The sequence below is a fragment of the Xiphophorus hellerii genome, chromosome 10 (assembly GCF_003331165.1).
Source record: "Xiphophorus hellerii strain 12219 chromosome 10, Xiphophorus_hellerii-4.1, whole genome shotgun sequence".
In the NCBI taxonomy this organism is placed as follows: domain Eukaryota; kingdom Metazoa; phylum Chordata; class Actinopteri; order Cyprinodontiformes; family Poeciliidae; genus Xiphophorus; species Xiphophorus hellerii.
Window position 1 is genome coordinate 23,654,711 of NC_045681.1, and position 144,179 is coordinate 23,798,889.

The 144,179-nt window shown below is 42.6% G+C and overlaps 1 protein-coding gene and 1 long non-coding RNA gene across 3 annotated transcripts; one reads left to right on the plus strand and one right to left on the minus strand.

The window, feature by feature from the left end:
• Positions 1-26,029: 26,029 nt before the first annotated feature.
• Positions 26,030-33,955, plus strand: LOC116726635 (uncharacterized). The gene is made up of 3 exons (XR_004340633.1): positions 26,030-26,076; positions 26,927-26,928; positions 33,945-33,955. It is a non-coding gene; the product is annotated as an uncharacterized LOC116726635 (long non-coding RNA).
• On the minus strand, positions 31,146-111,482 carry bahcc1b (BAH domain and coiled-coil containing 1b). Of its 2 annotated transcripts, none has more exons than XM_032573438.1 (28): positions 100,592-100,826; positions 97,206-97,589; positions 71,302-71,460; positions 68,157-68,267; positions 65,485-67,416; positions 65,147-65,258; positions 64,412-64,602; positions 63,907-64,047; positions 61,978-62,168; positions 61,307-61,679; positions 59,705-60,568; positions 53,472-53,638; positions 51,491-51,627; positions 51,093-51,197; positions 46,495-46,573; positions 46,177-46,351; positions 45,922-46,080; positions 44,047-44,214; positions 43,641-43,885; positions 40,615-40,786; positions 40,353-40,470; positions 39,893-39,968; positions 39,694-39,802; positions 39,486-39,608; positions 38,600-38,737; positions 36,632-38,052; positions 35,207-35,443; positions 31,146-33,586 (listed from the first exon to the last, which is right to left on the minus strand). In XM_032573438.1, exons 2-28 carry the CDS (start codon positions 97,375-97,377, stop codon positions 33,377-33,379), a joined length of 8,085 nt encoding a protein of 2,694 aa, XP_032429329.1. In that variant the 5' UTR covers positions 97,378-97,589; positions 100,592-100,826; the 3' UTR covers positions 31,146-33,376. The 2 variants fall into 2 exon arrangements, with proteins under 2 accessions (XP_032429329.1, XP_032429328.1); XM_032573437.1 differs by lacking the exon at positions 100,592-100,826 and adding an exon at positions 111,390-111,482 and having other exon boundaries at positions 33,377-33,586.
• Positions 111,483-144,179: the final 32,697 nt, after the last annotated feature.

The following is a 144,179-nucleotide window of genomic DNA, read 5'->3' on the forward strand; positions in this document are numbered from 1 at the left end:
ATGTGACGCTGAAGGACCCTGCCCAAGTCGTCAACTTTTGACGCGAAGGGGGTACCCTTCGCGTATGTGACGCATGGTCAGAAATTGTCCTAACTCGTCAATATATGACGAGTTGGGAGTGAGAATGTGTTGATTTCTCGGGTGCTGTGGTGGCGCAGAGGTAAAGCACAACCCATGTAAGGAGGCCTTAGTCCTCGATGCGGACGTCACAGGTTCGATTCCCGGCCTGATGACTTTTGCCGCATGTCTTTCTTCCTTTCTCAAAACCCACTTTCATGTCTAACCTCTCTCAAATGAAGGCCATTAGAACCAATGAAACCTTGGAAAAGAATAAAAGATCAAGAAATGCACCTCTCCCGGTCAAAAGCAACCAATCAGAGCCAGGAGGAGGGGCTTAGCGCTGTCCATCAACCTTATGAGCCTGCTGCCAAATGGGCTAATCAGAGGTAATGGTGGAGAAACAATGTCACATTCCAGGAAAACTTTTTATCCGCTGGCTATGCTAACTAGCATTAGCATTGGTGGCAGGCTACATTGTGGTGAACCAGAGCAGCGAGTATAGTGTGTGGCCCTCAGGACTCCAGGTGCCGAATTATATCAATCAGTCCTCCCAGTTTCCTGTGATCATGGAAATTCACATAAAATCAACAGATTCCCACTTTTTTTTCTCACTAATGCAAAACTGCAAATTTTCAGCAAACATGGTCAGAAACATTGGATTTAACTGAGCACTAACTCCCTCCTCTAGGTGGCAGTCTTTTTACAACACCGCTGCCTCAGCCTTATTGGATGTCAACTGATTAGTCCCTAATCGATGTGACGATTAAAGTCACATTTTACGTCATATTTAAATGTGAATATTTCAAAATTCCTTGAAAATATTTCTAAATTAGCTCCACAATATTTGTGATTTTATTGCAAAAAAAAAAAATTAAAAAATCACAAAATCAATTGCAAAATCCTAGAGGGACTGAACAATGTATAAAGATGTTCAATTTTAAGAACTACTTCTAAAATGCAAAGACAGTTATTTCTAAATATTTTAACACTTTGTTAATGGGTTTTATCAATACAGTCTGGCACGGCCGGCCCTTTAAGAACAATCAGGATCTTGATTTGGCCCCAAAACGAAAATGAGCTTGACACCCCTGTTTTAACATGTCAGCACCTTTTACTCCTCTAGGTGTGTTTTCATACCATCATCTGCTAACTGCATGCGCTTCAGCTGATGACATAAGCAAGCCGACTTGTTTAGCAACACATTGCTGCATGTAAACATTGTATGCAGTAGCAATTACCCTCAGCCCTTATCTCCACCATCACCTTCCCATCGCTCTCTGTCTCCTCTGTCTCTACTTGCCTCCATCTGTTTATCCGTCTCACTTCTTCAGGCCCTCAAGCCCGTTTTCTTCCCCTTTTCTGCCCTTTTATTATTATAATCTTTCTCCCTTTGTCCTTAAACACCTCTCTCGGCGTTATTTATTTCTTCCTGCAGCCCCATCTGTCTGATGATCTGCCTCGCCCGTGAAGCCATTCATCCACCGTCACTCTGCCTGGTGATGTGGTGTGATGGAGGAAGTAAATAAACAGAGCCAAAGCCAGGAATCCTAAAAGATCTGGTCTTTGCATGAATGACGGTGATTCATCACCAACCCCGTCTCTACCTCCCCGGTTTCTTCTACAGGAGAAGATTTATCTGGAATAGTAATAGTGAGTCAGGTGATGGAGGAGGGCGGAGGGGGCTGCGGGCGGAGGTTAGCCAGAGAGAGGACATTATTAAATGTCACCGATGGGTTTGATGCCACCTGGGGCCAAGATGCTATCTTTGCTTTCGGCTTGGACTGCTTGCTGCTGGTCAGATGGATGCATTAGCTTTATTGGCAGGTGTTTTCATCTCCAGTTCACCCCGTGGCGTACGTACAAGAAGAGACCGGAAGAGGAATTAGCGTTAGCTAGCATAGCGAGCTCCAGAAACGTGCTCCTGTTTTTTGTTGTTGTGTTTTTTTGGGGGGGATAGAAAGTAAGAGTGAGAGAGATAAATGTGATGAATAATTGCAAACAATGGGAGGTGAAAAATAGAAGAATTACTCGGCACCCCAACACCAAACCCAAGCTTCCTTCAGCCTCCCCCCGCCCCCACACAACCAATTAGCTCCGAGGCCATAATGGATGTTGTTTGCCGTGTTTCCCTGTCAGCGGATTGAATTAGCGCCTCTGTGTGTGCGGACGCGTGTGTGCGCGTATGTGTGTGTGTGAGTGATCATCTTATCGCCTCTTAGTACAGTAATGAAACACAGTTATAAATGGCTGCAATCCTGTTAACAAAACAGCACCTGAGTGCAGGCTGGCGAGATAAATCAGAACCGGGCCGCCGCCACGCCGACCCGTAGGCTGTTGCTAAGGCGCGGAATCACCGGGGCACAATTGAATCATTTTTGCTCGGCCTCTGATAAAGCGGCTGTCTTTAACGAGCGGATCGCTGCTATGAAAAAAGAAGAAGAAGAGCATTTGTTATCGCCGTGCTTTTCTTGTCGTGGTCCGGTTGAATTTCTGCGTTTGTAATCAAGCCGATATGACGAGGAGCATTTGATGCCTCTGAGTCGGTTCTGGGCTTTTCTTCATCTTGTCATGGAGATACGGGCTGTCATGCATGGTTCTCTCTCTCTCTCTCTCTCTCTCTCATACACACACACTCACACACTCCTCTATCTTGGTGCCGGGGGGCTATTAAGACAGTGTCTAATGTCGCACCATACCCCACTGCTCACACACTTAATTGTGTTAATGTTTGAGTTCACATAATCCTTCAGGACTGTCATTCTCTCAGATCATTCAGCCCTGTTTTCAATTACTGAGCGCCTCTGCACTGCAGGCCCACAATGCGTGCTACCAAATCCATCGCTGAAATATTCATAACCGTCGCATTTATTCACGTTTTGTCAAATTGCAACAACAAACTTCAACATATTTATTGCGATTTAATGTTATAGACCAGCACAGAGTAATGCATTTCTTCCTGCAGCTCCAGCAGAAGGATATGGATAAGCCACCCATCCAGTACCTGCACACACACTTACCCAGACAGCCTCATAGGGGGCGCTGCCTTCTGCCTCCGTCGATCATTTGACGAGACTCTGGACAGGCTGCCAGTCCAGGGCTACACAGCGACACACACACACCTACACACACTCACACACACACCCACACACACACATACTCCTACGGGCACTTTATGTGCACCTGTTGTTATAAAACAACAATGCTAACAACTGTTTCCCCGTGTTAGCATGACACTTGGTTTATTTAAACCTTATACAATCTGTTTTTATCCCTTTTTACTCAGTAAATACTCATACCGAGCATTCATGTAGCGAGAGTGGAAAGTAAAATCTCCCCTTTAACAGGAAGAAACCTCCAGCAGAACCAGAACCAGAACCTGGCTCAGTATGAGCAACCATTCTGTTACTTCACAATGAAGCACTACTTCCCGTCAGTCGATCCGTCATGAATCCACTGAACTGTGTGGAAGTGACATTGACAAAATGAAAAGTTTGAACACTTTTATAAAGATCATGCCTTTCCATTGGTTCCTGTTTTCTAACTTTTACGTGTAAATGTGAGCAGAACAGATAAAATGACTTTTCTCTGCTCAACCTTGATTGAACATTAAGTAGCATGAGTTAGCTTCTCGCTGCCTTTTTATCACTCGATTCCTCAAGGCTTGTGTGTGTATTCGTGTGTGGGGGTGTGGGGGTGCGTGTGAGCCGGCGTGTACAGTAGGGGTGTGTGTGTGTGTGTGTGTGTTTGGACGCGGTCGCCTGTTTACTTAAGCAGCTGAAGCTTTCAACGACCAGTCAGTTGAAAAATTGAACAGCTCCTCCTCAAGCTCATTTTGAAACATGTCTGCAATAGTTTTGGCTACAGTCACTGATCGCCCCACATCATCAGTTATTGTGCATATGAGAGGAGAGAACTCTGTTAGTGTTCACCCACACACCCCCACACACGCACACCCACACAGAGGCAGTGGAGCGTGAGTCAACTGTAAGGGCGTAAGAAAAATAAAAAGCGTGTTGCGCAGTCATTACTTGCAGAACAGACCCCACTGAACCAGATCAGAGTGAGAAGTGCGTGTGCGTGTGTGTGTGTGTGTGCGTGTGCGTGTGAGAAACCGAAAATGTGAACGCGTCTTTGGTTTTGTGTGCTCTTCGGTCAATCATCTTTCACTCTCTTGTTGCGGTGGTTCATTGCAAAAATGTCCTCCAGCGTGGTTTACTGGCAGTCACACACAGCTGCATGTGCGACTGTTTGCAGGGAGGATTATAGGTGGATATCACCGCTTTATTATCTTGTCCCGTCAAACTGCAGCGCATGAAAACTCCTATACGGCCCTGTGGAGCCTCTCTGTGCCTTGGAACAAGCCGGCATTGTAAGCATAGTGCTGCGTTCTGCAGTTGCTTATCGATGTGATAAAAAGGTGCGATTAGCAAACCAAACAGAGCAAACCAGTGATGAATTGGGCAGGTTTTACTTATAATAGCTGCTGTCACTTTGTGTGCACATGGTGCTGCCATAACGGGTCGATGAGTGATACATGACAGGGCTAATAAGACTTATGCGGGTTGATCATCATTTGCTTTATCGTAGCGTCAATTTTAAAAATGAAACACACCCTTCGGACTCGCGCCAAGAAATCCGACTTGAATTCCAATTTAAAAAATAAGAACAAATAAAAAAAAAAACTGACTTTCTACCGGTAAAGTTTGAACATTTTTTATTTGCAAAGCGTTGGAAAAACCCCCAAACAGAACCAACTTAAAGAAATGTAGTTAATCTGTTACATGTAATTGAATTTATTTCCATTTGTTTAACACAAGGACTTAATAAGTTTAATACATTTCCTGTTAATAGACTTATTTTGATTATTTGCAGCATGTTAACTTCAGTTTTTTAAAGTTGGATCACCTGTTTTCTGTTTTATAGTGTGTTGAAAATTGGTTGTATTAATAGGCTTATGTGGGCTTTGTTGCACCAAAGAGAGAAAGTGATTTATGGGCATATATGTCAACTAGAAAACTTTTATATCCCTGCAATTCCTCACTAGGCATCTGTGTAACCACAACAACATAGTGTACTCTGTCACTCTGGTTTTTTTTTGTTGTTTTTTTTTTGGTTCTGCTTCATTCATCTTATGAACAGAGCAACCTGCTGGATAGTTCGCGCGGTCTGTTCATAGTTGGCAGCTTTTTTTGAGAGCACGCCAAACCAGCCGCTGCTGTTACTGCGTAACTCTGTCCTGGAGGTTCAGTCTGCTTTTAAAGGTGAGGCCTGACTTTAAACCAAACCAAGTCAAGGTTTATTGGTGTTCCACGACTAAAAGAAATCCAGGACAGGATGCACACATTTAAAACACTCCACACCAAAGCAATGTAAGACTGTCTAGTAACATACGTGGAGCTCGAGGACATATTTACCGTTTGTGTGTGTAAAGGTAAAAAAGTGCGGATTGTTCTCTAAATTAGAGTTTTCATCTACAGTGGACTCTCGCCTTTATATGCACAATCCTCACTGATTTGTTTTCTGCATAGCATATCTCCAAATTATTTGGCATTTTCTGACTTTTTCATGCCGAAAATATTCAAAAGAAAATTCAGCTTGACGGTTGTGTCGTTTTAGCGTTTTTTTTTTTTTTTTTAAAGATCCAAACATAATGAAGACATACACGGTTGGAAAGATCAAACTTTACGGCAGTAACAGTCTGCAGACTTAAAACCTGTATAAAACATTCGGGGTAAGGCGAAGAAAAGGTTCTATAAAAGAAGGCCGGACTAGAGAGATTGTGCAAAGAAAAAAGGTCAAAGGTCGCTCTCTCTGCTGCTCCTATGGGTGGTAAAACTAGCTGGTCTCTTATTGGCAAAAAAGGGCCACCAATAAGTGTGGCACCAGTGATTTAGTTTCAAGAAATAAAAAAAGAGAGGTTAGGATACGGATATTTTCCCACTGATTAAATGCAAATAAATTAGTTGTTGAGTTCTCCTAAAATTTATAATGTGAGATTATGGATCATGACTATATTGGATTTATTTTAAAGCTTTACAGAGAGTCTGCTGTGTAATCTTTATTTATGTCAGGGCCTAGAGCTGATAAGATGTACCTTAAATCACACAATGACCTCTTGATGCTCAACATTATATCATCAGTAAAACATATCAGTGAGTCAATAAGCTGATTTATTGTTTTCATTTGCGGTCTGCGTAGAAAAGCTGTTTTAGCCTTTAATCCACATCCGACCGACACAAAAACAACAGAAAAATCCAGTTCTGACTCACTTTCTCTGTCGAAGAATAAATTACACTTTTCACCCATTGCAGGTTTTTGTACAATAGTTCAGAATATGACAAAAATAAACACAAACTTAAGCCTTTTTTTGACATATTGTCACATTTACAGTCAGAAAGGTGAGTGTATTTTGGGGGGATTTTATGTGATAATCTAGCCTGGTAAAAACCAGCCTGTTGTTCTACACTTCGCTCCATAGGGAGGGTCTTGAACCTCGACCGCCCAGAAATAATTGCTTACTGGAGGCGTGGACTCTGTTGAATTTGAAATAATTGGATCTGAATGTTCCGTAATTTGCAGGAGTAAAATATATTTTATTTATTTCCTGGGATATGGCCCCAAAACTGTCTTCAGGGGCCCTTAATCTTATAAATTCAGTATTTGAATCGAATACATTAAATTCCTTCTTTTCATTCATGTTACACCAGTTCACAATGAATATTGTCTCAAGTCGCTTTACAGAGTAAAATAAAACAAATGCATATCCTGGCCACACATTATAGATGATTATGGTATTTAAAAAAAAACAAAAAAAAACATTTTGACAATAAAATTATGCACTAGCTTGTGTTGGTCTGTCATATAAAAACGTGTGGTTGTAACATAACACCATTCAAAAAGTTCATCTTCTGTGAAGAAAATGTTTATTTTGCATTAGAAATAAAATAATAAAAAAGCAAAGATTCATTGTGCAACCATACAAAAAAAGAAAACAAAAAAAAACAACTGTCGGCTGAAAATTGAGTTTATGAAGCATTCTGTCAAAGTATTAAATCTATTTATTTCTCTTATTTCTTCCCCCTGTATGCCAATGAGGTTTCATGGCTGCCTGGGAATCCAATTTTTCACCGAAGGGTTTTGGAAGAGTAAACCTCACTGCCTTTTGCGTTTTCCTTTCTTTTTGTCCCTTTTGAAAAGCGGGGCTAAATGGATGTCGGGTCCAACCCTTTGTAAACAGGCTGTGGGTCCGGTCAAGGCTGCAGGAGCCTGTTAGAAGAAGGACACACAGGGGAGACAACTGAGGTTGTTTGCCATCAGGTGTGTGTGAAGATATCTCTAAACATTTGGACCCTGGAGATAACAACATGCCAGAGAGGGGTGGGGGGGCACAGAGGCAGAGAGACAGACAGAGATGAGTGTATTTCCCGGGACCACCTAAGCCGCCTAATCAAGATACGACTTCAGTGTGTGTGTGTGTGTGTCGGAAAGGGGAGAGAAGCAGACACAGAAAGCAAGTGTGTGTGCTTCTTTGCCCAAGATAAAACACGGTAAATCAGAGGGTTCCCCCATCCTGATCCCTCATAGCAGGTTATGTGTGTGTGGGGGGTGTCTGTGTGTGTGTGTGCATTAGACAACAGCCCCCATCCCATCACCTAGACCATGGAGACAGGACTGGCACAGCGATAATGAGCAGTGCGCTGTTTTGTCTATTCCACTCAGAATGGGTGTGTATGTGTGTGTTTGTGTGTTTCCAGGAGAGCGAGTGATAAGCAGTGGCACTGTGATGTAGCATTAATTGTGTGCAGAGTCTTTGGTTCGGTCGCATGGCGTTAATGAAGACTCTCCGTGCCGCTCGTCCCTCTCCGGCGTTCCGCTTTGAGAGCCACGGTGGCCTCCGCCGTGTTTAAGCACCGTCATTTGGCTTTTAACTGAAATAAATGAGTTATCAGGGAGATCCTCAGGAATATGATGATTATTATGTTTCCCTTGGTGGCAAAATGCCACGCTGTGATTGGATAATGGCCCTCCGCTGAGCGGCGGCCGCCCTGCAGAGTCGTCCAGAGCGAGGAAAAAGGCAGGGAGTTGAAGGTGTCAATCTGGATGAATACCGAGGAACAGTCACATCACAAACTGTGTGTGACCTTTCTAGGACCTTGAGCTTTGGTCAGATCGGACACAGCAGGACTCGATGGAGGGTCACATTGTGAGCAACCTTTGAATTTGAAAAGCCTTCATTCTATTGCTGTGATGTAATCAGTCTTCAAATGCAGACCCTGAATTCAGCAAAACATGCTGAATATCATTAATAGAATCCTACATTTGTCAACTTGTTTGACAGAATAAAAGTTGGAATAAAAGCTACTTTGAGATTCTGAAAGAGGAAAAAGTTTTAGACACTCATGATTGTGTTACAGGAGGGGAAACTCTGCCATAGAGCCCTCTTCTGTAGCCAAGGAGGAGACTGCCAAGGTCCTCGCCTTCAGCCACCACCCATCCCACTTTGCACCTGACCCCTTTGGCCCTTCCCACAGGTGGTGAACCCATGAGAAGGGGGACTGACGTCTCCTTTTTGGGCTGTGTTCTAGTGGCCACCAGGTTCTTGCCAGCATAACTCACCTCTAGGCCTGGCTCCAGAGTGGAACCCAAAGGCCTAAAGGTGAAGCTCCCCATTATACAAATCAATCTACCTTGCTAACCTCATCTGTGCTCATGAATTTTGCTGTGTCTGAAAGAACAATATCACAGATACAAGAGGGTGAAATCAGTTCAATAGAGTGTCTGAGCTGCTGCTTCTCCACATCGAGAGAAGCCATCTGAGGTGACTCGGCCTCCTAGATGCCTCTCTGGTGAGGTGAAACCGCAGAGGAAGACCCAGGACAGACTGCAGGGACTATGTTTCTCTGCTAGTCTGGGGACGCCTTGGGATTCCCCCAGAGGAGCTGGAACGAGTGGCTGTGGAGAGGGAAGTCTGGGCCTCCCTACTTAGGCTGCTGCCCTTGCGAACCGACCCCCGACCCTGGATAAGCAGAAGATAATGAATGGAAACTCTGATATACATGCCTGAGATTGTGAATGATATCATTTTGGCCAGTTCAGCACAATATTCCACTGCTTGAATATTGCTTTACCTTTGAACCCTAGTCAGATATGGAAGTGGGAATGTTCTGGACATGGTTCCAAGAAAATAACATCCAACAAAGAGCTTGCTCTCAGACTCAGTGCTGCCAGAAGCACACTTCAATTACAAAACATGATTTCCATTTTTAACCATGCTGCAGTAGGTGTTAATGTCTGTGGCTCTTCCAACTTCACATCAGCACTAAGCATGCCATGCAGCTTTTATCTACATGATGAACTCATATATCACAGTGGATTTTCTGATTTGAGTCTGTTTTCTGTGGAGTCGCTGTGTAGAAACACAAGTAATCATTCATTTCATGAATGAATGAAATCCCCATTCATTGTTGAAGATAAACCTCTGGGAGAAAACAAAGACCTTTTGCCTCTTCCTGAAAAAGTAACATTCCAACCATTGTTACAAAACTCTGATTTGTTGTGTTTTGCCAAGAAATTGAAATGTCTTGATGATCTTAATCCCTATTCACATGTGAACCTCACACTCATTTATCATAAACGTACCTTAAAACCACCAAGTCAGTCCATACAGCTACTAGTCCCTAACTTGAAGTTTGCTTTGGTTGTTAATTATGGTCCAGTGGACATCAACGACTTATAATTTAATAAATTACAATATTATTGTAAAGTTTATTTATTTAACTAATTCAATCTACAAAGTGAAATCTAATGTTTTTAAGACTTTTCTTAAAAACGTAAAAATGTACCCTTTTTTCAAAGGGTACATTTATTCTGAAACAAACCTCTGAGGCTGCCGTCCTGCAACTTTTCCATGATGTGTTCCAGGTCCAACAACTTGAATCAAATGGCTAAATCACCTCCTCCTTGTAGGAGGCAACGGTACAAGTTTGTTCCGGAATCAGTGGGTTGCCGGTTCCATCCCTCTCTTTGTCCCTCTCCATCATTGGGACAAGACACTTCAGTGGCTGCATGCACTGCAAAAACACAAAACCTTACCAAGTATTTATTGTTTAGTTTCTAGTGCAAATATCTTGGTACAACTTGACTTAAGACAAACCTAACTTTTTCAGAAAGAGATACAGTAGGTGCTTGTTGTAAGTCACTAAGTTCCACTGGAACATTATTTCACTTAACAACAAGACATTTTTTCAATAGGGAAAATAATCTAGTGGAACTCATACTTTTTTATCAATATCAAGAAATTATAGGCTTAGAATAAGCTCCTATATGTTGCAGAAAAGGTACTTGTATGTTAGTTTTGTTTTACAAGTAATATCATGTACACTAGAATATTTGCACTAGAAACTAGACCAAAAATACTTAGTAAAAGTTTGTGTTTTTGCAGTGTGGCAGCATGTAAATGTGTGTGTGAGAAATGGTTTGGAGTCCTCTGGATTTCACAACTACAGGCCTGTCACCGTTTACCATCTCTATTGGGTCAAGTTCTCCAGAGTCCTGCCAGCGACCAGATTACTCGACTCAGAGACAGAGCGCCGGCCAACCAGGACTGCAGTTGCAGACCTCTTTGGGAAGACTTTTGTTTTGGCATCTGGTCAGAACTGGAAGGAAAATAGACAGAGGTGAAAACCCTGGAGAAAAAACATCCAAACCCCCTCTGACTGGGGAGGAGGTTCTCTCTCTATCTAACCTGAACAAACCGAAGCAATTAAGAAAAAAAAAAAAATCAGTTTAGACGTCCGATGATGGTCCCACTCAAACTTACAGCTGTACACTGTAGTGAGAAGGTGGCTAAACAAAGTTTAGACATACAGTTGCAGTTATGCACCATGTTGTCTTCATCTATCACACAGAATCCTAATTAAATACACTGAAGATCATAGTTACAACTAACTGAAAAAGCTTTTAAAAATGTGAATAATGTGCTTTTTTTTAAAGATATGACTTTACTGTTCTCAAAATAAAAGCATCAAACAGAATAAAGTGGAAGGAAATCAAACAGAAAACAGGCTGTAGAAAAAAACTGAAAAGAAATAAAAATACACAAAAAAATTGATTATGTATGTAAGAATATATATAAAAAGAAGTGATGGTTGTACAGCAAGGTGATCTGTGGTGACGTTCTTTTAAACACTGACAGTCAGACAGTGCGTCAACCTGCACTGTCTGACGCAGCGACTGGGAGCTAATAAGACCTTATGTGTGTCAAAACAAACATTACACAATACATTAGCATTGAAAGAGCGATGGAGTGGAGATAAAATTTTAAAAAGCCTAATTTTTCCCTTTAATGTTTTATTTTTAATCATTCTCTCAAATACGGCTGAACTCTACCACGTTATACGCAGGTATTTCACTTCAACTAGTGCATTTCGGTTGTGTCTCACTTTGGCCGCTTTCTGTGCATATGCAGATCAGGATGATTCCCTGTGTGCACATTGATGGAAACTAAAAGTCTTTCTGTCGCTGCTGAAAGCAGAACAGAAGATCTGCTTGAGAACTCCCAGCATGGTTAAAACCCTTTTTTTCCCCCCTTCCAGCTTGCTTCATAGAAAGACCTCCACTATTCTCTTTGTCTATTTCTCAAAATGCTTGACTCATTGTCTCCGACTTCTTTCAGATAATCTCATTTGGACTTCCTCTCTTGATTTTCAAGCCTCTCCTCTCTCTCGGCAGACGTCTCTGCCTCTCTCCCATGGCTCCTCCTTTCTCTTCCTTTCTTGCTCACTTCCACTAAATGCACACAGTATTGATGTTTTTCTTCCCTCCATCATGGCCCCTGTGATGCCTTGACTCCTTTTAGCTTCCCCCCTTTGTCTCCCACCTTTTATTTGTCAAAGGTTCTCTCCAGTGTTTTTTCCCCAGGTACACGTTGTCTCATGCACACTGATGTACCGGGGCTTTAAGGAGCTTTTCAAGGCTAATACTGATTTCGGCCCCAAAAACTGCTGATGACCAGAATGCCAACAGCATAAGGGAGAATAATACATTCAGCTTGATCTGGTGTCTAAAAGAAAAATGTTATTCCACAAAGGAATCAAGATTTAGTCATAATTTACAAGCATCACATGCTAACTTTGTAAAAATACTTTGAATGTAGTATATATTCTGTCTTGATGGTGGGCGAAGCAAACTTACAGTTAGTTACGCTAACCCTAAAGTGCTAACCAGAAACATTAGTTCTGTTGGTGCGCCGACATAGCGCTATACCGCTATACCTCTAACTAATGCTAAAGTGCTAGGCGCTAATACACACCATGAGTCAATGACACAATCCACAGGGCCAAGTTTGTCATTCCACACCAGTATTGCTAACTCTGTGGCTGCTAACTCTGTTTTTGCCTAATGGACCACAGTAGGGCTTTGGTCAGAAAGCAGGCAGTACATCAGTAGATTTTAAACTGTTTACTAAAGAACTACAGCCTGTAGTTTTAAAGCAATGCATTTTGGGTACAGAATAAATGTCACTCGCTTTAGAATGCATCCAGAAAAATGTAATTCGTGGAATCTAAGTATGCTAAGCGTTTTGAAAGTTAGCAGAAACATAAGTGCGCTAAGCAAAAATTAGCTCCACTGTTAGTGCACATTGTGCCCATCACTGCTCTACTTTTTGTTAAAAAACGATGGAGCGAACACTTTAAAGACCCGTGAAACAACTCTCCTGGTAAAACAAACAGTTTTTTAGACATTCCTTATCAAAATAGCAGTGCAGCTTCAAATATGGATTTGACAGTGCTTGTGCCACAGTGATCCAGAGACAAACAGGGAAACGTCTCATCCCTGATGTGAATGCTGCTACTTTTCGTGTTGAAAATTTCCACCGCACTGAGTACTGGAGTCCATCAAGGTTGTGTACTCAGTCCATTGCTGTTTACTCAGCTAACATGTGACATGTGCATCCACACATGGAAACCTGATCATAAAATGTGCAGATGACACCACAGTGGGGTTCATTATGGGAACGATGAAATGAAACAGCCAGAACTCAGATGTAGAAACAGTAATCTGGTATTCATCTTGAGCAAAAAAAAAGAAGTCAACCGTGCAGAGAGGACGGAATTAAACTACCCAGTGTCCAGATCTCTGATGACTCCACTGAAAAAACACCAGGAAGCTGGCCCACCAGAGACTGGACAGTCTACAGAACTGTGGCTGATACTCAAGTTCTGCGTCTCATGACAGCACTCCAAACGAGGCGATTACATTCAGCTCAGGTCAGTTTTAAAGAAATAAAAGGCCGATAATCTGCTGTAATACTAAACGTTTCTTCTGTTCCGTGTAGCAAAACCATAATAAAACAGAAAGTTAATGATGGGAAAAGAGAGCGTTAAATTGCAGAAGTGTTTATTTCTTTTTCTCTAAACTGTTACTCCATTTGCTTCACTTTGCCTGTGGATCCAACTTTCCTTCAGTTCTGTCTTATTACATCCCATGGCTGGACTGTGGTTCCCTGTGGTGCGTCCAGATTACCGTGTGCAGTTTCAACTAGGGATAAGCTTTCAGTTTTCATAGACATGTCTCATTGCCAGGAATGAGACTTCATCAAGATAAACGTGCATACAGTAGATGTGAGTTTGTAATATTCCTTGCACTTCTGCACAAGCATTCGCCGGTATCTCATGGCTGCTCGCTTACATCACATTAACATTTAAAACCATTCGAATCGCGCATAAACCCTTTTTGGAAAAAAAAAAGGTTCAAGTTTTGAACAATGCCATTCATCTTTCGCATCATGTAAATCCAAATACGGCGAAAGAAAAACAAAAAATCCAGTTGAATTTCATACAAAGAGCTTCAACGTCCTTCATTAAACACCAAATAAATAATTTTCGCTTGTCACCGGTAAGATTTACTAACCTCTAATGTTGAAAGTAAGTCCATCATCACGGCACAAATATTTACTTCTTCTCCAATTAGTTTCCAAGTCCCAGTTTCCAGCTACACCCTCCTGTCCAAACAGAACCTTTTCTGGCACCAAGGAGCCAAACGGTGATGGCCAGACGCCAAACTCTAAACTTCAAAGAATCACTTTAAATGCGAAAGAATAATCTGAATACAGTAAGTACAGTACCAATGGGGCCGTTTCTCCCTGCGGCGTAGGCTGAGTATTTTTACCTCATCTTAGATGTGGGTCTAAATGTTTTATTTATGTTCTCCGATACATAAACATAAAAAAAAATTAAAAAGGATCTTATGTTAGGAATGTTAAAGGTCTGAGAAAGTGGGATTCATGTTTTATATTTGAAAAATCCAGTCCAAATATAATTTCATTTGGTACCCAGTAACATTGGTTACGTTTTGGACATTTAAGTCATCGAATGTGGTTGATGTTTGTTGTTAGACTCAAAGCAACCATCTGTGTGTGAATGTAACATACCAACAGAGGCAGTTTTTGATAAGGGCAACATGGAGGCAATAGGAAGGCGGTGCATTTAGGGCAATTTAAAGAAAAATGTATGTTTACCTCTCAGTTGCACCCTGAATGAGTTTGTATTACATTTTTTGCATGTGCCAGTCGGTGCTGGAACCGTGTACAGTAGGAGCGCCACAGCATTTTTTCCTCTCTACCTCACATCTGAAAGCATTTTCTTGATTTTGATTATTTTTTCAGGAAGCGTGGTGTGTCTGCAGAACTAAACGCGCATCGGGTGAAGTACAAGCTGACATGAGCGAGTGCCTAAAGTGAGTTTTAGCAAGCTTTCTCTGGACGTTTGTGTTATGAAGGCAGTAATAGAGAGGAGGAAATGTAATGCTAACAGGGAACGGCATGGCCTGGCTGACGGTCCCGTTGAGTCAGGAACTGATTGTTCACTGCAACTTCTGGTACAGCTGGAAACGGTTCCACACACCCAGAGCAGATTGGGGAAGTTTTGTGGTGTTTATGTAGAGCAGAAGCAGTGGAATAATGATAATAATAATACGCAAAGGTTTTCTAATGAAGGGTAAATACTTAATTTGAGAAATTTTGCGTCAAAAGTCAAACAGTTGTTGAATAGTGCTTGCTGGCCTCTGACTGGTTCTGATTTCCATGGACTTGTTTTTTTGTCAGTAAAGTCCAGTTGTTATATCAGAGTTTCATTTGGAGACAGTCTGAACGGCAAAGGCAACTTTGGTTCAGTAGTGGTTCCTTTAGAAAGGTTTCTGCCTCTTATCCTTGGTAGGAATGATCATATGCTGAAGCTACCTAGCTTGGCTTTTGCCTTCCTACATGATTCCATTTGATTCTCACTTCCTTTCAGTTCTCTGTTTGGAATTTCTCCCATTGAGCTGGATTTCTCTGAGAAGGAAGATGTCGCTTTTCTGCGCTGTTTTAGAATCGTAGTCTGCCTGTAGTGGCAGCGGAGAAAGTGAACGAAGACATTCAGCACATGTTGGCCATGCTGCCAAATATTGAGCAACTTAAGGTGGACCCAGACGAATGTTTTAGACATTTTATTGCTGGCAAAGATGACGTGGTTTTACTCCGAATTGGGGTATTGACACACAATTTCTGGTAAGCTTGATAGGTCAAACCTTAATGAATGGTTAAAACTGGATCCAATCGTTTAAAACTTGCACCCAGCAAGCAAATATTTCTCAGTAGTCAACGGTCCAGACCTTCTGCACGAAGCAAAGCGTAGAACAAAAAAGGGACTGATTTTTACAAGCCTGAAAGTTACCCTAAATATAAAAAAGAACTCCAAGAAATGTTAATTTTTCTCTGAACAAATATGAACAAAACATTTAAGTATATTTTCTAAATGTTTTGGTAAATTATGCATTATATTTTAAAGATCACCAGTTTGTTTTGATTGATTGAAAGCCATGATTTAAACAACCATTTATCATAGTAGGAGCCTGTTCTGTTCTGTTAAGAGTTTTTTGTCAGATCTGCAGTAGCTTTGACAGCTGGCTTAGAAAATCATAAAACAGGCTTAGTGTACAGTTCTCCAGATGGAAGCACTCGCCCTCCATATCAGCATGAAAGCTCGCCGTCTTTCCAGACCAAACCTTATTGGATGTTGAGGATTCGATTACAAACTGTCAAAAATGTAAAAAAAAATTTCTTACCTTTCTGTTCTAAGTCATCCACTGTATCCAGATCAAGACCAGTTAACTGAAGTTAAACATGGAAGATACGCATTTCTACATTAAACCTAGGCTTCTTCTTAAACTTATCTTTGCTGAAATTAGTGAACTTTTGTTCCTTCTTTGTCAACCATCATTAGTTGGATTGGAAATTTACTCCCAGCTTTATGACCATGAAATCTTTGCAGAAATCATTCTGGGCTAGTTTTCTATGAAACAGGTATTTAGTGTCAGTAAATCAAGTAAATGCTTCATGTTTCCAGTGATACATGACATTTGATAATTTTATTGGTATATATAGATTTACCTTTTCCAAAAGGAGATGCACTCGCTCAAAGGAAACCTTGGCCCCGTTCGCTTGGACTGTAAAAAGAAGCCGTAATAGAGAGCCATGCACCATGACAAGCTGTATTTTACATTAACAAGCACATCTTTCTACAAGCCGATCTGGGGAGGTGGGTTGGGGGGGGGGGGGGGGGGGGGGGGGTACCGCCTGTATCACAACCCAACCAGTCAGCAGTTGCTCACCTCATACCATGCCTTGTATCTAAGCAGAAGGGATATTTAGGGAGCAAATATCGAGAGAGATAAACGATGGGTGGCAGGAAGGACGCATGAATGGAAAAAAAGATGTAAAAAGAGAAGGCTCGTGTGTAAAAGAGGTCATAAAGAGCAAAGAGGTTGGTTTCAGTGTGTTTAAGAGCTTGGCCGAGGAGCGGATACGGCAACTGCAACTGTGGTTTCTGGGGAATCGATGTGAGTGTGATGGGGGGAGGAGGGGAAAGGTTTCAAGGTATTTTTCTGGCAGTTGATGGACAGCTTAATGCCCGGCTTGTAAAAACGGCGGCGCAAAATGTTCCTCGTGCTAAAGGACAGCGGAGGTCACACACACGCACAAGCACACACACACAAAGATGCATGCAAGCACATGCACAATAAAAGTGAAGTGCAGAGTTGTAGTTTTATTTATTAGAGATCCCGGGGTGTGGGTGAACAGTCACTGGGTGGCAGGGCGGTTCAACAACAAGAGGATATTTTCTTAACATTTCCCCTCATTGCAATGACCCCCCGGCCCCCTCCCCACCGACCCGACCTCCATAATTAATCAGGTTTTCAACATCACCCTGAGTGGGCTGGGGAGCGAGTTATGACCCCCACACTGGTGGCCACATTGCCTCAGTCGGGTCTTGCTGAAACTTATATTGCGATGTTTCCACATTTAATAATAATCAGTGCATACATGATCACCTTGGTTGTAATTCTTCCAAAATGAAGGGAAATCTTTTGTTTAACTTACACCAACATCAAACTTTGTACAGGATAAACTTACATATCATCCCTACTTCAACCGTCTACTATTTCTACTCCAGCTAGTCTATCAACACTATTTTAGTCTATCAACTCTATTGTAGTCTATCAACACTATTAAGGTAGTCTATCAACACTTCAGTTCAATTGAACTAGCTGGTTACATTTGTGTTAGGGATAACAATAAACATTTGTACTATTTCAATATTCACATCAGTGATGTTTATGCTATTTCATACCCTAATCACATATTACCCTTTTACTCAATGACATATGAAGCCACCATATCTTAACAAATATTTCTCCCTCTTTGCCTTTCAGTGCATTTAAAGGGGTTTTCCTGACAGTCCGTAGACTCGGTTCAATGGGGGGAAAAAGTTGTAACATTTGCTACATTTTCAGCTGCTGCAGTTCACGTTCACACTTCACTGCCAAACAGACCAAACCCTTTGAAAACCTGTTTGCCTCCTCACCTGTGGGGGCGCTGCACTCAGATCCACGGAAAGGAACGACACAAAAACAACACTGAGCGCAACTTCCTTCTTCACGAAATATAAACAGGCATGGAGTAGCATCAGATTTTAGCAGTTGTAGGATTTCCCTTAGGATGGCTCGTGGTGTTTCAGTAGAAACACAGCTTGTGATTCTGCAAGTCTTCAGTGATGGATGAACAGACGGACAGATGGGTGGATCCTGTTCAGACAGCTGCAGCACAGCGTGGCATCCTGAGGTCACCACCGGTTGTTTGTGGGTGATGGAAGACAAAAAGTCGTTGCTGTCCAACCATCACAAAGGTCAACTTGGAGTTTGCTCAGCCCTACTGGGGCTGAGCAAACTCCAGTAGGGCTGGGGTTTGCTACCTAGCTCAGGGTTTGCTAGAGTTGAGTTCGTTGAGCAGATGAGACTGTGATAAGACTGAGATCTTTGGGAGCAAACAGTTCAGATGTTTTTGTTGTGAAGCAAGGCATGAATAAAAGCATTTCATGCCCACTGTTAAGCATGGTGGAGGACCTGTGATGCTGTGGGTCTGTTTCTCTCCAAAATTCCCTCACAACACTTCATGGCATTATGAACTTTTTAAAGGAGTATTATGGAATATCAACTTTATGCTTTATAGCGTGATATATTGTTTTTTTCCTCATCAAAAACATATCTGGAGTTTTGCTTTCATTCTTTCACGCATGTTTGAGGAATTTTTGAATCTCCCGTGGCAACCATTCAGCTGTTCCTAAACGTCCATCCCTCCCATCTTTAAACCCACCGCCTGCAGAGTCTTGATTTCAGCCCATTTCTTCAGCACTGTGTTCGGCCTCTAGCTCTTTGCTACACCATTGGTCCTGCTGTTGTGCATACAACTGGATTTTGCAATACAACATAAGAGCTACATTGGTCCAAAGGACAAATTAAGCATTTTATATAAAAAGGTCAGTGGTAGAAAGTAATTCTCATAACTTTAAAACGGGTAGTTTCAGTCTCATGTGGTGGTTGGACTCAGCAAACAGTCGAACTTGAGAAAGCTCCTAGTTAGGAGCTTCCATCACATTACAGGGATGCTGCACTAAGGGGAACTGATGATCCCATTGTCTCTAACTACAGACTGAGGAACTGTTACCTTTTATCGAGATATATTCTGGTGACAATATGTATGTTAAATTGAAACGCATTGATTTAAAATAAAATTTACGTGTGTAGTCGGTTTTAAAGCCTATTCTGACTGTCTCTGATTGAATTGTAGCCGGAATGAATTGAACTACGCGTTAATATGTGAGAGGCAAAGGTCATTTGATGTCTTTTCTGAGTGGCGTCAGTGTGTCACATTGGTAGAATCAAATCGAAAGTACATTGAATATCAAACAGCTTTAGCAATGTGGGCAACCTGTAAAGTAGAGTCCTGATGCTTTCATGTTCTGATCCTGAACTAAAGTTCTTTCACAGCCAGTTGTTCTTCCAGGCTGAAATGAGTCGGTTTAGGTGCCGTCCAGAGGCCTCCGTTTGGGGGGACCTGGGCATGTCCCTCTGGGAGCAGACTCAGAACTCACTGGAGGGACAGGGAGTTCTTTCCCTCCAGTGAGTGAACCCTGTGGTATGGGAAGGAATTGTGTTCCCCCTAGAAGATCTGGAGAGTGTCTGGGTGTCCTTACTTTAACTACGTCCTCCACAAGTCAACCTCACATAAGCTGAAGACAATGAGCAGATGAGTGGATGCATTAATGCACACTTCAAACTAAAACTAAACCCAATCGGCGTATGAATGTGTGCATGTTTGTGAGTGCGGCTGGTTGAATATAGCTCTAATGTAAAAGGCTTTGAGTGGCTTTTCTAGAGCTACACTAAAAAAATCTGCTTGGTGTCTACCTATGCAGGTCAGTGGGCACCAGGTGTACTATACCCTGAACAGGTCGCCAGTCCAGTGAAGTAGTTGTACTCATTCAAATCTATAAACCCTGAAAAGAGGCAGCATTGGATCAAAATCTGAATCCACTCCATCTGTTTTCCACTGTAGTCATGTCACCTGCATTCTTTAGCATCTACATGAACATGTAGAACTAAACAAACACTGAGTCGAGGTTTGCTCTGGGAACACTTGATCTGGATTTACTGTTGTCACCGGCAACCCTAACCCTACACCTCGATAAGTTGATGCCAGCAATATTTAACATTTGTCCCAAGCTATCTCACAATCTCTGACAAAACCAGAATTTCTCTCCCTCCAGACACCCTCCCATCCTCACCCCCTCCATCCATGCCACATTTACTCATAATGAGGAGCTGTCACTCAAACTGCCTCCAGCTGCACTTATTGCAACACCGTCGAGGTTCTGGGACAAGCTTGCTCAGCTGGGATTAATGTCTTAGTTGCATTTGTTGAAACAGAGTTTTGAGCAATACAGTGGACTAATCTAGGGGAAAGAGTTCCAGACAAAGGCCGCCTGCTGCAAACTCTCTGGATGAGCCATACGAAGCTGAGCTTGTGAATTGAAATGCATGCATTATGCATAATGAACAGAGGCCGGAGGAGAAACACAGAGACAGAGAGGAGACATCTTGTCATCACTAAAGGAGAGCGATGGAAAGATGGACAAAGGAGATGTCCCAAGAGACTATGCTCTCATTCTGCATGGCTGCCTATTGGTCACCATGGAAACTATGTGTGTGTGTGTGTAGGCGTGTGTGGATGTGTGTGTGCGCTGCACACCAACATCACACTATGTGTGCCATTATGAAGGAGAATAATAATATGGAGGTGCTAAATGAAGGGCCTCCCACTATGTTCGCAAGAATTTGTTCATAGAGCACTACAGTCACAAGTCACGCCACACACACCTGAGAGGGCGTGAGGGTGTGTGTGTGTGGGTGTGTGTGTGTGTGCGTGTGCGTGGGTGTGTGGGTGTGTGTGTGTGTGTGTGTGTGTGTGCTTGGACAGAGAGAGATCTTATCTTTTTTAAAACAGAGCCCTCGGCTGATGACTGATCTGCTGCATGGTGTGATTGATGAGGGACGGAATGATGAACACTTGATGAGATGAAAGAGTGAAGAGCTATCGACGTGCAAACACAGGCATGGCCACACACTCATCTACACGCCCCCCCCCCCCCCCCCCCCCCACACACACACCCCAACACATACACCGAGGGACTTGGTTTACCGGAAAGACCCAGCCTATGTGAATGCATACTTGAAGAGAAACACAAACTTAAAGAAACAAAAGGCACTTTCTGAGATCCCACCTAGGTAGATGAAGGGACGTCTGAGCTGAAACATGTCCTCCAAGCTAACTGGAGTGTGACATGAAAAGCACGGTGAAGGCTGCCGCTCCGTAGGTCTGCTGAAGCCACAGATTTTGCAGAGGTAGAGTTTGCGTCAGCACTTTTTGTGTCGCTGTAGGAGAGGAGACCTGAGAGAAGTTTTGCCCCAACAACTTCCTCAGATCCGACAAAATTGGTCTCAAACGTTTGTGCGGTAAAGATTTTTGGTTTGTGCCTCCATGATTTTAAAGACATTGATGAAAACTTTTCCAGAGGTCATCAGAGGTCATCATCAATACCTTCAAAGCAAAAGCAGCACAAATGTAGCAGAGCTGATCGACACCAAATTTGTTTGATTTTGCAAATGAAAGGTGGGGGAGTGGTTGGTTGACGGCTGATGACCTTTAATGACCACTGGAAACCTTTTTATTAATATCTTTAAAGTGACAGCTGCACAAATGAACATTTTTACTGCACAGAAGTAACACAAATGTTTCACACCAATTTTGTTGGTGTCAAAATCTGAAGAAGGTGGGTGGCAACTTCACTCATATGGAGAGGAGAAAGATCGGGGAGAACACCAGAGCATGTTTTAAAGTTACTAAAGCAGAGAAATCTGAAAATGTATGGATTTTCTCCAGTTCTCACAACAGTACATATAATAGATAATATTTAAATAATGAACTTCCTTAAAGCTACTAACTACGCTTTTCCTTAAAATCAGTCAAATACTCTCTAGATATTCTGCACCACATTTAATCTGGAATTAACTGCGTCTAATCGAATTCTTGTGGACTTGATTTTCTCAAGCCGCAGCCGAGCCTGATTAGAACCAGTCTGACAACATGAAGTAGACTGACAGATCTCACATTGGCAACACATTATGCCCCGATCTAAAGAACTTCAAGAACCAATGAGAAGCAAATCTATTGACAGCCATTAGTTCCTAAAGCTTTGGGACTCCAGAGAGCCACTGTTCTGTTTTACAACCATCTGGAAAAATGCGGTGAACCTTCCCAGGAGCAGCTGGTCGACCAAAGTCATCCCAAGTGTCCATCAGTTATACGCTGAGGGTTATTTAAGAACTCAGAACATCTTGGGGCGTGGCGTAGGGGATAGCGCGACCCATGTTTGGAGGCCTTGAGACCTCGACGTGGCCGTCGCGGGTTCGACTCCTGGACCCGGCGACATTTGACGCATGTCTTCCCCCTTTCCTGTCAGCCTACTTTCAAAAAATAAGGGAGACTAGAGCCCACAAAAAGACCTCCTGGCAGGGTATAAAAATTAAAAAAAAGAACTCAGAACATTTTGAAAGCACTTGCTTGTCAAGTTCAGTATGAGCAAAAATCCAGCCCATGAGAACCTGTTTCACATTTGTCAAAAAATAAAAAAATCTTGATGAACCTCAAGACTTTTGGGAAGACATTTTGTGGGCTAATGAGACAAAAGCGTCACTGTTATAAATGTTTGCTACTTCAGAGTCCCGGAAGATTTGGTGGAATCAATGAAACTGCTAATTCTCAAGAAAATCCTGAAACAGAATCATATTTTGTTAAGGGTTAGTTGTTAGTTTATTGAGGTGAATTTATTGAACTCGTTATGGATAATTCTGCCTTTAGCTGTAGAAGTAAGATGTCATTTCGCTGTTAGCTTGTTGAGAAGTTAAAAACTCCTTGGAATGATGAAACTTTCCAAACTACTCAGATGTACACTGACTGTTGTTGTTGACATTAACCATTAAAAACAACTCTTATTGGAATAGTTCATGTCAGAGGGTTATGACTGTTGGACCGTTACAGTCTACAGGTCCTGTGTGGTCTGCGCTCAGAGAATGAAATGAAAGATATTCAGATCCAGGCATTACTGTAAACATGTAAATACACACAAACAGACAGAGTCTTTTGCTCTCTACCACATGCTCACCCCTTTCTTTCAACACACACACACACACTCACACAGAGCCCTGGCACCTGGGCAGAGTGCCCTCACTGTTCCGTGCTGTGCCAACATGTGGGAGCTGTTACAGTAAAGAAGCTCTGCCAACACCACTCTGGGCACAGCAAACAGCTGCCAGGGACACACACACACACACACGCACACACCCACACATGCGCGCGCACACGCAATCCAAAAAACCTGCACTCTTGTTCACCCACCTATGTTCCACTTTCACTGCCACAAAATCTCTGGGTATTTTCTGCACACAGATAATTCACACATAATCCTCCACCTCCTCTTTTGCCTTCTTTTTGTCATGCAAGTAAACACACACACACGCACACACACATTTGCTGAGTCAACTCCGCTAAAAAAAAAATATAAAAAACTAAAAATATAACAAGGATTTCCCCCGCCTGTCTCCATCTGAGCTGCCTGATATATAGGAATCTTAAGCATTCCATTGATTTTCTCCGGTGCGTTCTGGTGGCAGCGCTCTGCTCGCTCAGCGTGCCGTCTTAATCTCTCAGCACCGCTGCCAGTTGATGAATTGTCAGTCATCTAGACAGAAGGAGTGCAGGTTTCAGCTTTGGGGACGGCAAGCCGGAGAAGTGACACAGAGAGCGTCCCTCTGACGGCGGCGCGTTGAGGCGTCTCTGTCTGCGCTGCTCCTGCATTGTTATTTAGATGAGAAGTCGCTCCTCTGGGGTTCATTTCTATTCACAAATGACAAGGTTTACCAATTACAGCCTAAATTGTTTATTAATTTCCTGCCATTTATCGCCATGGTAACCGTGCCTTTGCATTAGCCGCGTTCAATGGGGGGGCTGTGATTATTATTAGCTCAAATCGTCTTGTAGTTTTGCAGGAACTGCAGAGGTGGTCTGTGTTTTTACTGGCTTGTAATCCTGAACTGTGGAGTTGACAGAGGAAAACACACCAGACCTTATCATGTTCTTTGTTTTACATATTCAGGATATTAAAAATGCATTTAATTCTACTGAAAGCTGCAAATAAAACGTTTGTCATTCTTTGGGTTTTGTGCACATTTCTTTATGCCACTGATTTCTCCCAGGTATTTAGAGAATTATTTAAAATAAAGAGAGAAATTGCTGTTTCATCACTGACACTGCTGTCATGTTTTAACCCAAAGCCTTCAGACTGACAGAACGCCGTATGTCAGGGGCATCAAACTCATTTTCATTTTGGGCCAAATCCAAAATCTGAGTGTTCTTAAATGGCCGGTTGTGCCAGAATGTATTGATGTAATTTGGAGTCTAGAGGGCCACATAAAAAGCCACGGCGGGCTAGATGTGGCCCTCGCGCCTTTAGTTTGACACATGTGCCATATTTAGAAAGATTTCCAGACTATTTCTATTTCTAAAACTCAAAACTACGTTCATGTGACTTTTCTAGAGGGTCTCTGCCGCGGGCAAAAAATGTGTCCAATGAAATTCAAAGTTGACTGATGAGAATCTGAATAAATCTGAAAAAAAAGGTTCATTTATTTCTGTAATTTCACAGAAATATTAGAAAACTAGATTCAATTCAATGAGCGATAGATTTCAACTACGTATTTCCAATAATTAGTTAACAAATTCAGGTGTTTTTTTTCTTTCTAAAATTTAAATATTTCATAAAACCAGCAAAAACATCCATACAGGCCTGTCAGCCTGCTGCAAAATACGTCCATATGCTGTTCAGTATATGGACACAACAGGCCTACACACTCCTTTTGCAAGAATTACAAAAGGAGTAATAAGTGATTAATCCCATAATGTTGTATGCAGCTGCAGCGTCTTCTGACGAACACATAGAAGCATGAAGGATGCATGTGGAAGTGGAATATAACACATTTGAGGTGCGACAGGTCAAAGGAGGAGGCTGAGCTCAACTCAACTCTTTAAACAACATGTTGGTTTTCTCTGCCCAGGCCTCCATCTGTCTGACCGTCTGTCTGACCCGTCTGTGCTTCGTCTTGCTCAAGATGATCGCCTGACGAAGACCGCCTTCGTCAGGCGATCATCTTCACCTGACGATGAAGCAGCTTTTTACCGCCAGCTGAAGTGTCGATGTATAAACAACATTTTTGAAGATATTCTGATTTACTCAGATTTTCACATGAGGATTTTGTCGCCAAACTCAAAGAGCCGAAGTGTAGAATTTATGATGGACATATTTTAGATGTGTTGCCTAATAGCTATTTAAAATGTAATAAAATTACTTTGAACTTAAGAGTGAACTTGTTTTAAGCTGAAACACTACGATCAAATTGAAATGCCAAAAGTGGATTCTTTCTTCTTTTTTAAAATCTTTTAAGAAAAGGTTTGTTTACGTGTAAGGATGAAGTTCCAGCCCAGTGAGCAGATCGTTGCCTCGTAGGGTTGAATATTTCTACCTGAAGTATAAAGTTTTAGTTGTACATATATTTATCTGGCTCACAGTTTGTCAGCTGCTGTTTTCCCTCATATGATGTGAGGAGATCCACTGTTGTTCAGAGTACAGAAGTTTGTTTTTTTGCACTTGATTTCCTTTTATGTTTTAGACTGATTCTGGAAACTATTATGGAAAATTCACATTTTGCACAGTTTCATATATACTTCCATTTGTGTCTCTACTGCATATAAAAACAGCCCAAACGCTAAAAAAAATACCTGCCAGACGTTTTTTGGCGATAAATTCATGGTTTTTTTTGTGTCAGGGAAAATGAGCCGTTCCATTGCTAAGTCACAATGAACAGGCACTGTGCTGTTACCTAGCAACCCAAGCCCGGCATGTTTTGGTCAGCTGGTTTTACCACTGTCTGCGCTGTGCAATGGCTGCTGGAAAAGAGGAAAAAGGTATTTTGTTGTTACCATTCTTATTGGTTGTGCAGAAGACTCCACTTCTGCTTTTCAAAGATGTACGATTGCATCATTTCGCAGCCTTCTTCTCGGTCGAATGTAAACGTTGAGTTGGGGGGCGTGGCCAGCAGCAGCCTACTGGGACTTAAAGTGACAGAGCTCATTCTGAAAGGAACTCAAAAAGGCAGAACTGGGATTTTATTATCTACAATCATTTTGTACAAAGAATACAATGAGCATGTCTTGTGCAGCACATAGACCGATCAAGCAGGCATCATAGGTCATCTTGTGGACATACAGTGTGAGAAAAATGAAAACGAAGAGCAATGAAACACAACCCATTTGCCTATTCATACCACACTTTTTATGTGGGTTCATATTTAACTTGGTGAAGTGATAAATCGTCAAACACTGTCGCAGCGTTCAGGTGTCACTTTAATTTACTGTACATATTAAATCGACATCAGTGTAACGTTACAGGCATTTTGATGACCCCCGCAGTGGGCTGACAGCACTTCAAGAGGAAACATCATACAGGCCTGGGTTGTGTGTGTGCATTTGTGCGGGCGTGTGGGGTGTGTGTGTGTGTGTGTGTGTTGTATTTGCAGCGGCGGTATATTTCTGATACTCTGCAGATATCTTCTGTCTTCCTGTCGCTGGGGTAGAGCTGACGAGCCTGGCAACCGACTCTCTGTTAATTTCAGCCTGCATCAAGATCATATCAGGAATATCACACTCACAGGATCCACACACCGCTGCTATCAGGTGTCTGTGGCTAAGGTTGCTGTGTCCACCAAGACTTTTACAGGATGTTTGACCTACTCTGACTGCCGGTTCAGGCAGCCACCAGGCGACCGCTGACCATCTACTATTTCAAATATCAAATACCAGTAATAGCTGCTGCAAGAGCTGTTCAGCAGAAAGAAGAGCAATTAGATGTATCTCATCTCTCTCTCTCATATATATATATATATATATATATATATATATATATATATATATATATATATATATATATATATACTGTATATATATATAGTGATGTAGAGCTGTATCATCTTATTATTTGTCACAACCTGAGCCAGTGGGAGCATGTAAACATAAAACAGAAGCGGCCCAAGGACTGAACCTTGGGGTACTCCACATGTGACTTCTGTCCAGTCTGAGGAGAAGTTACCTAACGACACAAAGAAATCTCTGTTCTTTAGGTGAGACTTGAACCAGTTAAGTACTGGACCAGAGACTCTGACCCTGCTCTCCAGTCACTTCAGTAATCTCCCATGGTCAACAAAAAGAAGAACATTCACATAAATCTAACAGGAACACTGGCTCCAAACTCTTCACACTCTGTTCAAGTCAATAGTGGATAACTCAGTTGGGCGTTTCAAGACACCAGTAATCCCAAACACTAATCAAACCTGACTTTAGAGAGAATCACGTAGCCTAAAACTATAAGCTTTTGGAATAACTTGAACATCAACCTTATTAAAAATGTATGATGTTTGCTGGCTCAAATATCCAGTCAGAACCTGTTATGATCCGAAGGACTTTGGTTTCTGTTTGGTCTGGTTTAGAGTTCTGTGTCACTCATGCTTTATTTCACATTGTAGTAGAATCTTGTACTTACTCAAGTTCTAGGCTGTCAGGTTTTGTGGTTTTATGTTTTCTTGTAAAGTTTATCCTCCTTAATTTCTGGGTTCTCTATTTTAGTCGTGACTTTCCCTCGATGCCTTCGCTCCCAACTGTTCATCATCCACTATTTATACTCACCTGTTCTGCATTCCAGTAATCAATCTCCCCAGTATTTATGTCTGTCTGTTCTGTCACTCCTCTGTCTTCCTCATGCCTTTCCGGTTTGCTCTTTGTCCGTTTCCCTTCATGTAACCTCCAGATTTTGTATTCTTTGCGTTTTCCATAAAGTCATCTACTCAGAATGACCTGCCTGGGTTTGGGTCCCAAACCGCACAACAGGATTATGATTCTGAGGAGGTGAAAAGCCACTCCCAAAAGTTCTGCTCAACTGGAAAAGTTGGAAAAAAACACACATCATGCATTCCACTTATGTTCTTATGGTAGAAGAGAGAAATATAGATGTCAGAAAATTTCCTTTGAACTCTTTGTGTAACAAACGAGAAAGAGAAACAAGTCATAAAACTAGCTGGATGGGGATGAGTGGCGGAAAGAAAAGAAAAACTGAAACATTTGTAGATGCTGTAATGTAGAGAACATGCGCATGACTTCCACTCTGCCAAGAATTCCTGATTTATGTGAATGTACCATCTGTCGCTGTGGAATATGTTGTACAACTGGAATGGAGTCCGATTGGCTGCGGGACGTTTACAGTGTCTCTGCCTTACAGTACGGCGGCGGCGGCGGCGGCGGCGGCGGCAGCGAGCCTCGCCGCGGCTCATGTGAGCGATGGATGAGGTGATGCGGACGGGACCGCTGATCTCCTTAACCCCATGCTGACCTGAATACATCCTGGCAAACACACGCACACACACCCACCCACACACACACACACCCCAACACACCCCTACGTACACACCTCGCTGCAGCTGACAGCCATCCATTCACTTCTCTGACAGGCTCAGACTATATCTAAATGGAGGGCTTTCTCATGATTGGAACCCCCCACCCCTCTCTCTCTCTCTCTCTCCCTCTCTCAGGCACAGCTCTGCATACACAGTTATGCTCCCATTCCTCCTTTAGCGCTCCAGTTTGAACCGTTTATCTTTTCACCCCCTTAAATTTCCTCAACTTCTCTTCCGTAGCATTACATAAAACTAAAAAATCTCTCAAAATGGATTCCCCAGCCCCTCCTTCTGCAAAAAAATACAATAAGAGCTGCCACACCTTCCTGCGACACCTTGACCCTTCACACACACGCCCACGCCCACGCACCCCTACACACAAATCAGCTTGCAGCATATTTGCTCTTACAACTTGAAAGCCTCTCTCATTAACCCAGAGGACACCCCCCCAGCCTACCATTGTGCCCATATCTCCTGCAGCATTCTGGGTAAAGTAGTTTAACAATGTCAACCAGATAAGCCCAATGCAAACCTGCTGATAAGGAGCCAAAAGACCACACTAAATGTCTGTGTGTTTTCAAGGCGTGGGCTGATTGAGGAGCCGATGAGGAGGATGTAAAAGACCAACAGGGAGCAGAATGGGGGCATATGCGTGTGTGTGTGTGTGTGTGTGTGTGGTAGGAGCGCTGCTTCATATCTTTGCAATAACAAACTGCCAAACGGCTAAAAGAGAACTGAACAAAGAGGTTGTAATTGAGTAAATGAGTAATAAGTAAATGTTTGTAAGGTCTTAATTTATGACCCTGGTCTGTTGGTCAGGCGCCTTTTTCTGAACCGACAAGTAAAAACTCAGCCGGTCGAGGGCAAAAAGGCAAACGTTTGAAGGAGGCACCGCCACTAAAAAAATCCACTAAAAGTGAGGTAAAGTTTACGTCGACACAGCAACGCAGCGTCTCAGCTTCCTTCGAGCCGTGCCATGAGACGGCCCGGTTGTTTTAGGTCAAAGGTAAATGCCCCATAGATGATTGCTATGATCACAACAAGGGCTGCAGTTACAGTACGATAAGAAGGTGTGAATATGTCGCAGGAAGTCTCAAGTATCGCAGTAAAAGTGAACACTTTGTCCTGGAAGGTCAACACTCTGGAGGCCATAATCCCAGCTGGTCCACAGGCCAATACTGACGCACCTATTGCAGCGCGCTGTCTGATGAACATGTGGGAGCGGCACACACACAAAGGTATTCAAACCCCCAGATCAGGGGTCGTCACTCTCCAGTCTCCAAGGGCCAATGAGTTCCTTGCCCCACATGTCTAAAGGCCCCCACATACTCAGGTCCGCGCGTCCTCAAGGCAGATGTCCTGTGAACATGTCCAGATAGAAAATATTCTAGAGCTATATATTCAGTCCCGCTCTTATCCACCGGGGTTCCACTCTGTCCTTAGTTTTTACAAAATGTCCATGGAAACATCGCTGCACTTTTCTCATTTGACAATCGAGTGATGCTGGGTCGATGGAGGTGGGACCCATCCCATGATCGCTGGGTTGTCGGTTTGATCCCCCGCTCTGTGTGACTCCATCGTTGTGCCCTTGAGCAAGACACTTCACCCATGTTGTCTCCAGGTGGAGATCAGAGCTTGGTTTTATCACAGATTATTTGTCTCATACCATACTGTCATGGTATCATGACAGGTTCAACAAAGATGGAGAAAGCTTTTTTTTAAAAAAATAAAAGTTACATAATGCAGCTTTAATTAGATCTGGAGGAGCTGCAAGGATCAACTACTCAGGTGGAAAAATCTGTTGTCGTGACAACGTTTGGTCGTGTCTTCCACAAATCCTTTACTCATTTGTCACAAGCCATATGTAGCCCTTTTTTAGCCTACATGGGAAACACTCTGTATGCTGGGGAACATGGTGGTGGCAGCATCATGCCATGGGGATTCTTTTATTAATATAAAATTACACACAGGGAGAAACTCTGTGTCATTTGAGTCCATTGGATTTTCTTTAGGGGTAGAAGTGGGGGGCTGTACACAAATGCACACCACACCTTTCAGATTTCTTCTTGTTAAAGTGACCAAACAGATTGAGACGTGTTCTAATGACGACACGCGGCGAAGTTAAAGGGGCTTGAATACTTTATGCGATGCTCTGGCCACAGTAAGTGTGTGAAAGCTGTGAGCGCAGCCTGAAAGCTGATGCCCCCCCGGCCCCCCACCCTTCCACAGCTTTGTTCTATTAATGGTCCTGTTCCGTTTTTGTGTTGCCGTGAATACCTGACCCACCTGAGGAGCCGGAGGAGACTCCACATCCTGCCTCGCTCCCCCCTCATCAAACACCGCCAGATACAATTTCCCATTCTCTCTCCGCTTCTTCCCCTCCTATCAGACTGGAGCTACAGTTTCAAATTGCTTCCCTTCTTTTGAGCACCCCTCCTCCTGTCCCACCCTCACAGCCTCCACCTCTTTATTCCTGCTTGCTACTGCGCTCTGTATTCTCACGTCTGACGATGGCTCGGCATTGACGCACACAAGGCCGCATTCAGAGAGCACACATGCTGCAGGAAAGACGAAAGGAAAAGCAGTTCAGACGCTTTCATTCTTAAGAATCCTTTTTTTTTTAATGAAACGCAAAAGGCAATAAAATTAAGATAAATATTTTTCTTTTTGTACACAAGGAAATATTTTAGTCATATTTCCAAAGAATGACTGAAATTACATAATATATTTTCGTAGGCTATTTTAACCATACAAAGCAGGTTCCAGTGGGTCTAAAAAAAAAAAAAATCACACAATGATGCCCCCGCCCCAAACCCCACCTCCCGTTGAAATGTGATGATCAGAATTCAATCCAGTGTTTCTTAAAGAAAATACAGCTTTAAAAAATCAAAATAAAAAAAAATCAATTAAAGACCCATAAAAGCAATAGTTCAAAGCTGAGTTTCACATTAGGTTCCATTTAAAGCTTTTGCTTTGCAGTGTAACAGCAGAGATGCTGTTAAAAGTCAGTCAATCCTCAAAAAGGGGAAAAAAGGCATTTATGTTCCTCCTCCTGTACATCCTATACAACAAACAGTCATCCAGGCTTGCATAAACAAGAAGATGATGATTAAAAACAGAAGGAAACAAACAAAAAAAATGTACAGATATATTTTTTGGCAAAGCATGAATAAAAGTGACAAGAAGCATAAATTTTTGTGATTTGATCCTTTTCTCTTGTATTTTTGTCTCTCAACATCGTCCCATTGATTGGCTCTGATTGTCCTTCACGGTCATGTGATGCCATACTGGTTGCCATAGAGACCTCAAGTGCATCAGCTGGGTGGCGTGCGGACACCGTCTCCGCGAACACCGGATGAATGCGGACAGGACGAGAGGAAATCCCTCTGAGATTGCAGGGGTCCCGGTTTCAGAATTGATTGAACGTTTTTTTATACTTTCTTTTTATTGTTGTTGGTTTTTTAAGCTAATATGGTGTAGTGTAAAGTCACAGGTGCTTTGGTATGTTTCTTTTTGCTGCCAGATAAGTATCTACATTTTCCATAGGAACACAGGCTAAAAACAGGCAAGAACTGGATTTACATTTTTTTTTTTTAGTTAGTTAGTTTTTTGTTTTCAGGATCCCGGCAGAAATGCAGCTTTCTTTTCTGGTATTTGCTGAACAGAAATGAAAAGAAATGCACATTCTAACTCCAATAGATTAAAACAAGCAAAAAAAGAGAATAAAATAATTACTAAACATGTATAAAAAAGAGCTTTTTTTTAATAATAATAAAAAAAAAATATCCCAAACACCTTTTCTACATATTTACTTTTTGCCTAGAGCTACAGCCACTAAGTCATCACATAGGTTGCAGAGTTTCACCCCAAACACACACCTCTAGTCCTATTCAGTGCATTTATACAGAAGGAAACATGAGCCCACCTTCTACCTCTGCAACAACCCCACCCCCTCACACACACACAAAAACTCCCACCATCCCTAGAAAACTCTAAAATAAAAATAATCTCTGCAAAGGAAACCACATGAACATAAATTTATATATATTTATATATTTATATTTATATACTATGTACAGCGTGTTACTCTACATAAAATGCTGTACAAAGCACACACACATTCACCCAGGCACACACACACCCCCCCACACCCACACACACAGCTCAAATAAACAATCCTACTGCCTGCGCCCGGACAGGCGGATACGACAGAGACGGCGATAGAGAGGTATCGATGTGTATGGCTTCAAAGGAGGAAAACTTTGTTCGGCCTTTCGGTCGTTAACGACCGAAAACAACTAAAGTCGTCGAGCACTGAATCGATTATTAGAGTCTGATGACATCGTGTCGTCGCCCGACGTCACAAACTGTACAAACGCAAGCACTGATAATGTGCATTAAAAGTTCATTAACTGTCGTCACAGTCACTCTGCAGAAACATATATGCATTTAAGTCCAAACTACAGTGTTTATTGGTCCTATCGGGGGCCTTTAAATAGCGTTGTCCGAGTCAGACTACATGTATAAGACCGTTACATCCATCCAAACCAGTGTGGTTTACAGCATGTCTCTCCTTAGCGTTGAGTCTCTTTGCTTCAGAAAGGCCTCCTGTTGGAATACTTCCAAGACGTTCCAATCCAAAGTACTCATGTTTGGTTGCCGCAGAGAAGGGTTGAAACTCTGGCCTGGGCCAGCCCGTTCCTCTGAACTACTGACTCACTCGTTGTCCAACAGAAGCAGTTCAATCCACGCAGCCAAGCGTCATCTTGCCTCTGTCTAGAAGAACTCCAGCAGTCGTGTTGAATATCTGCTCCCGCCGGCGGTGCTACGACAAGATGACCATGCCGTCCGCGCTGACCAGCTGGCCCGTGGTGGGCTCGTAGGTTCCGGCCAGGTAGAACAGGTCGTTGGAGGGGCCGCCCGCCTTACGTTCACGCATCAGGTGGTCGTACTCCGCCTTGCTGACCACTTGGCAGCGATGGGAGATGGTCTGCACATCGTTCTCATCCTCATGGCTTGACTGGTACAATGCGTTCTGCCGGAAAGACGACAGAGAAGGACAATGACAACTCTCTCATGGAAAGCAAAACTGGAAGATTAAATTTTTTTTTAAAGGTTTGGTTGGCTCTAGTGGCCTTTATTTGAAAGTAGTTCGACAGGAAAGGGGGTAACAAGAGAGGGGGAAGACATGCGGCAAACGTTGCCAGGCCAGGAGTCGAACCTGTGACCACCAGCACGAGGACTAAGGCCTCAATACGTGGGTTGTGCTTTGTTCCATCACCGCACCCCGGAAGGTTACATTTTTGTACTCTGGTGGATTTGTGCAAAGTTTAAGACTTAAGGCTACCATACTTGGGTGCACTTCACTCTATGGAGCTCCAGGCGTACTTCAGGCAGACTAAAAGTGGACTTCTACCAGACACGTCTGCTAACTCAATTTTTATGACTCAGGAAACAATGTTAAAATCAAATTGAGTTTTGCGCGACACCAAGCTGATAAGGTTGAGTGTTGGTGCAACCACTCGGGTAACGCGCAGCAGGACTGCCATTCTCTGTACACATTTATAGATGTGCAGTGACTGCCGTTGTGGACAAGACACTAGTTTGTCAAACTTGCTAGTACTGTATCCATTCATATTGTGGGAAATGAAGCAATTCGTCATGAGAAATTTAGGCAATTTAGGTAATTGACTATGAAATTTCAACCGCCTGTGGACAGCATGCCCGTGTTTCCAGTGGCCCACAGAATATGGTCAATACGCCCGACTATGTGAGACAATTTACAGCTGCAGTATGTAACTTTTATTTAAAAAAAAATCTTTTTTACATATTATGTTATAACAGTAATATGTGACAGATAATCGGTCATAGAGAACTGCTGTTAGTACGGCAGTTCTTCCAGTACTAACTGCAGAAATACACCACTGCGCCAGAAATAACCAATCACAGCTAAGAGGAGGGTTTTGGCGCTGTCAATCATGCTCGTGCTCACCCTTTCCAGCTTGCTTTTTGCTAAGCTATAGCTAGTTCACCACCACACAGAAAAATGCTAAGGCTAATTAGCATTTTAGCTAATTAGCTAAAATGCTAATTAGCTAAAATTAGCTAATTAGCTAATTTTCAGTGATGGCTCATAAACAGTTTTCTTGCAACAGTAAGTTGTTTTGCCACCACTAGCACACTGAGCAGCACATTCACAAGCCTAATCGACAGCACTAAGACCCTCCTCCTGGCTCTGATTGGTTGTTTTTGACTTGGAATGGTACTTTTTTGTAGCACTGGGAGGAGGTGGAGAAGCTTGATTTTTTTTTTTGTTTAGATTATCTGTCTCATACCAAACTGTTACAATGCGATAACAGTTTTAATAGATATGGAAAACCATATACTTTTTAAATGTACATACTGCAGGTTTAATAGGAGGTGTTGCAGCTTAGCATGAACATTATATCCAGTCTGTGGTATAATCTACAGAAAACACTCCATTTAAAACAATGGATTGTATGTCAGAAACACAAATGTGTACATTTTTCTGATCTAAAAATTAAAAATAATAATGATAGGATGAGCGGAAAAGTCCCAATGTGGTATTGCATTGTTCTAAAAATACCACAAACTAGATATGTGTAGAAAGGATCCTTGCACTTCCCGGCCTTACCTTGCCATCACGGTGTCGCTTCCCCAGGCGAGTTTCCTCTGGGTGGTAGAACCACTTGACCCTGACCACCATGCTGGAGCTCCACGACTCCCAGAGGCTCTCCACTCTTCCCACATAGGGCAGCTGGGGTCGGCCAGGTGACAGGAACACGGCGCAGTCGCCGACACGCACCATCTCCTTGCCCCGCATGATGGCCTTGTAGAAAAGCTTACGGGCTTTACCCTTTAGACCTCTTCTCTGTTAGAGAAACAGCAAATAGCAGTGACTTTTTTTTCACCATGTTTTTTTTATTATTTATAGCTCAGTTCAGCATTGCTTTGTTGAACACAAAATGTAGGAGGAAGTAATGTGTCTTTGCAATGCAAAACATAAATTTCTGCAAAAAAACAACAACAAATAAAACAAAATGCCTGATTTAGTTCAGTTGTTTTCAGTCAGTAAAACAACAGGTTTGATTTTTTTAAGGGGGATTTCAGGTTCTTAGGAAAACTTAAATATTCTGCCCAGAAGGAACTCTGTTTTTGTTCTTAACCTCTTGAGTAAAATGACACATTTCTTGGGTCTAATAGAGTATAGCGAGTCCTGTAGTCTTGGCCTCTATTGTAGCAGTCTGGGTTTACACTAAACGCAGACATCAAGACTTTCTGCTACTGTAGCTGAGATATTAACAGCTTACAGTGGACCCCGACAGTTCTTGGTTTAGTATTTATCTCTTTGTGGAAGTTTCTGTGGAACAAGAAAATCAGTCTATTTACTAATTTGATTTGTAGAGCATATCTAAAAAATATATTTTAAAAATGCAGCTGGGGCAGTTGCTATATCTTGGTACAATGATACTTGACATGCTATCGACTAGAATTTGCAATGCAGCCGATCCAGGAGTGCTGGGGAATGACACTGATTGGTTGACCATGGACATTAGCTTTCTGCAGTAGTGGCAAAACAATTTCCATTGTGTGTATTCATACGTATTAAGGTGTATTTGGACATTGAACTATTAAAATAGACAACTATTAGCATTTTCAGAGTTCTCTCACGTCTTCACAGATTTCAGTCAAATGCAAATCTTCTGCAACCTTTTTACAGAACCTCACTTAAAAAGGTGCTTAGAATTAAACTAACTTTGAATGGAGCAAGAAAAATAAATGTTTCACCTGTTTAGACTTTAGTTGTATCAAAAATGTATTTACTTATCACACACCCATTTCAGCACATATATTGACAGAAAAAGAATGAAAGAAGAACAGAAATTTCCATAAAAATTTCTCCTTTATCCAGTGGGCTTAAGTTCCTGAAACTCAACATGGCTTATTTCAGATCATCAAACTCAGAAAAGAGTTTGATGGAAGTCTCTATCTTTCTAATGAACAAATTCCTGGATGCAAAAAACCTCTAGTAAAAAAAAAATACCACAAAATGCCATACCTGTGTGGGATTGCCAGACCATTTCCAGAGCTGGCGCCCAGGCAGCAGGGCGGCCATTTTTGGAAGAGGTTCAGGCGAAGACATCCTCTGCTTCTTGGTGGCTGCTGAGTCCTTGTTGGCTGGTTTCAGCTGCTGGCTGACAGGGCTGCTTTGAGCCTGATGGTGGTCGATAGAAGAACTTTCTTTCCTCTTCAGCTGCACCTTAGTCATTCTGCTGCTGACCATCATGCTTTCTTTGTACTCTTTCCTGTCTTCCGCTCTGTCTGCTCTTGCCTTCAATCCTCCCATGGCTACGCCAGCCTTGATAACGTAGCCATTAGGTGAAGTTGAAGCGGGGTTGGAGGTGGTGGGGTCGGGGCTCTGGAGAACGGAGTTGACGTTCTGCCTGTTCTTCTGTTTGTCCTGCTGGAGAAGCGCCCGCCTCAGCAGCACAGACGACGACTCTTCGTCGGACGAGTAGGAGGAGTCGTTGTCCGAGGAACAGAGAGAGGAGGAGGAAATGGAGCCAGATGAAGAAGAGGAGGAGGATGATGAGGAGAAGCAGATGGACGGACGGGATAGAAAGCGACCACCCCGATGAGATGAGACGGCTGCTCGTCTTCGTCTTGCTTCTTGACCATTGTCCTCGTCTTCCTCATCCAGTTCAGAGTAAGAGCTGGGGCAGTCGCTAGGGTAGTCCAAACTGTAGTCTCCACCTTTCACTCCAAGTCCTGCAGAGGGAACATCTTTCCCGAGAGGCGGACTGCCCTTCCGAAGGGTCTCGGATCGAGGCCTGGAGCTGCTTTCCCTTTTCTCTCCCACCTTCTTGTCATGTTTTGCCAGAAGAGAAGGTTGGATGTACCGTTGCGGTACAGTAGATGCCAGGCCTTTCACTCCTCTCCCTCCTGTTCCTCCAAACCGAAGCAAGGCTTTGCCATTTTTGGTTTTGGGGGAAGTCACTCCTTCGTGGTCTAGCTTGACTAAGAAGTGTTTTCTGTCACGTCCACTCAGAGGCTTGCGGCTCACTGCTGCCGCAGCCATGGTAACAGATGAGGAACAAGGCGAGTCCCGGAGGCCCATGGAACCCATGGCGGTGACTGGTCTCCCGGCTACGGAGGCTCCACCGTTCCCAAAGGTTGAGTAGCCATTAGCGATGCTACTGAATGAGTCAACCTCGAACGTAGTGCCAAAAATGCTTTTAATAGGGGTTGGTGGTGCTAGAGAATGCAGGGCTGGCCGGTGAAACAAGCCCAAGTCTCTCTCCCTAATCTTCTTCTGGGTTTTACGGGACGTCCCATTGAAGAGGAAGAAGTCCACTGGTGGTCTCTTTTTGGGCATGGACCAGTTCAACAACGGAACATTTCCCTTCATCACAGAATCGGTTGCTGAGGTTGATGAGTTGGCTGTCTTTGGCACTGAGTACGTTTTCTTCGGCCTGCCAACTAAAAGAAAGGAATGGAGACGGGGGCTGAAATCAATAAGGAAGAAAATCCTAAGGGCAAACGTTGATTAATTATGAAACTAAAAGCTTTGGTGAAACTTTATCTCTATCTCCTTGATCTTCACCTAGTTTCGACAGATCCATTACTCAGACTGCAACAAACCTGGTAAACCTGTCTTCCTCCCCCAGGTTTATTGTCACTCTTAGTTCGCAATGACTTGTGATGTTAGCTAACTTTACAAAGCAGCCTTATGAAACTCCGTAAAGCCATGATTTATGTGTTTTTTATGGAGGGTAAATAAAAGGCGGCAAAAAAGTCATCTTAATTTATGAGGCCTTCAGTTAATAAAGCTGCTCTGTGCTCACCTGCGACCTGAAGGCATTCGATAATTAACAAACAACTGAAACTGTAATGTTTTTTCAGTGAATGCATCTCAAGGACCTTTAGACTACGTGTAGGAGTTAAAATAGCACTAGATTGAAAATAACTAGTCACTATATGGCAAATAGGCTGTTGGAAAAGCATTGATCATAACCAAACTATGTACCTGGCCTTTTTTCCTGGGGCTTCCCTCCTGCCTCCTCATTGGCTAGTTTCTCTGTCGGAGTGTCTTTCTTCTCTGCCGTAGAGCTTCGCCGACCCCGATGGCCCGGAGAGATCAGCAGAGCTGGAGATGGTTCCGCACCTGGAACACGAAACCACATCAGATTTCTCTCACACACTCTTCAAAATGGGGAAAACAAAAACACACACCAATTACGTAAGGTCCACAGCAGTTGATCTTCCAGAGACAGAATTCGGCAAGGACAAAGCTACCTGCCAAAATTTGCTCATATCTACAGTCAGAGCAAGAATTAAAAAAAGTTATGAGTGAGGATGATAAGGGAGCTACAGAATCTCAAACACACACAGAGGGTCACCAGGTTTTTATAACAACAGTCAGACACTATCGTCATGCCAACTGGTTGTTTCTGAGCCATGCCAAGAAACCGACTTTCCTGTCCCACCATCACAAATGCAAATAAGAGGTGTTCCATGTACTTTACAGGGACTTTAACTAGAATCTTGTACTTTGGTCAGCTTAAACCAAAGTTGAGCTTTTTAGGTGGCTGCATTGAGGACCTATGGGCTCTGTATTTGGGCCGCCTGGTCCAAGCAGTTGTCTGTTATTTTTAGTAAAAATAACATCTACTAGAAACCTGAAAATTGAGCATCTCTGGGTGCTTTAGTTGGATCAAAAACAAAATCCAAATCAATTTAGAAATGATCACAAGGCCTCTTCCATACCTTGTTAGCTAAAGACGGTCGCACTAAGTTAGAGCAACAGAGGACTCAGTAGTTGCATTGCACATGATTTCATGTAACAATGATGTCTTTGTCGTTTTTTCCCGTGAATTAAAAAGTGCAACAATTGCTCATAACTCCATACTTACAGCGGATCTGGTATCCAGGAGGCAGAAGTCTGATGTTTACAAGGGAAATCCTTCCTCGGTCTCCATCATCAAACTCCACCATCATGCTCCCTTCCTTCTCCTTCTCCTCCTCACCCGGACCTCCTGAAGGGCGGACACAGACGTATGAGTTTCAGGAACAGAGTGAGGCGGTGAGAGGACAGAGCGGTTGTCTGCAGGTGCGTCTCACCACGGTGGACATAGCCGGGGTAAAGGCAGCGAGAGCGTTCGCTCCAGTAAGCACACACTCGGGTTCCCTCCGTCAGGATAACCTCCGTCTGGGGTCGCACGTCTAACACCTGGAAGCAAGCACACACAAAGCTTTCAGGAAGAAAATAAAAAGGCTATTCATAAAATAATTTTAAGAAATGCGATGTGGTCTGACTCACGGCTTCTTGTAGTAGCTGCTCCAGCGAGTAGATCCTTGGTCGATTTCCCCGTTCCCCTTCAATGACGACACTGAATCTGAGAGAAGGAAATTGTAATTATGCAGGAATGTATACCAAAATGTCATTTGAATTTGTAAACGATTTTCAGAGCTTAATCTGCAACGTATGTTGTGAAGGCAGGAGTTTTGTGACTTGCAGGCATATAATTATTTTTTCTATTAGCAGATGTGTTGACATATGCTGCGGCGCTTCCCAGCTTTGAAGTCTTTTAACGTCCTGTTTGCCCCGTTCTGATCACCTTTTATGCTGCCAGACATTCATACCTTGGGCATGACTATGTTTTTGTTTGGACTATGCCACCCAAATAGGCTCAGTGTGTCACAAAATTGTGGAAAAAGGCAGTGAAAATCCCTTAAAGATTGTGGGTGTGCTGGTGAACGATGGGAGAACACGCTCGTACATGTCGGGCAGGTCCAGGGTTTGAACCGACGCGGCGTACAGCAGCTCGTCCTCCTTGGAGATTAGGATCTTCAGGCCATCCACCAGCATCTCTTTACTCAGCACACAGTTTGGCAGCGCTGCAGACAGGTGATGTGAAAGTTCAGGGATTGATGGTGGAGATAAAAAGAAACAAAGACATTCATTTCAGATGGAGTTGATGAATTGTAACGTCTTAAGGCAGGGACTATAAGTCGGGTACAGAGGCATGCATTTATCCTCACCTGGTATTCTGGAAGGCATGTTGGGGGGCAGATGGGACAGGGACTTCTCCTTCTGCCTGTCGTCCTCCTCATCCTCCTCTTCCCCTTCCGAGAAACTGCTCTCCCCATCCAAGTGAAAACCTTCATCAGCCGTGAAGCTCTGCAGGAGCCTGCTCACTCCGTGACCCTTTTCCTGACCGGAGGGGAAACAGGATGTAAACGGTAAATGACCAGTACAGAGCTTTATCAAGTCCAGAGGAACCCGAAGTGCTTCGCACTATAAGTCATTCACCCATTTGTGCACACATTCGCACAGTGATGGTGGAAAATAAATATTGTCCAAGGACACAACGACAGAGGCGGACAGTGAGGGGATCGAACAGGCAACCCACCGATTGCAAGACAAACTCCTACCGCCATCGTCACCATCGACATCAGTCTGGGAGAAAGCAGAACACGGCTTCACTATATACCAGAGTTTCCTCCAGCGTATTACAAGAGGGTCACCAGGCTTTACTTGCCCACTCCTACCAGTCTAGGGTGGTTTGTTTACTTTATGTGCAGTTTTTCATTCAGTAAAGATGGATTAAGCTGGGTTTATAGTTGATGCATTGAACTGGGCGCTGTTCCTGTACCCGCCCACTGGCCTTACAAGCTATTATCTTCAAATTATGATGCCTGCTTGTGCACCTCTGAATTTTTGTCGTTTCAAACATTTCTAAACACAAAAACATGATGGTCTGCTGATGGACTGCCCTAGCATCCCTACCACCGAGGTTCTGGGAGAAAACCTGCGTACGCAAATGAGTCGACGGAAAAGGGACCTTCAGGTGAGCAAACCTGGTCTGTTCCAGTCAGATTTGACTAACGCGGTGAACACATCGGTGAGGTGTAACCGCTGGGACCAACTCCGCCAGTAATATGATGCTTCAATTAGCCCATAAGCTGTTTTCTTCCCCCTTCACTCTGCGCAGTTCACTAGAAGGTTTGAGGTCACAGTCAGTAATAACTGCTGCCCCTGATCAGACTAGGTTTCAGACTTATTGCTACATGACGCTTCACTTCAGGTGGACACACACACACACACACACACACACACCCACACACACACAGTACACACCAGATCCTACCCATCTCTACACCGGTTTGAGCTGGTCTGTCTAAAGATGACAAATGAGTGATGATGAAAAGCCAGCTCACCCAACAGGTTTCTGCTTGTATTTAGACTTTCCAAAGACCATAATAATCTAAGTGAGATAGTGTGTGTGCGCGTGTGTGTGTTGGAGTTTACCACACCAGGAGACCGTATATTTTAGTGACAGAAGTTTCATCACCAGAGGGCATGAAGGATTATTTCCCGTTAGTACCGCCGAGTGTGTGTGTGTGAGTGTTAGCATGCATGGGTGTGTGCAGAGTTATGGCCAATGATTATCTTCATATTCCTCTGTTTGGTTTGGAGTTATGTGTTTTTGGACATTCCCACATGATGACTCAAAGGGACTGAAACCTCAGGGCATTTCAGATGAAGGTAAATATAGGTGCCTCATCGCTGCTGCTCAGAGAGAATGAAACAGCCTCTTCACACACACCACATTCCAAGAAATATTCTAGAATGACTAGAGACGCACCAGAAAACTGTCCCATTTCCAGACTGATCTGCCCTGATCAATGACAAGCTGATTGGAAACTCAAACGTCCTGCATTTTTCCAAACAGTAAAAGCACCAGTAAGCATGACTATGCTACCTTAGAAAGTACAAGACTTAAAGTTAGGTATTTTCATTCATTTTAGTATTTAACAATATTGTGCAGTTATACAATTTTTTTTGCAAATGTACTTAGAGAGTAAGTGAGAAGCCTATTTTTATCCTTAAATCACAAAAAACAAAAGTTTAGGGGAACACAGAGATGCAAAAACCTTTTTAAAAGGAAGATGTATTTTCTACGACATATCTACGGTTGGGGAGCAAAGTTGCCTTGCAACAAGAAGTTTCTGGGTTCAAATCCCAGCCTGGGGCCTTTCTGCATGCAGTTTGCATGTTCTCCCTATGAAGGCATGAGTTCTCTCCAGATACTCTGACTTCCTCTCACAGTCCAAAAACATGATTTAGACTGCGTCTGCTCCACCGCGGCACAAACTCCACAGGGAAGCAAACTCTTTATAGTCAATGACGGCGTCTACATTACTTCTGCCAAAATTTAAGTCGATTCTCTTTTTTTTTTGCCTGTACTCCGGAGCAAGTGTCAATCTACAAAGATCACGCCGCACCAACAAGAAACCAAAGACAGACTATGTTTTAGATAATGGGTGGACATCTTTAGGCTGCAATGGAGCAAGAGAGAGCAAGACTTACAGTAGATAGCATGAAGGCTCAAAGAATGGCAGTAAAGTTGCTGTTTGAAATTGTTGCATAAAATGGGCCCTATAGCTCAGACATAGGGTCCATCATTAATTCAATCAATGATTGCTCGAGGCAGAAAGACTAGAAACAATATTTAGAATATTATTGATTATAGTCCCAAAAGTCTTACATGCCTAAGCATTCTCTGGAAGAGAAATCAGGATTGGTCAACGCTTTAGAAAAATTGAAGATCGAAAATTGTGTGCAAAATCTGGTGCATCTCTAATGAGGACAAATCTATAGAACGAACACATTTATTTTTCGCAGTATGTGCTATTAGAGGGAGGTGTCACTGTTAAGCTACATGATCGTCAAACTTCCTGACCGGGTGTGGTTCACCTCAGTTCCTTTAAGTGAGCGCTTTTCAAAAGTCCTTCATGCTATTCTGCCTCCCGGCGTTTATTTAGATGAACAGAAAGCCAAAGGGAGTAACCTCTCATGACTCACCCCTCTCCTTTCTCTCTTCATGACTCTCTGACAGCTGACATTTCTGTTCATACTCTCTGTTGTTTTTAATAAGCGTCCACTAATAGCAGTTAGACCTCACATTTTTATATATTAGTTATAAAAATGCGCAGACTTCAACAGATACATATAATTGCTTCGGCTCTGTCCGTGTTAACAGAGCCCCTGTGTAAGGCCTCACCTTCCCTCTTAAGCTCTGTCCTCCAGAGGTCTTCCTCTCGTCGTCTTTGATGAGTCTCTTTGCCTCGGTCAGAGCTCGGTGGTTGCTGTGACTCTCTCCAAAGTTGCAGCCTATTGATGGCACACCCCAGCTGGGGAGGGAGGCTTTAGTAGCCGCCATGTGGTCCGGATGTCCCCTGTCCAAGTTGCTGAAGTTTGGCCGCCTGGCTGCACTCCTCTGCTGCATGCATGGGAAGCTTCCCAGACCTGAGGATGAAGAGGGAATATTAAAGAAGGTAAAGATAAGTTGCAGTTACTTTCAGGTTACAAAGGTGTGATTGTGGACAAGAAACTGAAAGAGAGAGTGCGGAGTTACGTTACAGTTTCCATGTAACTCCTGCAAATTACGAGTAAATGTAATCTCTCACCAGGAGGTCCAGGCCTCTTGCTCCTGGCTTTCAGGCTTGCTTGGAGCTTAGAGGACTGAGCTGAAAAGGGAAACGTCCCAGCGGAGTTTGCAAGAGCTTCTTTAGAGGATGAAGTAATCTTGATGTCACCCGCTTCGTCTTCGCTGTCGTCACTGCCAACCTCCTCCTCTGTGAAATGCCAGCATCGGAGCCATCAGTCAGAGAACCTCCAGTGACTTTTACGTGAGCATTGTTAACAGCCAGAGCGTCTCTACAACATTCTGGCCTCGGATGTTTTATGTCAAAAGCCAATCAGATTTCATCACTGATGTATTCTGGCTAAATTCTGTATTCTGGATTTTTCCAACCAATTTTATAAATCACCAGTTTTAAGTGTTTAAACTGACTTGCACCTAAACTGTTAAGCAATTTATACAGAAATTGCAGGGCAGCGTTAGATCTACCAGAGTGGCTTTTAACAGGAACTGTAAGGTTCCCTTCTGTAGAAACACTTTTGCTCAAAGTACTCTCTCTCTCTGTGTGTGAGAGGATATGCGATTTGGAACTATTACCAGCTTCAATATGTTCAGAACACCTGCTATGATTGCTTTGGGAGATTTGAACCTGGAACAGTGTAAACAGTTCCACCTCTGTGCAGCCCAAACCTGATGCACATCATTTCCTTCTTTAAATGTTGACACTTGCAGTTAAATTGTAATTTCAATCTGTTGTTGATTCTTTACAGTAAATGTGTTCCAAGGTCAGTTATAAACTACATAGTAAAGAGCGAGGCAAAAAATATTTAGTAAATGAGAAAGAATTTTGCTTTCTGAGAAAAAGTAGCTTTTGATTTGAAAGTCTTTCCTACCGTATCAGTAAGAGAACAATAGCTGTTAGGCCTAGAGAGAGACATCCATGAAGCTACAGCTAGCATGAACAGATAATTATAAACCATCTACAGGGTTTTCACCAGTGATTACATGAGGTAAAGATAGTTCATGAAATCTTGTTCTCAGATCCAGAATCTAAGTCTTAACAGCACGAGTCAAAATGAAGTCTGAAGTCTGTATTTTTGCAACTTCAGTGTGACTCGAGTACCAGTCTGAGACTAGAGCCACCATTTCTTGTGTGTACACACAAACAGATTGTTATTGGCAGCTGAGTGTCGCTGACTGGTGGGGATGGGGGGATTTGTGTTTTGGGTGTCAACACTTCTCAAACACATTTGTCACTTACACAGGATTCTCGTCAACACTTCGCCCTACACCCATACATATCCCACCTGGTCCTGTTGCCAAGGCCACAGGTGCATTGAATTCTTGAGTTTCCCCAAAGTTTTACAATCTCCTCATCATCCCTTCCTACAAAAAGGTCCATACCAGGGTGGATTTGATGGTCTTGTCAACTCAAAGCCTCCACTGAAGGCATTTTCACGAGGTTAGAGTTGGGAGGAAGAGACAGAAGGATGGGGGTGTGACATTCTAGACGGGCTCACGTTACGATGTGAGGATGAGGGCCGGGGGTGGCAGTGCTGCATGCCTGTGGTACATCGTTAACAGTTTTAACAGTGTGACAGACAAGCCGGGCAGTAAGAGGAGCCCCCTGATGACGGCAGACATCTCACTCTCAGATGCCTCGACGAAACACTCACAAACACGCTCTCACAGCAAAATCTCACGCCGAATGGTCAATGTTCATTAACCCCATCAGCCCGCTTAGCACCGTTTGACTCACATGATTGACTACATGTGAATGCTGCAAGCTAACAGTAGCATGTGACAGTTCTGGAAAATATGTTTTCCAATTGCCAATTTTGCCTGTAACTTTTGTCTGATTTAGCATTGAATAATTCGTACCAGTTCACAATCCTGCTTTCAGACCCGATCAGTAACTCACCATGCTCTGAACTCTCGCTGCAGCTCTTCTCTTCTCTTCCGTCGTGTATGTCCCGTCTGTCCCTGTGATGAGGCCGGTTGGGGTTGATGCCCATTACCACTTTGGGCTTTCGACCTCTCTTCTTCTTCATGGTCTCACCTGGCATCCGGTCTTGTCGATCTGATGGATCAACAGCAATCAGAGTTTTTTTCATTTTGGAATCCCAGATGCGTAATGGGCAACAACTTTGCATGTATGCTCACACCAACTCCTCACCTTTCCCCCCCTGTCGGCTATGGTTCTTGGAAGGGTCTTCCTCGCTGCTGTGCACCCCTGCGGCTGTTGGCGCTTCCCGCTGGGCAGCGGTTGTCTGCTTCATCTGGGTCACCCGCCTGGCCAGCCTGGAGCTCAGAGAGCTTGGTCGACCTCTGTGCTTACAACGAGCTTTCATCTGTGAACGGTGAGTGGAACGACTAATTATTGACTCATTTATTTGTTGTAATTGAAGCATTCTTGAAAGACAAAAGAAAATAAGCAGCACGAGATGGTTGTGAATTTGTGTGTAGATAAACTGTGAACAACAGGATAACTGACCTGTGCAGAACTCAGACTGTTGAAGCTGTGGTTGGACAAGACATTCCTGTTCTTTTGCTCTAGGATATTTAGTCCAGTCCTGGGAAAAAAACAAAACATGGCAGAGATGGTCACAAAATGAGAATTTACACTAACCAGGCATAACATTATGACCACTGATTATGTTTTAATTATCTTTTTATTGTGGTACTTCTTACCAAGTTCAATAGATAATATATTAGATAGCAAGTGAACATTCTGTCTTCAATGTAGATGTGCCAGAAGCAAGTAAAATGGGCAATGTAAGTTTTTGAGCAAGTTTGATATAGGCCTGGATAATTAATCAATAATATGTATCGCAATACACTTGATCAATGTCAATAGATGATACAGCTGATAGAATATTCTATATTCACTGAACTCTGATCCAGAACCGCACAGCATTCTGCACATACAGTACAGACCAAAAGTTTGGAAACACAGTTGTGTCCAAACTTTTGGTCTGTACTGTACATCTGGGAGATGTAGGCACAGGAAAGACGTTAGCTGCTCAACCTCTCTTGTTGAGCTAAGCTAACTGGGTGGCATCAGCTAACTCACTCACTCTTTGGTTACCTAGTAACAACCTGTTGAGTAACCTGAGCAGTTTTAAGTCATGCCACCACGCCTGGTACCTGCTTAAAAATAAACAGCAACGTGGAGAGACAACTGTGTATAAAAGTTTTTCATATATTTAAAACAAAACAAAATGTAATCAATAATTATTGATATTGACAATTATAAATATCAACTAAAATGGCAAGCTTATATCGTGATGAGTTTTTCAGCAATATTGTCCAACCATAGTTTGATAAAAAACAAAGTGATGTGTTGGCCAGACGACTGTGTGGGCGAGGATCTGATGGGAAACTTTGGGCCCTGGTATCTTTGTCAAATGTTGGACTGGAGGACTGGAGTTTATACATACTGTAGGTGTAAACTAGCTACGTGTTTACAGCTATACCTGTTCGTGGAAACTGCATTCCCATGTAGATGTAGTTTATTTCAGAAGGATAATGCACCTTGCCACAAAACTGAAATGGTTTAAGTCTAAGGAGAATAAGATTCAAGATGTTGACTTGGTCTACAAATGCTCCAGGTCCCAATCAGACATCCCGGACAAGCAAGTTCAATCTGTCGAAGCTCCACTTTGCCACTTAGAGGATTTGGAGGATCTGCTGTTAACATCTTGGTGCCAGATTCTGCAGCACATCTTTAGAGGTCTGGTAGAGTCCATGCCTCTTTGGGTCAGGGGCATTTTTTCCTCTCGCTAGACGAATGTTTGCCACAGTCCATCCTATCTAGTCCTTTCCTTCTAGTTTCACTTTTATCTCATGACGGTTCGTTCATTGTTTTCCACTGGTTCTCACTGTCTTAATTTTTTTTCATGGATGCAGGGTTTGAGAACCGCCAATGCGGTTTGACGCCAAACACAGAAATATTCAGCCGTCGTGTGAATACAAAGCTGAATCATCATGTAAAAGGGCAAGGGTTGGTCTGAGAAGTGAAGCTGCGCTACTGAAGATAGAGACAGAGAGAATAGGAGTGAGGTTTAGTGGGGGAAGGGAAGTGAAAAAGAGAGAGAGAGAGAAACAAAGAGAGAGAGAGATAAAGCAGTCTCAGGGGAGTCTGTCCGTTGACCGGAGCTTCAGGGCTCAATCGATAAACACTAACCTCTATCGAACACTACTCCTCCCTGCCTCTCTTTCACTCTGTCCTTCCTTCACTGCCTGCATGGACTCTTACACCACAGGCAGCCAACACACACACACACACACACACACCCCGACCCACACTCTGTTAGCAGCTGGTGTCTGAGGCAGGTGAATCCTATATTCCCAAGGAGGGAAGGATTGGCTCGGAGCATCTCCGGTCCCAGGAGAGGCGGGGAAAAAGAGGAGGAGTCTGCAATCTAAAACCACATCGCCAACCCTGCTGCTCACCCCCACGGTTTAAGCTTCAAGGGCCAAAATCGCATCACAGGCAATAGGTACTGAATGCGCTCTCTATTACATTCCTGCTAAATAATAGAATAATTTTAGAGCCAACACACTGGTTTCCCTTTTGCAGAAGGTCATTTGCTTTTTCAGTTTGATTGTAATGTGATCCAAATGGAACAGATGTGAGGCAGAGACCAAGTTGAGCCTCGTTTCACTAGAATAAATCCAACACCTGGATGTCAGAACACGCTCTGCAACTTTCTTACTCTAAAAAAATATATATATTTCAGGTTAAGTCCAGGAAGATGTTTGACACCAACTCTACAGAGGTAATCAGTGCGTCGGACATTGCTTGTTTATACAGTAGGTGCCCAAATAAAATTTGACATCCTTCCTCACAGAGAATTTATCATGCATATATTCAATGCGAAATTTGTGTGCATTATATAGCCAGCATTACCAATATTAGAGTTTACATCTAGATATTATAATAAAAATCTCTTATGCATCCATTGTTAGCACTTTTTGTTGTTTTTAGAGATACCGTTGTGGCTTTCAGAGTTCACAAGATAACAGTGGGTAAGTAGAGGATGAACCTATCAAGTAGAGGCTCCTTCTGTATATCTAATGCTTTGAGAATTCTAGCAGAATAGGGCCCAATGCTGGTGTGGGGCCCTTAGCAGCAGCTCAGTCTGTTTTGCCTTAGGTTGGCTCAGAGATCCGATCTAAGTTTGTCCAGATGCCACAAAAGTTGTGAAACTATCCTTTACCACCAGCTGAACTGGAAGCCAACTTCAGGATGATTCCATTGGTTGTGGAACAGGCCAGACCTGAGTTTAGAAATAGAAAACTGATGGATGACTTATGACTCCACATCATAAGAGCCACCTTAACACAATGGAAGGTTTGACTATTCCTATGATCCTGGACGTTATGTTGTCCATGGTATTGTTTCCTGAGTGGTTTCCTATGGCAAGCTAGTCTTATTAGCAGAATCAAACTAAATGTGTTTCACAGACCTTAGTAAAAGACGACCCCCACAAATAAGCAAACTGCATGTGGAATAAGGAAACAGGGGCACACAGAGCCAGGTTGGACAGATGGGAGATGCGTGACCACTATGTGGTCAGGCCTTCCACACCCCATCATCTGGGGTGTCCAACATGGGTACAATATGAGCTGGCTGCTAGACAAAGCCAGGGTCATGCTGATTATATGCATCATAATATAAAGATATGGCATCTCATCAGGATTCCTGGGCATGGCTTTCAAGACACCAGAAGGGGACTCAGACAAATGCCTTGAGACCCTCCAAAGTGAGTGTCAGTCATTGGGGAGATGCTGTCTGAGTTACCTGTAACCCTGTGACCCAAGCTCAGACAAGTGGAAGAGTAAGGGAGGATGGATGGGTGGAAGCAACATTTAGCCCTCTTATGCCCATTTGAATGACTAATATTTTATACCTGCTAGTTTATGATAGTAGCCATTCCATGTTGCTACTGATGTAATTTCTCAGGACATGTTACATGCTAACTAAACCTTTTGTTAGCATGTACACATGACGTTAGAAATCATGTGACAGGCTGAGGGTAAAGTCTCTAAACATGGCTAACTGAGTATGCTCTGTCCCAAGAATTGGAGGCTACTTTACATTAGCCTACTAGCTGAAAGCTACTCCATTATTAACATGCTATGCCTGGCCCACGTGAATGCAAAGAAAAACAACAGTTTTAATTTTGTCTGATCCTCTCCTTCTCTCGCTTTTTTTAATTGTTGACTTTCGCCCTCAATCTTCATGAGAAGATAAAAGCATAAACACGCGATACATTGCTTGTTAATGACAACATTCGTCGTGTTGCACAGGCACGTAGAAACCAGCTCGGCTAATTAAACAAGTTCCCTGCCTGACTATGTGTGCGGCGACGCCGGCATATTATGACAAAAGGCTTTCATTGTCATTTTCATTAGCGCCTTCTAATCATGGTAACCGTGACAAACCCTGAGTTTCTTTAATCATTTTATCAAGACGACGGGTGCACTTGCTAACAGAGGTGGGGCACCATGAGAAAACACATTTATCACAGTGAATGCTGGTGTGTGTGTGTGTGATTGGAGTTTGTCTGCTTAAAAGTTAGCATGTTTAAGGTGCTAAAATGTGTGGCGTCGTGTTGCTGCAGGTGGGGGAGGCGTTGAGTCATTTATCACTGTAATAACTGTACATCCAGACTTTGTCCAGCTGTATTAGTATATGCAAGTGGTTCACATGGAATCAGGACACAATCAATACAAGTGATAAATATGATTAAAAGTGATTAATGATGATTAATGAAGCCCTCAGCTCCATTACCTTCTCTCATTAAAAATCACAGCCATCTTACAGCTTCCATCACATAACCCACTGTGTGCGTGCACGTGTGTGTGAGGGCGTGTGCGTGCATGTGTGTGTGCATGCATGAGCAGCTCCTTCCAGGGCCCAATCAAGCAAATCATCAGCTATAGAGCATTTGAATCAATTCAGCTGAAGAAGAACTTCTTGAAAATCAACCGTGCCTTTCACCAAAAACACAAACAGAAATCAGGATGAATGAGCTGGGCTTGCCAATCACGCTGATTATACCGACGCAGCATCAGAGCACTGACCTGAGTCTTTTGGAGCTCTCCGCGGCAGCTGGGCCGGGGGTGGACCTGCGCTTGCGGGGGCGGCCGGGCCCCCGGCGAGCGGGGCTACGAGACGTCTCGTCTTTCCTGCAGGGAGAGGAGCAACGAAAAGGAAGAGGAGGATGGAGAGAGGGAAAGAGAGAGAGAGAGAGAGGGGTTGAAAATGCAGCAGAAATCAGGCGGTGGGGGCGGGGTCAGGCTGCTTCGGCTCCAGGTCAAAATGCATCCAGTGTGAGAAAGGCAGCAAGTCATGATAAATCAGGAGGGGATGCAGCATGAAAGCACAATTGTGAATGTCGGAATGCCCAATTCAGTAAAGACAAGAAAAGTGTGTGTGCATGCGTGTGTTGGCGTGTGTGTGAGTGTGTTATTCTGCTCACTGGTGGTCGTGTTTCCTCTGTAGTTTGGCCAGCTCTCTCTGTTTCTCTTTGTAGCGGCGCTGTAGCTCAGCCAGCTGGACACGCATGGCCAGCTCCTCCCCTCCCATCGTCTCCATGGAGCCCTTCACTGGGCACACCTGATACACACACACACACCCCCCCACACCCACACACACACATACACACACACACACAAAGCAGAGGAATTTATAATGCTGTGGACAATCCTCAGTCCTACAAGCACTGAATATATAACCAGTGAGTTTTTTTTGGCTGGCGTGTTGATGATGCAGGTTTTAGGGCATCTTTTTTTCTTTTTTCTTTTTTAACGAGTATCTTCTGCTTTCAAATGCAGATTTCTGGATGACAGGAAAACATATTTCCAACATGATGTCGCTTTTTTAAAAAAAAGTTTCAAAGGAGTTCCTTATTTTAAGGCACTTTGATGTGATTCCCGGAGGCGTGTCGATGCTTCTTTCCGTGTATTAACTAAACCGGTTTTATTATCCAAATGTTCCGTTATTTAAACTGGAATCTTCTTTCTTTTTTTTATTGACTGTGATATTTGTGACAAAGAGATGAACTGTTCTACTTACACGGAAATTTTGAATATGCAAACCAATCTGGCATAGTGTGCATTTCACTGATAAAAGTGCCTGGATGATAATGTAGTGGTTCTCTCAGTGCCAGAGGCGCCTGAACAATGGAGCAGCTGGAGCCGCCGCTGGGGGAACAAACTTCTGTTTCTGCTCCAACAGGAACCTCATCACTCCCAGCAGTCCAGAATATATATATATATATATATATATATATATATAGTATATTTATATATATATTTGTAGCAAAATATGTTATTTCTCACTGTACTAATTTTTGACTAGTATTGACTGAATATTAGTAGTAATTGGCTAATTTCAGTTGTTTCAGTCCAACTAGCCACATTAAAAGTGGCTCTGCTTCAGTCTGAATTCTTTGGTCGCTGTTCACAGCCAGGAGAACAGAAAAAGAGCAGAATCTCAATCAGCTCTGTAAGTGTGGTAACAGTGCTGCATCCCTGCAGGAGGAGCGCAGGCCTGTGATTGGCCTGCCAGCAAAATGCAAACAGATGCAGGTGGTCTGTGTAAACTTTTGAAAATTGACTTACTAATTAGCAATAGGACGGCATCACAGAACTCTGCCGCTTATTGCATTTTTTTTTGTTTGTTTTGTTTTTTTTAATTTGCATTATATTAGAAAGAAGCAGCAAAGGCCCCAGCATTGGGAATCGAACCCTGGATGTTGTGGCGCCTGATCAACTTATCAAATTTCTCCATATTAATAGTTCAGTTCATTCACTTAGTGAGTGTTTCTCTTACATGTATTGCAAATACAGTATGTTTCACACAGTGTATACTATGCCATTAGTAAGATGGGATATTTTTTTGAGTGTTGGTATTATTTTTTACCATGGCCCTTTAAATTTAAGCGGACTGCCATGTTTTGGGATGTTCTCCAATTAGGTGATGGGACATTCATTTATAATTGAACCCTGCTTTTAACCTCTCCACCTGTCTGATCTGGTTCTTGGTCTTTGTGATGCTCTTCATTCACTATTGACTCACCAGTAATCTTAAGCCTTTGCAGAATAACTGGATTTATACTGATAATAGATGTATTCATTTGTTTGTGGGCATCAGAGCGAAGAGGGGTGAATAAAAAAATGCACAAAACCATGTCCATATTTTGTTTTCTTGTTTTTTTTAAATGGAAGTAAGATTATCACAAAATATGAAAAAAAACAACAACAAAAACAAAACAAAACAAGTGAATCACTTGTTTGGAATAGGCCAATTAGATAAAATCCTAACAAGACAAAGAGGAAACACATGATCCACGCTCTGTCAAAAACAAGGCCCGTTTCTATTGTTCAACTCAGCAGCAACCCACAATTTAGTATGAATGATTCATGCTTCTGAAAACAGACGTTCTCTGAAGGCCTCACCGGCTCGTGCCGAGGCGTCCAGCTGCACTTCCGGCGCAGGTTTAGCCTCTTCCTGATTGGACAGTGCCGGCCGGACTCCGTGTCCACGGTACCGCCGCCCATCTCCAGAGCCCGGGCCGCCGCCAGCGTCGCCAGACTGTGAAGGTCAAAGGTCAGCGTCTCCTCACCTGTGCGAGAGATGGATGGTTTCAGTTCAGACACGAGCGCCTCGTTGTAAAACACCGTGAGCGCTCAGCGGATTTATTTTCTTAGAGCGGTGAAACTGCGCCCTGAAAAGTGGTGATATTTATGATATTAGCTGTGTAGTTTATTTGATGTATACTTGTGTTCCTGCCTAATCGAACACACAAACACAGGCGCGCGCACATAGAGGGGAGTAATGGTGGAGGTGAGATGGGGAGGAGGCGGGCAGGAGGGGCCTCTCTACATCTGTCACTGTCATTAACTCTGTCATTGTCACCGCGGCAGCAGATAAAACAGAATATTCATGAGGAGGTTCACATACACAAACCTCTGCAAACACAACACACTCATTCGGAGCACACACAGTTTTCGCTGAGCTCCGCAGACACGAAGCTGCACGAGCGTATGTATGTGTGGGAGAAATGGAGAGAAGGAGAGCAGCGGGTGGCGGGAGCAAAAAGAGGAGGAAGGAGGAAGGACTGCAGCGCGGTGAGAAAAAAGCAGGGAGGGGGTGAGGACTGAAGGGGAGGAGAAGCAATAAGAGGCAAAGTGTTTATTGAGCTATCTATTTATTCTCCTACATCTTCTCATTATGGACATGGACAGAATCCAATTTTCCCTCCGAGGAGAAAGACGAGGAGAGGAGAGAGGTTCCGCTGGATCACTCGCAGGCTGCGCGCGCGGGAGCAGCAAGACCTGCCCAGCTGACACCTGACATTATTAAAACCTGCGCGCACGCGCGCGCTTCATAGCGGGATACGGCGGCGAGGGAGAAGGCGGGAAACAAGAGGAGCGCGAGGAGGGCAGGAAGGATGAGAGGTCAGAGAAAACGAGAGGGAGCGCGGACGGGTGAGATCAGGACGGCGGACAGAGAGGGGCGGGAAGGCGCTGCCGCTGCCGGCCGTGTCCCGTCCAGGCTGGCAGAGGTCTATGTCGTCTCGTGTGTCAAGCTCTACAGAGCCAATGGCACGCTCCGGTTACCCTGACAGGATGACATCACCGCTGACATCACCCCGCCTGGTGTAGTATTATGGAGGATGGCCGCAATCAATACGTACCTTCCACTCACCCACGCACGCACACACACACACACACACCCACACACACACAGTAATAACACCATGGTGTGTCGGTAACAGAGTTGAGGGCTGTAATAGGAGGCAGCTCGGGGGATTTGACATGAAAAAAAACAGCAAATGTTCTGAGTGTGGGTGAGCATTGGTGATTGGAGTTTACTCTGTATGGATTAATGCAGTTCCCCCACCTGTTGCTGCGCACTGCTTGGTTAGCTGCCTGAAAAAAAGTATCTACTCAGAAACTCACTTGATTTTATTAAAATAGAATAAAAATTCCTTTTTTGTCTCACAGTGGGGAAATTATTCTGCTGCAACGTGACAGGTAATCAAAGCAAGTAGTCACACAAAGATAGAGGAACTGCGTAGGTTCATTTAAAAATATTCGAAATGTGTGTGTCTACTTGGACATAACAAAACAACAGACTAATTACAATAAGTAACAATAAAACTTTGCATCAAAAGATACCACCAGAAATATTATTTAGAAATGAGTAAAAACTGCAAGTGAGTTGTTTGGAGGAGAGATCTTTATAAAAGTAACAGCTGGTAGGTCGGATCAGTAGCTGTGTTTCCATTACAAATATGCACAAATATTTGTTGATATTCTGCTAATATATATAGATATATATAAAAAAAACACTATTTCGCAATTGCAGTGTTTCTAATAAACAACAAATGCAATTAAAATCACACGTGAATAAGCTTGTTCACGCAATAAATCATTGAAAAAAGTTCTGCGTCGTGATCCTCATAAGACTTCCTGTCTTTGTTGTTTCTGCCAGTAGTAGCGTCCAGTTGTTGATCATGTGACTCATGTGATGTGAGTCACCATTCTTGATACAGCTGATAAACCACCTCATTCTAGCACTGAAACTTTACATCAAAATATGAACGTTTTTTTCTAGAAATTGCTGTGTTTTCATTAAGCAAATTTATTTTCGAAATATCAAATTGTACAATTTTAAAATGAATGAAAACGCAGCTTGTGATGACGCTTAGAGCAGCTCTGCTGTTCAGTAACAACGTCATGCATGGAATTAAAACTATTAAAACTGCAGCCGGCGTGCTACAAGCAGCATATCCACCAGGTGTTGGCTAATTACCGGTATTACGGTATACCAATGAAATAAAGAAAAAGATCACGATCCTCCTGTTCCTACTGTTTAAAGTGCTCTTAAGGAGTTGCTGGAGAAAATGCAGGAGTGACGATATTTTTCTCTGACTTTACAAAGCACAAAGCATCGCAAGCTGGCTGGTCAAAAAAAAATCTTTGAAAAATGTTCCCACTAAGGTTTCTGGCATTTAGTAAACAGAAATTTTGGTAATTCTAGCTAACCTAAAATGAGAGCTTTTGGTCTGATTTCATGTCCGTAAAAATGTGAATGTGTCTTTTTAATTGATGTTACGTTGCCAACAATTGTGCTGTTAGTAACATAAAAGCTGCAGACTGTCCCCCCAGCTAGTATCAGCTTGTGTTTTTCCATAAAGAATAGAACAAAAAGGTCTAATATTTTGAGCCATTAGCACAGTGAGTCACTGAATTTAGAGGGTGATAATTATAGTCGTAAAAAAACTAAGCAGGAGCACTGAAAAACAGAGAATGGAACTTCTAAAAAATTTGCTTAATTTGTTACAAGTAATCAGATTTACTTCGTCAGACTTAATTTATTTTCATTTGCTTAGCGTGACAACTTAATAAACTTAATATATTTACTTGGATAACCTTAATTTGATTACTTGTAACAAATTAACTCAATTTTTTAAAAAGTTGGATAGCCTGTTTTCTTTTTTCAGTGAGCGGGAGTAAAAATAGTTTTTTTCCATTTGAAATAAAAGCAATAAGATTGTGTTATTAAGTCTGAAAATTTTGCTTCAGTACCATGTAACTGTGTCACTGTTCAGGAAGCTTTGTTCAAATGTAATTTATATATGAAAGAAAATTAGGACACTGACAGATTTTTAAAGTTTAACTCTAGGTGTGTTGATTCTTTCCAACGGTTTGCTGAATTGTTGATCTGTAGTTGGGATCTTTGGTAAAAAGCTGAGATATCCATCATAACCTCGTCTGTCTGGGATCGATTTCCTCTCCCAATCGCGTCCAAAGCGACACGAGCCCCATCAGCTGTATTAATAACATTCTTAGCAACGAGAGCAGAGCTGCTTTTTAAGTAAAACGCGCTGGGATCTGGTGTTTTCCACGCCCCGGATGGGACTGACTTATTGATTTCACACCTATTACACATGCTAAGCACGCACGCGCACATGTAAACAAATGCACACTCACACAGCCTGTATCTCGCTTTGCAGCAGCTGAGCGACTTATGATTTTTACACTTATTAATTCCGTCAACAAGGCTTGCAGAGGCAGGATTTACACACAAGATTACATTGGTTTTATATAAAAAAAAAATAAATAAAGAAAAGAAGACTCGAGTGAGAGGGAAAAAATAACAAAGGAGGAGGAGGAGAGACAGGAGGAGGCAGCCTGGTTGAGAGACACAGGGACTCTGACGGAGGAGAGCAGGGATTCATCTGGGATTACTTAACAGCTTAGCCACATACACCGGTGTGTGCACGGCATGCATACAACACACACACACACACGCACAGATGCTGGCATAAATAAAAACACTTTCTCTCAGAGGGACGAGAGGAAAATAGGAGCGCTTACAGGAGAAGTGTTTTAAAGGAAAGGGTCTAATTAGCAAAGCAAGACGACAGAGCCTGAGGGACACATTGGGCTGAGAGTCTGTGCATGTGTGTCCTGGATCGTGTCTGAAGCTTAGCTTGTTTGTCCATCTCTGTGTTCCCTTTAAACACACACACGCACGCCACCCAACACACACACTTACTCCCCAGGGGGGGAAACGCGGTTCTATGGGAAGCAGCTGAGAGTGGGAACGAAAAGGAAGGAAACAGGACAGTTAGAGGAACATTTTTGAGGGTTTGTGTGTGACATTATGGACATCTGGATTTCACAGATGTACATTTCACACGTCTCCCAGTCCACCTTTTGTTTTGGGTTTGCTGCAAGTTGGAATGTTTGTTTAGGCAGAAAAAAAAAAGTTATTTTTCTTCTTCCTTGATCTAATTTTCTGGCCTCAAAGAGCTAGTTTGGAATGAAGTAATGTCTGCAGGTTATTAACAGTAACAGTTCATTTATCTGAAGCAGTCATTTTGATGTCGTATCCTTTAGCTGATTTTAGCTATTTAAAACAAGTCTAAGTGTAAATGTTTGACTTGGCAGGAACAAACACTGACTGCATACCTGCCAATCTGAATTGGCAGGTATGCAGTCAGTGTTTGGGTTGTTTCTGTCTTCTCAGCTAAACAATATTAGTGTTGCTACACAAAAGTACATGATCTAAGGCCGCCGTCTGTATCAAGCCACTAGATTAGTCACAACTTTTTACCATTTATCATTTATAGCTTGTCAATCCACTCTAAGTCTGCCAACAGGGAAGGAAACCGTTGGATTTTGTCCAGTGCCATTAAAGTTGGTACATCATGCTCCTTTTTAAGTCTCACCGTTATTTGGAGATTATCACGAGTCACAGCTGATCAAAGATGGATTGCTACTGGTAGCGGTCTCAGCACATGTAATTTTGTCTAGTAATAAAGTTAAGCTGATGAAATAGTGACATTCTAACAACAGCCTGTGAATCTTTCATCATTGCATTCCTGCAGTCCAAATGAGATGCCAGAGACAGCATACAGTGTTTTGTTGTGGAACGGTGTTGGTCACTCCTGCATTTCATCCTTCCTTTCCTCCTTATCAATCTATTAGCAGCTGCAGACTGCAGGCCAGCTACTCGAGTAGACAGCCTGACCAATTAACCAGCTTATATAAGGTTGTCATACTTCTAGACAGTCCCTGTAGTCTTTTCAGCAATCACAGAAATTTATGCAAAATCAACAAACCCCTCTCATTTTTTTCCCATTAATTTATTGCAAATTTTCCACAAAAATGTCAAAAAAAAACAATTTGGTTTTATTGACTTCTAACCCTCACTTATAGGTGTCAGTATTTCTTACTACACTTCTGCCTCAGACTTACTAACTGTCAAGTTATTGTCTTTGATCAATATGGTGAGTAAAAAAAATTTAAGTTTTTTTAACAATAAAAATGTTTGCGTGTCAACTCTGTGTTATTATTTTTTTCTCATTTTTTTTCTTTTATGTGCCTTTTTAAAAGGGACTTATTGAGGGAAAAAAGTAGTAAAATTTCTTGCAAATATTGCTGAAGTAACAATATAAAATCTGATTTTGACTGCAGAAAAAATTCACAAAAACATTCAGAAAATCTTGGAGGGACTTTCCCGAGATATTCCATAGTGAGCAGACCGGGAAGATGATCCAAGTGCTTGGCCCTTACACAACGGCCCTTAATTCCCTATGGTCTGAGTAAGAGTCCGTGCAACTTCTGAGCTATTTAGAGAAATAAATTCTAAGGTGTTACTGAAATAAGCAAAAACTATAGGTTGTGAGTTCTAGGTGCTTGGATATTATGGTGGACAAGTTATACAATAATATGACATCACTTCTTTAAATTAGTGTAGCTACTGTACATCAGACTGGCTGACATATTCAACTGAACCTAAACCTTTAAAAAAAACACATCTGTTTGGTCATTTTGCACCTTTATTGCAAAATGAACAGCCTCAACGTTGCATTGACTCCCATTCAAACCTACATTCCCCCAAAGGACTGGTGGGAGAAGCAAATTACGTCATCACATAGGTGATATCTTATGTTTATATGTCTTTCATTACAATCTGTATGCCTATAAATAAACTTCCCAAAGCTAAAACAAAGGTCCCCATAGGACTAAGTGTTAGCCTCTCACCACTCTCATGATCTCTTCACCTCAGTACAGACACACATAGATATGACATCTGTCTGCTAGTGATAATTTTAAGGTCTCAAATATGAAGTGAAAACAGTTTAAGAATGGTAGTTAAAAGTTCTTCTCACCTTCTTCCTCCTTCTCTTTGAACTCCCTGCTCCTTCGCTTGATCTCCAGCTCAGCTAGTTCCCCCAGTATTTCCATACCATGGTGAGAAGAAGGAGACGGGGTCTGAACAACTGGTGCCGGCGGGTACAAGGCATCTCTGGTGGCACACAGAGCCGCCGCAATCAAGAGCTCCAAGCTCCACATGTAAGCCCCTTCCAACTGGGCTGCTGTTGTCATAGTGGAACAGGGGAGCGGGTCAGCAGAGGGGGAAACAACAGAATATTCTACCAATTCCTCATCTGGACTTTTCCCACTCCCATCTTCTTCCTCTTCCTTATCCTCAACCACCTCTACATTCTCTTCATCGTTGTACTGATCCTGCTCCTGCTCCCCGTTCGCAGGCTCTACAGGCACAGAGACAGTATATTCAGCTGGTCCAGGCTCTGTTCTCTCATTCTCCCCCATGTCATCCTCTTTGATGCACTCCCAGTCATCTCCCTGCTCTTTGGACATCTGAGGCTCCGTAAGGCCACCCAAAGGAACATCCACTTTCAGGGTTTTGCCTGCTAGGCAGAATGGTTCGGGAACTGGAGCTTGGAAAGGGCATGACGGTGATCTGGATAGAGCACTCTGCAGTTCAGAGATAGAGCATCCTTTTGATTCATTCTCGGACTCCACGGCCTTGCATTCTGTTATATTCTCTTCTTCCCTTGCTCGCTCTTCGGTGAGAGGCTGGATGGTGCATTGTTTAGAGAAAGACTTGGTTTCAGACCCTGTTGGCTGTTCTTCCAACAAAGGTTGCTCTGCCGCTCGCGCTTCAGGAGGCGAAGGCCCGGCCTTGTAACCCATGGAAACTGGAGAGAAGCTATATACAGGTGGCAAGTCTGGTGGAAACATAAAGTGAGAGCAAAAGTCAAAGTTTGACATAAAACTAAAAGTGGTTCTACATGTCAGAAATCTGACATAAGACACATAAAAATGTACAGAAGTAAACTCCGGCCTAGCTTAGCTTCATTGGCATTCTGTTCAGGCAGACAAGATGAAGCATGTGATTACAGTTGACATAGTACATTAACATCGAGGTGCAGAAAACACTGAGTGTGTTGGTGTATATTAAATATACAGAATGCATGCGTGTGTGTAGAAGTGTGAGTTTATAGATCTACGTTGGATATTGATGACACCCTGCTGTTTTCCTATGATTGCTGCGGCAGCCCTGTCACCTCGCTCTCATTTTATTGATGATATCCCTCCACCCCCTGACAACACAGCCAGATGAATGTGTATCCTTCCACCTGTACTTTTCCAAGGACCCCTGAAGGATAAGAAGGCTTTGTCTGAAGATATCGCTGACCTTCCTCTTGTGACACACGTGTGCGCCTGGCAGGTTGCACTCATGCAACACGAAGAGTGTCCATATGTTTTCTTTGACCTTACTGGCTGGCCTGCCTTCCGTCTCTCTTTAGCTTCCACAAATACACTCAAGGACATATGAAGCAAAGGCCCTGCATCAAACAATTTTTGCAAAACTAAAAGGAAACCACGTTTTAAAGATATACACCATGTTTTAGCAACCTTGCCTGTTTTTTCTATCTCAATCTCTCAATCTTCTTTTAACACACCTGGCTCTAAGGACTGGGGATAGTCCTGAGGTGGTTGTCCTTCTCCTCTGTCGCTGACTCTCTCCAGTGCTTTGGAAAGGTGTGAAGGGGCAGGGCTGAGGGCCGGAGATCGTGGTGCTGCCGCCGCTGGACTTGGGGTCGGAGTCAGGGGATTTGGCGGGTGTGTCAAACGCGACGATGGCGAGTGGTAGCAGGGTGACTGCCGGCTGCTTGGACACAGCCCCGGAGACAGTGTGGAGGTCTTAGGGAGAGGAGGGGTGTGAGAGAAGGGTTTTGCTGCATGGGTGGAGGCAGAGGATGAGGAAGAAGATGGGGTTCTGGAAGTCGGAGATCCATTCGGCGAGTCGTCTATTGTGATTGTGTCATGTTTTCTCTTTTAAAAAAAGGAAACGAAAAAGATCGGTGGTGCAAGAATTCTTGGAAACATGCAAATTCAAGTTTATTCTAGTTAGTTCAAGGATTACTTTTTGCAAAAGAATCTGGTTGCAATACTAAGCAACAACATCACCATTATATGCTTTCCTTACATTGTGCAGCCCTACATCCTACGCTATCAACAAATATTTTACTGTGTTCCACTCCTAACTCCCCGAAAGAGGAAGTTGGCTCCGTGGATCAGCTTACAACATTCCGACTTGTTCTGAATCTCATTACTGGAAGGCCAATCTTACTGGTCCTAAGGGGAGTCGCTGCATGTGTTCCATAGCTCGCTGCTGTTGCTGGTGGTGCTGATGCTGCAGGGCGTACAGCTCCTGCTGCTGTAGGAACGAGGTGCGCGAGTAGACTGGGTGGGGCTGCAGGTGAGGGGGAGCTCCTCTGGCTCCGTACATCGAAGGCCAGAGACCTGACTGCTCCAGAACATCTAGAGGAAGAACCAAAGGAGAAGATGGGACTTTACTGGGACCTTTGCTGAGATAGATTGAGATTGTTAACAAACTTAGATTACTTAGAACTACATATAGGCAGCAATATTTTACAATGAATTTGTCAGCTCACAAGATGAGTTGATAAGTTATAACAGTTTTATGAAATGAGAAATTATTTCTGGTGGGAAAAAAATAGTTATCCCCATTTTTTGTTGTCATAAATAGAGACAAAATTTCAATTACAATTACCAATCTGTAATCCATGATTGGATCCAGGTTTGATTAACACTATGTTTTGCTTAATCTAATCCAGTTCTAAATGCTAAAAAGCCTGGAAGACAAAGACACAAAGGTTTCATGATTCTCACAGTGTGTTATAAAAATTAAGTCCGGACCCATGTTGGGTAGCCAACTGTAGGGGTGTTCTTGTCCATCAACAACGTTTGTTTCATCCAAAAACAGCCTTTAGTATCCCACTCCATTAACACTACAGGCCAACATTTTTTTTAGTCTCAAACATAGACACTGAGATACAAGCTTAAAAAAACACTGCTTTATATTTTGGGCTCATAAGATCCTACACTTACTTCACTAGCTAAGGCTACATGCTGACAGCCAGTAGATAGTGCTTCATTTTAACAGAACATTTTTGAGGTTTTAATATTGTGTGATCTTGTCACGCCCCCTAACTTCACCCGATTTTTTGGAGGATATGGTACTTTTCGCCAGGAAACCTGCAGGCTTTCACCCAAAGACACATACACACACGCCCACACCCGCACACGCATACCCTCCTTGGCTGGCTTGTCACTGGGAACCTTTGTTCTGTGAGATTAGCCTGAGTGGGCTAATGTTTCCCAGGGGAAGGGTTCAGTGGATGCACTTCCCCTCTCTGCAGGAACTCTCAGAGAGCGAGTCAAGGGAGGCGGGAGATAATTAAATTTCACAGCCTGTTTGCAAAGCATCATCCACACACACACACACACACACACTCCCACATATAGTATGTATTTCTATCTTCACAAGGATTTTACATGGACTTCCATCCATTTTTTTATTCATTTCTATACCCTAACCGTAAATGTAACTCTGTCCCTACCCATCACCGGTAAATGCCCAACCCTAAACCAAACCTAAACTCAAATCACATCTTAGTCCTAAACGTAACCCCTAAACTCAAAACAGCCCTTCTTATGTGGGCCCGGGCATTTGGCTCAAAAAGGAGCAGTGGGTCCTCACAGCGTTGTATTTGTTGGGAAAATGGGATTTACAAGGTGAGAAATGCTAAAACACACACATGCCCACACACACCTTCTTTTCTCTCTCCAGCAAAGGTTGAGATATGCAAAAAAATAAAAATAAAAAAACTAACATGTTGCTTTAGACATTAACATGACTTTTAACATGCACACCCAGTCTAAGCACCTCTGCACTCTACCACAAGAGGGATGAAACGCTAGTTCAAATGGTTTGCATAATGCTAGGCACATGCAGAGGGGGCAATGGAATAGCCGCTCCCATTAACAAAGCAATAAAACATTGTCCCACTGACAGAGGGGCTTAGTTGAGCATTATATTATGATTAGCCAGTAATACTAAAACTCAGAGAGAGAACCGGCAGCAGCAGCATCCATTGTACAAATGAGAAGAAAGCAGGAGCCAGCAAGGCAGTAAGCCTGGGTACACAACAATCATTATGCATACTGTTATTGCTGCAAAGTCTGCTTTTCATACCGAGAGGATGATGAGGCCCTGGTTCTGTTGGAAGAACCACAAGAGGGGAGTTAGGATCTTGGCTGAGGGACCCCAAGACTGGCTGTAGAGGGTTGGCAAGACCTGGTGGGAAGCTGGGGCTCATCCCCACATGGCTCAGACCTGAAACAGGAAGGGGGTAAGGGAGACCACACAGCTCCGTTAAATCACAGAAACTCTGATCGATTAATACATCCTTGTAACCTTTTCACACTTTGTCATGTTGCTTCCAACACCATGTTTTTTTGTTTTTCTTATGTGCTGGAACATCACAAAGTATTGCACAAAATTTCAAAATGTTTATAAATAAATGTTTAAAAATTGAATGCTTTTATATTTCTTATTAATTAAGATTATTACGTATATTTTTTTATGTAAAAAGTAAAGGCAAAAGAAAAAAACATAAACTTAAACAATAATCCATCATTTAAAATGGAAACATCAAAATCAAGTGTGAAATGGCTGGATGCTCTGTGTTCATTCTCACCGTATGAAGGGCCCATCCAGAGGGAGGGACTTCCTGTCCTCTGCATCCAGTGGCGGTGAGCTGGGTGAGCATGTGCAACAGGGTCCCCTAATTGGCTTGCTCCACCGGGGACAAGGAGGTGAGGGGTCAGGTCACCGTGGCAGCTACTGGATGGGTGGATCCGAGCAAACTCCATGCAGTCCTTGTTTTCCCTGCAATGGCGTTAGGCGAGGTGAACTTTGTCATTATGTTGATTATCCCTCTTATTGTCATCACCATCATCACCATTATTATGATCATTATCTTCATCCGTGTCATCTTCATTACCTCTACCACCATTATAATCATGAAGAAAAGGAAATGTGACGGCAACTGGAACAGCCATCATCTTGTGCCTGGTCTATGACTACTCATTATATGTTTTCTTCCCTTAATATGACTACATAATAAGAGCCTGATACTTCAGAGACATCCGTATTAGTCCCTGTAACATTAATGCACTACATCTCATCTTCAGGAGAAAGAGAGAGATGTGAAGTAAGAGAGCGAGGAGGTACAGAAAAACCACATCAAAGGGTGAGAGGAGTAAATGGAGTGAGGGGCTGAGAGAAAAGAGAAGCAGGGCTTCAGACTGGGAGAAAGAAGCGAGGAAAATAAAAGAAGTGCAGCTTATCAGATGAGAGGAAAACTGAATAGATACTACCTTGTGCGTGCAGGCGTGTGTGTGTGTGTGTGTGCTTGTGTTTGTGACTCTACCTGATGACCAGTTCTCTATCTCTGTCGTGGTGATGAAGACCAATCTGGTCCTCTGACATCCTCTTCCTCTCCTCCAACTCCCGACCAAGAGGATACACAGTGCGCGATACCCCTGAGTTACCAAGACAACAGGACAAACATGCTCACTATTTTCCAGAACCTGTGCTACGTGCACACAGGATATCAGAGATGGTGCTTTTCTTTCTGCTTGGTGAGTTTATGCAGAAGCAGTCGAGTGTGTCTTGCTTCTTATATTTCTTATATTTTGGCTAGCAACAAAAAACCAGTGATTACCTAAATGGACCAAACAATAATAAAAGCAGTATATGATGTCTGACCTTTCAGGCTGGGCAGCACCCGGCCCTGTCTGCTGTTTCCAGGAGTGCTGTCTGGAGAACGATGGGGGGGCCTGGCTACAGCGACAGCAATACCCACCGGAGGCTGTCGGACCTCCCCCTCTCCGGCTTCTCCGGCCTCCTTTGCACCCCTGTCAGTCTTTTCTCCCTCGTTAGTGGAGCCACGGCGAGAAGGGAGAGATTGTTTGGAGGGGTCTTGCAGGGAGGTGTTGCTTTTAGCTCCTCCTCTGTCTGTCCTCTCTGATCTCTCCCCACTCTTGTTAAGGCAGCCCAGACCTCCGAAGGGGCTCCGCTGTGGCAGTAACAAAGGTTGCTGAGAGCTGTAGTTCATAAGGTTCTTCATGGCACCTCCCTCGCCATCAGCTGTGTGTGGCGAGGAATGGGACAGCGGAGGAGGCTGTTTACTAGCTGATCCAAGATGGCTACCTTTTCTCTGGTCCTCTTGTTGGCTCCCCAGAGCTCCCCATGATGATGGTGTCTGACTTCCATCCCTTAACCGCTCCTCTGCGGCTGCAGTCTGGCTGTTGTGCTGCTGATGTCGTATCCTTGCAACCTTTTGTCCTTCCCTCTGAGTTCCAAGTCCAGATCCCACTTTTCCATCTGGACTTGCGAGAGAACAGTCTCTTAGTGAGGAAGCTCCAGTATCGGAACTGGTCTTGGCTTGTGAGAGATGATGGCAAATCTCATTTGCAACATCAGCATCTTTAAAAGAGAGATTTGTTTCTAAGCTGCAGGACCGAAGTTCAGGTTGAGAAATGCCGTTGGAGCCAGGTTTGTTGAAGTGATGTGTCTGCTGGTTCCAATCAGGAGGTTTGTCAGCTTTGCCATATCCCATCTGCTGTAGGTGGGGCTGGGATTTGTCCTTCTTCTGGCAGCTACTAAGGCGGCTGGGATGGTGAGAGGGACTTTCATGGGATCCCTCTACGGTTTTTTCGTCTTTTCTCGCCCCTCCGCCTGCTCCACGGCAGTCAGGGGTGGACATGTCCCCTTGTGATCCAACTGAGGGCACATAAGTTGAGCCATTGACCTTTGCTTCCCTGCTGGATCCTCCAGGGCTGGATGTGGGCTCTTTTGAAGGTGTAAGTGTTAAAGGTGGGGGAGGGGGACAGTAAAACTCAGGATGCGGGTGATGATTTGCAGGGTGTAGCCACCCTCCAGATACTGTGGAGCCTATGTGCAAGGTATGAGGTGGTGGTGGCGCGGGGGGTGGAGGCATGGAGTAAGAAGCTACAGCATGAGGGGTCGGGGGTGTCAGAAATGCCGCTGCTGTAACAGTTCCTCGACGCATACATTCAGATGAAGAAGTTGAAGAGTCACTGATTCTCATTTCCCCAGTTATGGGTGCATCTTTTGAGCCTTGCCTGCTTATTCCAGATGAAAGTCTGCTTGCCCCACCACCACTGCAGCTGCTTAGTGTTCCACCTTTTGCTTCACAGGCACCCTCTGACCCTGTCCCACTGGACAGTTTACAGGCACTCAAAGGTTTTGCTCCCTGACTACCAAAGTCACTGTCTTTATACTCTTTGTGTCGCTCTAAAGAGTTTCTGTGGTCTTGTTCCCGACCCTGGAAGGAAAGATGCGGAAGAAGGGCATGGTGTGGATGGGAGTAAGCTTGGTGGATGCCAGATGGAGTGGTGGCAGAGTTCATCTGATGAGAATGGTGTTGGTTGTGAAGCTGCTGCTTTTCTTTGCTGTCCTGGTGTCGCTCTTTGCTGCTCGATTTTTCCCTCTCTTTTGACAACCCCCCCTTTTCTCCCACATCCTTAATGCTCTTCACACCTCCTCCCCCACTGTCCATCTCACGACTGCAGGGGCCAAGTGGGTGGCCTAAAGCTGTCCTGGACAGTGGAGGAAGGCTGTGATTGGTGGAGAGTAGAGGAGACTGGGGAGGAAGGCCTCTCAGGTAGAAGTGATCTAGAAGAAAATGAGAATTTGAACATGTACATGTAATAATTTCTTGAAACTGAATGGTCTCTGTAAATTAATAGCTTCTTTAACAAAACACTTCACTAATAAAACTTAGATATCTTTTAGTTGTGTCTATGAACCAAGGTGACAAAAGAGATTAATTTCAACACAGTCACTGTCCCACATCAGCTGTTCTGTGCAAGAGTAAACCTGCATTGCAGCTCAAGAGTGTCTGGTGATTACAGACAGTCTGGGAAGCAGCTGGCCAGGGTATTTATGGCAAAAACAGAGTCCACCTCTGTGTAGTGCATCATTGACACTCTTTATTTCTTGCTGTTAACACACATCAAGTGAGTGCAAGAAAGCCACTGTACTTTGGCGAACAGGTGTTCCTTTCGGAGGGCTGTCACATGAAATTAGTACAAAATGTAAAAAAAAGATGTCACTCACAACTCATGTGTTAAACCCTTCAGGAGTTTTCTGACTAGTATGTTATACATAACTTTCTCCATCAACCTTGCTGAGCCCCCTTGGATCCATGATGCCAGTTTGATTTTATAGAGCTAGCCTGTGTGACCAGAGGCAGCTGAAAAAGGGGTGGATCTTTGTACGTTTGTGACGGCTGATGATTTCAAGTAAACTTTAATCATCATTAAGGTTAGGGTTATGGATGAACGCTAATTAAAGGGTTTAAAAGTTTTTTCCCCCTACACAACACACAAGTACCAGTACTCTGTAGCACTCACCTTTTTGGGTTTCATAGAAGCGGGGCTGTCCATAGAGACTGCTGCTATGGTGATCCAGGGCACTCATGGAAAGAAAAGGAGAAGCAAGACTTCCTGAATAGCCCGGGTACCCTGTCAATGGGAAAGGGGGAAGCGAGAGAGAATTCATGTTTCTTCCCAGTGTTGACATTCAGCAGCACCCTACACAAACAGTTTATCTCTGCAATCTATCATAAAAGACCCTAATTTTGGAAAAACACTGAAAAACTACAGCCAGTTGGTTCTATTTTCACCATAAATGAACTCTTGCACAAACATGCCAGATGAGTTGACATTATTTACAGTGGACACAAGTGTGACAGAAACCTCAGCCGACCACTATTGCCAAGTGTTTGCAGATTTTGAATGGATGGAATTTGCTCTCCTACAAAACACAGTTTTCCTCCCAAAACCTAAGACGAATAGGAGAAAGCATCACTCCCACTCCTCGCCCTGAAACACACACAGGAGGTCACTGGGAGGTGAACTATCGTTTCACTTTGTTCCTCGTCTTCAAGGACGTTGAACTAGGTTGTGGGATTGAGGAGATCTTGGCAGACCCACATATCTTTAGAATATGGTGCTAGACTGTGTGGCTGTGCGGATGGTGGAGTCTGTTTTCCAGAAGTTGGTTTCATGCCCCACAGAGTGTCCTTGCTGGCCCGTTAATTGGCAGCCGTTAAAAGTTTAATGGTGGTGGCCAAAGTAAACAGCACTCCATAAAAACTCATCCTACGCATTCCACAGTCACACAGCAAAACCAGCAACACCCCCACGCTGCTTCTAGTGTGCAGGCGTGTATGTGTGTGTGTGTGATTATTCTGACTGGTTAACAACCAGTGAATCTAAATGGTGACAATTAGCCAAAAGGCTCTATCAGCCATCTAAGGCCAATCCCCTGGGTAATGATCAGTGATAAAAGCGGGGGTAGGGGGGTGTGGTGGGGGTGGGGGGTTGGAACTGGAATGACATGGAGTGCCACTGAGGCCAAAATGTGGAGAGAAAATAAAGTAAGGGAAGAGTAAAAAAGGAGGGGGTTCAATGGTTGGATGAATGGGGAGATGGTCGGGGGAAACAGACACTAGAGAAGAGCAAGGCTGTCAATATGAAAAGTCATGAGTGTGCTGCTGCTGTGAGGCGTATGGAGAGAGGAGTGGGGGATGTGTGTGTATGTGGGGGTGTGCATGTAAGGGAGAATGGAAGATGAAGGGACAAGTGAAAGGAAAGTGGAGAGCTTTGAGATGCTGGAGATGAGAGGACGAGAGAAAGGGAGGTAAAGAGATGAGGAAAGGCACGAGTACGGAGACATAAAACAAGGACAGGTGTAGAAGAGCCAGTAAAAGTAGAGTGTTGTGTATGTGGGCGTGTGCGTGTGTGTGTGTTTGAGACAGGTTCCTTCTCTCTGTGCTGGCTATGCTCCGCTCCCTGGACTGTGGCCAGCTGGCAGGCTGCCTATTGGAGCTCCCTGGCTTGATTTCTTAAAAACAATCATTTGTAGTGTGTGCGCGTGCGAGTGCGTCAAGGCATGTGTGCGTTGGAACATCAAAGCCAAGCCACACAGACGTAAAATCTGTCTTATAGGCACACATACATTCTCCCTCCACACACACACACATTCCTGCTCTCTGTTCACTGCTGTTCCCTGTAGCCTTCAGCCTGAAGTCTTGCGTTCGAGTTGTTCCACAGATTCAGGTTAGGAAAGTCACTCCGGGCTACATTAGTGCTCATTTTTATGGCTTAGTCACTGAAAATTAGACACAACTCTGTAGGCTGGCATCAAGAGAAAGTGCCAAAGTGCTTCAATAACAGGAAGTAAGAAAATTAAAATCACAGAAGGGAAGTAAACAGCAGTTTTACTCAAGCCTCCTGGGCTTTTTGTACTTTAGGTCACAGCCACTTAAAACTGCGAATGTGCCAACTATTGCCTCGCCAAGCAGAGTTCATGGTGCCACTGGCGAGGAAGACACATTTTGACTTGTCATGGCAGGAATAGTACAATAGTAATAAATCACATTACCACATGGCCTGTTTCTTTCGAGCGTCCCGGCACGCACAGCACTGGTATGCTGAAACTGATTCACCTGAATGGAATGCACTCATTATTTTTGTTATTGATTGCACCGCCGCTTTCCTACTATGGTGCACAGAGATGAAGTGAGAAAAGCTGGATCAGTGGGATGACTGGTATCTTTGGTCATTGGCGTCTTTGTCAATGGTACAATTCTTGCCTGAGATTTCAGAGACGGTTTTGAGTTGACAACACTCAGACCTGCTGGGCTGTATTCACAAAATGCTAAACTGGAGTCAGATTCTGAGTCAGTTTTTACTTGGTTGAGAAATATAGCCTGTGGTGCAAACTGTCACTTTGTTCAAGTCCTTTTTAGGTGTTATCTTTGGTCCTGTACCTCCCACCCAACACTCCCCCACATGCACTCATGAGTGTACAAAAACACACACAGATATACCTGAAAGGGACAGATAACTCAGTCAAGCTCAGAATTTCACCACAAACGGTTAACAGTCGAAAGAGGACATGATGCATGAGGATCCGCATGCCGTTTCAGTGCATATGTGTGTGTCAGATCAGGAAGGGGGCCGTTGGAGGTCGGTTAGCCCAGAGGAGGGCCTTGAGGGTGGGGCTGCGGTCTGAGCCGAGGGGGGGGGCATGGTGGAAATGGGGGTGAGTTTCGAAGCATACCTGGGTGCAAAGGGAGGAACTCGGGGCCTACTGAGATCCAGCTGGACGAAGGTGGTTATAAAAACATAGCAGCGATGTGGAGTAATGCTGATTAATGGGTTCCCTGTTAGCGTGAAGAGATTTGTGTGCTTATTTATAGTTGGAGAAGGAAGAAGTGGGGGGGCTTTGTTGTGCTTGAGCTCTGAACTAGAAAACAACCACAAATACGAAACCACAAACAGACCCAGAAACACACTCTGCTGTACATGTGTGTGGCTATAAGTAGCATCATCTGAGGCATCGCTGTTGCACGTGTTTGGCCTCGGCTCCGCGTTGGTTAAACCACTTAATGGCTCCATCTCGGTCTAATCCCAAACCAAGACCCCGGATTAGACAGAGAACCGAGCTGCTTCCTGTGTGTGTGTGCGTGTGCGTGTGTGAGTGTCTTACCTTCATGTGAGTGGGGGAACCAGATAGGGGAAGTGCTTGAATGGGTTCCAGCCCTGTAGGAAGGGGAGGCGGGGGAGGCAGTGGGTCCAGAGGGGTGAGGGGGATGGGAAGGTGGGGTCCCCAGACTCCTGGCCAGGAAGGAGCCCATGAAGGAAGGACCTGAGGGACACAAAGCAAGAGATAGAGAGGGTTAGACAGCTCAGCGTGGATTAAAACAGGGTTTTTTGGGGTTAGGCAGAAGTCTGATTAGGTGACAACAATTTCACTTTGATAAAGAGGAAGAGAAGTTCTAAAATGTTTCTGTTGAGCAAATTCAAAACAGATGCTCTGAAAATTCAGAGATTACAAAGATAGACGTGTAAACGGCCTACAGAGGCATCCAGAGACGTCACAACCACAAATTCTACTGTATACTATTGGGATTTTTTATGTGATTGATCAACATTGAGTGATGCATCCTTCCAAAGTAGAAGGAAAAACATGTTGTTTTTTAATTATTTAGAATAAATAATAATAATAAGCTTTATTTATATAGCACCTTCCAACAACGCCTTGCATTGATCAAAGTGCATTAGAAGGTAAAACATAAAAATACAGAGCAAAAATAAATCAGTAAAAAGCTAAAAAGTGTGGTGGGTATTCAAGTTCCCTTTGACTCTGATACCCCAAAATAAAATCTGGTGCCACCTTCTCCCTCCAGAAGTAATCTGATCAATAAATGTATTATCCCTGGTGTAATTTGATTTCAACATAAATACTGTAATATAATCTGTGAAGTATTTTTTTGTATGAAAAAAGCGATAAATTGCTGCTTCTTTTTCCTGAAGTTAATATACTGAAACCAGAAAGCACATGTTTAAATTAGGTGATAAAGCTGCCGAGCCACATGCGACTCAATATCTGTGTCACTTGGTGCTGACATATTAACCTCAATTAGCGGTTTAGGGAGGGGGGAAAAAAAGTGAGATAACTTGAAGCGATTAGCCCTGCAGCTGGTCTGACTGGGATTTTTATCTCTTTTCGTTTTAACAGACTCGGTTTCTCTGCAGATCAGATCCAAACTGGTGAAAAGCGAGGCGTCTGTCTGCCGTATCTAAGAGTCAAAGGGAGAATTTGTCAAGGCTGACATGTTTCCACCTGAGAGGTTCGTCGTTATTTCGGAGACGGATCTTTTTTAGCATTAGCTTCAAATGACAAACAGTGACAGCTGGACGTGGAAGGCCACTTTGAGGGGATTTTAGCTGTAATTCTTCAAGACGCTCCAGTGTGTCATGGTTAAAGAAGAAATATTGAAACCTTCCAAACCTGAAGCAGAGCTTTTCTATAACTTGATGGAAAAAAAGAAACCTTTCCTTTATATTTAGAACATTTCCAGCTATGTTATTGTTTGCTGCAGATTGAAATTTGACCTTCTTGGAAAATGTAAAGCTCTTTTTTTTTTAATTTTTTAAAGCATCTCTATATGAAAGCAAATTCGATTTGTTATCTGAACAGCCATGATATTAATGGTTTCAACATTCACACCTTTGGATATATTGCTCATATTCCAGCTCCTGGAACAGCACTAAAGCTGTGTTAATGAATGAATGAGTGACCGTTTACCCTTTGAACGCACATCTGGTCATATATTAATCTCCCTGTGGACATTTACACAGGAAGCCGTGGACACGCAGCGGCTCTTTTCGGATTACTCACGGTCATGTTTCATTCATACATTCTGGTATAGCACTCACTGTCACATCCTTCTTTCCCCAAAACTATGCACTGATTTCTGACCTCCAGTTATTGTAATGTTAAATGTTCCTCCATCTTGTTAAATATATTAATGCAGCCTCTTTACATGGCCTCTCTGAAGTCGAGCACCTACTGTACTTCAGCTATTCATTCTACATTTGAGAAGATATGCTGATGTGTATTAGAGGTGGGCCTTTATCTTATTTTTTTCTTGTTTTTATCTTATTCTTTATCATTTATCATGATTTTTTTTTATTATGATAAAAATATTGATTTATTGTTGCTTTGACAAATTTCAGTTATTGGAAAAAAAAAATCTGACACTATGATTGGAAACATTATTTTTGATATTTTCTCCACTGCTTGTTCCATCAGAGTACCAATAAACATCAGGAAATTTGAACATATGATTAAACAGTTTCTGTGTACATCTAGTGTTATAGATCTCTCTCTTTTTTTTTACATATGTGTCAGCCTGAACAACCTATTGTAAATGGGAATATTTTTTCATCAACAACATTGTGGAATTATGGATGCTGGACCATGCAGTCACAGACACACAGACCTAAAAAACAAGTTATAAATAGTTGTTTTTTTTAATCAAAATCAATATTGTTACCACAATAGTAACACAAAATATCACAGTAAAATTCTAAGTCTGCATCACCCGCCCTTCAACTTCAGCTTTAATTGCAGTGTTTTCCAACTCCTATTGGCTCTAACTACAGATACAGCAGACAAAAATAAATAAATACACTTCAGCTAAAAAAAAATGCTAGACAAACACTGGAGATGAAATGTCTGAGTCGAAAGAAAAAAAGATTGCAACCCCAAACATGTCATGCTTGACCTGAGTGTCAAAGACTTAATATCTCTTTAACATTCTACTGATATTATGTAATATGCTAGCTTCTGAATAAAACTGCATCTTGGTTAAGCGAGATGGAGTATGACATTTTGTTCAGTAACCAGAATTGGACAGATTTAAGCTTAATTTTCGCCCTGAATTAACGCCCTTCACACTCATCAGAGTGTGAAGCTAACCCCGAGATAGCTGACCCTATGGCTATGTTCATATGGCTTCATGAAAATAGCCATTGTTAGCTATTTTCATGAAGAGTGAGGGGTCTGAAATCCCAAACCCCGTGAGCCTCAGAGAAGTGTGTTCTATAAAAGGGGCTGGCACCACATCATCCTTATAGTAGAAGCAGGAGTCTTCAACGAGGGCCGGGACTGGAGGTCCTGCGACTTTTAGCTGTTTCTGCTTCAGCACAGCGGTGTGAGATAATCAGCTCATTAGTAGAACTCTGGAGAACTTGATTGTATGCTACAAAGGTACTTCAGCCATTTGATTGGACCAGGAACACATCTAAAAGTTGTAGGACAGCGGTCCTCGAGGCCTGGAGCTGAAGACCCCTGAAGTTGAGTCAAGTCGTTGGTACCAGTGGGAAAAGCACCATTAGTTCTGTAGCTATTCTGACCAACTAGCTGATGAGACTTGATTTGGCCGTTATCTCTCTGAGTATTATAAAGCCTCAGACACACAATGCTACTCGTTTTCCTCTTTCACCATTTCATACTTTTGCAGTTTTGGAACCTTCACCCACGGCAGGGGTCTCAAACTCCAGAGCCCTGTAACTTTTAGATTCCCCTCTGCTTCGGCACACCTGGCTCCAGTATTAGCTCATTAGCAGAGTTCTGTAGAGCATGGTCTGCATGTTAGTGAGGCAGTTATGCCATTTAAGTCAAGTGCGGAGAACAAGGGACGCATCAAAAAGTTACAGGACTCTGGCCCTCCAGGAATGCGGTTTGAGACTGCTAACCTGCAGACCGTCTGACTGGTTAATCAAGAGCTTTTTCTTTTTTTCTTTTGTTGCGGGAGGGGTTCAGCTCTGGAGGGTTCAGCTCTGTTTTCATCACAACAGACAGAAGCAGCACATTACTACAGGCCAGGTGTCGATTCGTCTACCTATACCACCCTACCATCACACCAACATGCTCATCGTCCTCCGTTTGAGGGGGAGGCTGACCCCTGACCTTAAAGGTTGAGAACCATGTCCTCAAACTAAGAGATCCTAGTCACTTCAGACTCGACTGGGAACCACTCCAGTGCATGTTGAAGGCAACTTGGGTAGCACTTGTAGAAATTCCACAGCAGTGGAGCCTGTATGCGGCGTACATGGCATCTCAAAGGTGCAGTCCTCAGGTCTGATCCACATACAGCATGCAGAGGCATCAGACGCTCTGTAGTGTGACTGGGAAGGAGCGGGTTCATGATTTAATAAGAAATAGAGAGAAGTGTTGTGTGTGTATATTGCCATTTTATAGCCCAAATTAGTAACTATGTTAACTTCAGTTGTTATAAAAAATAACTTTGTAATTTAATCTCTTAAAACTGGGCCTCTGTCTCTTTAAAAACTCCTGCTCTTTCTGAAACTCCACCTTCAGAAAGTCATCACAACATGGCTGCTCTAGTAACCCTTTAACAACATTTTACCAGTGTTTCACTGAGAAGTAACTTCTATAATGAGCTCAGCTGATGTGCAGTTCCACCAACTGTTTGCTAACTGCTGCTGGCTAGTCTGAAGGAGCTGAGTGGCGTCGAGGGGGAGGGCTATTCAGTGAGGCAGAAGCTCGGCTTGGAAACTGCAGCTTTGGTCCCATCAAGCGTTTTGCCCAGCTGAATGGTTGCCGTGGGAGACTAAAAGATTTCTCAAACATGCATGAAAGAATCAAAGAAACGCTCCGGGTATGGTTTTGATGAAGGAAAACATTGTAACATGATGTAAAGCTTTAAAAAAGGTCGATTTTACAATATCGCCCCTTTAAATTGGTTTGAAAACTGGAAAAATGTAATCATTTAGAAAATCTTGAAACGATCAAATTTCAACATGACCAAAAGCTTGATCTTGTTCACAAAACAAAACAAAGCAAAGCTCAGCCTCAGCAAACCGAGTTAGACGAGTGGGTTTGTTCGAGTGGCAGGGTAAGGAGGCAACAAATCCGAATCCACAAGGAATCAAGTAATTAGCCACAGGACAGAGAGAGAGAGAGAGAGAGAGACGCTGGGGCGGGGGTCGAGGGGGGCGGCTAGGTCGTTACCCATAAACGCTGCGTCGCATCAGAGCCAATTACCACAACCACAACAGTCCACAGTGGAGTCACTCACACACATGTACTGTAGCCTCACCTCAGCTACATTGTGACGCCCTGACAACCACAACCACAAGTGCCTTCAGCTGTCTGCCAGTCTTTCTCTCCAAAAAACACACACATAATGCACACATGTGCACGCCTACACACACACGCCAACATGCAAATGCACACACACACACAAAAGTGAGAGGGCATGGGATAAATCAGAGCTGGATGGAGCAGTGGCGTTGTTATTAGCTGACAAATCAGGGAGTGTGTGTGCCTATTTGTACAGCTGCTACCCAAGCATTGAAACACACACACACATGCACACCCACCGTTTAAATGTAGAGACCCCACCCCCTCTTTCTCTTGCTCTTGATATTTTCCCTCTCTGTAGTCATAATAAATCGAAGAGGAGAAGAAAAAGATCCATGGAGACATTTATTTTCTCTATTTTGTTCTCACTCAGACAGGATATTTTTACATCTTTCTTTGCCCCCCTCCCAATCTTTTCTTGTCCAATGTACATCAGCAGACTTGTAGGCAGTCATAATAAAACGTGGATTGTATAAAGCTGGTTTCCCAAGGCACACCCCCATCCCGCTTACTGTGCAGACTGTTCACACACACGCACACACACACACACACACGCACACACATAGGAGGATCCACACTCCCTGTGTGGTTCATCATTTACTACGTCGGTGAAGAGAAATAAGGTGGACGGGTAAAAAACATCAGCTTCACCTGATGTCCACATTTTCCTCCTCTCCTCCTTTTTCTGCTCCCTCTTTTTCCTGTCACCGGACTCACACGCACACCCACACACACACGCACACCCTCCCTGTCTGTTTTCTGTTGACGAGTTGATCTGAAAATCATATTTGCCCACTCCCTCTGGGTTGCCGATACGGAAAATCACACCAAAGGGCCAGTCGCTAACGTAAACCTAATTTCTCTCCCTCCCATTCGTCTCTTCCTGGACTCTGTTTCCACCTTTGTTTCATCCAAATCCACACACACACACACACACACACACTTGTCCTCCCGTTCCGTCTGTCGCCACCGCTTCCTTTGGGAAGTTCCCATTGCCCCCCACCCCCGCCCCCCACCCCAAAAAAATACCAAACTGCTCAAATAAATCAGCAGCAGCTGATCTAAAAAACACACAACTGCTTTTTAATTTTGTGTACGGTTTCAAACATCATACATAAAAACACACATCATATTTCATATTTCTCTTTGTGCATATGTTATTTATAATAAATACAAGCTGCTGACTGTGGATGCAGCTCCATTCAGTCTCCGCAGTGGTAATTAAAAAAGAAAATGTGTTTGCAATGCTTCCTGTTTTCCCAGCTGGCATCATAACTTGGAAAATTGTGTCAACACGAAAGCAGCGAATCCTCCAGTGTTGACAATCCGAGGTAATAAAAAGCAGAATTATGAGTTTTTATTTACACTGCCTGCACTTACAGTGAACAGGATCTGCTTCAGTTTATTTATGAATGGCTGAGATTTGTCAGGAAAAGGAGCCATTTAAAAACACTTATATACTGTTTTTGGAGAAAGCCCGATCTGGACGTACGCCTCGACTTTCTGGGTTCTGTTGCTTTGGGGGGTTTTTTTCTTTCTTCTTTTATTTGTTTTTCTGTTTTTATACCTCTAAAGGTAAGCCACTTACCAAACATTAGAACTTTAGACTATCTGACTAACATAGAACTTTAGACTTTGATAGGGGAATATTTTACTAGACAAAAAGAATCGTTTGTAACCAGTAGCTTAATACCCAAAATGCAACATTTCATGTCCTTTTTCTTAAAATAGCACTAATAAATAACTGCAGAAAAAAACCTATAAAACAGTGAGAAATAAACTGTACTGAATGCGTCCATTCTTCTTATTTCCATAAAAAAGTACTCAGTGCTTCTTTGTTTAACCATCTCCTTTAAAGACACAACCACAGAGTGACATATTCCTTTCCATAACTACAGTAAGTATTCTCTCTGTGCTTTTACTTTTTCATGAATGGAGCCACTGGCAGATCTGTAGCTGCCGTTACCTCTGGTCCTCCTGCCGGTGATTCAGGGTTTAGCTGCTTCTCTTCTGTATTTGAAGCCACTGCTGGAGCTTTCACTGTCTTGTAATGTGTAGATCTTTCTGTCTCGGTGCTGCAGTGTTTAGTTGTGTAGCATTTGTGGATGGACAAATTAAAAGAATAGCGCTAAAAGAATATGTGTGAAAGTATTCCGTTAACTCTTTGGTTTTTCTGTCTCTTTCCTTGAAGCAGGTGATCATCCATTCCTCCAGTCAAAAGGAAGTTGTTCTTCTCTACTGTTGCCAAATGCTTGTCAATTTGAAGCAATGACTCAAAGCAATGAACTGGGCTTCTCTAGATATTTACCTTTTAGCCAATTGGCATTTTTTAGTTACATAACCTTCACTATTTCTCACTGATATTTTACTTGAAATGGACTTAGATTTGATTTGGACTAATTTGAGTCTATATAATTACATATGAACCCTAATGCAGACTGAGTTGGTGCTATATAAAATATGAAAATCAACAGAAATGAGTTGACTTGAAATAATGTGTAGAGTAAAACAGAAAGGGGAATGCTAGAAGGTGAAACTACTGACAACAGCAGCTGAACAACAGTTTAAGAAATTCAAGAAAATTGTTGAAACTCTTCAACGAAGCTGGGTTTGCATTGCAAATATTCAAAATCCTCCTGCGCCACCATCCTCCAACAACTTCCTGGTGTCTTCTTCGTGGTTCCAGCCAGTAGTAACATCCAGCTGTTGACCATGTGACTCATGTGATACACTAATTTCAATAAAGCCCAAAAATCACCTTCACCTAACAGAAGACCTTTGTATCACAAAATCGGACTTTTTTCGAAATTGCCGTGTTTCCAGTAAGCAAATTTATTTTCGGAATTCCAATTTGAGCAATTCTATGGTACCAAACAAGGTTATTTGTGCATGTCTTATTTTCAAAATCTCATGTTATTAGATTTCTCAGTGCCATTAACAGAGACAATCTGCTGCATGTAACTGAGGTACAAAAATTAGCTAAAAGAGTACGCAACCCTGCATCTTCTTCTGTGGTGCTTCAGCAGTTGCTGACGAGTGCTTCATGCATTCAGAGTGAAAGAAAACAGCACAGTGATTGAAATCAGGCCAGACCGTCCCAAGGTCCTTCATAGTTTTAAAGAGGGAAAGAAAGAAGGAAGAGGATGACAAAGAATGAAAATGGAGAGAAGAAAAGGGAAGCTCCAGAGGGAGGGTTGTTGGTGGTGATAAGCCAATGTCACACAGTGGAAGAAGCAAACAGGGATGAAGCAGAGGAGTGATTTCCTTTGTTGCATCTCTCTGAATGGACTGCTGCTGATCAATAGACACACACAGACACACACACACACACATATACACACACATACCTGGAAGGATGATGAGTTAAATCAATCTCCATCCAATTGAAGATCAATATCTTCTTGTGTTGTATTGTCACATTTTCCAATTAACAAAAGCACTCTGTGTTCATGCTGATATACTGAACTCTCTCTGCGACACACTCATACACTCTTGGACTAGTTGAGACCCCTCAAGAGTCTGAATGTTCAGCCTCAGTGTGTGTGTGTGTGCGGGCGTGTGTGTGTGTGTCAGAGGTTTTGACTCTCGTTAGCTTGGCTGTTACGCTTATTGCCGAACACTTGGCAACCTCTCGTCAGGCCGACCCTTTCATGAGCCTCCAACCACCAAGAGCCCTGGCACCGAGCCTCCGGCTCTGTGTGCGTGCACATTTGTGTGTGAGTGTGGGGGTGCGCGTTTGTGTGTGTGTGTGTTCAGGGGCAGGAGTCAAGCCAGACCTTTCTGATCTGTTTTGACACCATGGCATTGCGCAAGTGACAGGGCTACTCAAACAAGTCGGTTGAGGAAGGCGCTTAGAAACCCCCTCACACAGACACACACACACGCATGTGCACACACACCCACAGGTCCATAAAAGCATTGTGGCACTGGGGACATCAACACATTCAATGTGTGAGTAAACGGCAGAGCGGTGCTTTACAAAGAACACGCTCAAGGCAGAAGAGTGGTTCTTTTGCTCGACTTGATCCAGATAGCATTTTCCTCCTGCTCTATCTCATTATTCATCAGCGATTCCTCTTGACTCATTCATGTTCCAGAAAGAGAGAGAGAGAGAAAGAGAAAAAGAGAGAGAGAGGACGAATGGTGCAAAAGCAAAGCATGGCATGTCGCCTGGGACAAGCAGCCATGCTGAATCACATTACAGCGGGAAGAAGAGAGAGGACAGAGAGAGGGAGAGAAAGCGAGAAAAAGATTGGAGGGGGAGAAAAATGAGATGAAAGAGCTACAAATGAGAGATTTCCCTGTGAGGCGCATAAATCAGCAGACTATGAACAGCAAAGCCTGACTCCCAGGCTGCAGACCCGAGCATCGCCATCCACCACACACACACCCACACACACACACACCCACACACACCCCCACACACACACACACCCACCCCCACACACACGTCTCTCTCGCTCTCTCTTTATGCCTTCACGAGGCTCCGGTAGTTGGAGTTGTAACTCACTGCATCTACACTTGTGTTTTTATGACATTTAAAGTCCTTACGCTCAAAAGAAACATCATCTGACGGAGCCCACTTCACGAGAATTACAAGAGATCATTCAAAAGAGAAATGAAATGCCCAAAAACAGAGGGGGAAAAAAACTGTGCAGGATTGTACCGAATGTGAGACTGTTGGAACAGACTAAAAAAAGAATCTAGGTGTTGCTCAAAGTTTCCCGTCCGCCCCACGGAAGTCTGCTGACTGCGAGTGAGGAGGAAAATGTTTTTGACCACAGACTTAATGGACACCACACAGCCACCCACCCGCAACAGGAGGAAGGACCATTTTTGGGCATGGAGAGCAGGAACTCACCACAGGAGAGATTCTTGGGAAGCAGGAAAAGGGTGCGGAGGAGAAGGTTGTCAAAGTAAGTTTTTCCATGTTATAGCAGAGAAAACAAGAGGATCTGGGTCATATGAGACCACTCCTCCAGCGTGGGCCAGAATGAGACACAGATACTCAGTTCAGGGGTACACACACCAACACACACGAGGCTAATGAAGAGCATAAGGCTGCTGATGTTTAAGGAGAGCCTAGAGTGAAGGTTGATAATGCAATTCCATCTGACCCGTGTGTGTGCATGTGTGTGTGTGTGCGAGGAAATGGTCATTAGTAGTTGTTATTGTGTCTTGTCTCTATGCTGTAACTGCGAAGTAATTTCCCTGCTAGGATGAATAAAGTACTTCTATTCTATTCTATTCTATTATTCAGTCCAATATGCCAATGCCACGCCCCTGGTCCATTCAGTCTGCAAACACACTAAAACACTTACACACACATGCACACCCCCACAGTAGCACTGTTTCCATCAACCATAAAATTGCGTAACTTGAAATTCCGAAAATGAATTTGCTTAAAGGAAACACACTGATTTCCAAAAGCAGGTTTTTTTAATAAACTGTTGTTGTGCTGGGAGGAGGTGGTTTTCTGTCATATCGAAACACTTTTTTTAATCATTGCATGAGTCACATGATCAACATTACTACTGGCAAAAACGACAAAGAAAACGACGGGAAGTGGTAGGAGGTTCCATGATTTTTTAATGACTCATCGCTTGGACAAATTTACTCACGCGTGACTTAAATTCTATTTCTTATTTAATGGAAACATCATAATCACAAAATTGTGTTTTTGTTTTTTTTTTGGGTGTTTTACATTAGCAGAATATAGACAAAGACTTGCGCTAATTTGTAATGAAAACACAACTACTGACCATAATAAATTGAAGGTGTGTGTGCCCACTGCTGGATAAAACACACCTGGAGTCTGGACGCCGGGCTGAACCGGGTCCAAACAAGACCACCTCACCACGGGCAGAGTGAATCTCCAAACCGAATGCAACAGAAGTTAACCACTTGTGAAATTTTACAGCTTTACCTTTTTTTTTTTTTTTACAACTTTTACAACTCTACATTTGACAATCTAGCTTTTAATCTCTACTACACACCCTTTTTTGTACTGAAACAATACACTGTATGAGTCCCTGCTAACTGTATGACTACTTATGAGTCAAAAGAAAGTTTATGGCAGGATATGATGACATACTTAAAGACATGGAATGTGATGTAATTGTTCAATATCTCTTCAGATGGTATTTCAAATTACATCTTGTACAAGCTTAATATTTTATATCAGAAGTCGAGACTGATGAATTCATTAGAGAATCCAGAGGATGGAGGCTGGCAGAGGAGACCAGATTACTGATGTCACAGTAGAGAGATGAGCTCACTTTATCAAAATCGGGCTAAAAATGAGTTGTTTGATGAAGTGGGATATGGGACAGGTTTGGTCCTGAGTTACAAAAAAAAGCTAAGACAGAAAAAAAACATTAAGGTATTCAAAGCTTAAATAAGAAAGGTGGACACAGTAAAGTCCTTGTAGTGTTGGAAGGATTTTAAGATCTTTCAGCTCTTTTTTTTGTTTGTTTGTTTTACATTACTGTTTCCATTCAGTTTTTCTACTCAAAGACTCTATAAGAAGAAGTGAGGAAACGCCTTTGGACCTAGAATTTAAAAGATATTTAGCAGGTGACAGTAGTTAAATATTTAGACGATAAATCCTAATTATTTCCCAGACGGTTGAGGTTACGGCAGTGCTAAGAGAATTTTAAAAATGGATTAGATAAATCAAGCATCCATATAGGACTTCACAAGTTAGTAGCAACTAGCTAATCATCAAGGACAGTCAACAAACTGACCTTGTGGAAAATTTACAGACATTAAAGCAATTAAATTCAGGCAAAAACAAAGAATGTTTTGTTATTTTTTCATGTAGTGGCCATGTAATTTTGATTCATCTGGTGTCCTCAAATTATATCTTTTTGACAAAAGCAACCATAATATTTTTTATCGTTTGTTTTATTGTCAGCCAACAGTTTTAGAAAGAGGCCAGAAAGAGGCAGCAAAACTCAAGTTGGTCCGGTTCCCATATATAACTCAGAAACATGTATATGGTTTTGCCTGTATTGTCTTTTGGATTTCACTGATTTAGATTCAGTTTGAGTCAATAACTGAGTTGTGATTGTAGAATTTATTCAAAAACATACACATTTCAAAGCAAATGCTCTAACGTTTATATGAACTAGCACAGAAAATTGCTGGTCAACAATGAAGGGCAGACAACAAGCCTGAAATGCTATCTAGAAAATGTACAGTGATTCAAATCTGAATTCAGTCAAAAGCTAGATATGTCTTCCTCTTTGTGCTGTAGTATTTTTCAGAAAACTCAGATTTAGACAATAAGTTACTTAAAAAACAGGCACAGAATAGCTAGTAATATTTATTTTTCAGCTAACGCAAGGTAATGGCTGCGTAGCAACCAAGGACATCCAACAAATTCTTCACATGGAAAATGTACACACAGTAAAGACTGAGTTCAAATAAAACCTGATATGGTTTTGTGAGTGTGTGTGTGTGTGTGTGTGTGGAGGGGGGGTGCGCACGTGGGCGTATGCGCGTGTGTGTCCATCATTTCAGATTTACATATAGTTGTTCCTAATCTACAGTTGTTACACAAAAGCTACCGCAAACAAAAGTTCACACAGATCTTGCTAATGCAGCCTGTCTCAATAAACCTGAACTACAGCTTTGCTCAGACTGTGTTTAGATACACATTTAAAAGCAAGTAGAGTTTAGATACGTAGCAGCTAGCTCAGAGTTCAGCAACCTTTTCAATTCAAAGAGCCACTTTTCCCCAACTGCTACAAGATCAAATACGGCCTGAGTCACGAAACAAGACAGATTTTAGAAACATGTTCAAAATTAAATAACTTCTGTTGAAAGCTAAAATAATTCATCCACCTATAGCAAAGCAAAAAAAACCAACATAACTTTATTTTATAGAATAAGGCCATAAATAAGGAAAATGAATAAAGATACAAAGGCCACTTAAACATATAAAAGCTAAAATAAAAAAAGGTTAAATGACTCTTCTGTTGTTGATACTCCCTGCAGATGTTGCATATAAACATACAGATGAACTGCTAAAACCAGCCTTTTTTATTACCTTTATAATTAAAAACACTTTTATTTGGTTTAGTTTGAGCCACAGTGGAGGGGCCAAGGAGCCACATGTGGCTCTGGAGGCTGCAGACCCTGAAGCTAGCTCACAATGAAGGACTGTTAGCAAATTCCACACAGGGCAAATTTACAGACATTCAAATCAAAATTCATGAATTCCTCTTACTGTTCTCTTCTCATTTAATAATGTTCAGCATCTCAGATTTAGAATCAGTTACTGTACTGTATATGCTGTGTTTGTTAAAGTAAATTATATTGTTTTTGTTATTGCAGCTCATAATATATCAGCAGGTTAGCACAATGTTTCCTAGCTTGATGCTCTCCATATTTCCCCTTCAATCCACTTGATGATAAAAAAAAACAACAGACAGGTCTTCTTGAGGTTCTACAATTTACATGTACAATTTCAGAAATAAAAAATAATGATTCAGATGTAAATCATCTGCAAAAATAACAAATAATTTGAAAGAGGTCAAAAAACAGTGACTCCACTCCAAGTGCCTGACTCTCTCCTGTATGACTCAAAACTCCTTTATTGTCTGATAAGCAATTATATATGCAAATTTACTAGAGAGCCTTTGAATAGTGTCTAATATTACAAATCCTTATGCTAGAATTTTTTACTGGTAAATAGTCATTTTTATCCTAATAAACTCAAATCACCATAAGAAATATAAACTTAATTTATTCTGAAGGTCTGAATACGAAAACTGAATTCAGGCTTTAACATTCAGCTTAAACTTAAATTTAAACCATTTTTTCTATATTTATCATTTCAAATCTTATTTAGAAAAAAGGAAAAGCAAGAAGAATTTAAATTCCAAACTTTCAACAGAATTTTACAAAAAAAATAAATAAATGACAGATGTGAAAATGTATATTTCTGTTCACAGTTTTGTTCTGTTTTATGTGGGCGTGTGTGTGTGCGTGTGTGACATTCTCCAGAAAGCTCTTTGCTTTCTCTCCAACTGTTGCCCTAAAGCTTAAAGGAAACAAAAGTTTTGAAGCTATTTTTAAAATTTTTTTTTTTCCCTGCTGCTGCAGCCCAAGATCTGCTGCAGCAGTGCAGCACAATTCGGCTCCGGCTTAAGTTGGCTTAAACTCCAGCGGAAACAAACACACCTACACAGCAGAAGCGAAGGAAGAGGGCGGCTGCAGCGGAGGAGACGACATCCTTCGAGCCTTCAGACCCAGATTTAACCACATCCAAGTTACCAAGCATCCATCCCACTGAGGGATCCTGATGCAAACACTCAGTCCTCTCTGCCGGTGCTTAATCTGGCCATACAGTAAGGTCTGCCAGCAGCACCAGAGACTGTGAGTTTCCCGGCAGGGATCAAATATCACATTATTATTGCAACATGCTACTTGCAAGCCATCTACAGAGCGCTCACATCACACAGAGTTACAGCTCAGCATCAGCACAGACTGAGTGAGTGTGTCTGTGTGTGTGTGCAAGCGTCTCTGTATTTGTGTGCACATGTGTGTGTTCAACCCCGTCATCGTGCCGTATCGCCCTCCATCATCGTGAGTCAAGGGGTTGTGGTTCCTAGAGAAGCACTTTACTTAAATTAGACCCTCAACGACTCGACGTGCAGGTGTCGGTGTGTTTGTGCCCGCGTCGCCGTGTGTGTGTGTACGCCCGTGTCTTTCCAGCACGCTGACTGTGTGGGCGTCAGAAAGTGAGTGCGCCGTCTGTCGTGTGTTTGTGTGTGTGTGTGAGAGAGAGAGAGAGAAAGAGAGAAGGAGAAAAAACTGAACAAGAGAGAGGAACGACATCAGCAGACAGCGAACATAAAGAAAGAGAGAGAGAGAGAGAGAGGTGGGGAGAAAACAGGTGAGAATAACCCAGTCTGACCTTATTTCAGCTCTTTATATTCCCTCATTACTGTAATGTTTACACAGGAATGAAAGTTTATTTGAGAGATCAACAGAGAAGAAATGAAAAAAAGACAGAGAGGGATAATAAACAAAAGGAAACCATGGAGAAATGGAGACTTATGGGGTTAAGAAAAGGAGTGGAAGTGCATGAGAGCCATGAATGTCATATTAGAGTTGTGACTAATGATTATTTTCCTTCTAGTTCTGGCGTTTCGATGCAGTCCGCTTATTTATTAGTTTTTATTTATAACATGCCGCAGTAGAAAACAGCAGAGAGCACCGACTCTGTCGAACCCTAAAAGTGTGAGGCCTTTAAAAAGCAGGAAATCCTGGAGCAGGTGTATATTTGTGGTGTTGCTTTAAAATCGCTATAATTATTCATCTATTCTCGAAGTTTGCTGGGCAATAAACACACAAATGATTCATTTATGAGGCAGTTATGTTGATTTTTAAACAGGACTGTTTTAGTGTGTATTAAAGGAAAAACTCCCAACGAAGTGAGAGAACTAAATGAATGCTTTTCATGCTTTTTCTCCCCACTGCTGAGTTTTTATAAAGAGATTTTGAATGAAAAACAAATATTTTCAGTTAGAAGTTTCTATAAATGGATGCTAGGCTTATTTCACTTTTTTTTTTAAAAGAAAGCATACTTAGAGCTTAGTTTAAACAAATGATAGACGTCCTCTTGACTTTATGTCACCCTTTTAATCTTTAAATCAACGATGGGACTCATTTTTCTGCAAACCTGAAATCATAACCTTTAGTAATATGTGGGTCATTTCATTTGTTCATAAAAGAAAGGATATTACAGAATATATTTTAAGAATATAAAAGATTTTAAGCACATACCACAAAACCAAGACACCCATTATGTTTTGTACATAACTGCAAAATTTGATTGTTTTTTTCAATTTTCTTTTATGTTAGTTAAATTGTTATGCTATTTTCAGACGTCTATTGCTGCATAACAACTAGCAGTATGTTACATATTACCCAATATTAACAAAGTTGGTACATTAGCTGGGTTATAAGTTAATAATTTACTCAGTAAATGTTAATTAAAAGAACTGATAAAGCTTTTGTGCTGTACTGAAAAATGTAGCTTTTCATCTGGATGATGCTGGTCATCAAAACTGTGAAGATTCGAATTAAGTATATTAATTAGTGTAAAATGAATATTTTATAATAACTAAATTCAAACAACGGTAAGTACTTTTAGTAACAAGTCCTATACAACTATGGTTGCTATGGTAAACGTTTATTGTGCCACCTGGCTAGTTCAGATTCATAAAACTTTTTACTGTTTTAGTGAAGTTTTACAGCTTTATGACTAAAAAGTTCCTTTTTTTGTCTGTCTGACAAAACAAATCGGATGAGCAAAATTATCTCGACACTTTGTTCATTTTATTCTACTGTTTTTTTTTTGAAGTGTAGCTTATTTAACTTGAAAAACGACAGCGTTGCCATAAATGAGGAAATGCGATAAAAACGCAGACGACAGTACTGATGAAGCAGGAACAGGTAGGAGCGAGCAGCACGTTCTGGCAAATAAAAAAAAATAATTAAAAAAACCTTAAAAAAATAGTACAGTGTCACACAAACGAGGTCCCTGTATTATGCATGCACACATGCATTCCAAATCTTACCAAAACACACATCAAATACGGGCTGAACAGACAGTAGGTGGTTATTAAAAAGACTCGACAGAAAAACAGAGAGGGGAAGACGAGACACTTTACCAGCAATCAAAGATGCAGAGTAAGAAGCCACAGAGGTAGAAGGAGAGAGAGAGAGAGAGGGAGAGAGAGAGAGAGAGAGAGAGAGTCAGCTTCTAATCAGCCTGGATCCAGAATTTAGACAGGCACACACTGAGGCACGAGCAGTCCCAGTAGGATTAGGACCTCAGTTCTCCGTGTATGTGTGTGTCTGTATGCGTGTGTATGCAGGCGTGTGTGTGTGTGTGTGTGTGTCCCATGAGACTGATTAGCCATGAATGACTGATGACGGATCTGTTTTTTTTTTTAAGACTCTCTTGCCCTCTTTTCTTGTTTCTCTTCTCACAACCCTCGGCTCGGGCAAGAGTTTGGGAGAGGGTTCGCTCATTCACACACACACGCACACACACACACGCACCCCCGCATACCGAGTCAGACACACGCAGCTGCACACAACTCCATGTATATTCAACAAAAGGTTCCTGAATATACTTAATGCTTTCATGTGAGTCACTGTGTAACGATCCATGCTGTTCCACACAGCTGCTTCTCTCTCTTTCTTTACTCCTTCACACCCACACACGCAGAAACACACACCGATATGTACCTATTTCCCATTTAGAGCACATTAGCTGTCTTTCACACCAAATGCTAAATCTGTTCAATCCGAGCTTGCAGCAGCAGCAGCAGCAGCAGCAGTGTGGCTCATGAAAAGCGAAGGGTGCTGCGTTCAATGGGCCGTTCGACAACTCTGCATCCTTTAACCTCACCTCCAGATGAACCTGCAACCCCCCCGCCTCCTCTCCCACCTCCATGCATCCATCTTAAACGCCTGACAGCAAAACAAACTGGACATAGACTGGCCTGAATGGAGCCCATTACAATGTGAATGAGGCGAACGGGGTTGAAATGACTGGAATGGAGAAGAAAAAAGAAAAAGAAAAACCACGGCAGCTGAGAACGAAGCGCTGCGTTGAGTCAAGCAGGTCAGCTGAGTCAGGCGCAAACGTGACCTGTGGCGGCGCAGGCCCGGCTCAGGTGTTGGTCGTGATAAGGGGGTTGCAGCGGTTGCGGCCATGTCGCTTAGAGGCTTGTGGACCTGCAAGTCTGTGATGCGACTCTGCGTCAACACGGAATTGCCTTGGCCCCTCTGAACAGGAGCAACGTCATGAAAAACAGGCAATTAAAGCTTGTGTTAAAGTTCCATTTCAGGCATCATGCAAGCAGCGCCTTGTAAAAGTATTGACGTCCAGTTTTTCAAATTTTGTGGCCTTAAAATTGGAAACATCAATGGATTTCATCAGGATTTGTTGTGACGGAGCCATACAATGCTGCATGGATTTTTGTGGCCTGTATTTGTGTCAAGACTACAGAACCACCTTTGGCTGCTGGGGGTTTTGCTGTTTCTACTGACTTTACACATTTAGAGTTAAGTTGTTTTTTTTCTTCGCCACACCTCCAGTTGAGTCAGAATGGATGAAGAGCATCTGATGTATGTTTTACAAACATTTTGAAGTCTTGCAAACCCAAGTCTCGGTTGGACTTGGGTCAGGACTTTCAAAAGCCATTCTAACACCTGAGCATGAATTGACCTAAAAGGTTCTTTTGTAGTTCTGACTGTATGAAGACTTGTTCTGCTGGAAGTAACTTCCAGCCCAGTCTCAAGCATTCTCCAGATTCAAACTCTCCACTATGCATACAGAGAGTTCAGGGTGTTAGTTTTCTTCACTACAAACCATTTTGCATTGTGGCCAAATAATTTGGTGTCATAATTAAAATGTTTTACAATATGTAAACAAAAATGGAGTGGGGTCAGCTTGCAGTGGTTGCAGGATTTCTCTTTTGTTGCTGGTAAAAGACCATGAGCCATTTCCCCAATAGGGCTAGACTTGCGCGTCTGCTTTGGTTGTATTTACCCTGCGCTGTTGTTCGCTTTATGCTTCTGGAGCGGTCTCCAGTCCATTTGCATTCACATATACGTTTGGACTCACCAGAGTTCACTCCTACCAAACCTAAACCTGGATTTTTAGGCGGAACTTGCTCATTCACACCTCAAACAAACCAAACTTTCTAGGCAAACAGATTAATGTTGGACTAAACAGGGCTGGAGTGAATGTGCCCTTAGTTATGCACCTCTTTGACTTCTCTAATTAATGCTCCCCTTGTATGACCTGTCAGTTAAAGTGGATGTTCATGTGTTGATTGGTCAGTCTATGTTCAGATCATGGATACATTGTGCTGACGGAGATGTTCCGCCTATGTCCGTTTAGATGTTTGGTTTTTTTCCCCACCTGCTTTGTCTCCATGATGCTAGAGACCAAGGAACCTCTGAAGCCTTCACACTCCTGTGGTATATATGCTGTGATTAACTTACATGCAGATGGACTTTTCTATCTAGGTCACTTCTAAAAATACTTTATTAATCCCAAAGGGAAATTAACTGTTGTTGTAACTCATTAATTTAGATTTTTCAAAGCGTTATTGAAGATCATGACGGCTGCTGGCAGGAAAGATCTTCTGCAGCAGTCTGTACTGCACTAAATCTGAAGAAGCCTCTGACTGAAGATGCTCCGCCTTCCCACGACAGTCTTGTGAAGAGGATGGTCAGGGTTGTCCATCCCTTTCTTGATCCTATGAAGAATCCTACGTGGTGTGATGTATAGTGAAATGAAAGGGGTGTCCAGATGTGGTCTGGCATTGTGTGTGAAAGATGCATGCGAGTACGAACTGAACCATGGGGGCCTTTAGTGGTATCAAAGTAAAGAGGGCTGAATCCAAAGGCACGACAAGACTTCTCAAAGTTATATTTATAAAAATTGTTGATACCCAACTCTGAATATTCCTACCATTTAATGATTATGAAGATCTTTGTGTTGGTTTTTCATAAAATCCCATTAAAATGCTTTGAATGTCAACATTCTCATTGGGTATGAATACTTTGCAAGGTCCTGTATTTGCACATGAATGCAAGCGGCACCTCTTCCGACACAGAGCAAGAAGCTGTTTTAGCCTTGTGTTTAAAACATCATTTTTCCTCTCATTCCGCTGACTTCAAAGGCGCCTCGCTGAGCTCTCACTCCCTGTTGCCAAATCCTCCAAACGTTTCTGATTTAGTGAGCTGGCCGCGGGCCGAGCTGCCCCGGGACGGCCCGTTAACAACCGGCCATGTGGTGGGGAGAGAAAAGGAGAAGGGAGAAACAAACAAGGCAGTATGGAAGAGGGGGGTGGGGGGGGGGGGGGGGGGGGGGGGGGGGGGCAGACCGAAACTGAGACAGAAATGAGAGAAGTGCTGAGAGATGCAGGCCTGCTAACAACACAAGGAAGGAGAAAGGTTGCAGAGGGAGGCAGACGGAGACGGGAGATGGATATAAGAGGTGTGGGGATCGATTGAAAAGGGAGAAGAGAGCAGAGGCGAGCAGGGAGGAACATGGCTCTGAGGAGAAGGAGGAAGAGAAGAAGGAGGAGGAGGGCTGGAGCACCACTCGAAGAGCTGAGAGGAGCGAATGCCCTGGTGAAGGGGAAGTGAAAGAGGAAAGCAGAAGGGAGAGGAGGAGGGAGGAGCAAGGAGGAAACTCTGGCCAGAAAGGGAACGAAGAACAGGGAGGAGAAGAAGAAGAAGAAGAAGAGCGAGAGGGAAACAGGCGACCACATGGACATAGGAAGTCTGGCGCTTTCCTCTTACATGCCAAGTCATCAGATGGCGGTGTGTGTTCACACCCCAGAGATGTCGCAACCAAACGCGCCCCATTCCCTTTCAAATCACTGCTACCAACAATAAGCAGCTGTTCTCCACTTGGAAGGGAGCTGGAGACAAGACAAAAGTCTTTTTGTCACAGAGACACTCGCTCTTTGGAGCAAACGTGAGTGTGGTCCCCCCTCCTCCCCCAAACTCCACCATCAAAGCCTCCATAATACACTTACACTTTTTCTTTATCTCTGCACTGATACCAGCCCTCAGTTGGCTCCAGTCTCTTACTCTCAGGTCAGCGTGATTAGTTGTAGTGATACACTCAAGAATCTTTTTAATGCATTTGCATAAAGTGGAATTTGAAATGGAAATGATTTTTTTGTAGCTTCACCAGACAATTTCCTGACAATGCCAGACCTTAATGTTGAATTCCTTTCTTTTTTTTAATCTGATTTGTTTTTTGCATCGTCGTTCACACTTCCAAATATATGAGACTTGCTTGTGATTTCCTGTGTGAACTGGAAACAACATAAAAGTGTCCCAAATGAGCAGTAGAGGGGGCAGTAACGTCACAAGTAGCGAACGGACTCAGTGTTTTCCAAACTCCCATAAAAAAAGAAGTAGTGCTCAGTGTTTGTGGAAGTAATCGTAGATGCTAACGGTGGACCATAGCTTACAATTTTGAAGTTGTTGTCCTACCAGAGCCAACACAGTAACAACTTAATCCTCATATTGTCCGCCATGGTGGTTGTTTTTCTTCCCGCTTACACGTATCAGTGTACAGAATAGTGTCGTTTGTTGAGTATCGATGACGTTGAGGTTGGATGAATGCGACTTGGCCGTACAGACACAGGTCAGATTTGAAAAGATCAGATATATATTGGATTTAGGAACAGATATCCAAGCGGCCTGGGTCCCATTGGGAGAGTCTGTCAGTCAAACCTCTCTCACTGCGGGGCAGGAGAGGACAGTGGTTGATTTTTAGACCTTTGCTGAGGTAGATAAGATCCGGCCTCACGTGTAAGTGTTGGCCCATCACCGATCTCCCAAAAAGAAGGAAATCGGGGCAGATTTGTCATGAACCTCCAATTTGTACTACTGCTAGAGGAATTGCTCTGAGGTTTTGCCACCGCTCTTTCTAACATTGGGATGACACGCTGATATTAGCTGGGTTATAAGTTGAGATCGCGCAGCAAGCCTGCAGCCACAGATGTGTTTGTTTTTTCATGACCAAAAATATTTCCAAGCAGACAAATTTAGCAGATTGCAAACTCTATCAGTGCTCAGCAGCAGGTGAGGGAGGGGCAGAATTATGCTTGCTCCAAACTGCTGGAGAAAACACAGACCATCCACAGCACTTTGTCAGGTATCACGACTTCAAACAGCAGACATTGGAGAAACTGTGTTGGCAGAAAACACACAATTGCCACATTTTTGAATGTTGCCACATTGCTTGCACTCTTCTTTTGCATTTACATCATCACAGTGTCCCCACAAACATCAGTGTGCTACAGCATCTCCAGCACTATGATACAAATCAAGTGTTGTTGTCAAGAATGGTAAAAGTCCACAAATTGACCAAATACAATACATGACACTTGACAAATATTCCCCATACTAAATCTTGCACCAAGCAGCCCCATGCAATTTTGATTTAAATAGACATTTTTTTAAAAATGCTTTTTTTCCTACACCATTGTCTACTATAATTTCTTCCTGGTAGCTCAGTCCAGTTGACCATGGCACAGTATTGATTAAATTTGGGTCATAATCAATTTTTTTCCTCCCTTTTGAATTAAACCAACCTGACAGTTTACACTCTTGTCCCTCAGGCCTTGGCTCGGCTGGCCGCAGCCCTCACCAGCTGTCTCCTCCAGGCAGGGGGTCGTCTGGCACGCTGCACCCGAGATGTGCCCCCTTGTACTCAGAGTAGAATGGGTAGGGGTTTGGGAGCTGGACAATTCTTCTGACTGGGATTTATCCACTGACTACTACTGACTCAGCTCTCTGTGTCCCAATCACACAGAAACACACACTCACTCACAAACAGGTAGGCGTCTCCTCTCTTGCTTTCACTCACTCAGACTCTTAAGAGGCGTAGGATACGCTGGCCCGGTGAGTCGGGGGAAGACGGCTACTGGGTGCTGTCAGGCAGTGGTAATCTGACTGGATTACCAACCAGGTGGAAAGATTCAGACCATCTCCTTCCCACCCACTTACACCTCCATCCCCCTTCTCTTGTTCTTCCATTGCCGTTTCAGCGTTGCTCGTCATCTCGTCGCTTTTCTGGCTTAACACAATGGCACACACTCACCGAGACTCCCAAAATTCCATGCACAAAAACAGCAAGCAAGTACAGAGAGGAAGTAATGAAGGGGTGTGTCGCACACGTCGGCGTTACGATCAAAGTCAAGAAACTTCCAAGAGCCCACGAGATTTTTTTTTTTTCCAGGCATGATCACGATGAGCGGATAGGGGAGCAGATATTCGGCGCAGGATCTGGAGTTTGGTGAACAAGACTCAACATGAAGGGAATCAGAGCAAGAGAGAGGCAAGACACAATCAACTGGGAGGTTATCTACTCTGACAACACAAGGAGGAACTGAGAGTATGAACCCTACAGAGTTGAGAATGAGTGTTTGTGTAGCATGACACTAATGTAAACTCCAATACGAGGTCCCACACACACGCACACCCACACACACACACACGCACAACCATGTAAACAAAAACCGTCTGCTGTCTGGGAAGTAACACACCTGTTCAATGACAAGCACTGCCACTCCCTCTACAATACTGCACAGGTGTGCTACTTCAGGCTAAACCTAACCCTAATCTCACACACACACATAAATACACACATAAACACACACAGTGAGGCGACTGCTGCCAGGGGCTAACATCACAGAGCAGGGAAGAAAAAGAAGAAAAAGCGAGAAGTGAATAAAAGCCAACAGGGTAAAGACGGGGAGGAGAAGGGGAGGCAGACAGACGGACGGACAGACACAAAGGCTTTCCCAGCGCTCCTATCAGTAATCTGAACGCCTGCGTAATATCATTGTGGGGCTAAGTCTTATGGCGCTGGTATGCGTCTGTCATTCCACCACTTTGTCAAGAGAAACCATATTCAAGCAGACACCATGCTGATCTAAATGAGAGGCTTCGGCAAATTGATGGATTGCAGGTTCTCTGGGATGTGAAGAAAAAGCAGATCTGGGGAGTCTATTTTTTTATTTTATTTAATTTCTTTCTTTGAATTTTTGTAAGCGACACAGCAAGTCTGGTGAGACGTGGATGTGTGTGTGTCTTTTTTACAAAAATCTGAAACAACCCCGCCGCCCCCTGAGCCCCCCATTCCTCCTCCTGCTCTTCTACGCCCAACTCCACATCATATCTACCCCCTGTGCCGAGGCCTAGGGCCAGGCGTACAGCTCCCCGAGTCTCTAAGGGGGGTGAGGACAAAGGTAACCCCCCACCCCATCTCATCCTAACCTCAAACCAAACACACACGTACACACATGTATCCAGCTCCCCCACCCCCCACCCCTAAACAACAATCCTCCATGCCCATCATGTCAGTCAGAACCCCATAAGGGACATGCATGGAGAGTCTGAATATGTGGAATCTCAATACAGTGTCATGCACCTTGAGACGCAGTGAGAGGCCCTCTTGAATATATTTCAATAGCATTATCACCCTAAATTACAATGCTTACTCCCCCCTGCCCCTACCACAGCCCACCACCTTTTAACATTACCAAATCAATTTTAAAATGGGCTGTAATGCACGGCATGCCAGCGAGCAACAGTATCAGTCAAATTGGCATTTCAATTGTTTTGCAAGACAAATGAGAGTTAATGATTGGTCCAACAATGACATGGAGTGTTTCTTTTGCTTGAATAATTTTCATCAAATTTCAGAAAAAAAAAATAAAATAAATAAATAGGCAACAGAATAGCTCATCATGTATATTTAAAAGTAATCATTTAGATTCAGGGAATCTGAGTCAAGAAGCTTTTTCCTGCCAAGCATGCTTCCAAAAGCAATGATCCCCCCCCCACCCCCACATCATTATTAAAATCTCCACAATTATATATTCTACATTACACAGATTAGCAATTAAAATTAACATGAAATGTCTATAGCTTTATATAAAGGCTGCTCAGCAGGAAATATAACACCTGACACATTTATACTTGTAGGAGATTAGAAAATGCATCAATAGAAGGTGGAATATATATATATATATATATATAAATTTGTCTCAGCATATAGACATAATTTTTTCAAAATCCCAGCTGTTTTCTTATTTTTTAATATAAAAAAAAATATAACGAATATACCGTTTGTTGAACGGTATATTGTGAGGTAGTTCATATTTTGTATATTATACAGATATGAAATATAAAATGATGTGAAGATGAATGCAAATTTTTTTGAATGAAGCCTCTAGGTATATATAATTCAAATCACTCGATCATGTGCCTAGGTCATTAGATACGTCATATATATATATATATATATATATATATATATATATATATATATATACTGTAGGTCTGATGGCTGCTGTGTAAAGGACAGTTAGTTGTACGTGAAGACAGAGGCGGTGTGGGTCCTACACACACCAGACACACCGGACTCTCGGTACCAGTGTCTCTTAAAGAACCAGGTCCGCTTCAAAATAACAATCCGCGGATTGTTCTGTCTGAACTGGATCCCATTCATCCGGTAACTCCAAGGTCTTTCTATATGCAATTAAAGATTTCAGCAATAATCCCCCCCCCCCCCCCCCCCCCCCCCCCCCCCGTACACACACGCGCGCGCGCACACACACACAAGCACGCACACACACCTACACACACAGACACACACTCCTCCCTTATTGAAGCAGGATACCAAAGCTACTTGTTAAATCTAATGCATGCACTGTCAACCCATTCGCACCCCGTCACATCCCCGCTCAATACAGAGACGGGATTTTCTTGTATTAGCCACAAGTCCTCTTCACCCCCACGCACTCCTCTACGTTCGGGACCAGTACACACCAGCATGTGACCCGAACCTTCACCTCAGAGCGACAAAATGTAACTTTATAACAAATTGTTGTTTTTATATTAAATCAGCCGAACGGGGTCTTTGGTTTATATTATCAATTGATGAGTCTTGTATAAATGTATGACAAGCTGTTGTTTAATTCATCTATTATTGCATAAAACTAAATTATTCTTGATTTTTTAAATTTTTTTTATCCTTCTGAGATTGAAGTACACAGTAAATAAAACACCAATTTACGTCGTAAATGTTAAGCTGGGTCTGGTGTAAAAACGGGCAGCTTTCTGCGTTTGATGCGGAGCTGCGGCCGACAAATAATCTTCCCTTTCTCTCCCTTTAATTACCACACAAAAATCGCAGATTTCCCATCTAAATTCTAGTTCAAAGTCGTTTTTAAGTCAGCATTAAAGCTACGCAACAGCAAGCGATGAGAAAACTATTGCATCAAACTTTCACACAGCAAAAAATAAAAAATTAATAAAATAGAAACAAACCCCCCCAAAAAACAAGAGAGTTTAGAAACACCGACCTGAGTGCGGACCCATGGGTAGGTGGGATGCGTAGTATTTCGCGGGCTGGAAGTGCGCCGGGTGCTGCACGGAGCTGTGGCCGCCCGGCGCTATCCGAGACGCGGCGCTGTGCACCAGGGCGCTCCGCTCTGTCAGGAGGTGGTGCGGCGGGGCGAAATCGCGGCTTTCCATCCCGATGAGAAGCGAATAAATCCCCACAAAATCCAAAGTAAAAAAATTTAAAAAATAAAAATAAAAAAAAATCCAGAGGCACTGAAGGTTTCAGGCACCCAGAGCCCCAAAAGAAAAAGAAAAAATATAATAGTAATCCCTTTTTATGAACTTCGCGCTCCCTTCGCTGTGTGGAGCGCAGTGCACGGCAGAAACGGAGTCCCCGACATGTCCTGCGGAAAGAGAGAGAAGGAGAGAGAGAGAGAGAGAGAGAGAGAGAGAGAGAGTAAAAGAGAGAAGGGACAAGTCAGAGCCAGGCGGTGATGTTTCGCTGGAGGAAAGGCAGAGAGACAGCCGCTGTTGAAGTTTACACAAACAAGCATTATTCATTAACGGGGAAAAACATCTTTAAAACAGCAGCATTATATTCTAACCTGACTGTCTGAACGGGACTGTTTCATGAAGGTAAACAGTGCGTATGGAAACAGACTCGCTTGGCTTTACACTGCACAACATGCACAGGCACACACACACACACACACACACATAAACCCACTACTATTCTTCCACTCATATGACAGAACAAAAGGCAAATAAACAGACAGGAGCGCAAAGAATGGAGAGAAAACGGCACGTTTGGCCCAGGCACCAAACAACTCATTCACACACAGCAGCAGCAGCAGCAGCAGACAGTCCTGGTTGGGGTTGGACGAGGCTTTTAGTCGATTTGGCATCTTGGAAATGTTTCGTCCACGCAGACTCAACAAGGACTGGACCGAATCTTGCGCAAAAACAGCAAGAAAAAAATAAATAAATAAACCAACAAAACAATCTGCAATCCCCTGGATTTTGTGTTTGCACGCCAAACGGATTGTCGCTCTCAGAACCGCGGTTATATCTAAACTAAGTTTGAGGCATTTTTGCATGTTAGATTGAGTCAGGCGATATGAAGTCATGTCATGTTAAAGAAAAATATTACCATATTGAGATGAGAACAGCAAATATATATATATATATATATATTTGCTCCTGTCTCTGTCCCTCGTACAGACCCTTTACTTAAGTGAGGCTCTCTGAGATGCGACCACAGGAACAGAGGCAGTCTGAGTCCCCACGCAGCGCACCTCCATCTATTAGCTCTTCCAATGCATGGCACGTCCATCTAACACTTTGTAGATGCTGATCGCACCTCTACCTCACAGGAACCGACGATAAAAGGGAACAAAGAAAATACCAAATGCTCTGGTGGACCAGTACTGGTTTTATGAAGTTCCATGAGCCTCACACACACACACACACACGCACCCCCACACTCGCGCACACACCGTTTTTCACAAACACACATTAACTTTTACTAACTTATTTATTTATTTATTTAAAGAGGAAAATTGACCACAGTTCATAGCTGGAGCTAACAGATCCAGCTTTCATGAATGTGCGCGCCTTGTGCGTAAAACCCTTGACGTATAACGTATAAATATACATCCGAGCGTCTTTTCCCGAATTCAGAGCGCACTTAAATTATTAAATTTCCTTTTTGTTTGAGAGCCTGGCGTTATCTCTGCGGTGCATATCTTGGTCGGCAGCGCTGGGAGAAATAAAAGGGTAAAAAAAAAAGAAAAGTGTGTGTGTGTGGGGTGGAGGGGGTGAGGGGTGGTGGTGGTGGAGATGAACGCAGGCAAAATGGGCTCCTCACTCTTTCTCCGGGGCCCTAAGGCTGTGAGAAACAATGGCCCTTCTCCGCGGGGGCATCAATCACACACCACTCTCCTCTCTGACGTTTGTCTATAGGTTTTTTACATTTTCGGCCCATAAACACACGTCTCAGGGTGTTTACATTCCACGTCAACAGAGAAGCCACTCAGGGCCCCCGCGTCCAATAACAATCTCCGACTCTAAATCCACACAAACAGGAACGGTACGAGCAAGATTTAAAAAAAAAAAAAGAAAACAAGAAAGAAAGAAAGAAAGAAAGAAAGAAAGAAAGAAAGAAAGAAAGAAAGAAAGAAAGATCGCTTTGGAGCTGTTGCGTCGCGCGTTTTAAAGCCAGCCAACGTGGAAAGGCTTCAGGACTTCCTACCATCAGACACACAAAGAGACGGGGAAGAGGTCAAACTATCGTCAGACTTAAGTAACCCACCGCTGGTCAAGGCGACATTACATGAACTTTGCACAAAAGACAGAAAATCTGCAAAGGATTGCGGCTGACAGATCTCGTGCAGTTGCGGTTTCGGGCAAAAAGAACAGAAAGCGTCTTTTGTGCTCTCTTTTTATTTATTTATTTTTTTAAACAAGAATACATTAAACCATAAATATATTGACCTTTGCACACAAAAAATAAAAATAAATAAATTTTTTAAAAAAGCTTTTAATTATTAAATTAGCTCGGGTTTTCGGAGATGTGTGTGTGTGTGTGTGTGGGGGTGTGTGTGTGTGTGTAGGGGTGGGTGGGGGGCGGGTGCATGTGTGTGGGTGCGTGTGTGTATGTGTGGCGTGGTGAGAGTATCCCGCTGCATTTGTTCATTTTTAAATAAAATAAAGTTCAAAAGCAGAAGTGACGCACAGGGTGAGAAAAGCAAGAGGCCAGTCCGGAGCGGGGAGAGGCGAACCCGGGCTGCAGCCGAGGACAGCCCGGCGTTTTCCTCAGCGCTTAGAGCCGAGGCAGCACTGCAGTCTTCACACACACACGCGCGCGCGCATACACACACACACACACACGCATACCCTCACTCACACACACATCACAGGAAGCTATACGAAAACACTGAATTTACATTTTAAATTCAAGCTGCTCTGGCGTGGTGGGCTATAAATGATTTAAAGAAACTGCAGGTAATTTGTGCTTTGAGGAGAGATCAAAACAAAAAGTGACACACACACACACACACACACACACACAGCTAAGTGCTGCTGCCGCACACTGGTCAGAAGATGGTGGTTAATATGCGGGATGAACGCTTTAAAAATACTGCTGTCTGTCGTTTGGATGAATTGGAATAAAGACTGTCGACAGTTTTTTATCCCGCTTCTCCCCACCAGCCCGCATCTTCCAGTCTCCAGTTCTGTTTTACTGTAAAGGCGTCATTTCCCCCTCAGCCTTCCTTAGAAAGGTGAAGCCTAATTTTAAAGACGGCTAATTTAAGGTAACAGTCCGCTCTCCGCGGAAGAAGCGAACTAAACGCGATATTCGCCGCACGTACAACAGAAAGTGTAATGAAATCACTTGACGACTTACTGCTAACTTAGATCCGTTGCTCGGCGATGAGGGCTAAAAATGAAAGGAGGAAAGAAAGAAAGAAAAAAAAAAGTAGAAAAATATTCAAAGTGAAAATCCCCGAGTCGCCCAGATGAAACATGTGGGATTGATTACATCCTAACGCTGCCGCCGCTGTAGACTGCGCTGGTGTGTGCGCTCAGCTGAGGTATGGGAGAGACGCATCATAGAAGTTCAGGCTTGTAGTGAATCGGGGCTCGTTCATGCAGCCGGAGACTCAGACACGCCGGGAGGAGGAGGAGGAGGAGGGTGGAGGAGGAGGAGGACGAGGAGGGTGGAGGAGGCTGAAGGGGTGTGTGCGCGGGGAGGAGTGGACGCGCAGGCCTATTGGTTTGAGGACGACAATGTGAAAGCGTGCCCGTGAGGCGCTCCCCCTCCTCCCCCGCAACCCTTTACGCACGCACGCACACACGCACACCCACACACACACCCTCTCTCACACACACACGCACACACACACAGGCGAAGCACTACTACCACCACCACCGCCGCTACCCTCCCTTCCGACGGTAAACACAGGCTGCTATTGGCTGCTGCCGGGAGCCAATGAGGGAGACTCCGGAGCCGCGGAGCGAAACGGCGGGCGTTTGATTTGCAACCCTCGGCGCGCTGCGTGCTGGAGCAAATGCGAGGAGACAAGCGGCACCGCTCGGCGCTGCCTCTCACACACAGAGCGGAGAGGAGCCGGCGCGACGCGAGCCTGCGAAAAACAGCATCCGGCTCTCATTCCGCGGGACCCCGCTGCAGCGGAGCTCCGAGTGGGTTCTGATTGGGCCCGGGTCGTTATTTTTGTGGCGTGTCGGCGGTGATGTGATCGTTTTATTTCCACCGATGCTCCTTTGGGGAAATCTACTTTTTACGTTTGATTTGACGCCCCCCCTGCACGCGAGTTCCCTGATTAAACACAATATGTGTGCTCTGCCCGTAAAGGGGGAATTTTGTAGGATATTTTTATGGGTCGTTAAAACGATCTAAATTTGAATAGGTCACAGTCATTTGTGTGTTTATGCGCAGTGCTCACAGTGTGCGAGTCCAAAACTTTGTACATGTTACATCACAACAAGCGCAATATTTAGTTTTCATTTTGATTTGCTGACACTGGCGGTCACGCGGCTTTAAGCTTCAGTTTATCAATTGGGTCTCGGTGAAAAATGGGATTTGTTTTAATTACAAGCTTTTACCTTTTTTTCCCCAACGAGAGACATTCAATTTTCTGAAAAAAAAATAGAATCTTTCTAAATTATTCAGTCATATTTTCCGTAAATGAGCAGTAAAAATGAAGGGAAATTAGACATTTACTCTGAAGGGCGTAATATCAGGAGCAGAAACAGACTGTTCATTCCATGGCTGCTTTTTCAACTCAACATGTGACGTCAACACAAACTGAACTCTTGACAAACATTTGAAGCTAGCTGCTGCTAGCTGCTGCATGACAACGATCGCAGATTGAGATGAAAGCTTCTGTTGAAGTTGTTGTGTGAACGTGAATTCTACTTTAATGTTTTTGGTGGATTATCTACGGTGTCTGAACTTGTGAATAATTGTACAGGACAAAAGTCACGTGGTGTAACATGAACGTGACGTTTGGGCTGCATTAGATATAACCAATAAATGATTTAGGCCTACATGTTACTTTAAAAACAGCTAAGTGCTTACATTGGTCACTTCATCTTGGTAATAAATCCTACAAAGCAAACATATTGCTAATAATTTAACCAATAACTGTGGCTCAGTTAGTTTTTAATTTCATTCATCGTGTTGCAGCGTCGTGTGGCTTAGAAAGCTTCCCTCTTGTTAGCACTAGTTTTGTGCTAATGGTAACGTCACGTTTGCTAGCACGCTGAACTCTTGGCGCGTTCTTTTTGTCATTAAAAGTTGAATATTCTGACTTTTCAAGTAAAAGTACAACAGGAATGTCACCTAATGCAGGAATTCACAATTGTGTTGGAAATTTGAGGTTGTAGAGCAGTAAACCGGGAGCAGGCATAGTAAACTGTGACATATATTAGCTAAAACATGTACAATGAATAGACATTATTACAGGCTTACATTGCTAATTGTACCGAAACAAACAACAGCACTGATGTTCCAACTTGCAACCAGAACTCACTTAACCCGCATTGGACGCCATTTCCTCCTACTGAGACGTCCGAAACCACTGGAAGGTATCCCATTTGCCATCCAAGATCTTGTTGTCAGGGAAACGGTTTACATGGAAGCTCATTAGAAAAATATTTTAAAAGTTCCTAATTATCCCAACAGAATTTTATATTATAATCCCCAACCAAGTCATAAAAAAATTAAACATGCGAAAATTTGTTAAAATGTTTTTGGGTTTTTTTTTTCCATTTGAGTGAGTACATATTAAAAACTGGACGGAATTTAACTGAATTATCAAAATAAAGCCTTTAATCTGACATCATTTCTAACCATAACCGCTGATTGAGATTTACCCTAAAAAAGTGTATGCAAGTGCTTTCATCAATTTTAGTGTTTATATTTGGCTGGTTTGTTTTATCAGCGTATTGGCAGGACGTTTTCTTCAGTGCAGCCTTATTATTATGAAATCAGGCTATTTTATGACCTGCAATGCTTGTAAGCTTGGGACTACAATCACATGGGCATTTGGAGCAAATGATGCAATTTAAGTGTATTAAAGTTGAAACATGTGGTGTTTTTTTTAAATATAAATGATCAACTCAGTTTGCTGCTTTCAGGCCTCATATCATATTTTTTAAATTTTCTAAAAGGGAAGTTAACAGAGGAGAAATCTAGATTCAATGTATAACATGTTTACTTTTTTTTTAAAGTTACATGCGTTTATTTACAGTTAGGTATGTTTGTGTCATTATGTTTTCTTTCACTGTGAGATACTTTTAATTAATTTCATCTGGAATTCTGTTACAGCTTGCTTTCAATTTCGCTCTGCCCTCTCTCCTCTGAAAACTTTTTGGAGGCAAACCAAAATCTGAATCCCAAACAAAACATTTGGCTTAATGAAGCCACATGTTGGGGAGGTTTATATGTTACACGCAGAAGGCCAAAGAAATAGACGACTGTACATTTAAATTCCACATATTTACCTGTCTCTTGCTTCCCCCACTCCTCCTCTCTCGCTCGCTCTCGTTTACACACACAAACACACACACACAGTCACACAGGACAAATTGAATCAGTGCATAATTTGAAAGCGTTACTGTCCTCCGGGTTAGCCCAGCGCATGGTTCACTAATTTAGCCAATTAAAAGTGGAAGGATATGGGCTTGTGTGCGCGCGCTTCCATGTCGAAATATATGAGCTGCTACGGGCTAATATTCCCGTGCAGCTTTTTTTGTTTATATCCGTCCAGGCAAAGGGTTAAAACTCCGGGGTTGTTCGGCCCAGCGAGACTCCTCATTGGCTGGCGAGTTGCCAGCACGCTGTCAATCAACGAGTGTAAACAAGGCTCTGATTGGCTGTTGGCCAGTCCGCACTGGGCCGCCTGAAAAAAGCAATTACTGCCCCCGCGGTTTCAAGGCGCCCCCAGCGCCGAACGATGAAAGGAGATAAGGAGGGGCGGTTTCAAGGCGCCCTCCACCTCCCTCCGCACGGCGAACCCCGTTGGCCCCAGAGCAAAAGGAGAGTCAAGAGTGACTAAATCAAAGGGAAGACGGCAGAAAAAGGGGGGAAATTACACGTTGTATTAAACGTGGAGGCTAGATCCGCTCAACACAGCAGAAACAACTCCAGAGAGCGGAGGAAAAAACAGGAAAGCAGCGACGGCTCTGCCGAGAATTGAGGGGATTTTTTTTTCCCACCCCCTCCAATAAATAGAGGGAAGAAAAGCATTTTGTTGTTGTTGTTGTTTTTGTTGTCGGTAAAGGGAGACAGCGTGGAAAATAGTAAGATTTCTCTCTTTAATGCCGAAAATACAGAAATTTAGATCCGCGTCCTAAAGCTCACGTGCGCTCGCGACGAAAATAAAATCTCTTTTTTGTCCTTTGTTTCTCTCTATCTCTCTCTCTCTCTCTCTCTCTCTCTCTCTCTCTCTCTCTCCTTCTTCTTCTTTTTTTATTGCCGGTGATTCAATAAGTGGAAATATCCGAGTTTAGGCCACACGGGAGCTTAAATAGTCGGTGAGTTGGAATAATAAACTAAATGATAAATGGCTTATAACGGCTCACGACCTGAACTTTAGTGATAGCCTACAATGACTTGTTTTTCCCCCCAACTGTAGCTTAATAGCCTAATTGTAGTTGACTAGATCTCTGCTGTGTTTGATTTTATGTATATTTCTAACAACGTAGCTGCATTGCAGAAAAAGTTAGAAGCCGAGAAGGAGTTTGGGTGGGTGATCAATTTGAGCACATATACTTAATTAAGTTTTAATTATACATATTTATTTAAAATAGATATTTTAAAAATGTTTACACTCTATCGCGTTAGCTTTCCTCAAAAACAAAATTCTGGGTTTAACTATAGATATTTTTCAGTTGGCGGTTTGCAGCAGACAACAGTCAGGCTGATGCGTTTCTACATGTTAGTTTCAACTTAATAAAAGTTATGAACTGTCACAAACAGCCGGAACAATAATTTAGGTCCTCATCAAGCTAAAACCATTAGCAGCAGCACAAACGCGGAAGTCAAACTTGATATGAATTTCGTCACCATGTAAAATCTGGTGCAAGTTTAATGCACCAAGATAACCCAACTGTGCAAACTGAATGCTGAGTTCATACATGAGATTTTACACTCCACCATAGTAAATTTACCAAGCTTTACTGTGTCAACAAACAGCATAGTTAGAAGCTGGTTGATTTATTTATCTCAGAATTTAAATAAGACAAAATAACATTTTCTTTAAAAATTAAAAAATTAAAAAATAGTGAATTTTGGAATTTTATTTCTGCAATTTATCTGTTAAGCCACAACAACAACAACAACAACAACAACAACAACAAAACCACTTTCTACCCAAATAAAAATGTTTTGCTAATTCTCTCACCGGTTTATTTTTCCTTCCACCGGTTTGTTTTAACGGCGCAGCGTTACAGCAGATCCCGCCGCCTGCCTGCCTTTTTTTAGCTGAACTTGTCCAGAACTGACAACACGGAGCATGCACCTCATAAAGCACACACCCGGCCTGTTCCAGCTTACGTCCATTTACATTAAAATACAGGCTCTCTGCAGCGCTGCGGCCCCCCGGCCCCCCGGCTCCCCCCGGCTCCCCGGCCCCCGAGCACAAGCTGGGCTCCGCAGCTCATCTACAGCTTATAAAAGTGAATGCACGGAGAGTTAATTGATACTATTAAAATCAAATAAGGACAAAGCTAGAGGATATTTGCTATGCTGTTGTAGCGGCCTGCATGTCCAAGCTTCTTTTCTGCCATCACACACACACACACAACCCACACACACCCCAACACACACACACACACACACACACACACATCCTGTTTGCAAAACCTTCCACGGTGTGCAAAGGCAATGTTTTAAAAGGTAAGCAGAGCACTGACACACTGTAATTCTAGTTCATTTTTTTTCCACATCATTTTCTGTGACACAAACGCGTCTCTGTTTAAACGGGGCTGAATTTGTTCAGTCTCTACACTCATTGATGCAACTTCCCAACAGCTGCAGGTTTAGCTTTTTTTTTTTTTCTTGAAAAAAATCATATATGGTTTAAAAACAATGTGTATTTTTATGTTAACAAAAAAAAAAGTAATAAAAAAGAAAAAATATAGAATAAATCCAGCAGGAGCCACTGTTGGGGGAATCCTGACTGACCCATCAGCCCACACCAGTGAAACGTGGACTACATTTATTATAAAATGACTCGCTTTCCCAGTTCTCTCCCCCTATAACAGTGTTGTCCACAGCACTAATGACCGGGGGGACAATAAAGAATCCTGTTCCGCAGCTCACAAAAGAGGAAGGGTGGAGAGAAAGGGGAAGGGTGGAGGGGGGAGGGAGGCGGGGGGGACTGCCACTTAAAACAGAAATCTGCATTTAATTTATTTAGTGACAAGAAAAAGGCTTTTGTTGCTTGATTTTTATTGGTTCCTTTTCACCTAAAAGAAGCAGGAAAAAAAAGGTGGGGGATGGGTGTGTGGATGAGAGAGAAAGCATAACACGACACCCCCTCCACCTCCCCCACCCCACCCCCTCAGCCTCCTTCTCGTCGGTGTGCCAGTGGGGGGAGGAGGAGGAAGGGTGGAAAAGGGGTGGGGGGGGTAATTAATGCGGATTGACTGATTGCTCTTGAAACAGACTGATCCTGCACGCGGATTGTCCTCAAGCAATGAAGCGTTCCTGACTGACACTTTCCACCTTCCCCTCCCTTGCTTCCTTATTTCACTTCTTCCTCCTTTTCCCTCCTCTCTCTCTCTCTCTCTCTCTCTCTACCTCTTTGCTGCCTTCCTTCCCTCTCCAGTGCCAGAGCGAGGCGGGTCGGTGGCCGCCCCCCAGCCTCATACCCCAGCCAGACACCGGGCAGTTTCTTCCCTCCTCTGCTATTGTTGGTGTGGTTGTTTTAAAGCTACCAGCCGGACTGCTCTGTACTTCACTTTGGATGTGGCCTGCCACCCACAGAACGGCGTGCCACGGACACAGTTAGTTTTTCCATTTGTTTTGCTGTTTTGATGTAACACATTCGCTCGGTCAAGACAAAAATCACCGTTCTTAAAAACAGGAAGGCGAATGACATCACAGAAGGCATAATTCAGCTAACCAGGGTTATTTTGAATACATTCTGCTGTAATACTGCTTTTTTTTTTTTTTAGGATTTCATTTCCACAATTTTTGAAATGAGTATGATTGAAATGATAATTCCTATTAATGAAAAGGTACTTGTGACACGAGAAAAATCTCTTGTAATAAGAGAAAGTAAAATACGCTGTTTTGATGTCTTGCTGAAAAGCTACTTGTATGTCAGTTTTTTTCTTGTTTCAAGTGTGTTACGATATTTTCAGTGAAAGCTAGACCAAAGCTACTTGTGTTTTTGCGGCGAATTCATCTTGCAGAAACCTTCAGCTGGAAGTGAGGAAGTGAGAAATTTGAAAACTAACACATGGAAGTGTTTTTTAAAGAAAACCAGGTTGGAGGGGTTCGGAATTTAAATGCAACTCTGTCAGAAGTTGCTCATCCGTCAGAGTGGGTGGCCATTTGTCTCCAGCGGGAACCAGGTACAGGCTGGTCAAATCAACTTAACAGACTTGGTTATGTGCAAAGATTAAAGAAAAACAACTAATAATAATAATAACAATTGTGTTTTGAATAATGACGATTCAAGGAATCATCAATTTCAGATCAACTCCAGGCTGTTCGTTAGCAGGTGAGCTCCTGTAGCTTATGTTTTATTGTTGCAGATTTATTCTGCCGGTTAATGATGTAATAAACTCGGATCGGTTGTCTCTGACCTCGCTTCGCTTCGTCATCACCTCTTCCCGGGCGATCCACCGACTGACTGTTACCTCACAGTTTACTAAGACCAGCTGGTCTAAGCAAACGTTTTTCAAATGTAAAGGAGCACATTTAAAAAAAAAAAAAAACATACACACACAATTTAGAATCAAGGGGAAACACGTTGGTTTAAAATGAGGTCCAAAAGGAGAGTGGTCTCCCCCAGGAGGCCCTCGGTGGAGGGCGGCCATCCTGCCTGCACCAGATACCGTCTCTGATAGATGTTTAATGGTCAGAATTTCCAACATAGGGCCTCATCAGGAACCCCTTCCCCCCCACCAACCCCAACACCTCCTAAACTATCCAACACCAGCAGTAGATGTCTGTGCGTTCTGGCTGTGTGATGGCACAAACGCTTCACACAGCTTTCCTTTCCACATTGTAAACATCAGCTGCAACAAGCAACAATTTGGCCTCGGTGACGACAGGAGCAAACGTGATGAAGTCAGTAGTGGACTGGAGACAAAAACAACATGACCTTTTCCTCTCTCTGTCTCTCTGTGTGCAGCTATTTCGGATCATCCCGGCAGAGAGGCTCACAACGGGTCAGGGGATACAGAACAGTCAGGAATGAGCGATAACACACACCAGCAGCATATCCAGACAGTTTTAAAGCTGCCTCCCCAGACTCTTTGATGCAATCACTTAAACTTACTTCACATGCAGTTTGTCACCTGCGGAGCAACATGCCACAGTCGGTTCTGGTTCGTTTTGCTACCTTGACGTCGTCAGTGCCTGCGCTCTGGAAAACGAGCCTCTGCGTGATGACATCACACAAGGCAACGAGTCAGAGTTCTTCAGCGTTTGCTTATTTTTATTTGTCGTGCTCTGTTTATTCAAATACTCACTTCAGTCAAATCACTCCTTCAGAGGTTTTAACAAATACCGGCTGACCGTTCTCGATTGGTGCGCCTCTTGTGATGTCATCAACCCAAATACAACACAAAAAAGAGTTGGCCTCCTTCCCCCCCCCCCTCCTTCAGTGTGTTTTTTTTTGGGAAACTTTGCTGTGGAAATCCATATTGGACGAGCCAAATCTATCTTTACTGTAAGTGAACGTTTGCTGGTGAAACAACAAACAACCGGTTAATAACTTTAAGCTGGAAATAATGATATGGCACAGAAGAAGAATATGGTGACATGAGGCAACAAATTAGTCTGTCTCTCACACACACACACACATACATATATACATATATATATATATAAGCTGATGAAAGCTCCACCATGTATTTCTTGTCGTCAGAACCTGCAGGTAGAAGCTTTAATTATCAGAACCGTTTCAACATAAACAGCCACACTGTGCCTCCCTGCTGCGCCACTCTCACTGCGTACAGCTGATATGTGAGTTTATATTCAGACAACTTGTGAACTCGTGTGTTGATATTACGCACGCAAATGACGGGATTAACTCTACCAACTGCTGGACACGCTGCAGCACCACACGGCGCCCCCCCATATGCCAACCTCTACCTCGGCTCGGTTGGATTTGCCCCCCCCCCCCCCCCCCCCCCCCCCCTTCCCCGCCCCACCCACACACACACACACACAAAAAAATGTCAGCATCACTTCCCGTGTGCACGTGCACCACGCTTGCACGCTCGATGTGACGGGACGCTGGAAATGAAAAGAGGGCTCGGTGTTTTTCTTGTCGAGCTCCAAAGATCCATTAAAATACGTCCCACTTGAGTGGAGAAAGCCCTGAGAGCCGAGGGTCCGAAGAGGAGTGTTGAAAAGAGTGGGAATGTGTTCAGAAAGAAAAAAAAGAAAGAAAAGGGGGGGGGGGAAAGCCCTGCAGGAACAGGAGGGGCCGAGGGGTCAGGAGGTCAGCTGACCTCCTGCAGCCGATCATTCGGCTCTGTGAGAAACCGACTCCTCCAATAAAACGACAGAGAAGTGAAGTCCTGGAGCATGAACAGCTTTAGGAAACTTCTGACTGTAACATCGAGGCGGATTCTGCCTTTATTGTGATCGCTGCAAATGAAAGCAAGACACCCGAAACTTTGGATTCAAATATGTTGAAATATCACACGCTCCCCAGGAAACAAGCAAATGTCACTCAGATCTGTCACGTTTTCTCTGTGCTGATCAAATTTACACAAAGTAACAGCTGACACGTCAAAGACGGGAGGAAGGTTAGAAAGTCTGGAAAGAAAATCCGACCGGTTTGTTTTATGGGACATATTAAGTCACTTCATTGTATATAACTGGAAAATGAACAAATAAATAAATATTTGGCCGAACCTAAAAATTACTTTATTATAATCTATGACCTGACTGAGTAATGCTGCATTCTATATAACCCAATTCGGAGTAAAAATTGGAACAAATATATTTTACAGAGTGGAGTAATCTAACGCAGTCTCTACTCATGCCTAGGATTTTCTACATGTATAATAATTTGAAGTCAAGTTTATCTAATTTGATGTTAAGCGATTTTAAACAGTTTAGCATGCACTAAAAAGTAAATTAAAAAATATTTTATTTATGAAATTACACTTAAATAAAATAAAATAAATCCGCATAAATGTAAGTGATATAAAATTACAATGAAATAAATTATATGTAATGAAATAGAATTACTTAAAAAAAATAACTAATATAAATTTAAGCAAAATAAATTTTCCAGTTTCATCAAATTTGAACAAAATCAATCTAGATGGAGTAAAATGAAAATCAATAAAGATTCATTTAACAGTAGAATATATATATATAAATTTACAAATTAAATTTATAAGTAAATAAAAAAATGTCTGAGCAAAATGTTACTTAATTGTTTTTTGTTAACTTGATTAAGAATTAGTGGCGCATCAATGACAAAATGCAGTGAACCTTCTGATCTAGAGGTTTATTAAACACATTCTGACTTTAATTCCACTTTATCACAGTGTCAGAAACCAGACAACTTCTGCCAGCCAAAGACTTCATGGTGTGTGTGCGTGGGTGCGCGCGTGCGTGTGGCAGTCCTCTACCTGCAGCGTAACACACTAATGGGAGTCATTCGTCATGCGACCACGTTCCTCCAGACAACTGACAAACTTAGTTGTGTTAACATCAAACTACATAAGACCGTCATCTAGATATTTGCACTTAAATGTCCCTGAAATATTGAAGTGAAAGGTTTGCAACAAGAAACTAGAAAGTTGTCCATAATTCGTGTATTTAATAAGAGCCCGCCTCTTGGACAACTTGCACGATAAATAACTTTTTTTCTTTAAAAAAAAAAAAAAAAAAAAAATCGTGCTCAAATTCCTCATGTATCCAAACTACAACAGCGCATCTAAAACGCTCGAGCTCAAACGGCGCTCTGCTTACTTACGCGCGAGCTCTTCGCTGGATTTCTCCACGCAGGGATTTTCCCCGCGTGTGTACAGAGCGCCGGATCCTCTGGAAGTGCGTCTGCGTGAAGCTGCTGTATAATAGCGAATTTATGTCAGAGTGACGAGCTCTCTCTCTCTCTCTCTCTTTCTCTCTCTCTCTCTCTCTCTCTCTCTCTCTTCAGCGATGACATTAAACAGAAAATTGATGGAGAAACTCTCCGTTTTGCTCCATCTTTCCCACATGCGCGGTCGCCCTGGAGACTCTAAAGGTTTTCTTGAATTTGCACCGACCCCAGCCCCCTCCTCCTTTTCCTTTCGTCAGGGGAGGGGGGCTTATGGATCATTACACCCCCTTTCCGAAGGTGTAGCCTCCCAAAATAGAGAAAGGAAGGTGTAATTCAGCTTCTACACTGTCAAAAACAAACAGTTAGAATTTGAGCCATAAAACAAATTTAATCAACATCTCTGAGTACAAATTAGCTAAATTCAGCACTTTAGATAAATAAGTGAATTGCTCTTACTCAACTAAATCAGTTAAATTATAATTATTCAAATAATTTCCCTCACCGGGTGAGATTCCATCACCTGCTTTATTATAAAAAGTTAAATTGGTGCTGAAACTAAAATCTCTTCTAACAAGGTGGCATGTAAACTATTTTCCATGGCAACCAAATGACGATTTGGGTTGCTAATAATGCAGGTGTGTTTGATTTGGTTCTGACGTGGAAGTGTGGATCAGGAAGTGACGTTACAGCCGAGCTGGGCACGGTCCAGTTGCTCTGCAGAAAATATGATTCATCTGGTGTTTGTTGTGGTGCTAATTTCTAATCAATATGTTTTAGCAGTGAGCTCTAGTCACATGACTAGAGGCCTCTCCTGCTGGTCTCCATGGATACCTGGCTGTAGCTAATGGATGACGTTTTTGGAAGCCCTTCTTGTTTACTCTTAACAAATATGTCACCTTCAGTCATTTTTGATATAGTGATTTTTATTTTTTTTCACAAAATCACCCCTTTTTATTGCATAAAGACGATTTGGGGAAATGGAGGGAATCACTTTTGGCAAAAAATTATTTCACTAAGGTGACGATATTCGGGATTAAAACTGAACATGTTAGTTTTTTGCAGTGTACAGGCCGGCTTTCACACGTTTTATTGTTTCTGCTTTCATTTGTGATTGAGCTGCAGCGATTCCACACGTGAATCTGGAGGATTTCTATGAGGGGCCGTTTAGGACAAAATTTACGTTTTGTCTCTCACACACTACCAAAAACTCTCGCATACTCCAAAAAAGTAGCCACGCACACTCCAAAAAATTACGTTTTGTCTCTCACACACTACCAAAAACTCTCGCATACTCCAAAAAAATAGCCTCGCATACTCAAAAAAATTACGTTTTGTCTCTCACACACTACCAAAAACTCTCGCATACTCAAAAAAATTACATTTTGTCTCTCACACACTACCAAAAACTCACGCATACTCAAAAAAATAGCCACGCACACTCAAAAATTACTCACGCACATTCAAAAAATACTCAAATTGCGTATACACACACTACTAAAATGTCACACACACACACACAAACGTTAACTTTCTCGCTCACATACACTACTATCAGCTCGCTCACATACACTGTACTAACAGCTCGCACATTCACAAACGTTAACTTTCTCGCTCACATACACTACTACCAGCTCGCGCACATACACACAAACGTTAACTTTCTCGCTCACATACACTGCTAACAGCTCGCACACACACAGACGTTTATCTCTCACATACACAAGACTAAAGTTGAACACACACACAGTACTAAGACTCGTTTTATGTATGTGTGAGAGCGAGACTTTTTATGAATGTGTGAGAGCGACACTCTTTATGAATGTGTGAGAGCGACACTCTTTTTGAATGTGTGAGAGTTGTCACGGAAGAGGCGGGGCATAATTTTTGGATCAAACTGCGCATGCGTAGATCCTAAACTATAAGTTTCGATTGTTGACTCACTGTATGTTCTATTACTTAGTATATTTGTGCTTTTAAATATATATAGAACGTTTAACTTTCTTGTAGATTAAATGTGCTATAGAAATAAATGAATCTGATTGATTGATTAAAAATAGCAAAATTGCTGTAGTACAATCTGTCCACTGGGTGCCAGTATTACAGGAATTATTAACCGGCGCCAACTAGTGCCGAAGAAGAAAGAGTTTGCTATACCGAACATGGCTAACTCTAATTCGAAACGAGAGAGAATTGGTCAGGCAGCTGCCATTTTAAACACCATTCTATCTTCTCCGGAGGCAACCAGCACTTTGACAGGCGCATTAAACGATTCAACGACTGCCCGCAGTGCTACAATCTGGCACCCAGTGGACAGATTGTACTACAGCAATTTTGCTATTTTTAATCAATCAATCAGATTCATTTATTTCTATAGCACATTTAATCTACAAGAAAGTTAAACGTTCTATATATATTTAAAAGCACAAATATACTAAGTAATAGAACATACAGTGAGTCAACAATCGAAACTTATAGTTTAGGATCTACGCATGCGCAGTTTGATCCAAAAATTATGCCCCGCCTCTTCCGTGACAACTCACACATTCAAAAAGAGTGTTGCTCTCACACATTCATAAAAAGTCTCGCTCTCACACATACATAAAACGAGTCTTAGTACTGTGTGTGTGTTCAACTTTAGTCTTGTGTATGTGAGAGATAAACGTCTGTGTGTGTGCGAGCTGTTAGCAGTGTATGTGAGCGAGAAAGTTAACGTTTGTGTGTATGTGCGCGAGCTGGTAGTAGTGTATGTGAGCGAGAAAGTTAACGTTTGTGAATGTGCGAGCTGTTAGTACAGTGTATGTGAGCGAGCTGATAGTAGTGTATGTGAGCGAGAAAGTTAACGTTTGTGAATGTGCGAGCTGTTAGCAGTGTATGTGAGCGAGAAAGTTAACGTTTGTGTGTATGTGCGCGAGCTGATAGTAGTGTATGTGAGCGAGAAAGTTAACGTTTGTGTGTGTGTGTGTGACATTTTAGTAGTGTGTGTATACGCAATTTGAGTATTTTTTGAATGTGCGTGAGTAATTTTTGAGTGTGCGTGGCTATTTTTTTGAGTATGCGTGAGTTTTTGGTAGTGTGTGAGAGACAAAATGTAATTTTTTTGAGTATGCGAGAGTTTTTGGTAGTGTGTGAGAGACAAAACGTAATTTTTTGGAGTGTGCGAGGCTATTTTTTTGGAGTATGCGAGAGTTTTTGGTAGTGTGTGAGAGACAAAACGTAATTTTTTGGAGTGTGCGTGGCTACTTTTTTGGAGTATGCGTGAGTTTTTGGTAGTGTGTGAGAGACAAAACGTAATTTTTTGGAGTGTGCGAGGCTATTTTTTTGGAGTATGCGAGAGTTTTTGGTAGTGTGTGAGAGACAAAACGTAATTTTTTGGAGTGTGCGTGGCTACTTTTTTGGAGTATGCGTGAGTTTTTGGTAGTGTGTGAGAGACAAAACGTAATTTTTTGGAGTGTGCGAGGCTATTTTTTTGGAGTATGCGAGAGTTTTTGGTAGTGTGTGAGAGACAAAACGTAATTTTTTGGAGTGTGCGTGGCTACTTTTTTGGAGTATGCGAGAGTTTTTGGTAGTGTGTGAGAGACAAAACGTAAATTTTGTCCTAAACGGCCCCTCATAGATTTCTCCGGCCTCCACTTTTTGACCCAAGTTAAAGGAAAACCCTCCCACCTCTTTCTCTCTGTCTCTCTAAGCGCTCTGCTGCTCCAGGTCCTCGGATTTTTATTTTATTCGTGGAGTACCTCGACCCTGCATGGCATGAAAATGGAGCAATCAGTCCTTCTCCGGAGATCTAATTGATATTTGTTTTTAGTGGCGGCTGTTTTGGCAAATGATCGGCCCTAATTACCGCCTGGAGGTCACGGTTTATCCAACTTTCTAGAGATTCATCACCGCCGCCATGAATGTCCCGCTACATGTGTATACACACGCGCGCACACGCCCACACACCTACACACACACACACACACACACACACACACACACACACACACACACACACCCACGCACACCCACACACACACACACACACACACACATATTTATAGCTGTTTTCCAGAGTTTCAGAGACCCCTCTGTTGCTCGCAGGCACACATGCGGCTTCAATTAAAAGAGGCGCAATAAACATTTAGCACAAGCGCTAAAGAGTCCGCGGCGTTTCTGCGCGTCCTTCCCCCCGCAGCCCTTCATCGCGTCAGAACGGTCCAGACCAGCTTTAGGAGTTGGCGTGAAGGAACCTCCCCGCGTCGCTCCGGAAAAAAGAAAGAAAGGAGAAAAAACACAGGAGAACGAAGGAGAACGCAGATTCCTCCCAGATACTCTCATCTGCGTGGAGGAACCAGAGCGCAGTGGGAGTGGGAGTGGGCATGTCTTTAAACTGAAGCGTCTCCTGCACTCTGTTCCGTTCTCCTCTCGCTACTCCCCCCACGCTCATCAACCCCCCAGGCCCCTCATGCACTGCCCGCTGCCCTCACCGGGTCACCGCTTCAGGGATAACTACGTCACCACGTTAACCCCTGCGTCACCAATGACCGCATTTAAGAGCCGAGATCCCCAAAACAGAGGATGGGGGAGGGACGTGTGCGACACCCCCCTCCTCCCCCCGGACCCCTTGACATACAAGGCGGGTCCATCCAGGATGTCCCGGATTATAAAAACATAACAAACAGATCATTCTGTAAAATCAGTCAAACCGTATCTCAGATATGATGTCATGTAATCTTCAGGGGATTTTCCCCCGTTTCTTTCATTGACTGAACAAAATATTTAGTTGAGAGAAACATTTCTCTTCCCAGAAACAAGCTTCCACGTGCACATGGTGACGTCATTATATGAGTCATAAGGAAACTCATCAACGTTTTTTGATATATTTTTAAATTATTTCCTGCTTTTTAATCAAATCTGTCCTCCACAGGTGTTTACTAACGTATTTGACCTCATTTTGTAAAACTTCGATGTGTTTGATTGGAAATTTGATGTTAGACCAACACTAAACTGTTTTCTGTAGCAAAACAGAAGAACAATGTGAATTTGTTGAAGTTCAAGTTTTTTTGTTGTTTGTTTTTTTTTTAGAAATAAACCTCTGTCCATCCAGACATTTCTTTCATTCTGCTTTGTAAGAAAGTATGAGCTCAGTTCCAATAGATGTAGAGTGTTTGTGTTCTACACCAGTGCATCTTCCAGGACCGTCCTAGAGGAAAAGTCACCTCTATGCAGCTTCACTGTTCTGTATCAGAACATGATGCTGCCACTACCAAGTTTCATGTTGAAAATGATATGTGTCTGAACACACAGGCACAAAATATTTGACATCTTGCTCTCATCTAATGAGACGGCTTCATTCCACATCTGTCCCCTCCGGCCGACTCCAAGTAGGACTCGTTTGGACTGTCTTTCATCAGTGCCTGCTCTGTGCCCACTCCTCCGTCCGGCCTTGAGATGTTTAGAGACATCTACTGCTATCTAAATATGCTTGGAAATTTGATCAAATGGGTTAACCAACCGTGACTTTCTACATCTTTGTTTAGGCTAAAACCAGATCGGACATGTGGACTAAATAAGGTCAGTTTTAAACATATTTTTCTGATGTAAAATTTTTTTTACTATTGGCTTGAGCCTCAACAGCTATAAAAAAATAAAAAATAAAATAATAATAAAAACAGGTGGTTAAGATGTCAAGTGTTCACATCAGAATGAAGTGAGACATGTGCATCTTGGACAAATGCATCGTCAGACATTTCCACACAAACAACACGGACAAAAAGGTTGAGTTAAACAAACTCAACGTTCACGCTAAGTAATTCTGCTGTGACTTTTCCAAACCGCGGCTGCCCCCCCCCCGATGAAAAATAGAAAATGTTTTCAGCACCAAAAGCAACAATACAGACATAAATCTTCCCGGTATGGTTTTCAGGCTTTGGCTTTGGAAGCATTTATGAACAGAAGGGAAGTGGATGAGTTTCCAGCACATACACCACACCCACCATCAAAGAAAATCAAAATCCTAACAATTGTACAAATTAAAGCCAGAAAAACTCATGCCATATACTGACATGAACTGCGTTTACATAAAGCATATCTACTCTACTTATGTATAAGTGTGTATATTTGTTTGTCCTATTTGGCAGGGATGTGTTTATAGATCAACCTTTTTGTTATGTGGGCCAAAATCATCAACCCAAGTGAACCAAGGGCCCAATTTTATTTGATCTTTTAAACCAAAACACAAAAAAGTTTTATTGGGAATTTTGCTCCTGTTCAATAATATACTAAGCATGAAATATTTTAATCAATCAAAGAAAGTAGCCAGATTTTTGTTGTTGTTGTTGGAAAGGAATGTGTGTGAATCATTAGATCCAAAAGTTCTTTATTGAAAGAAAGGCAACCACTTTGCTCATTTATTTGGCTTCACTGAAGAAAACTGAATAAGACTTAGTCTGTCCTCTTCAATAAAAATGTGATTTAGGCCACTTTATATTTGGAAAAGTTTTAATATTTTGTCATAATTGAATAATAATAATAATAATAATAATAAAGTCTCCATCAGCATCAACCATGTGCGCTTTTGAGACAAATTTGTGTCGTTCAGGGTCTGCAGATAATAATCTCTATTGTTTCAGACAAACCCTTTTGACTAGAATTGACAAGAAACATAAAACAAAAACTTGTTCTGATTGTAGCTCACTTTTGCTGCCGAGTGCCACCCCAGTGCCAGAATGGCGCCCTGGATGGCGAGCCTTAATAGAAACATTAAAACAAAAAGTCTAACTCAGACATTCAAAGCATTACCTTGCAATTACATCAGTTCCTAAAGAAGGTCATCAGTTCATAATGCCCTCCTCTCTGCTTGTGTTGGGTAAACACAACCTGTAAGATACCATCAGAGGTGTCAGGTGACCCCTCACCCCCCCATCACGGATTCCTTCTCAAACAGAGCGTTAACACCTGTCAGCGCCAAGTAATTTTTTCGCAACTCTGCTGAGCTGTTCTACACAATTGTGTTGCATTTCGAGCCATTCGTAATGACCTCTTGACTGCATGCCATCGTGTGGTAAACACATTTAGACAGGAAACATCTGCAACAGTCATTGCAGAATCCAGCAGCTGCAGAGAAGACAACGCTCGGCCTTGCGGTATTTGGAGAGAGTCTTCCTCAAACTGGCAGCGTTGATGAACGTGGACAAATGTTTGAGATTTGCTCCCGAGAAGCGACGCCTCTAGCTGTGATGCCAGACAGTCGCTCCCTGTTCAGCCCTGCCTGCACACGTATGGACACCCGTCTGTATTGGTGTGTGTGCCAAAATGAACCACAATAATAATAGTAATATATTTCATTCTTACGCACCTTTCCAGACCCCAAAGGTTGATGTACAATTACAGCACAGAACACGAAAATCAAAACGGTCAACAGACTAAGGGTGTTTCCATGCCTCATAGTCGGTTTGACTGAGGACCAAAATTGCAACATTTGTTCCATTTTCAGCTGCTGTGGTTCTTTTTCATGCCAGACTGTGTCAAATGAACCAAACACATTCAGCGCTGTACCAAAAACCTCTGAAGAAGACATGAGCGCAACTTCATCTCAACCAAGATGTCGGTGTGTAGGAGAACCAGAGTTGGATTTTTTTGGTCTGCATTTACACCTCTCCAAACAAACCCCTAATGAACAGACTAAACAGAACTGGTTTGAGTGCAACCTGGATACGCTTCAACAATGAAGCATTATTGAGATGAGTTTTAAGCAGGGGTATACCAATTTATCCGCCAGTCACTTTTTTGGTACCGATTTTCCTGAACTTTGGGAGATCAGTGATCAGCTGTTGCTTTAACTTGAAGCCGATTTTATCCCCCGATCCTATCTACCTCAGTAAAGGTCTAAAGATCAGCCACGTCCACTTCTGCTGTCCGATTAGAGAGGTTTGACCGACAGACCAGCCCACCAGGTCATGTCTGCATGTTTGCAGTTAACAAAAGTCCCCCTGCTGTTACAAACTCAGCGACTTTCTTGCTTTATTGAGCGTCATTTCAGAGAATTTTTTTTTTATATCAGCCAAAATTGGAATTGGCAGGTAAAGACTTTTAAAGATTGGTAATCAGCCAGAAAACTGTAATTAGTGCACCCCTAGTTTTAAGGCAAAATTTGAAGGAGTTCAGATATTCTGAGTGTCTTGGACCGACGTTTGAAGCCCCCCAGTTCCACAGAGACACATGAGCATGAGGCTGGATGGACAGGATGGATAAGAAAGACCATGGTGGACTGGTCATATGGCATACTGGACAACGCCCAGTAGGCTGTTGTACATTTATGAGCCAGCCCAAGGCTGTCATAAAATGAAGGGGAAAAAAAGTGTATCGAAAATCATTTTTATTGACCGCAACGTCTCATTGGTTGATTTTATTTAAGGACATTGGGCTAGTCCAATGACATCTCTCAGCTGTCCTTGGCCCACCCATCTCCTTGCACTGTGTTGGAGAAGTGAGTGGAAATGAGCACAAAAACATCAATAGAACGTGCTCATAAGTCCTCTGGTATGTTGTGGGACTTTACATACTGTATGGATAATAAGGGTGTCAACTTTACAAAGTAAACATTTAACACAAACCAGTAAAAAGTCGCACATTGAGAAGCATTTCCTAATGCTTCTCAGTCATTCAGTTTTCACCACTCTTATTGGTGATCAAATGCAACGTGGAAACCCTCCTTCCAAAATTCTTTTCTGATTTCCGATCAGGTCCGGATGACGTCTGCTTCCCTGGAAGCTGCTAGTTTCCGGAGCCGAGTTCTGAATCCTGACTCAGAGATGAAATATTCAAAACAGAACAACAGGCAGTGGGAAGAGAGACCCGATCCAAATTGAAGCAAGCTGGATCACCACGTCTTCTTGTTTTCCTCTTCTTCATGGGTAGAATTCTGATTTCCTCTAAACGCAAATTGAAGGAGTGTCCATTTTAACTTAGTATCTTTCTCTAAGACTGTTTCATACCCAACTTGGTTTGTTCATGAGGCAGAGTGAGGGTCTCTCAAAACATCCAAAGGCCTTAGTCAGCCTGCAACCCTCCTGACTGAGTGAGCCTCAGTTTAATCAGTGGCTTGTTGTTCAGAGATTTCCACAACAAAAGATGGGAGACAGTTAGAACCACACTGGCAGCAATCGAATCTTATTCGATTGCTGCCAGTGGAACCTTATTGAACCTCAGCAAAACGACTGCTAGATTCAAACCAAACACTCTTCATTCTTCTAATGTGACAAGCTCTGGTGGAAGAGGCTAAGGAAGTCTGAAAGATTGACCAAAAATGAATCCCTCAGATTAACTTCAGATGTTACAAGTAAAAAAAATTGGTTGTGTACCCTTTCTTTAACCTCTAGGAAGACAGAAGAAATTTAGATAAAGTTAAACTTATAATAAGCTGATACTCTGAATGTTCAATCCAAATCACAGACATATCTTGTGGAATAACTTTAATGCTTAATGTTTTATGTTCTTTTTATGTCCTCATTGAGGTATTAATGAGTAGATTAATGTTACCACCAATCGGATCATTCCTGACTGTATTAGTGAGCAGCCATACTATTCATCAAGTTAAAACTAAAGTATTACTTAAGTATATTTCAATTTTTGCTTTTGATAAATGTACAAATGATTGTTATACTTTCCCTGATAAGAAAGAGTTCAATAAATATGAGATTATATTCATATGGTTTAATGTTGCCCATCGAGGCACTACAGTGGATGTAAAATGACAAAGCACTGTCACCGATGACACCCAGATACTTTAACTGGGCTGATGGAGAAAGTGAAGACTTATCGACAAAAATAGGAGAAGATGCTTAAATTTTAGAAGGTGCTTTTTTTATTACTTGGCGTGATGTAGGAGAGATGTAAATTTAATAGCTGAATCATCAGAGTGTGGCAAGAAAGATAAGATTTAAACCAACAGATAAAATCCTTTTCCGGTTACTGTTTTTAGACAACAAGAGAAACAACAACTTCCTGGTGTTGTTGGTACTAAAGACAGAACTTGTTCATGCAGTCAACACACACAGAATGTCTTTCTTTCTTCAAAAGGATTTTGCATTGACTTCCCTTCATTTTTCAATCATTTCTATAACTGAACCTTGACTCTTACTACACCTTACCATTGCCAGCATATGCCTACTCCTAAACCTAACCTAAATTTAGTTCATACCCTAGTCCTAAGCTCAACCCCCAACCCAAAACCAGCACCCTTTCTTATGGGTCCTGGGCTTCGGGTCCCATAAGGAGACCGTCCTCATGATGTTGTAGTTCTTGGAAAAATAGTCCTTACATTCTATCATAAACAAGGCCCCCCCACACACACACACATTCACACACGGTGACTGCATGGAAAACTTACTCTGACCTCTGGTTTATTGAGGTCCAGCGACCCCAGAGGTGAATAACTGAGGCAGCTCCAAACTGGTGAGCTCAGACAGCAAAGCGTCCTCGGATGTGACTTCATGCCAAAGCAGTAAACTCCTTCATCTTCGCTCTCATATTGTAATGCATATCAGCCATAAAAAGGGTGTTACATCACAGGACACACAGCGTCGCGTTCATCTTGGAATCTGTCATGTAGGTCCTCCTTTCTCTGCATGAATTATGGCCTGTATGCATATTCTATGAAACAGCGCGCTCCGGGCACAAACAGAGACGTCTCTTTAACATCACGCCAGGCCATTCGCCCCCTCCGCAGCGTTGGCCATCCATCCTCTATTCTCTCAGCGATTTTTAGATTGCAGCTGCTAATGTTGCAGCCAGAACAGAAACAAAGCTAGCTTTGTGACCCCCCTCCGGCCCCCTCCTAGCTGTCTGCTGACGCGATCGCTTGTTCTCCGTGTCATCTCAGAGCCCTTGTTCCCCTTCCAATCTTTCACTAAAAACTTCTTTTCTTCCCCCCTTTTTCTAAGTTCTCAACCCCCCCCCACCCCTCCTCCCCTCTTGTCCTCACATCTGCAGCAGCATCACGCGGCTTGGTGTGGTCGGCCCCGGAGAGTCATGTGATCCGCTCAGCGAAGAAAAAGGGGAAGTGTGTGTCCAAAAGGCTGGTTTTTCTGGTCCAGCTGGGAGGTCAAAGGTCAACTCAACGCTGATCCAGTGGGTTCGAGCAGCACAAGGAGTGACTCGCCTTTTCTCTTTGGGTTTCTCTTCTTTTCTTTTCTTTCTTTTTTTTCTCTCTTTACAGTTTATAACTATCGTCTCTTTCTTTTCGGCTGCTTGGCCTCTGGTCTGACCCAGATGTCTGCCTTCAAAGCCCGAGGCTGGCTGTGATTAAAGATGTGGTTAGTGAAATTCAGCATGAACAGAGTATCAGACAGTTCACAAAGACATGTCCCAGAGCTGGAAGTCGACTGTTTTGGGAATAGTCGTCGCATTCTGGGCATTTACTGGTAAAATGCATAAGAACAAAAAGAGCAAATAGTCATGTCTCATAAGTGTGAAATTAGCAAAGGATGAAACCGTTTAGAGAGGAAGCTTTGAGACTTTAGAGAACCATGGAAAAAGTTGTTACTCCTGGGTTTCTAGTCGAACATCAGCATGAGTTTCAGTCAACTCAATCAACACCTGGAAATGAGTCACAAGCCAGCTGCAGGTATGAAGGCACACCATGATTTTGAAAGGCTACAGGTTCAATCCTAACATTCAAAGTCTTACCATTCCTAAGCCTTCATCCTTTGAGTGACACGGCAGAGAAATTCCCAAAGTGACAGAAGTTTTCCCCGGCTTTAGTACAGAGCACCAGGTAGCTGCCCCTCCCAGCACCATTGCAAATTTTGCTGGATGACAATTTGTCCAATAAGTCATTGGAACAAACGCTAATATTGTTGTTTTGAGACCACTTTCAAGTAATATACTGGTAATGGTGTAATAATAACGCAATAATACATTCTCAAAAATCAATAAACTTTAAATTCTAATGAACATTTAACACTGGAACTGGAAGACATTTCAAAATAAATAGATAAAAACTGAAACAACAGATACATTTAATTATGAAGTCCTCGTACATAAAATTGCCGTTCAAAACAGGAACCAGTTGAGACCAAAGCACCAGACTGAAGACTTTTGTCATTCAGTTTTTGGCAGAAAGACAGAAACATGAGGGGAAAAAAACAATCAATAAAAATTATTGAGCTTGTTTGAATTCATCACACGATTAATTGACTAACTGATTAATTGATTTATTGCTTATTGTGATAGGCCTAGACCCTCCCCCACCAGTTGCTGCACGCTGCTGGTGAAGAAAGGCCCTGACATGATTCTTTCGCTCACAATAAAGACAAATTCAACTCCTTGAAAAATCACTCCGCCGTTTTTCACTCCTTGAAAAATGACGGATATTTCTGTAAAAACTAGTAACTTTTGTTTTATTAATGCTGTGTTAAAACTACGGCAACAAACAGTGACTACTAGGCAGCTGACTGCTGACTGGCTACCCTGGCAGATACCCTAACTAATGCACCAGCTCGTTATATTTGTATTTCTCTATAAAGAGCAGAAAGACAAGGATGACTAAGCTAACCTGTTGGCTGTACCAGTTAGCTGGTTAGCAGTGCAGCAAGAAGGTGTAATGTTCTGCGCAATGAGCACATGAAAGATAAAATAAAATTGTGATGTTGATTCAATATAGTTTGCTTAAGTTTGTCATCCAAAATCAATATAGCAAGCTTAGAAATAACATTGCAGAAATAGTTAGCATGTTACATTTTGTTAGCAACACAGTTGTAGTCATAACCAGCTTTTCTGTAGTAAGATAAATATGATGACATTATACATTCCTGTTTTAGGTTTTATTTTAAAATGAAACTGTGTCTCTTTTTTTTAAACTCAATCATAGTGTGAGAATCTGTTGCTAGCACATGCTACCTGCAAACTATGCTACAGGTGTTAGCATCAGGAGGCGAGGGCATGTTGCTGCCTCCCTCATCTGGTGCAGTCACCCTTCTCAACAACAACAGTGCTTCCATAAACACTGCGTGGTTCATGAGACTGAGTGAACGTGGCAACACCACGGGCTGAGGAATGAGTGAAAAGTTCAGAGTGCGCACTAGCAGGGGTTTCCAGGCAATGCGTATAAATAGCATGCAACCCAGGATACGGTTCACATGTCATTTCTATGAATTTTACGCTTTTCACGTGTCGTTTTGTGGAGCTGAATGAAACTCCAAGTGGTGGGGGGGGTTAGGGTAGAAATTCAGGGCACGGGTGTCATCCGCTGACTGTAGAAGAACTGCACCGCCAACCACATGACCCGACTTGTTATCCATGCAACGTTTCATGAGACAGTTAAGGTTTTTCTCTGAATCATGGAGACTGTCTCTTTTGTCCAATTTTTTTTAAATAGCTACAGAACATTTGTGGGACTGAACATGTTATTTTATCTGAAAAAAAGTTCTGTGCTTATTTATTTATTTATTTATTTATTTATTTATTTCCAACAGAGAACAACAAAATATAACAATAATAAGAAGAAGACAAATAGTCATGAAAATTGTTATGCAATTTTACACAATTTGTTTGAAAAGAGGCCGATAGAAGGTAAAAGATCTTATGATTGTAATTACATGTAATTAGATAAATTAAAAGGTTAATATTAATTTTCTCTTAATTCCTGAATTGTCTTCTTCACATACTAGCTGTCTAACTTAAATGTGGCAGTTGTTCTGGTAAAATAGGACAGTTGTTCAAATACAGTAAGTGCCAGTATTTCAGAAAGAATATTCCAAAAGTTTTATGTTAATTGGGAAAATAGTTTTTTGTAAAATGTGCCAGTTGTACAGGTGGACAGTGGCTCATGTGGAAAAGGTCCACATGAGGTCCACATGTTCAGAAAAAACATTTACAGATAAAATGGGCAAGTTGAACTAGTGAAAAGAGCTGGTTTGTCAAATTAATTGGGACATTAAAAATGATTTAATGGGTCAGATGTTCAGAGGAAATTATGCAGTTATGCTTTTTGAAAAAGTCAGTGGTTCAGATAAAATCTAAAAAAAAAAAAACTGTAATCATAAGTTTCATCCATGTACTTGGGTTTAGAGTTTCACTGTGTTAAATCAATGACAAAATTAAATTTCAAATAAATATTTAGCTAAAATAAAAGTTGAACTGTAAGAGTGTGTGTCCTTGAGTATTGGCCTTTGTGTGTATTCTTATATTACATGCTTGCACGTGTGTATTGGTGTGCGTGTGTGGGTGGGTGTGTGTGTGGGTGTGTGTGTGTGTGGGTGTGTGTGTGTGCGTGTGTGTGTGTGTGTGTAGGGGTGGGTTGTCATGGGTACTTTGACAACCCATGATTTAAAGTACAGTCATTTTCTATAATCTGCTTGTAATTTACTGTAGGGAAATGTGGTCATGGTACTAATATAGTTTATATCTAGCAGGACGTTGCTCACATTTCATGATAACTGAATGACCCAAATGCTGATTAGAACAAGTCATTGAAATAGGGTGTGATTAAAAGAATTTAAAATGCTATGCAATTAGTTAAAATTACATATAAGATTGTTGTATTTTTATGACTTTTTAGGTTACTCCATATAAAATAAATTAAAAAAAAAACTAGACAGCATCTTAATATATGGGCATGGAATGATTTGGTTTAAGCATGTATGGACAAAATTGCAGTAAGAACCGGCAAATGGTCAAATTGACCTGATGCAGTTCATATGCAAGGGTGTTGGTGTTGTGTGTGTCAAGTTCCAACAAGTTTTAGTTCCATTTTTACCATGACTTTATTGTATTTAATTACTTTTATCTCTCAAATAAAGTTAAACCTGACACATGACTTTAAGTAGACACATCTGCCTCTGAGGTAATGTGGGGTGGAAGCAGAGATTTGGTAAGAAAAAAAAAGAAGAAGAAAGAATAAGTTACCCATAATTTGAATTAAATGCTTTGGAAGTGCTTCTGAAAAACCTCCGTTCAGTTAAATAAAACCTAACAGCTCTAATTGAAACGTGGAAAGTTACACACAAAAAAATTAATTTCAAAGCACGCAGAAAAAACTGACATCTCTTAGCAATGCACATTTATGTGGAATGTATTAAAAGGTTCGTCTTGTTTTGATGAAACTGCTCCAACATCCCTCCTCCTATTTCCTCTCCTCGTACCTCCAGCTATCGTCGTTCCCAGCAACAAGTGGCCCCTTATCCAGATGAATTTTTACGTCCGTGGTAATCCGGTCTGCTCCTGACACGAAGCAAATGGCTGTGTTTCATTGATTGCGCTCAAGGGTGACAGCCACACACACACATACCCGCACACACACGCGCGTACACCCCCACGTGCTCACACACATGCAGGTTGTGGGTTTATTGTTCACAGAGAAATACTGTATATAACAAGAGCTGGCTCCTAAATACACAACACAGTCAGAGTCGCTCAGGGGGGATTTCTCCTGATCAAGCCGAGCGAGTGCAGCGCTACTAAAATAAAATTTTAGTGCAGTGGTAATGTTGCGGAGCAGCGCGGCGCCGCGGCTAATGGGGGGGATCATATCTGCACCCTGATTCCTGCACCCCTTCCCCCACCCCTCCCACCACCTCCACTCCCACCATATCTGTCATCATCCCGTGCATTTGGCGTAGGATATAACAGCCCCAAAAGTTCAAATGTCAGCACATAAAACGCAAATAGAATTACAACAATGTGATATTTCTGTGGCGGAGGGGAGAGGGATACGCAAGGGGGGTTATAAAGAAGGGTGGGAAAACAGTAAGGAGGCACGCTGGCGGGGATTTCTTTCACTGTTGTGGCGGAGGAGGTTGGTCAGAGCGGTTGTGTGGTTTCTGAAATTTCCCCCTTTGGGACAGGCTTTCTTTAATTTCCAAAGCACTCATTGTGGAGAAAAATAAAAACAAAAAAACACATCCCCGTTTGCTGCATTCTTACTGACAGCTGCTGCTCCTATGAGCAAGGCTGTATGTAGCTGCACAGAGCCGTTCTGATTTATAAGCAGACTTTGCTCAGGGCCTCCCGCTGGCTCCGGAACCCTAAGGCACTTGGGTTCACAAACAACGGATTTGCAAATACACTTACTCACAGCATTATTAGGTACACCTGTTCAACTACATGCTATCACAAACAGGGATTCAGTCAGTCCCATGACAGCAAGCCGATGCTTTTCCGCATCTAGAAATCAAGTTGACTGGATGAGGGTCCAACCGAGCGTCAGAATGTGGAAGGAAGGGGATTTAAGCTGGTGGCTGCTGGCGCCAGGCAGGAGGGTCTGAGTATTTCAGAAACCACTGATCTGCTGGGATACAATCGTCTTATGGGTTTACAGAAAATGATCCGACAATGTGAATATGTCCAGTAATATTGTGTGGAAGAAAAAAAACAGACTCCAAACACACATGGTCACCAATACTGAACAACAGCAGATTGGAGAAACACAGTCAATGGTTCAATGAGTCAGTGTCTGTTGCAAGATTCAGACAGTAGGATGAGATGTGGAAATGAACATTAACTCATGGGTCCATCCAGTTCAGGCTGCTGAATGTGTGATGTAGCATAAATGTGAGGGATACTTTTAGGGCCAACTTTTGTACCTTTGTACCAACTGGGCATCATTTAGGGAAGTGGTTCCCAAAGTCGGTCCTCGAGGGCCGTCATCCTGCATGCTTTAGTTCTCTCCCTGACTTAACGCACCTGCAACCAATGATGGTTCATTAGAAGGCATAAGAAGAACAATGACAAGTTGGGAAGGTTGTTACAACAACCAGGAAGTGATTTCACACCTGATAGTCCAGTAGATTGCAAGATTGGTTACATTTTCAGCTGGTGCCATTCTCTTTCACACTGCACTGTGTCAAATGAACGTGTTCACCCCCATTTACCTGTAGGGACACTGCAGGAAGAAACACTGAAGCAAATGATACAAAAACCTCTGATGAAAACACTGAGCGCAATTGAAGAGTCCTCAGATTTCAGCAGTTGTAGGATTTCTCTTTTGGTAAAAGACCAACAAGTCGTTCTTCCTGCTTGAGCTAGATATTTGTTTGGGTTGTATTTACCCAGAATGCCCTGCGCTGTAGTCCATGTCCTGCTTTTGAAGTCTCGCATTCACATATGCATTTGAACCGCACCAGAGTTCACTTCAACCGAACCGAGACCAGAGTTTGCCTCTATATTGCGCTTCAAAGTTTGATTACACATTCACAACTCCACAAACAAATCGGACATTATCGCCACACAAACCAGAGCTTGGTCAAAGCAAACTAAACGGGTTTCACTCCACCGCCTACTTGACTATTGATGTTGACCATGTCCATCCCTGCTCCCATCTTCTGAAGGCCACATCCAGCAGATTAATGTCTCAAAACTTAAATTAGTACACTTTTATGAAGTTTATGGATGCTTGCTCTGGACCCACAGGCAGAAATAACAAAGCAGACCCTGTTGGGTCTGTTGCACAATTCTACTTTTGTAATTCCCTTTGTGCCGTGTGAGTGGGAGTTCGGGGGAATCTGAATCTATTATGGGAGCATAGCTATGGTTGAATACGACCACAGAGTGTTACACGAAGGTAAAAAATAGCTAAAACCACCTATCATAAGATCCAGCTGTGTACATGAGGAATCCACTTCTTCTAAAGTCTACCAGTCGTTGCATTCAGGCTGATTCTTCCCAGCTGCTTGTTGCTGCTACAGTGAGTGCTGTGCAGCATAAAAGGCCGCAACGTACCAGCTGATGCCACAAAATTACCTTTTTGAAAGAATGCCTGAGCCTTTCGCAGGAAGTGGTTCCCCAAATGAAATTGTGCTCAGGGCTTCACACAACCTTGTGCTGGCCCTGCAACGCAGAGCAGAGCATTATTAGGCCTTTCTGGGGAGTTATCCATTAATTTGGGGTTAAAGTCCATTTGCATGTAGACAAAGAAGACGTTGGCCATCCATCTCCATGCTGAGAGAAGGGAGTGGGAGGGGGCAGGGTAAGGGTGTGTGTGTGTGTGTGTGTGTGAGGTGGACCTTCTTCTGGCAGATGAATCTAATGCCCTCAGGGGTGCGTTTACATAGGTGAGGGCTGACTGTTCTGCAAGCTGAGAGTGATTTATCTGGAAATACCACCAGTATCCCAAACACATACACACACAGAGACCCCCACACACCCACACACACGCACACACACAAATGCTTTTAGTGTTAGATCCATTCTCTTACAATGAAGGAGGCAGTCTGTATGTGTCGGGACATTTTTATATGGAAAATGGCCGACTGCCCATGCTGCTATCCTACCAGGGGGTGGCACGAGAACTGCAGGGGAAAAAAAACAAAAAACAAAGTTATGTCAGCAGAAGCAAGATTTTTATTGCTTATTTGAATATCTACTCAATGGTAAGTGCTTACTCTCTAGCTGTTAGCGGTGTTAGCCCAGTAGGAATACATGACCTTACACTATTGACTCGTGACACTGAACTTTATATGTCTTGCTTTAGATGAAAAGACCATTTCAGTGTTTTTTGTTTTTCTTTCCTTTTGTTGGGGAATTTGAACAACATTTGATCTTTCTGCTAGAGGTAGGTGGATCAATCAGTATCAGATCAAAGCTGGCATGATGGCGTTGATCTGATGCGACCATCATATGATGGTTTTGAGGCTTTAGTTCCAGATTTCCTCTTGGAATTGTATTTTATTTTTGGGCTGTAGTTCCACAAATCTACCTCAAAAAACATTGTGTTTTGCTTTGCTCTCAAGTTATACTTCTTTGCAGTTTGTTTCTTTATGGAAAAGTGCATTTGTTTTGTTTTTCTGTTTATCATGTTAACATGTCATCAAAATATTTTGTAGACACCAATAAACTTTGTCCAAATTCTGTTCTAGGTTTGAACAAAATAATTCAAAGGAAAAGCTACAAAAACAACTGAAAGTCAGAAGTCCGACGATGTATCAAACTTAAATAAAAAGTATCGGAGATGCTGGCTCTAAATTTACATGGAATTAGATCGGTAACAAATCAGAAACAGGTTTTTCCCAACTGTCACTGTAATGTGTTTTAATTGATTGGATTTTCATTTATACACCGATTACCCAGCAACTTTAAAAACACTGATCAACTCCAAGCGCCTCAGACACAACAGAAACCTTCTAATACAAATTCTGTTACAGCACCACATGCAGGCCTGGCATAGTCACTGCAACACTTCTGCTCATGTTTGTTTTACAATTATTATTATTTGGATGTTGCCTGGGAGCAAGAAGGTCCTGGGTTTGATTCCAGGCTCAGAGTCTTTGTGCGTGGAGTTTGCATGTTCCCCCTGATATTTCCTGAATTCTCGTTAGGTGTGAGTGTGAGCATGTATGGCTGTTTGTCCCGTCTGTCTCAGGTCGTTTCAGAAGCACTTTAACGAGGCCTGTAGGCCTTAAAGTTGATGCCTAATGTCCACACGGAATGTTTCCAGGATTTCTTTTCATCCACACGGAAACACTGAGAACAGCCCAAAACGCTGTTTGTACCCCCAACACCTGTAAGTGGCGCTAGACATGGATACAGGACACACATGAGGTTAGTGGTAAACAAAAGAGAATAAGAATGGCGAACCACAAAGTCCAAGTGGAGTCTTTGGTGTTGGGTGATGACAAAGAAAAGCTTCTTCTTCGTGTCACATTGAATTAATAATTTTTTTTATTAATTATTAGGCACTAGTGACCTTTATTTACATCTTTTGACAATTTATTTAATTGCACAGAAAATAGGAAGGTGGAAGAAGGGGCAGAAACGCAGCACACGGCCTCAGACTGAGAACCAAACCCAGAAGAGCCTCTGCAAATGAGCCGTCACAACTGATTATGAAACTAATAAACCACAAGACGATCATGTAGTCCGCCATTGTTATATGTGACGAGTTAGGGGTCACATCAGAGGTTGGGCCAACACATCAGTGCTGTAACAAAAGAGGTGTTTTTGTTTCCCACGTGAATACACAAGGGCGACATTGGGACAGGTTTAAAAATTAAACGCAGGATCCACCGTGTGGACGTGGGGCACAAACGGTTAAAAACTTCCCCCAGTTTGGAGTTCCAGGGTGGATGGGGCCTGAGCCTATTGTAATCTACATGTGTGGGAAGGGACCCAAACCGGTCTGTAGCCCCCGTTTCCTAATTCTGGCCCTGGCCCCACATCACAGCCCACAGCAAAGACTTAAAAACAGACTATTTAGAAAGACTGGAATGTATATTTTAAAGCCGTTAAGGCTGATTTTTATTTCGCTGCCTTTCTTTAAGCTGCTGCCTTCTCATCCTCCTTGTAGGTGTTCCCTCACAACAGTACAGAAAGGATTTCCTAGCAACCGCTTTAATGCGCAAACGCACACACAGGGAAAGGGACACACACGCGCGCGCGCACGCACGCACACCCACACACAGCAGCTCAGCTCGCTGGGGCTTCCTCTCCTCCAGCTATCAGCGTGGGCTTCCCCCCCCTCCTCCTCCTTTCTTCTCCCTCGCTGCCGCTCCGCCGTTGAGGAAAGGAGCGAGAGAAAGAGTGACACGCGGAGAGAGAGAGAGGAGAAAGAGAGAGAGAGAGAGATCCCCCTCTCTCCTCACAGCTCTCCCCTGGAAGTCTCAGCTGCTGGCTAGACTGCGCGGTTAGGCGGGCAGCCTGCCTGCGCGCCGGGACAGCTGCGGGTGGACACTTGGGGGTTTTCTCTGCTTTTTTGACGCAAATGCGCTCAGGAAGGCTTTGGACGGAGGAAACAAAGCAAGGGATGAAAAATATGCACGCTGTGCGGGGAAGATCGCAAGGAAAACGGGAAGAAGTGCTCCGTGTTGAGTTGAGGAAGAGAAGAGGGGGGGATGGGATGGAAGCCTGCAGGGTATTTTTTTTTCCTTCTTTTTCGTGGAGCGCGCCGTTTCTTTGGTGCGCAACAACGCGCGTCAGCTCCGACCGCCGCACCGGCGTTAAGGTGACTAGAGAGGGTCGGCGGGTGGAGGAGAGCTGCGCCGGGGACGATCTGAGCTCCATGATCCTACAAGCAACCGAGACGGAAGCAGAGGCTGTAGCCGCACGCTGACACTCACACACACACACACACACACACCCCGCCTCCCGACACACTCCGACAGGGAGGCGTTTGCTGGGGCGCCATTTTCAAAAAGCTGTGTTCGCAGCTCGTCGTGCCTTCTCATGTTTCACACGGACCTGCAGCGGACTGCACGAGGAGCGGACTGAGAAGAAACTATTTTTAAAAAAAGAAATGTAATTATTACTTCAGATTGGTATAATTTTTTGTTTTTTTGTTTTTGACAAAGGTGAGAAAATTTATTTATTTTTCTTAGCATTTTCTGGCATGTTAAGCTATAACCTTGAATTAATATTCTCGGAATAGTTTTAAAGTCTATTTTAAAGGTTAGAATATTTATTTTAAAAATTCGAAAACAAAGTAAATAATATAATATGACAATAGAAAAATGACCAAATAGCACAAAGTAAGCTGACAAACTACGATTAAAAAAACAAAACAATGTAATTATGAAAACTGAAAATAACACAAGAATGGACTTTAACAAATCACTTTAATTCTCGCGATTGGTTTTTTTTTTTTGATGTTTTTTTTAAAAAATGATTATTATTATCGTTTTATTTTTGGGCAGACGCATTCGAGTGTGTGTATGTCCAGACGTTTCGATACTTTTTCAAATCAAATAGAAAAATAACACATTTAATAAATCTATGTGGTAAAACCCTGAACGCTCTGCGCCGCCGCGTCAGACGGAAGTAAACAAACACAATGACTCCGTTTCCAATTTTTCCACGCTACAAACAGGATTTGATTCCCAGCGACTTCCTTCAGTTTTTTCCGCTTTGTTTCGTGTTGTGTGATCTGATGTTGTGTGTGTGCGTGTGTGTGTGTGTGCGTGTGTGTGTGTGCGTGTGTGTGTGTGTGCGCGCGCGCGCCATCAAAGAAAGCAAAGTCTAAAATTACGGGCTGGCAGCTGCAGCAGGAGCAGCAGAGAGCTGTTTTCCATAATTACACACAGAGCAGTAAGTCCGCTCACTTTGAACAACACGCTTTTAGTTGAGCGGATGATCGCAGCGCGGAGAACAGCAGCCAATTAAAACGCCAACATATTATCCTTATTATCTTATTCACAGTTTTGGTGACGCGGTTTAAACCTTTGCGACAAAAAAGCAGAGTTGTGTTTTCTGTCTCCTCGGCGCTTTTAGATTTCCCACCACACACAGAGAGGCATACAAACACACACACACACACACACCCCCACACACACACTGTGAGTGTGTGAGGAGCTCTCGGCAGCAGGAACGGATGGAAACCGCGCGTCTGAGCCGAGCTGCAGTTTGGAGACAAACTGTGTTTGAATCGAAGATTCGAGTGTAGAAGGAGGGGAAACTCCCTCGGCGGGATATTTTACATATTTTTAATTTACTGCTCACGAATTTAGAACATTTTGAAAACATTTGTTTCACTTATTGAAAAGAGTTTGAGCCTCATTCATTCCGCCCGGTTTGCAATTTAACTGCAGCTCTACTTTTACGTTTATTTATTTATCAATAAATAAATAAATAAATTATATATATATATATATATATATATATATATATATATATATATATATATATATATATATATATAATTTATTGTTTACAATTTTATATACAATTTGTTTTATTTATTAAAATCGACTAGAATGTCTTGTAGCGTAGCCATAAGTCATGTTTACTTCTTCCTTTTATTATTCTAATTTTTCATCTTTATTACTCTGTAAACATGAGTTGTCTTCAGTTTTTAACCTCACGGTTCTTTCCTACTGCAGCTCAGTGTGACCAAGGCAAATTAGAGCAGTCTGAAATAAAAGGGTAATTCAAGATGCTTTTAAAAAAAATTATATATGTGACCATGTTTATTTATTTATTTATTTATATCCATTAAAAGTAATACAATACCAACTTTTTAAAAATTAAAATCTGTTTTGTGTTTAGTTAGAAACCTTTTTCCCCAAAAAATGAATTTAAAAGAAATCATTTTCTTCGCTCCTCGTCGTTTTGTAAATGACTTGTGTTAAAACAAAACTCAGATTCATGTATTTGATACAGAAGATGTTAATCACAGCTTTGATGCACATTATATATATATATATATATATATATATATATATATATATATATATATATATATATATATATATATATATATATATATATATATATATATATATTTATTTATTTATTTAAAAAAAACATTTTAATCGTGTTTCTGTCGTACTTCCTTTGTCCCTCTTGCTGCCATGTGTTCATTCCAGAATGTTTCTGGGTGAATGAGTGAGTGACTGCTGGTGACTCGACACTAACAACGAGTTTCAGTCAGTTTATCCTCATAATAAAGTAAAGCTCTTCGGTTTCTGTTGAAGCGACATAAAATGTTCCCCCAAGCTGGAAACGTGTAGGCTACGTCTCGATGTGCGTGCGTCTGCTTCTTGTGCGCTGCTGTTTTGTATTTCGAACCAGTTTGCCTGGATTGTTAAAAAAAAAAAAAAAAATTATTGCAAGACAAACATTTGTGCGCTGGGGTGTGTGAGTGTGTAGACCTGAGGAGCCAGCGCTGCAGCTGCTCCTGATGTGACCCCAACGCACTGCGTGACGGTGGGAGCGCAGGTTGGGCTCTGACTGCTGACTGTGGGTCGGAAAGCTACAGCATGTGGCCCTAAAACCTCCAACAATTCGAATGAAGTAAAAGCTGTACGGCCATTAGGAGGAGAGCAGAACAGACCTAGTCAGGCGGCGCAAAAGAGCGGAACTTCTCCCGTTTATTTGCGTGACCTTGAAGTTTTGAGCTGTTTGCGTATTTTATAGTGATTAAAACCGAACCAGCAAATGGTTGTATATAGAGATGTAGATATGCAGCCCCAATTTGCATGAGAGATGCCCCCACTTTTCCTTTTTTTTTTGTTCTTCTACCAGTTGATTGTTTTGTAAGACAGAGGCGGTGCCTAGAGGAGGAGGGGCCGGGGTGGGATGTAGTGGGGGGCTTGACGAAGGGCATATTCCCCCCCCCCCCCCCAACACACTTTGTTAAAAAATCCAACTCAACACACATGCACATCACTTACATTGCATTTAAAAAGGTAAAACAACAAATAAGTTCAATTTTCTTTTCTTTTTTTTTTTTTTTTTTTTTACAAATTATTACAACACAACAATAACAAAGCTATAAAAACTCATGAAGAAACTCTCCTCCCTACACCTCCTCTCTCAGCCTCAACCCCCTGCAGCACTGGGTTAGCCTGAAACAGACCCCCACCACCCCACTACCCAACCTCCCTTTCTTTCTTGCCCAGGCACCAAGCTTCCCAAATACAATACAAACTCAATTAAATGCTGTCTCCGCTGCGATTTACGGCAATGAATGATAAATTGGCAGTTGTTCTCACCCAATCCCCTCCCGAAATTTGCAATAATAGCTAGAGTCGTTATGTAAAATATGCGCGGGCACACAGTTACCAAATTTACCGTAGGAGGGGCAACTGCCCGTCTGGGTCTTTGTTAGGAGAATCCAGCTCAAGTGACAAGGTTCGCCTCTTAGAGCACATCTTAAGGTCAAACAGCTGTATGTGCAAAATATCTGCATTGTTACCCAGAAAAAGAGATTATTAATAATAATGATAATAAATGTATCATTTATATATTGGGGGAAATTCTGAATAACTGCGTGGCTTTGTAGCACAAAATTAGCATCTGGCAAAATATGGTTTAAGCAGTTCATAGAGTAAAATAGTAATTATAAAGGCGAAAAGATGAGAAGGGAAGAGGCTGTTATTACCTGGAGGACTCATTTCGAAGCATTTTCTATCTTTAGGCACATGGAGTTGTCTTATGATAACCAGTCATACTTTTTTTTAATAAATAGAAATTTAAGAGAGCACATGTAATATTCAGCAGCAACTTCATTTATTTATTTGTTTATTTATCTGTGTCTATGTTTAATAAATTATTGTTATTGTATGGAAATACAGAGATGCCACTCTGCAAAAAAAAAAAAAAAAACTAAGAAAAAAGTAGAATTGCACCATTATATGTTTTATGTATATTATTATCTTCTGTTTCTGAAAAAAACATTTAGGTCAATAGTAGAAAACAGTAAAAGGCTTGGTACAATGCAATAAATATGCTAATAAAAATAACTGTTCAGACATGAACACAGATATTGTTAGACCAGTAAACCTTCCATTTTAATGTTATTATGATAAAATTTGAAACTTTTTCTTCAGCTGTGTGCGGTTGCTCTGTGTCTCCGTACATTTCACACGGACTGTTTACAAACAGTAAGCGTCATTTCAAATATAAAACATGCCCTTCTCTTAAATCCAACTCCCAATATAACCTTAACAATAAGCATTGTTTAATTTTCTTTTTTGTTATGATTTCTGTTAAATTTCACACCCAGCTATTGAAACTGACTTTCAGTTCAGATATGAACCACATTCGCCTTTTGAGTGTGAAAAATTCACCGAGCGTTAAACCACAAAACTGCTTTTTTGAGTCACGGTCAGCGTAAATATCACATTGCATGGCAACACACCGAGTGCCAGACCCACTCCTCCAACGCCCTCTAGAAAAGGTAGCCAGTAAACAGTTTTGTTTTTCCTGAAGAGCATTTCATCAAACATTTCACCCTTTATTGCCAAACATATCACTTTTTAAACCTCATGCCAAGCAGGCGATACTTTATTTTTGAAACAAACATCCTGAGACCTTTTACCTCTTTAGTGAAATGAGAACTTCCTTCAGGATCCTTTTGTATAAAGTAAACATGCTGATATATTTATTTATTTATTTATTTTTTACACATTCATAAAAATTCAAAATGAGTTGAAGAAATTTGGATAAACTTTTTTAAAATAGTAAAACTTTAAAGCATTTTTATAATGCCTACAAAATCTATGTTTTTGGCTTTGATATCCATCCATCCATCCATCTTCTTCCGCTTATCCGAGGTCGGGTCGCGGGGGTAGCAGCTTCAGAAGGGAGGCCCAGACTTCCCTCTCCCCAGCCACTTCTTCCAGCTCTTCCGGGGGAATCCCGAGGCGTTCCCAGGCCAGCCGAGAGACATAGTCCCTCCAGCGTGTCCTGGGTCTTCCCCGGGGCCTCCTCCCGGTGGGACGGGCCCGGAACACCTCACCAGGGAGGCGTCCAGGAGGCATCCTGACCAGATGCCCGAGCCACCTCAACTGGCTCCTCTCGATGTGAAGAAGCAGCGGCTCTACTCTGAGTCCCTCCCGGATGACTGAGCTTCTCACCCTATCTCTAAGGGAGAGTCCAGCCACCCTACGGAGAAAACCCATTTCGGCCGCTTGTATCCGCGATCTCGTTCTTTCGGTCATGACCCAAAGCTCATGACCATAGATGAGGGTGGGAACGTAGATCGACCGGTAAATCGAGAGCTTCGCTTTTTGGCTCAGCTCTCTCTTCACCACGACGGACCGGTACAGCGCCCGCTTGACAGCAGACGCTGCGCCAATCCGCCTGTCGATCTCCCGCTCCCTTCTTCCCCCATTCGTGAACAAGATCCCGAGATACTTAAACTCCTCCACTTGGGGCAGGACACCCCCCCTGACCCGGAGAAGGCACTCTACCCTTTTCCGGCTCAAGACCATGGCCTCGGATTTGGAGGCACTGATCCCCATCCCGGCCGCTTCACACTCGGCTGCGAACCGCTCCAGCGAGAGCTGCAGATCACGATCTGATGAAGCCAAAAGGACCACATCGTCTGCGAAAAGCAGAGATGAGATCCTAAGGCCACCAAATCGGATCCCCTCAACACCTTGGCTGCGCCTAGAAATTCTGTCCATGAAAGTGATGAACAGAATCGGTGACAAAGGGCAGCCCTGGCGGAGTCCAACTCTCACCGGAAACGAGCCCGACTTACTGCCGGCAATGCGGCTTTGATATTTAAGTGAAAATAAAAACCTGACATATTAATTAGGACGCATAAAAAGGGATTTCAAAAATCTGCCTTTTTAAAAGCGCATAAAAACAGTATTTTACATAAATCTGAATTTTTTTGAAAATTAGTTGTTTAATCAGGTTTTAAAGATTAAAGGAGACTCAAATGTATGTAAACTACAGGCTTTACAGCAAACAGAATCCATGCAGCTCTCAGTTCAACTCTCTCCTGAAAGGGCATAAAACAACAAACCCGCTTTTCATTTCTAAAAGTTTTCCTACTTTTGTTCATCTGCGTTCACTTTGCTGATGTGCTTCAATATTTCAGGCATAGATTTTGTTTTACTTCTTTCTTTTAACACTGTAAGAGAAGAAAATGGGTTAATATGGTATAACAGACGAGTTGGAACTGGAAAGATAATACTTTCTGTATAGGATGATCCACTCCCATGTTATAATAGTGTGTGTGGAAAAAAAACAAAAAAAAACGACTGCAGGCAATGTCAGTTTGGGCTTATTATAAAATACAGGAAGCCTCAAACGAGCAGATTCCTAAACAAATCAAATACTACAATTCCAAACAGATCCGTCTGGTTAGCTCTGAAGCCGGACTTCAACTCAGGAGACCCGATATTTGGCTTTTGATGAGTGTATCTGAGAGTAAATCTGCGGCCAAAAGCGAGAGCCGTGTATCATGGCGAAATATTGATTTCGCAGTGGCCCAGGAAAGACAGGAGGAACACTCAATCCTTCTCTCTCCTCTTTATTCCATTAATCTCTGGGAGCAGTGTAAGATACTGCAGGGTTAGTGTAACATTGTGCCGCGCTAATATATTCCAGCCTTCACTTTGCCCTGTGGCATCCATATGTTTAATTCCACTACAAATGTTTTGGCTGCAAATGAAACTTGTCTGTCTTTTTTTTTTTTTGTTGCTTTTTTTCTCCCTTTTTTCTTCAATGCTTGGACTGTAGTTTTCAGGACAAAAATACTTTTAAAAAAAATATTTTTTTTTAGACTTATGCATCTATTGGGCTTTTATATGCATCTCAAAAAGACGCATAATGATTCTTCATTTAATTAGTTTAGGGCCACATGGAGTTTCAGCATTTCTCCTCTAGCTGATTTCAGAAACAATATGCCAAATGTGTGTTGTTGTTTTTTTTTGCACTGTAAAACCTGTATAATACTGTAATAAATGTTTCTGTTGTATTAACACAGGTGCATTCAGTGCTTTGCTTCTTTTGTGAAATAAAGAATGTTAGAGAAACTATTGGGCTTATTTGTTTTTTCTTGAAATGACTCACAATACTTCAGTTTGATGCATGCACATGCGTAGCTACAGCAAATAAAATGCAACTGCGGCACATAATAAACACAAGCAGAGCTGCGGGCGTGTGTGCAACACTAAATGCTACAGACAAGACAGCCTGTAGTCCCTCTCTCTCACACCCACATCATCAGGATCCTGTGCGTGAAGGCAGAGGAGATGTGGCGAGCAGGAAGGAAGGAGGCCTGTGAGGTCAGGAGGGGAGAAAAGGAGGGGAGAGGATAACAGACTGAAGAGGGGTGAGAGAAATTTAGGGAGGAAACACATGTGTGTGTGTATGTGTGTCTATGAAGCTGGCCCACAGTGGCAGGGGAGGTTTCGAAAGTGTGCTTCCGGTGCAGAATGGCCCATTCATCATACTCACATGGTGAGCTGCTCTGTCGGTGATAGAGAGAGGGGTGAGGAGCAGCGGCATTACAATGGAGCAGGGGGAATTAATGCATGCGGGTAAGAGTCCGTGAGCACTGGAGGAGGGGCCACTGGAAAGTGGACAGATGACCAAAGCAGATGTGAAAGCAGTGTGTGTACGCTTGTTTTTATACACTTCGGCGTCCATAAGTGGACAGCACACCCGACCTGCGGGGACCCCCTGTGAACACAGGACCCAGGAGCACTGGGTACATTTTTCTTGAAGTGTGCTCATACTGTCGCAGGGTCGAGAAACCATGAAATGCACCATTGTCTGCATGCAAATATGAGTACAAATATGCATGTGTCTGTGGGCGTGTTTACGAGGTGCGATGTGTGAAAAGATCAGATTTAACCTGCCTTCTTCCACTTGCCATGGCTGTGTTTCAGCTCACCACATTCCTTCATGTGGAATAAAGTCCCGCACAGTGCCAACACAAAGTGTTCCATAATTGTCAGGTGGAAGCAACATGATTACATTGGGTTTATTACTTGCACAAATAAGTCTTTTTGGGGTATGTCTTAATACGTTCTGGACACACAGAGACTAAAATGTTTGCCTGTTATTGCAAAAAAGCTAAACTTTACCAGATTAGACAGATACCTTCTGTGAACATAAATTTTCCAGTCTGTAAGCTTTGGGTCGTTATATATCTGAACGGTGAACATTGGCCCCAGTCAAAAATGTTTGCAGGGCCTTAATAGGGGTTCTACCAACAATATCCTCACTTAAGCTTCAAGCATCTCTCCATCAACTCTGACCATGTTTGCTGCCCTTGCAGAGTAAAAGTATCCCCACAGCACCACCACCATTGTGGTATGATTTGTTCAAGGTAATGTGCAGTGTTAGTTTTTGTGGATGTTGGCCAAACAGATCAGGCTAGGACTCCACTGACCAAAGCACGTTCTTGCACATTTGTCATAAAACTTTGAAAAACATGTATTGTCCTCTTTCAACTTAATTACTTAATTCACTACTTTTAAGTCTACCACACAAAATCCCAATAAAATACATTGAAGCATGTGGTTATAGTATGCTGAAATTGGAAAAAGTTCAATGGGTATGAAGAATGTACAGTACACACCCACTAAAAGTAAACCCCCCCCCCCCACACACACACATCAGGAGGCAGGAGATGGCGGCTTCTTTTCAATATGGTCCCTCTTGAGATGACATCACACCAGAGGTGTGCGTGTACGTGTGTGTGTTTCGGTGTGTGTGAAGGTCAGTTTAAGGTTAGGTGACATAACAGATGATCTCGCTGAAGCCTCAAACAAACCTCCGCTGCCATGACAACAGCAAAATATGCAGCAGGCGTCCTAAAAAGAAGAGGAGGAGGAGGAGTCAGAGGTCAGAGGCTAGAGGAGGAGGCGGACAGATGAGGAGTCATATCCTCCGTCAGTGTAAACTCCAACCACCAGCACTTTTTCCCCTCATCTGTGAAATTCCAAATCAGCTCAGCTGGAATGCCTGGTGCTTCTCCGAGTCCGTCTGCTGACCTCTGACCAGGACCATCAGCTGCTTTTGTGTTACTCAGTCAAGTTCTAAAGGATGTGCCACAGCCTCCCCTGCTGGTGGCAGACTAAACAGCAGTGAGCTTTTTTTTGGTCAGCCGTGTCTCTTTAACTGGAACTATTAAAGGTTCCATATGAGCAGGTGAGATTTGATCAAATGTGTGTTTTTTATCCTGCGAGGGGAAACGGTGAAGGGTGAGAGAGGGGACACTCGCAGTAAAACGGGAATTGGGAACACCTGTGGGATTCTGGGATTCATCTGATTGCAACCAGAAATGAATCATGGAATGAGGCAACGTGCATTCAGCCTCTTCTCCTGCAAAACACACACACACACCCGCATACTCCCACACACATGCACACAAACACACATATGCTCCTCTGACCTGGTTTAGGGTCACCCAGAGGGAGACTGAAATGAGTTTCAAATGTTCACATTATTTATTATTGGCTATCATCTCACTGTACAAATCCCTTACAGATGTTAGCCTCTGGTGCACACTTGTATGTGTGTGTGGTTTGCAAATGTAATATAGAAAACACAGGATTCCTTTCAAATGTGTCTGTGATCTGTGTGCGTGTCACTGAGTGACTCGAGAAGAAATGAGCAGTGATCTTTATGTGGCAGCTTATTTGTTTTTGAATGCAGGAGGCCTCCTTACTAAAGGCATCAAGTATGAGGCAAGAGGGGCATCCGTCACCATACTGTCAGCACGCACACACACACACACACACGCACGCACACACAGAGAACAACGAGACAGGAAAGGGAAGAGAGAGCCCCAACACACACAAATACACACACAAGTTTCCCTGTCTTGTGATCGGGCCCTTGTGAGCTTCATTTGAGAGAAAATGGCTTCTCTTTTTGCAGAGTGAAAATAAGCGTGGCACAAGAGCCGGGTGATCAGTCACACACCAGATGCGGTTTCACAAGGTGAGGAGTCTGATGAGTCCACAGGCGGCGAGATACAGAGAGGCAACAATGTGACCTCCACAACAGAAAGAACTCTTTTTCATTACATCAAAAAACCCAGCAGACGTGTCAGGCTAGGTAAACCAGCCGCTCTGATTTGGTTTTGAACCGGATGATAAAGGCAGCGTGAGCAAAAAAAAAAAAAAAAAAAGTACTGGTGACTTTTATCCTTACAGTATCTACGCCATAAATTTGTGAGGTCAGTAAATGAAATGAAATGAAATAAAGATTTAAATCCTCCAGGTGACGATTCTATTGTACTTAAGTCAGGAGTCTGATTTTCTATCAGCCAAAAAAGAAGTATTGGCAACATTCATTTTTACGGTCTCTGCACCATAAACTAGTGAGCTTAGTTAAAATAAAATAAAATAAAAATAAATATTTAAATCCTACAGGTGTAGATTCTGTTGTAACTTGTAACAGGAAAGTATTGATGACGTTCACTCTTCCTGTATCTACACCATAAATTGAGGTTAGTTATTAAAATAAAGAATAAAAAATAGTAAAAGACATTATATTTTTAAACCCTCCAGGTGAAGGTTCTGTTGTAACTTTGTTTTTTAACTCTGTGGTAAAGTCTGTGTCAGCAGAATATAAAGACAGGCCAAGGAGAACCAAATGCTTTTGATCTAACAGAATTTACAGTCCAATATAATTAGGGTGGCTAATAAAATGAAATATATTTCAACTTGAATTGAAGGTTGAGGATTGATGTACTTTTGTGGTTTTACTGTATGAAAGGGAGCGTTAGCAACAACAAAATAAAAAAAGATGATTAACTTTCCATCTAATAGTTATTTACAATGTAATTTATTGAGGGTGGTTAATAAATAAAATAAAATAAAATAAAATATAATAAAATAAGACAGATGCAAACACATAAAGCTGCCGGGCTGTTTTACATTCCTTGTTTTTAAATGACTGTCTGCAACAATTTTAATAATTAATTTCACAAGTTAGCAATAAAAATAAAAAAACTAAAAAACAGGACAAGAAAATGCAAACATTTAAATCAATTGTAAGAAGGTTTTACAGGCATTAATTTCTGCTGTCTTGACAAATAATAGTCGAGACGATAATGGAAAGAAAAAATTTGCTTATAATTTCCTAAATCCGTACACCACACCATTCTTCACAGTGTCAAAGTTTGGGCAAAATGTCTTTGTAATTTTTAGTTTGGGCTTTTCAGTCGTCACTAGATCTATTCATGGTCGCATTGATGAAATTTGGAAGATTTCTCAAACTTTGCTTCATAATGATAAATATTTTTTTGGAGGGGGGACAGGCGGGGGAGACCTCATACCGCTTCCTAAAGGTTTTAGTTTGACCAAAAGGAAGTGAAAGGATGTCATTTGCTAATTCTATAAGCAAAAATCTGATCTGCAGATAACAAGAAGGAAATTCTGCAGCCACAGCCTAATTTTCCTGAGGTCTGGTAGCAATGAAACTCCCTTAAAGGTCAGCGGTGAACTGAGAGGCCTGGTTGGTCACCGGCCCGCCTCGGGACACGGGGTCAGCTCCTTCACCGGCTGAATGGCACCGCTGACCTTTCTGTTGTCAGTCCGGGGCTCTGCCAGAGTGTATGTT

Excerpts from the sequence above, each read along its gene's own strand:
- bahcc1b (XM_032573438.1), bottom strand. The coding sequence starts at position 97,377 with ATGGAAAGCCGCGATTTCGCCCCGCCGCACCACCTCCTGACAGAGCGG. Across the intron at positions 71,461-97,205 it reads ACCCATGGGTCCGCACTCAG|GTCCTTCCTTCATGGGCTCC; the intron begins GTCGGTGTTTCT and ends TGTGTCCCTCAG. Across the intron at positions 39,969-40,352 it reads ACCCTGGACCTGCCCGACAT|ATTCAGTGTCGTCATTGAAG; the intron begins GTACGAGCGTGT and ends TCCTTCTCTCAG.